At 37.7% G+C, this 101,606-nt stretch overlaps 1 protein-coding gene and 1 non-coding gene across 9 annotated transcripts; both read right to left on the bottom strand.

Moving 5' to 3' along the window:
- Positions 1–18,000: 18,000 nt before the first annotated feature.
- On the bottom strand, positions 18,001–18,108 carry LOC112578321. The gene has a single exon (XR_003102611.1). It is a non-coding gene; the product is annotated as a U6 spliceosomal RNA (small nuclear RNA).
- Positions 18,109–41,145: 23,037 nt separating this feature from the next.
- On the bottom strand, positions 41,146–101,333 carry SANBR (SANT and BTB domain regulator of CSR). 8 transcript variants are annotated; one of them, XM_025261085.3, is made up of 23 exons: positions 101,186–101,311; positions 96,394–96,521; positions 89,846–90,004; positions 86,828–87,014; positions 85,925–86,018; positions 83,631–83,869; positions 80,780–80,838; positions 79,231–79,391; positions 76,055–76,141; positions 74,940–75,050; positions 72,012–72,135; positions 69,122–69,274; positions 62,788–62,933; positions 61,843–61,939; positions 60,045–60,077; positions 58,492–58,591; positions 50,429–50,520; positions 49,547–49,564; positions 49,062–49,090; positions 48,910–48,983; positions 48,519–48,607; positions 44,627–44,718; positions 41,146–43,561 (listed from the first exon to the last, which is right to left on the bottom strand). In XM_025261085.3, exons 3-23 carry the CDS (start codon positions 89,993–89,995, stop codon positions 43,525–43,527), a joined length of 2,172 nt encoding a protein of 723 aa, XP_025116870.1. In that variant the 5' UTR covers positions 89,996–90,004; positions 96,394–96,521; positions 101,186–101,311; the 3' UTR covers positions 41,146–43,524. The 8 variants fall into 8 exon arrangements, 7 of the variants coding, with proteins under 7 accessions (XP_025116870.1, XP_025116869.1, XP_044781868.1 ...); XM_025261084.3 differs by lacking the exon at positions 96,394–96,521 and having other exon boundaries at positions 101,186–101,332; XM_044925933.2 differs by lacking the exons at positions 69,122–69,274; positions 96,394–96,521 and having other exon boundaries at positions 101,186–101,333.
- Between the last annotated feature and the right edge of the window lie 273 nt (positions 101,334–101,606).

Raw genomic sequence — 101,606 nt, 5'->3', positions numbered from 1 at the left:
TCTCTCTCTTGTTCTTCCCCACATCCTGTCCATCCCCAGGTAGCCTCAGATCTGCTGTCACTATAGATATTTATGTAAATGCAGTTTTACGGTATGTACCCTTTTGTCTTTTTTTCACTCAGTGTAATTATTTTGAGATTCATCTATGCTTTCATGCGTCGGTTATTCATTCCTTTTCATTGAAAAGTGTTTTTCCATTTTATGTATGTATTGTTGTTGCTATGTTGTTTAGTTGCTAAGTTGTGTTCAACTCTTTGCAACCCCATGAACTGCAGCACACCGAGCTTCCCTCTCCTTGACTATCTCCCAGAGTTTGCTCAGACTCATGTCCATCGAGTCGGTGATACCATCTCATCCTCTGTCTTCCCCTTATCCTCTTGCCCTCAATCTTTCCCAGCAACAGGGTCATTTCCAATGAGTCAGCTCATCTCATCAGATGGCCAAAGTATTGGAGCTTCAGCTTCAGCATCAGTCCTTCCAATGAAGATTCAGGGTTGATTTCCTTTAGGATTGACTGAGTCCAAGGAACTCTCAAGAGTCTTCTCCAGTACAATTCAAAACATCAATTCTTCAGTGCTCAGCATTCTTTATGGTCCAACTCTCACATCCTGCATGACTACTGGAAAAGCCAGTATGTATGTATAAAATGTGCTTATTCATTTATCTGTTGATGACTTATCTGGGGGATTTTGTTTGTTTACTATTACACACAAAACTGCTATGAACACCTGTGCACTAGTCTTCGTACATGCTCAGTTGCTTCAGTCGTGTCTCGCTTCATGCGACCCACTCCAGTATTCTTGGGCTTCCCTTATGGCCCAGCTAGTAAAGAATCTGCCTGCAATGTGGGAGACCTGGGTTGGATCCCTGTCAGGAAGATCCCCTGGAGAAGGGAATAGCTTCTGCTTTAAAGAGCAATAATAAGACAGAGTTTCGCTTAGTCATGTCTGACTCTTTGTAACCCCACACACTGTAGCCTGCCACGCTCCTCTATTCATGGGATTCTCCACCCAAGAATAGTGGAGTGGGTTGCCATTTCCTTCTCTGGGACAATACTAATTTATTAAATTAATAAAAGTTTATTAGGAAACTTTGCATTATTCATCTCATATAATTTAAAATTGCAGAGATTAATAATTGAAAGAAAATTGGCATATGAAATATTCCCAGGTTTTAGAAATTGATGTCATATTTACTCAAACAAATCATTCATCCCAGAGTGAAATGACATTTTAGTTAGCTTCTCTAGCCATTAATCAGTGGGTCCTGAGCTCCCTCTAGTGAGAAATGTGCTACTTACAGAAGGGTGGTGTCAATCTTTTAGAAATTGCCTCCTTTCTCATTACAGTGTTTTTCATTCTCTATTGTTCTAAGTAATAGATGTATTTTCAGTTTTAAGTCAAAACCATGTCAGATTTCTCAGAGAACAATTTTTTTGAGAAATTACATAAAAGTAAGATACCACTCTCTCCTTTGGGAATTAAAAACACTTATTAATGGTGCTAAAGAACCCACCTGCCAATGCAGGAGCCACAGGAGATCTGGGTTCTATCCCTGGGTCAGGAGTGGGTCGCATGAAGCGAGACACGACTGAAGCAACTGAGCACATACGAAGACTAGTGCACAGGTGTTCATAGCAGTTTTGTGTGTAATAGTAAACAAACAAAATCCCCCAGATAGTCATCAACAGATGACTGGAGGAGGGCATGGCAATCCACTCCAGTATTTTTGCCTAGAAAATCCCATGGACAGAGGAGCCTGACAGGCTACAATCCATATCGTCACAAAGAGTTGGACACAACTGAAGTGACTTTGCCTATTGTGGAAATGCATCCATAAAATTATGGACCTAATTTTGTTTTCATTTGTGCAGTATCTATCTTTGAGTACTTAGTATGATGGTCCCTTGTCCTGAGATTGAAGAATCACAATATCCTTGGGGATCATGCTCCTGATGGTAAACTACTGTTAGCCAAATTAGCTCTGCAGATTGACCTGTTAGAAAATACTTTTAAGAAACTGATGCTCAAAATATTTAACATAAGATCTACCCTTTTAACAATTTTTTAAGTGTACATTACAGTATTGTTAATTATAAACACAATGTTGTACAGCAGATCTCTAGAATTTTTACTTTTTAACTGAAACTTTTTACATGTTGTACTTTAATGCCCAATTTCTCCTCCTCCAAGACCCTGGCAGTCACCATTCTTTTTGCTTCTAAGAGTTTGGCTCTTCTACGTACCTCATATAAGTGGAATCATGCAGTATTTATCCTCCTGTGACTTAGCATAATGTCCTCAAAGTTCATTTTGTCACATATAGCAGAATTTCCTTCTTTATTAATGCTGAGTAATATTCCACTGTCCCTATATACCACTTTTTTTATCCATTCATTGGACAATAGACATTTAGGTGGTTTCCATACCTATTGGCTGTTGTGAAAAGTGCTGTAATAAGTGTGAGAATGAAAATAAGTCCTGGTGTGAATTCTTTTGGATAAATACCCAGAAATGGGATTGCTGGATCATATAGTAGTCTTGGGCTCCCCTGGTAGCTCAGTGATAAAGAATCTGCCTGCCAGTGCAGGAGACTTGGGTTTGATCCTTGGGTCAGGGAGATCCCCTGGGGAAGATAATGGCAACCCACTCCAATATTCTTTGCCTGGGAAATCCCATGGACAGAGGAGCCTGTTAGGCTACAGTCCATGGTGTTGCAAAAGGATTGGACACAACTTAGTGACTAAATCAAGAACAAAAATGGTAGTCTTATTTTTAACTTTTTAGGAACTTCCATACTGTTTTTCACAACAACTGCACATTTCACATTCCTACCCAACAGTGTGCAAATATTTCAGTTTCTCTACAACCTTTCCAACCCTTGTTGACTGATTGCTTGATACTGACCATCCAAACATGTGTGAACTGATGTTTCATTGTGGTTTTGATTGGCCTTTCCCTGATTAGTGATGTTGAGCAAATAGGTTTTGTTGTTAATAGTGGTTTTGTTTTGTCATTGAGTTGCAATAGTACCTTATGTATTTTGGATATTAATCTTTTATCAGAGATACGGTTTGTAAATATTTTTTCCCTTTCTGTATGTTGCCTTTCACTCTGATGATTGTTGCTCTTGCTGGGCAGAAGCTTTTTAGTTTGATGTAGTCCTACTTGTCTATTTTTTATTTCATTGCCTGTGCCTTTGGCATCATATTCAATAAACCATTGCCAAGACTAGTGTCATGAAGATTTTCCCTTAAGAATTTTAATTTTTAATTTTAACGGCTTAAGATTTTTAAGTGTTTAATATATTTTGAAATTCTTTTTGTGTATGGTGTAGGATACGTGTCCAGTTTCATTCTTTTGCATGTGAATATCCTGTTTCCCCAACACCATCTGTTTAAGAGATTATTCTCATAAACAGCCACAAGTGTGTTGTTTTAAGCTGATAAATATTGGGGTAAATTGTCACACAACAGAAAATAACTAATGCAGCTCCTAAGTGAAACTGATGCTCCTGGTCTGAGGGCCACGCTCTGAGTAGCCAGGAAGTAAAGGAAAAGAATAAGATCACTGAAGAAGGCTGAAGTAGTCAACAGAAGGCACTGGATCTGTGGTTTGAGAGTGTCTCAGCCACTGCACATGTTGCTGTTTGTCCCCCTGGTGCAATTACAACCAGCATAAAGAAACCAAATATTTGTGTGCACATATTGCTTCACCTGATCCAGAAGTTGCTAAGATTTACAAGTGCCTTGAAGAAAGAAAATCATTGCATTTGCAAGTTTTCTTGAAAATTTTCTTAGGACTGGAAAATTATAATTTTCTGTAAACTGATGATTTCAGTTATCTCCACATATTTGTAACCCTTCACTTTAGGTTTCTTTTTTTTAAAAACTGTTACTGAATTTAAGACCTTGAAAAAGTCAAGGTCATTGTTTCTCTCTTAGAATGTTTTACTATGTAAGCCATCCAAACAGATCTTCCAAGAGTGTGGTGGGGTAAAAAGAAATAAATGTACATCTTTAAAAAAAAAAAAAGATGTACAAAATTGTTCATAACATACCAGCTCTATTCATAATAGTAAAATATACCTGGGGGAAGAGCAACATCTAACAAGTGGAAAATGAATAAACAAACTGTGGAATATTCATATAATGGAATACTATGTAATAAAAAGAATGTACTACTGATATACCAAGCAACACAGATACATGTTTAAAACATTTTGTTGAGTGAAAGGAGCCAGACACAAAAAGATAGACACTGTATCAGTTCAGTTCAGTTCAGTTCAGTCACTCAGTTGTGTCCAGCTCTTTGCAACCCCATGAACTGCAGCAGGCCAGACCTCCCTGTCCATCACCAACTCCCGGAGTTTACCCAAACTCATGTCCATCGAGTCAGTTATGCCATCCAACCATCTAATCCTCTGTCGTCCCCTTCTCCTCCTGCCTTCAGTCTTTCCCAGCATCAGGGTCTTTTCCAATGAGTCAGCTCTTCGCATCAGGTGGCCAAAGTATCGGAGTTTCAGCTTCAACGTCAGTCCTTCCAGTGAACACCCAGGACTGATCTCCTTTAGGATGGACTGGTTGGATCTCCTGATTCCATTTATATGAAGTCCAAGAACAGGCAAAACTTTAGTCAGAACAGAGATCTTTGAGAAGGGGGTATTGAATGCAAAGGCCACAACGGAACCTTCTGGCATGATAGAAATGCCTCGTGTAGATCTAGGTGGTGGCTGCATGGATGTAAAATTCATTGAGCTGTATGCTTAAGATTTGTGCACTTCACTGTATGTAAGTTATACCTCAACTTTTTAATGGAAAAAGGAGGTAATGGGATAGAAGATATCTGGTGATGTAAATTTGAGATTTTTCCTGCCCAGAAAATATTTAACTTCATAGATCTGCATGAGATTAATTGGGAAGACAATTTAGATAGATAAGAGACCTCTAGATTAAGCACTAGGGAACCAGAGGTTGGGAAAAGGAAAATCAGTCAGCAAAACAGAGATTAAAAATGAGAGAGAAAAAGAGCAGACGAACAAGGTCTCAGAGAAAATGAAGAATAGAGTGGTCACCTGCATGAAACACTACTGAGAGCTAGAGATGACGACAGAGAAGTGTTAGTACAAAAGAGACACCCTGCTATCAAAATCAACTTGAAGGTACTCCAACCACCCTCTATTTCTAACTCAACTCTGCCACCCATGACCTCGACACACAGCACTTAAGTCCTGAGAGCTTCTGGTTTAAAGAGCAATAATAGCTTATAAAAAGTCTGTCTGAAAATCGGTTGTAAAATATTTCAAATTATTTTTTAAATTACCATATCAATAAAGCTCCAAGACCCAGTCTTACTCTCAAAACCCAAAGAAAAAAGAACATAAAACTAAAGACCACTTTTTCCCTTTAAAGAAGTCTTGAAGCACTTTTTTAAGTTATATTTTAAAAAAAAGTTCTGCAGAATAAGCAATTTGGACCAATTTTCTAAAGGACAACTGGAAATGACTATTTTAAAATATCTGTTTGAAAGCATACGAGAGCAAATAAGGCCATGAAGGCTTATGTGCCAAGATTCAGGAGAGAACAGAAAGATGGAAGTCTAGGTAGCTGAGTCCAGTATTTGGGGTTCTGCCAATCTTCCAGTTTCAGAAGATGCATATGAGAAGCTAAACAGAGCTTTGTACAGACTCATGGGGTTTGGGAACATGATCTAAAGCAAATCCTCAGGCTTTGGGTTGAGATGCAAAGGGTCACACTCTAGGAGTAGGTTGAACAGGGCCTTATAAGCACTAAAGCCCAATTCTGCATTATCTCAGTTTTGGAATGGATTAAGTAGCTCTTTCACTTTTCACTTTCATGCATTGGAGAAGGAAATGGCAACCCACTCCAGTATTCTTGCCTGGAGAATCCCAGGGACAGGGGAGCCTGGTGGGCTGCCGTCTATGGGGTTGCACAGAGTTGGACACGACTGAAGCGACTTAGCAGCAGCAGCAGCAGCAGCAAGTAGCTCTGAGATTGGTAGTGTCCATAGCCACCTGTCAGAAGGAAACATGAATTCTCTCTTGAGGAAAAGGGCACTACTTTGAGGTTTCAAATTATCTCTATAACCACATTTCAAAAAAAAAAAAAAAATAGGCAGGCATACAAGGAGACAAGTTGATGTACTCAAAAATCAAGAGGGAAAAAAGATCCAAAGGGGAACCAGAGAGTGGAGTTATCAGACATAGATTTTAAAGTAGCAATGCTTAATGCTTAATATGTTCAAAGAGAAAAGACAAATTTGGCAACTAACCCAGAAATTAAGAACTCAATAAATAGGTTTAAAGGCAGATTAAACAGTACCAAAGAAAAAGCACCACTCATTAAAAAAAAAAGAAAGATAGACCATATTAAAATTAACACTTTCTGTTCATTTTTAAAATTAGATAGCCAGTGGAAATTTGCTATATGACACAGGGAGCTCAGATCTGGTGCTCTGTGACAACATAGAGGGGTGGGATGGAGTGGGAGGTGAGAGAGAAGTTCAAGAGGGAGGAAACACACATATCTATGAATGATTCATGTTGCTATACAGCAGAAACCAACACAGTATTGTAAAGCAACTATCCTCCAATTAAAAATAAATAAATTTTTTATAAAGACCTATTGTTCATCAAAATATATTAAAGTGAAAAAAGAAGCCAAAAGTGTTTATGTACAAAGGAAATATGTTCAGAAAGTATAAAGAACTTCTGTAAATAAGAAAAAGACAACCCAACAGAAAATAGGCAAAAGACTTGAATGGACACTTCACACAAGAGGATATTCAAATGGCTAACAAATATAAATGGTGGATAAATTTAAAAATATAAAAGACCAAGAGCTTTCGATTTTAAAATACCCTTTCCTGGAACTACCCTAGTGGTCCAGAGGTTAGGAATCCATGTGCCAATGCAGGGGACACAGGTTTGATCCCTGGTCCAGGAAGATCCCACATGCCATGGAGCAACTAAGCTCCTGCACCACACCTACTGGAAGGCATGCTCTAGGGCGCATGCTCTGCAACAAGAGAAGCCATTACAGTGAGAAGCTCCAGCACCAAAATCAAGAGTAGGCCCCACTCTCCACAACTAGAGAAAGCCTGCACGCAGCAATGGAGACCCAACACAGCCAAAAATTTAAAAAACTCTTTCCTTAAATAAATAAAAATTTTAAAAACCCTTTCCTCCATATTTCTGAAGCATGTAAGTAACATGTATGATAATTCAGTTCAGTTCATTTCAGTATGATAATTAAAATTTTTTAAATATATTTAAGATTAAATCAAGTAAGATGTCGGAAGAAGATAGCTGTGGTGCAGGGGCTTAGTTGCTCTGTGGCATGTGGGATCTTCCTGGACCAGAGATCAAACCTGTATCCCCTGCATTGGCAGGTAGATTCCTAACCACTAGACCACCAGGGAAGTCCTGGAAAAGGGTTTTTTTTTTAAAACCAAAGCTCTTGGTCTTATTAATAGTAGTTATCTTTAGAAGGAAGGGGACAGTTTTCATCTTTTATAGTACATATTTCTGAATATTTTAAGTTATAATTTTTTACTCCTAATGGATAACATTCACCTGGTTCAAAAACCAATAAATTATAACACATGCATCGAGAAGTCCTTCACCCTGTCTTTCCCTCCACCCCACAAGAAATTATGATTGTTTTCTGTGTATCTTCCCAGAATTTATTTATATGGAAACAGGAAAGGATCATAAAATCTTATTCTCCTCTCCTACACAAAAGGCATATCTTACTTGCTAAGTTAAAAAGCCCAAGTACAAGAGTGTTTTAACTTAGGAAGACATCCTGGAGATCTTTCCATATCAGTACATAGGGAACTTCCTCATTCTTTCTCACAGCTGCATAATGCTCCACTGTCCATATCTATTACAGTTTTTAAAATCAGCCCTCTGATGGTTATTTGGGTAATTTTCAACCTAATTACAACCAACAGGCTCATACATCATTTCATATGTAAGCAAGTGTGTCTATAGTAAGAATTCCTCAAAGACGGATTTAGTTGAATCAAAGTGTAAATACACCTACAGTTTGGTAAACACTAAGGGTTGTGACATTCTCCTCTTCCATCTGCACTGAGGCAGTGCCTGTTTCCCCATATCCCCCTACAGAGTATATCTCCAGACAGTTTCTTGTTTGCCAAGCCAATAAGTACATAACAGTAACTCCGTGCAGCTTCCCTGGTGGCTACATTGGTAAAGAATCCACCTGCAATGCAGGAGACCTGGGTTCCATCCCTGGGTCTAAAAGATCCCCTGGAGAAAGGGAATGGCAACCCACTCCAGTATTCTTGCCTGGAGAATTCCATGGACAGAGACTGGCTAGCTACCGTCCATGGGGCCGCAAAGAGGACACTTTCACTTTTTTATTACAACTGATACTAAACATATTTTTGTATATTTGAGGCCTATTTGTAATCATTTTTCTGTGAAGTCTTTGTTCCCTGGTTCTTTGCCTATTTTTCTAGTGGGTTTTGAATGTAAATTGTTAGATATTTTACAATGAGTATTCAATATATATTTGTATTTGGTGGGGGGGGGGGAATTATTCAAGAAGGAAAAACAGATGTTAAAACTCCAGTCATAAAAACAAATATGCCAGCCTTTCTTCCAGGAGTCTGGAATCCGGTCAAGGCGGCGGGGGGCGGGGTGGGGGGGTGTGGGTGAGCTACACACCATTCTCCTGCCGCGGTTGACAGGAGCCAGGATCAGACAGCGCATGCCTGTGTGCACGTGCTCAGCGGTTTCCTAACGGAACATCTGTTGCGCATGCTCCTAAACCCGTCCTACTGGGACATTTCCCACAAAAAACTGAAGGCCGTTTGCACCTGTGCATTGCGGACGCTGTGAGCATCACCTGGCCACCTGCTGTTGGAAAACATCCCCAACTTGAAGAAGGAATTCCACTACAAAACCAGACTTCTTCCCATGGCTCTTAAACAAACAAAAAACCCCATTGCATCACATCAACGGGTATTCATCACAGCCTCTCTAAACAGTATCTAAAGCGAGTGTTTCAAATTGATGCTTTATATTGAGGACGAAATCAATGATAAAGGACTTTAAAACGTGTCAGGAGTTTAACAGTAAACTATATACGTACTAGACAGAGAAAGAGACGCATAGAAAGAAAAGGCTGGGGAGCGGGGGTGGCGGGAATCTATTATTCACAGAGAAAAAGATGCTTTTCCAGTTTGGTTGATGAGATGGAGAATTAAACCTTACCAAAAGGTACCATTGACTCCCAAAAGGATGCTGCACCAGTCATGTTTCTGCATTTTGTGAGACTTTTTGAAAGCTCTGGAGACAGTGCCCAAGGTTTTTAAAGCCTTAGAGAGGTGGTTCTGGATGCTCAAAGACCTTTTCCCCCAATAAGCTATAATGTTAGTTCCACTCTCCTCACCCTGAAAAGCATCTTGTGTTCAATAGCTGGTTATATATGGCCCGAAGAAGTTTCTTTAGGGACCAGAGAATTTTTTAAGTAAGTCCTTTTTTTAAGTAAGCATTACCTTCATATTTTAAATTTATCTTTCTAAATAAGTTTGGAATGTCAGATGGTACCTGCTACGAAGTGGGGGAGATGGTGATGGCTGAGCCAAGGTTTCTTTGAAGTGCTCAGCTTTTCCTAACATTTCAGCTGTCCATACCCAGCCAGATGCTTCATCAAAGCTCTAATAGGACAGCATATTTCAGAAAATGGACTGAAGCCTTGGCTGTGTAAATGCAGCTTTGCGCCACCACGACACTCCTGGTTGGAGCCAGTTGGACCAGGAGATCTGTCCTTAAACTAGTGTATCCTGTGTCCTGGTCTTTATTAATGTTTAGTTATAAAATGCACTTACTGTGTTTGACCACTGCTACATTAGAATTTCTTTTTATCTTTTTTCCTGAAGCTTTAACTATTTCTTAAGTAATGTTTATTGGAATTTAGCAGCGTGGATATTGTTGATGGCCATTGTTAAAGCATGTTCAGTGGCCTGTGGGGACAGAGATGCAATTAGGGTGGATTTTAAGAGAATAGGAGTCAGTAGAAAAAGCATGTGTATACCAGTGGCCTTCAAACTAGGGCATACAAAGACTTTCCAAGGGACCAATTTTCAGGTCCTCAGTTTCATATGAACTCTTTTCTAAAATTGTGTTTTCCTAAAAACACTCTTCCCAAGAGCAGGCCTGTGTTATGGGTACAGCTTCCCCTTTCCCATGTCAGCTTTCACAGTCACTCCTTTTCTCTTTCTTACAAAAGAAGGCATACATCTCTTTGTATAACAACAGCATGTTGCCCAGGATGTAAAATGTCCAGGGATGACAAGCAAAGGGGACAATTCACAACACTGAACAATGAATTGAGAAAGCAGAAACTGTTGACTGCAGCCAGGACCCAACAATGCCTGCTCGGAAGAGTCTCCCCAATCCAGACATTCAAAGTTATTTTGAACATTGGGTTTTCATAGTCTTTCCTTTCAACCAAATTGAAGATGACAGATAACAATGTGATGACAGTAAAGAGTCATTTGGGGCATTAATTTAAGAGTCCAAAGAAATGATTGTATTGCTGTATCAATTTCTTCTACCTCTACTTAGTAATGTGAACAAGTTTCTTATCACATAAAAATGAAAAATTGGAATGTAAACTGATGCTGAGCCCAGCATTCTGAGCAGTAAGCTATGCTCAAAAATATAAGCCAATCAGGAAAATTCCTGGTGATCCAGTGGTTAGGACTCCAAGCTTTCACTGCCAAGGGACCAGGTTTGTTCCCTGGTTATGGAACTAAGATCCCACAAGCCATGAGGCCAAAAAAAGACAAAAAATGAGATAAAATATGTAAGCCAATTAAAAAAAAAAAGTCTACTCGCTTCATTAAGATAGGATTTCCAGAATTTCTCTGGTGGTCTAGTGGCTAAGGCTCCCAGTGCAGGGGGTCTGGGTTTGATCCCTGGTCAGGGAACTACATCCAACATGCCCTAACTAAGAGTTTGCATGCCACAACTAAAGATCCCGCATGCCTCAACTAAGACCTGGTGTAGCCAAATAAATACTTTTTTAAAAAGATAGAATTTCTAATAAAATTTTACTTCAGTGTGATTTTGCTGTGTTACGGTTTTAATAATTACAATGAACCCATAAGACATTGTTTAACTTTTAGAGGCTTCTGGTCACAGGAAAACTGTAAACATGTTAATTTTATATACTGTTTTTCAAAGAAGTATGATAGGTAATCAATAAAAGACTTTGAAGCAAAAGATATATTAGGGTAAAATTCTGTGAGGGAAGTAAATTAGAACTAGGAGTTAAAAAGAATAATGAATAATTTTTAAAATTAATAATTTTATTGATTTTAAATAATAAAATTTGTGTGCTAAAGATGAGCTTTTTAAATTGTTTTGGTTTTTTAGTGAATGATGAGTATCATATTTAGATGTACTGAATATATTTTAAAGAATGATGTGGCAGTGTTAAAACACCAATACATACAATATTCTGGAAATTACAGCCTTTCCAACTACATAAAGAGCATGAAAAAATTTAAATGTTTAACTAAAAATGTTTGCCAAGGGGAAACTAAAAACTGAAAATCTATGTGCCAAGGGGATACATAGCTTTACCAAATCTCCCAGGGCAGGCAAAACAAACAAAAAAAAACTTTGAAGACCACTGCTGAAGAAAAATTCAAGGTTTGCTGTGAGGGAGAATGGCAAAATGGAATAGTGTCTGAAGGGTAAATGTTGAGTCAAGAGGAATGATTTGAAGTATAAACTGAGACATGTTTTGAAGCTGATGGGTGGGTGTGGAGAGGGGGGAAATTCTCCTCTACCTTCTGGATTCAAATTCAGAATTAAACTGACATTTAGATGAGCAGGAGAAAAGCATATAAGTTTTGTTAAATTTTTACATGCACATGGGCCCTTCACAAGAGACTGAAGATATGAACAAGTGACCAGATTAGAAGAAAGCTTTTATACCTTTTAGACAAAGACACAATAAACTTGTGAAGAAATGACAAAGAGGTTTGAGCTGGTATAGTAAATTATAAGAAAGTGGCTATGACATGTATGGGGGCAGGTTGAAATAGATGAGTTATTTTATTTAGTAAGTTTGTTTGTAGAGATCCGTTTCAGCATTGATTCCCAGTCTATGGTGATAAGGGTTTTCTTCTCTTCCTGATACATGGAGAACACCTTTCTCTTGGGAAATTTTATGGCCTGTTTTTAGGTAGAAAAAAAGGAGGTCAAAGAGCTCTTTCTGCATCTGCTGTTTCTTAAGTGCCTTTGGCTCAAAATAATATACCAAAAAGGCATATTTGGGGATGGCATATCCTGATAGAGCTGATGTAGGACAGGGGAGTGGCATTCTTGGCAAGGTGACAACCCAAAGGATCCAGGCAGAAACAAAGTCAATTTTGATGCAGGAGGCAAGGAAAAGGTGGCTGCAGGTGTAGGTAAATCATATATATATAATGAAAGGATTTTTTTTTTTCAGTAAAAAATGGAGTGGGATAGGGCATTAGTTGAGAGGGGTGGATGTTGTGAGAGTATAGGAGATGTTGAGAAGTAGGTGATAGATACATTACATGTAAGTATAAACTTATCTGAAATCTACATAGCCTAGATAGAGGTCCAAATGTGTCTGGTGGTCTATAGAAAAACTTATGTTTTTGCTTTATGGAAGGGAACTCCAAGGATGGAATTCTTGCTAAGAGAGAAAACATTAAAATTATTTTCCTATTATCCAATCCCATATGAATATTATTGCAGTTTTCAGTCATATTTCAACATTTTGAAACCTGACAAATCTCAAAATGTCCTTGACATTTGATATTTATTGTCACCTCTGACTCTGAAAAACTATGTTGGAATACCAGAGAATCATCACTGATATTTTTCAGATATTTTCACACACATTTTAAGTCAAATTTGAGAAAAAAAATATGATAGTCATATAAGTCAAATAGTGATAAAAGTCCTTGTTATACTAGAAGTGAATATGGAATTTTTATTTTAAAACCCTGCTAAAAGTGTTTTGTTACTAAAATCAAATTTGTTTTGTTTTCTTTATTGAAATCTTACAATGGGCGCTGAGTATTTTAAAAATTGTATTGGTTTTTGTAAAGATAATAGATTTTTGTCAAATTGGTCACTTGACAGAAAATATATTTCCTTAGTTCTTAACATGCCAATTATGTGAAACTAAAATACTAAAAAATAGAGCTACTCATATTTAAAAGTTTAAATTTGTCATACAAATACATTTAATATGCCATATGTCTTGGGAGCTCTCTCCTAAATACCAACTGATTAAAATATAAACTTTGTATCTCATTATATAGAATTTTTTAATCTAAAATATTGAACCTACATGGCAAGGAACAGGACAAAACAAAACTTCCTTTAAAAAGCAGAACCAGGGGATTCCCTGGTGGCACAGTGGATAGGAATCAACTTGCCAGTGCAGGGGACATGGGTTTGATCCCTGGTCTGGGAAGATTCCACCTACTGTGGAGCAGCTTAGCCCGTGTGCCGCAGCTACTGAGCCCAAGCTCTAGAGCCCAGGAGTTACAACTACTGAGCTCATGCGCTGCCACTTCTGAAGCCCGTGCACCCTAGAGTCTGTGCTCCACGGCAGGAGTGGCCACCAAAATGAGAAGCCCACGCACTGCAACAAAGGGTAATCCCTGATCACCAAAACTGGAGAAGGCTGGTGCACAACAACAAAGACCCAGCACAACCAAATTCAAATAAACAAAAAAACAGAACCCAGGAACACTTCCTTGGCTGGCTAGTAGTTGGGTCTCTGCACTTCCACTACAAGGGGCGTAGGTTTGATCCCTGGCTAGGGAACTAAGATCCCATATGCTGCATGGTACAACCAGGACAATATTAAAAATAAATAAATAAATATACTACAAATACACTACTATCTAAATCCTGAATTTCTGTTCCTAGATTTAGGTAGGAAATCCAAAGAAATCACATTATTCAAATCTATTTGTCCTTGAGTTTCAACTAATACCAGGAGTTTAGGTAGAAAGAGGATGAGATGGCTGGATGGCATCACCAACTCAATGGACATGGGTTTGAGCAAGCTCTGGGAGTTGGTGATGGACAGGGAAGCCTGGCATGCTGCCATCCATAGGGTCACAAAGAATTGGACATGACTGAGTGACTGAACTGAGACAAAAAGAAATTATCCAAAAATTTTCTTGAATATCAAGTTCCTGAGTTTGGATAGCAAGGGTTGCCTAGAGTGTTATTCTCCACATATATGCATAAAAATGTTATAATTATTCTGATGTATCATCTATCAGAAACTGTGCATCATCCAGTACTTCTCTCTCTTCCCTCATCCCTAAAACCCAATCAAGTCCTGAAAAGTTGTATCTCCTAAAGTGAAAGTCACTCAGTTGTGTCTGACTCTTTGCAACCCCTTGGACTATACAGTCCATAGAATTCTCCAGGCCAAAATACAGGAGTGGGTAGTCTTTCCCTTGTGCAGATGATCTTCCCAACCCAGGGATCGAACCCAGGTCCTCCTGCATTGTGGGTAGATTCTTCACCAGCTGAGCCACAAGGGAAGCCCAAGCCACAAGGCAAGCCCAAGGATACTAGAGTGGGTAGCCTATTCCTTCTTCAGCAGAGCTTCCTGACCCAGGAATTGAACCGGGGTCTCCTGTACTGCAGGTGGATTCTTTACCAACTGAGTTATCAGGGAAGTCCTGTATCTCCTAACTCAAATCTATTTCCCTCCATCATTCTCACTCAATCCAACAAGTGTCTTAATGGTCACCATGTATATCAAGTCTCTTTGGTCCATTCTTTCCAGAAAAAAAAAAAAAACACAGAAAAAATATTCTAGACATTGTATTCCTGCCACTGTCTCATTTAACACCCTTCAGTGGTTCATCATTGTCCTTAGGATCAAAGCCTATGTCTCCAGGGCTTCATCTCACATCTTTTCCTGCTGCTGCTAAATTGCTTCAGTCGTGTCTGACTCTGTGCAACCCCATAGATGGGAGCCCACCAGGCTCCGCCATCCCTGGGATTCTCCAGGCAAGAACGCTGGAGTGGGTTGCCATTTCCTTCTCCAATGCACGAAAGTGAAAAGTGAATGTGAAGTCCCTCAGTCGTGTCCGACTCTTCACGACCCCATGGACTGCAACCTACCAGGCTCCTCTGTCCATGGGATTTTCCAGCAAAAGTACTGGAATGGGGTGCCATTGCCTTCTCCATCTTTTCCTGCTATTCTGACTCTATTCCAGGTGCATCAAACTATTACACTTGCTTTTCCATGAGAGATTCAAATCCTATCTCCAGGCTTTCTTTATTCTGTCTCCACCTTCCTAGAATAATGCCATCCCTTTCCTATGAATAGCCTCTACTTCAGCTCTATACCTCAAATGTTACTATTTCCAGTTTTTTAAGGAATCTCCACACTGTTCTCCATAGTGGCTGTACTAGTTTGCATTCCCACCAACAGTGTAAGAGGCTTCCCTTTTCTCCACACCCTCTCCAGCATTTATTACTTGTAGACTTTTGGATCGCAGCCATTCTGACTGGTGTGAAATGGTACCTCATAGTGGTTTTGATTTGCATTTCTCTGATAATAAGTGATGTTGAGCATCTTTTCATGTGTTTGTTAGCCATCTGTATGTCTTCTTTGGAGAAATGTCTATTTAGTTCTTAGGTCCATTTTTTGATTGGGTCATTTATTTTTCTGGAGTTGAGCTGTAGGAGTTGCTTGTATATTTTTGAGATTAGTTGTTTGTCAGTTGCTTCATTTGGTATTATTCTCTCCCATTCTGAAGGCTGTCTTTTCACCTTGCTAATAGTTTCCTTTGATGTGCAGAAGCTTTTAAGTTTAATTAGGTCCCATTTGTTTATTTTTGCTTTTATTTCCAATATTCTGGGAGGTGGGTCATAGAGGATCCTGCTGTGATGTATGTCAGACAGTGTTTCAGCAGATGAATGGATAAGAAAGCTATGGTACATATACACAATGGAGTATTACTCAGCCATTAAAAAGAATACATTTGAATCAGTTTAATGAGGTGGATAAAACTGGAGCCTATTATACAGAGCGAAGTAAGCCAGAAAGAAAAACACCAATACAGTATACTAACGCATATATATATGGAATTTAGAAAGATGGTAACAATAACCCTGTGTACGAGACAGCAAAAGAGACACTGATGTATAGTACAGTCTTATGGACTCTGTGGGAGAGGGAGAGGGTGGGAAGATTTGGGAGAATGGCATTGAAACATGTAAAATATCATGTATGAAACGAGTTTCCAGTCCAGGTTCGATGCACGATACTGGATGCTTGGGGCTGGTGCACTGGGACGACCCAGAGGTTTGGTGTGGGGAGGGAGGAGGGAGGAGGGTTCAGGATGGGGAACATATGTATACCTGTGGCGGATTCATTTTGATATTTGGCAAAACTAATACAATTTTGTAAAGTTTAAAAATAAAATAAAATTTAAAAAAAAGTTACTTTCTTGGGAGAGGCATCTCCTGATTTTCCCTCCCCTCACCTGATGGGTAGATTAGGGGTCTATTCTCTCAATTCCTCTTGGAACTCATGCTCCCCACTGCACAGCAGTCTATTTTGTGAAGTATCTTATCTCCACCCCCTAAACTCTAGGAGTGTAGCCACTATCCCTAGTTCTTGGCACAGGGCTGACACACAGTAAGTATATGCTAGTAAATACTGCTGCATGGATGAATTAACATTTCCAGTAAAATTACTATAACCTGCTTCACAAACTCAAGTTCCTATGTATTTGCAATGCTTTTGTTTTCTTCGAACAACTGCTTAATCACCCAAAGCCCTTTTAGCAGGATGCCCATTATATCCCACCTGGAGAACACTCCCCCATAGATTGCCCAGATATCACAAGCAATGACTTATGCAGGTTATAGTGGGCTATGTTCTCTTAATTAGAGCCTGATCAATTGGCTAATGCCATAGTTTCTCATCTCACACTGTCACTTTTGGAAAGCCATCCCCCTTGATCCAAAAGGCAGTGCTTGTCCATTGCTTGTAGATGAGGCCCTTGTAGGTCTATATTCCTGCTATGAGGCTGAGCAAGGAAGACAACTTAGTTTGTTTACCAAGGATGTTCTACATTTGGCCTCCCAAGGGCCCACTCTTCACAATCAACCTGAGCAGGTCACACACAGTCACAGGAGAGCTGGGTCAGGATGATTCAATGTGCAGCAGTTCCAGAACCACCATTTCTCCCTTTCTCTACAGCAAGAACCACTTGCCAAAAAATGAGGCAGTTTAAAAAATTTTTTGCAATAAAACACAGAAAGTCCTGCTATGCCTTTCTCCCTTTCTGAATGTCCATTCAGAGCTCCTTACTGCTTGCCTATCCTAAGTAAAGCTTCCCTCTGTCACTCTCTACCCTAACCTGTACTGTGAAAGGAAAAACACAAATTTGATCTTTTGCAGAGTACTTTTCTGGTCAGGCATCCTGTCATGTCAAGGAAGAAGACACAGGCACGGAAAGATACTGAACTCGTTGAAATTTGAAAACTTAAGTCTATCCTTCAACTAGTTGGTCTAATGATTTAGCCTCTTTAGACCTCAATTTTTATCATCTGAAAAAGCAGGAGACACTTAGATCTTTTCTAGCTCTTTAGAATTCTATAATTTCAATATTTTAAAAATCAATTTAGTTGAAATATAATTTACATATAATAAAAAGCATTTCAAGTATGCATTTCAAGTGTTTGACAAATTTATACTATAATCAAGTTATAGACCATTTCTATCACCCCAAAATGGAATTTCCATTTCCATCATAGTTCCCCCTCATGCCCCTCTGCAGCAAATCCCCCTGAATGAGGCAACAACTGATATGCTCTCTTACTATAGATTCAATTCTTCCTATTTCCAGATTTCATCTAGATGAAATTGTACCCTTTCTAGTTTATTATTTTTTAGCATGGTAAGATACATATAACAAAATAGAGGCATTCTTCATAAATTTGTGTCATCTTTGCACAGAGGTCATGCTAATCTTTCCTGTACAGTTCTAGTTTTAGTATACATGGTGCCAAAGTGGGCACAGTATGTAAAACACAGTATGCAAAGACTTCTTTCATACCTGGGTTTGGTTTTTGTTTTTGCATGGTATAATATTTTTGTGATTTACTCCTGTTATTGCCTGTTCAAGATATTTTAAATGTATTTTTAAAAGCCAACAGTGTTTTTAGACTGGATACTTTTTTTTGAATACCACCATTCAAATATTAAAAAGTTAAATAAACTTGAGTAATTTCTTGATTTCACATAGGATCTGTTTATTAGCAAAGAAAATGTTCCCGTGCTATTTATTTTCAGAATCAATTGCTTTCACAAGTGAAAATGTAACGGTGGTCCGTATAAGGATGGGATCAGAGCAGGGCAACAGGGATAACACTATGGCAGCAGGTCATCACAACCCATTATGAGGAGAGCATTGGAGAGAGTGGTGGGGGCAGCATGGGGGTGGTTAGGAGATTGGCTCATATGGGTGATTCAATACATGAGAAAATATATTTCAGATAATGGTAGCCAGATTGATCACCAACTGAGAAGGAAGAAACAAACACAAAAAGGTAAAATGTTAGATGAATCCTGCAGTACTGAAATGGGTTTGGCATTACCAGTGTGAATTAACAGTTTGTAATATAGGTGAATAGTTACACAAATAAATACGGAAGTAAAGTATATATTTATATTTCCTAGCTCTGACCACAGAGTGGGCCCAGAAGCAGAAATATCCCAGTAGAAATGAACACATCTAGGACCCAGACGTTGGTTTCTAAACACCACTCGTCACTAAAGAGAACCAGTCTTCCTTGAAGACTCTGATTCCAGAGTGGAACAGGGAAAACACAAGTTGAGCTTGGAACCTCTTATTGTGCTGAGAAGATGGAAGTCCTAAAAATAAATGATGGGGAGATGTCAAGAGGAAACAGTATCCAGCTTGATGGGGCTCCTGCTGGTCAAGTCTGGGATAATTTGAGCATCAAACTGATATTTATATAACTCATTGAGTTAAAAAGGATGCATGTTATAAACAAATGAGTCAAATATGTGGATAAGAGACAGCTTTTTCTTATAGTAAGAGAGAAATAGAAAAATACCATTTGGCAACTATCATAGTAGTAGTTGACTGAAGGAAGAAAAATCAGTGGGTTCCAATACTAATTGATAAAAATGCGATGAGTAACTAGATATTAATATAGTTTCAAAGTATTTCCACATACAATACTTTTAATTACAAAGAAGAAAAATAACTTCATAATGGAGATTAGAAGATAAGATCTTACTCAAATGATCAAATTTAATAGCACCAATAAAGTATAAATTGCCACTGTGCCACTCAGAAGGATATGAGGGCTTACGGGACAAATACAAATCAAGGACAGTCTATAAAATTCCTTTGTTTTATAATCTTCAAAAATGTCAAGGGCATGAAACTCAAAGACTCAGGAACTGTCCCAGATTTAGAGAGTGTGATGAGACATGACAACTAAGTACAAGGCATGAATCTAGACTGGATCCTTTATAGGTAATATAAAAAATATACTTGGGACAATTTACAAAACTTGAATGTGGTCTCTGGGTGTATATGGGAATTCTCTGTGCTAATTTTTTTCTGTAAGTTCTGAATTATTTCAAAATAAACTTTTAAAAAGATTAAATCAATTGGTTTTAGAAATCATTTTTTATATTTACTATCTTGGCCAGAATTCCTTAGAACTATTTTTTCCCCTTTTTTTTTTTTTTTTTGTCAAGAATGCTTTTGGATCTATTAGGATGTATCACTGCAGATGGTGACTGCAGCCATGAAATTAAAAGACGCTTACTCCTTGGAAGGAAAGTTATGACCAATCTAGATAGCATATTAAAAAGCAGAGACATTACTTTGCCAACAAAGGTCCGTCTAGTCAAGGCTATGGTTTTTCCAGTAGTCATGTATGGATGTGAGAGTTGGACTGTGAAGAAAGCTGAGCGCCGAAGAATTGATGCTTTTGAACTGTGGTGTTGGAGAAGACTATTGAGAGTCCTTTGGCAAAACTAATACAATTATGTAAAGTTTAAAAATAAAATAAAATTAAAAAAAAAAAAAAAGAGAGAGTCCCTCGGACTGCAAGGAGATCCAACCAGTCCATTTTAAAGGGGATCAGTCCTGGGCGTTCTTTGGAAGGAATGATGCTAAAGCTGAAACTCCAGTACTTAGGCCACTTCATGCGAAGAGTTGACTCATTGGAAAAGACTCTGATGCTGGGAGGGATTGGGGGCAGGAGGAAAAGGGGACGACAGAGGATGAGATTGCTGGATGGCATCACCAACTCGATGGACTTGAGTTTGAGTGAACTCTGGGAGTTGGTGATGGACAGGGAGGCCTGGCATGCTGCGATTCATGGGGTTGCAAAGAGTTGGACATAACTGAGCTACTGAACTGAACTGAACTGAACTGAGGATGTATTTGCTTACAAGTAACAGGAAATCCAACTCAACTATCTGAAACAATTAAAAAAAAAAAAAAAAAGGCATGTTCTTACAAAATGTCCTGAAGTAGTTTAGCCAAAGACTTTCATTAAATTGAAGTCCATTTTTCAATGTAGCAACTTTGTCCTCTTTTGGCTTTCTTCATGATTGCAATATGGTTTCAGCAATTCCAAGCTTCATGTTATGACATTACAAAATCCTGAGGTCTGAAAGGGCAGAAGAGTGCATCCCTTACTCACACCTATTTTTAAATAGCAGAGAAAATTTCCCAGAAATGCTACAACAGACTTTGCCTCACCTCTCATTATCCACAATCACATGCTCATTCTTAAATGAATCACTGGCAAGGGAAGTTGAATCACCATTACTAGCCTGGACTAATCAAAATTCACCTTCTGGGGCTAGTGAAGGGTTGGCTTCCCTTATAAGCATCTTACCACTTAACACTTGAGAAAATCTGGAATTCTATTAGCAAAGAAGGAAGGGACTGGCTGCTGGGTGAGCAACCCAACATTATCTGCCACACAATGCTTCTTAATTTGATTGAATAATCTTTAAAGATTTCTTTAGTGATCTATCTTTTCCAGTTTTCTCACCTTCTGAGATGGCCCACAGTCTGTCTATGGGGCATATATCTCTCTAAATAAACTTTTCACTTTACAATGGCCTGCTCTTGAATTCTTTTTCACAAAGTCAAGAACCCTCACCTGGTGGCTGATCCCAGGGACTCACTCAAGACCCCAGGACATGACCACCCTCTCATGTCCCATTTTTTCCTTCAACATAATGATTTCAAAATAATTTTTTTTTAATCAAAACTATGTAAAGAGTTATGCTCAGAGAAGCCTAGCTTTTCCTAACCTCTCCACGTTATTCCTGCGCCCCATAGATAATCAGTTTTGTCATTTTTTTTTTTTTTTTGGTTGACGTCTTCTGTTTCTTCTTGCAAAAATAAAAGTATTACTCAGCCATTAAAAAGAATACATTTGAATCAGTTCTAATGAGGTGGATGAAACTGGAGCCTATTATACAGAGTGAAGTAAGCCAGAAAGAAAAACACCAATACAGTATACTAACGCATATATATGGAATTTAGAAAGATGGTAACAATAACCCTGTGTACGAGACAGCAAAAGAGACACTGATGTATAGAACAGTCTTATGGACTCTGAGAGAGAGGGAGAGGGTGGGAAGATTTGGGAGAATGGCATTGAAACATGTAAAATATCATGTATGAAACGAGTTTCCAGTCCAGGTTCGATGCACGATACTGGATGCTTGGGGCTGGTGCACTGGGACGACCCAGAGGTTTGGTGTGGGGAGGGAGGAGGGAGGAGGGTTCAGGATGGGGAACACATGTACACCTGTGGCAGATTCATTTTGATATTTGGCAAAACTAACACAATTATGTAAAGTTTAAAAAATAAAATTAAATTAAAATAAAAAAAATAAACGTATTTATTGTTGAACTAATGTGGATATGTTGTTATGTAAAACTGAGTATACTATTTAAAAATAGTCTATGAATTTCTTATTTCTATTTCCTAAACAAAAGACTCTTACTCTATACATTTCTTGCTTCTCTGCTCAATACACCCACATCAATTCACAGAAATAGGGCTTCCCTGGTAGCTCAGTGGTGAGTAGTCCACCTGCCAATGCAGGGGACATGGGTTTGATACCTCATCTGGGGGGATCCTAGATGCCTCAGAGCAACTAAGCCCATGAACCACAACTATCGAGCCTGTGCTCTAGAGCCCGGGAGCTCTCCTGGGGCCATGTGCCACAGCTACTGAAGCCCTGACAACTACTGGAGCCCATGCTCCACAAGAGAAGCCACTGCCATGAGATGCCTGTGCACTGCAACTGGAGAGTAGTCCCCGCTCACCACACTAGAGAAAAAATAAGAAAAAAGAAAAGCCTCTATCGCAATGAAAATCAAGCACAGCCAAAAATAAATAAATAAAAACCATATAAAAATTCATAGAAATAATCTTTGCCCTTGTTCTTGGTAATGGCTAGTCAGTACTCTAATGTGTTGAAAGTGAAAGTCGGTCCATGTCCGACTTTTTGTGACCCCAAGGACTATACAGTCTATGGAATTCTCCAGGCCAGAATATTGGAGAGAACAGTTCTAATTTGTTGGTGCTGTATTTATTCAACCAGTTTCCTGCTGATGGACATTTGAGTTGTTTTCACATTACTGCTATTGTGTATGAATAGTGCTATAATGACTAATTTTACTTTTGTATCATTTTACATTTGTCAGGATATAATTTCATAGTAATTTCCTAGAAGTGGCATGGTTGGTTTAGTTGCTAAGTCATGTCCAACTCTTGAGACCCCATGAACTGTAGCCTGCCAGGCTCCTCTGTCGATGGGATTCTCCAGGCAAGAATACTGGAGTGGGTTGCCATTTCCTTCTCCAGGGGATCTTTCCCATCCAGGAATTGAATCCAGGTCCCTTACATTGCAGGCAGATTCTTTACTGACTGAGCTATGAGGGAAACCCAGAAGTGGCATTGCTGGGTCAAAGGATAAATGCACATGTATATCTGTGGCTGCTGCTGCTAAGTCACTTCAGTCGTGTCCAACTCTGTGCGACCCCATAGACGGCAGCCCACCAGGCTCCCCTGTCCCTGGGATTCTCCAGGCAAGAACACTGGAGTGGGTTGCCAGTTCCTTCTCCATGAAAGTGAAAAGTGAAAGTGAAGTCGCTCAGTCGTGTCCGACTCTTCGCGACCCCGTGGACTTCAGCCTACCAGGCTCCTCCGTCCATGGGATTTTCCAGGCTGGAGTACTGGAGTGGGGTGCCATTGCCTAGACATTGCCAAATTCCCCTCCTTAAGGTAGTACCATTTTATTCTTTACAATTTTTTTTTTCTCATTTTGAAAGTTGAGAATTGGTACTTCAGTGTAGTTTTAAGCTGCGTTTCTCCTATTATACACTCAGCACCTTTTGTTTGTTTGAAGGCCATTCATATATCTTTTTCTGTGAACTGTCTATTTTGTTCTTTTTTCATCAGTTTTTGTCTTTTATATTTTTCATCTTGATTTTTAAATAAGTATTATATATTAGTGAGATTAGCCCTATGTAATAAAACCTTTAATATTTTCTCCAAGTTGCAATCTTTCCTGACTTATTTATTCATTTTCTTTATGCCATGAAGTTATTTTAAAAAATAGTCACCAGTCTTTTCTTTATTGCTTTCCCCACTCCAAGATTATAAAGGAATTCATACACATTTTTTCTACTTTTTTGATTTAATTATTTACAAATTGCTCTCTGATATTTTGAGATTCTATTCTAGTATATGATCAAGTACAGTGTAAATCTGTCATTTTCAAAATATTCAGTTGTCCCAAGGCTTAATTTGTTAAAAGTCCATCTCTCCCAGTAGGTTTGAGATGCTACCTTTGTTATATATTCAAATTCTTGATTTTCTTAAGCCTATTTCTAGATTCTAGTAGACATACCCAGTTTCAGTTGTAGAGACTTCATAGAGTGCTTTCACATCTGATAGGGCCAGTCTATTCTGCACACTACATTCCATTTCTTTTTCAAGATTTTCCTAGCTCTTCCTGCATATTTTTCTCCATGTAAACGTCATTATCAATTCATCTAGTTCCATGAAAAACATGGTATTTTTATTGTAATTATACCAACTTTATATCTTATTGGGGGAAAATGAACAACTTTCTAATATTGTAAATCTATCCATGAACAAAGGCTGCTTTTTGTATATGTTCAAGTAAAAAACAAACATTAATGAAATAGAAAACAAAAATACAATAGACAGAATTGTAGTTTAACAGGAAATGACCAGTCCATAATTATTCTTTAACAGAGCTTTTATAGTATTATCACAGGATATAATCAGGTTACATTTACCTCTGTCCAGGCCCTCTGTCTCTATAATGCAAAGTTTAATACAGAAAATATGGGTTTCACTAAGTCACATATTACACAAGTTTATGCAATGTTAGTGGTGCAGTGGTAATGAATCCGTCTGCCAATGCAGGCGGAGGGTTCCATCCCTGGGTTGGGAAGATCCTCTGGAGGAGAAAATGGCAACCCACTCCAGTATCCTTGCCAAGAAAAATTCCATGGACAGAGCAACCTGGCAGGTTATAGTCCACTGGGTTGCAAAGAGTCAGACATGACTGAACGACTAAGCACACACACACAAAGGATTTTGCAATATACATCATTTCTTTCTCCAAACTAAAAAAAAAAAGAGAAATAGTTTGTCAGCTTGCTAGCTAGCTGAGTTTTGACAAGAATCTTTTATAAACTGCTTTGCAAATTTGGGAAAATTTATGTATTTACAGAGTAACTGTATAGTCTTGCCAGCTGGGCTCTTAAAAAATGCTCTCTGTACTAAATTTTTAAAAATTTCATTATCTAGGAATGAGAAAACTTTTTTTCACATTGGCAAACATGGTCTGTAACTCACTTCATGCATTTCATAAGAGTCAGTCGGTCAGTTCAGTCACTCAGTCGTGTCCAACTCTTTGCGACCCCATGAACCACAGCACGCCAGGCCTCTCTGTCCATCACCAACTGCTGGAGTCTGCACAAACCCATGTCCATTGAGTCGGTGATGCCATCCAACCATCTCATCCATCCTTTGCCGTCCCCTTCTCCTCCTGCCCTCAATCTTTCCCAGCATCAGGGTCTTTTCAAATGAGTCAGCTCTTTGCATCAGGTGGCCAAAGTATTGGAGTTTCAGCTTCAACATCAGTCCTTCCAATGAACACCCAGGACTGATCTCCTTTAGGATGGACTGGTTGGATTTCCTTGCAGTCCAAGGAAAGCGTCTTCTCCAACACCACAGTTCAAAAGCATCAATTCAAATGTATTCTTTTTAATGGCTGAGTAACACTCCATTGTGTATATGTACCACAGCTTGAATCAGTTCTAATGAGGTGGATAAAACTGGAGCCTATTATACAGAGTGAAGTAAGCCAGAAAGAAAAACACCAATACAATATACTAACGCATATATATGGAATTAAAAAGATGGTAACGACAACCCTGTATGCGAGACAGCAAAAGAGACACAGATGTATAGAACAGTCTTTTGGACTCTGTGGGGGGGGGGGGCATGATTTGGGAGAATGGTATTAAAACATGTATAATATCATATAAGAAATGAATCGCCAGTCCAGGTTCGATGCAGGTTACAGGAAGCTTGGGGTTGGTGCACTGGGATGACCCAGAGGGATGATGGTACGGGGAGGGAGGTGGAAGGGGGGGGTCAGGATGGGGAACACATGTACACCTGTGGCGGATACATGTTGATGTATGGCAAAACCAATACAATATTGTAAAGTAAAAAAAAAAAAAAACTGGAAAAAAAAAAAGCATTAATTCTTTGGCGCTCAGCCTTCTTCACAGTCCAACTCTCACATCCATACATGACTACTGGAAAAACCATAGCCTTGACTAGACGGACCTTTGTTGACAAAGTAATGTCTTTGCTTTTTAATATGCTGTCTAGGTTGGTCATGACTTTCCTTCCAAGGAGTAAGCGTCTTTTAATTTCATGGCTGCAATCACCATCTGCAGTGATTTTGGAGCCCTCAAAAATAAAGTCAGCCACTGTATTGATCTTCAAACATTTTGGTTTGTGGGGGTGGGATTGAGGGTGAGGGAGAATGGGTCATAATCTTAAATTTCTTCATCCAATGGCTTTTTTTCCCCTAAAAGCTGGTTCTTTGAAAACCTGATAAAATATATTAGCCTCTGACAAGATTAAGGGAGAGAATGACTTCCCTGGCTGTCCAGTGGTTAAGACTTCATCTTCCAATTCACGTGGTGAATTGGAAGATTCCTGGTTGGGGAGCCACAATCTCACATGCCTTGGGGCCAAAAAACCAAAACATAAAACAGAATATTGTAACAAATTCAATAAAGACTTTTAAAAATGGTCTACATCAAAAAAATCTTAAAAAAGAGGGCAACAGGAAATGCTAATTAGAAATGAAATTCATGGGACTTCCCTGGTGGTTCCGAGATTAAGAATCTGCCTTGGAATGCAGAGGACATGGGTTCAATCCCTGGTTCAGGAAGATCCCATATGCTATGGGGTAGCTAAGCCGAAGCACCACTGAGCCCACAGTCCTTATAGCCTGTGTTCTGCAACAAGAGAAGCCACCGCAATGAGGAGCCCACACTTCTCAACTACAGAATAGCCCCCACTCACTGCGACTAGAGAAAGCTTGTGAGCACCAGTGAAGATCCAGTGTAGCCAAAAACAAATAAATATTTTTAAAAATTAAAAAAAAGAAATTTATGGAAAAACAGGTGAGGCCATGTGATTGTGTTCAAAGCAACAGAATTTGAGGCAAAGTCATGTAAGCCATTATCAGGCCTGCCCACACATAATCGTCTCCTCTATCCCTGTCCTCTGATAAGCATGGCTTCTTGGAAGCCTGTTTTAAAAAGTGTGGAGTCAGAAGATAGTAAGAGCCTGGGTCCTCAAATTACCAATTCAGGAAGCTTTCTGCTAATGAAGAATACGTATTTGAAATTTACTCAAATGACATGTAAACTTCTATTGTACTTGAGCCCTTTGGGGGGTTTGCAGTTAGAATTACCTTAAACCAGGATTCAGTGTGTAAAAAATTCAGCATCTCAAACTAGTGGGGGAAAGAATTCTAATATGTATATTTATCGTCAGCATGGAAACTGGGAAACCATCTGAAAGAAACACAAAGTTGCATCCATACTTCACATATTATACCATGAAAACTTTCAAATGAATCAAATACTTAAATGGGAAAAATAAAATCATATACTTTCTACAAGGAAACACGGAGAATTTCTTTATAGCTTCTAAATGTGAAAGACCTTTCTATACATGACTCAGAATCTAAAGTCATGAAAGATTAGATTGTTAAACTTGAGAAGCTTAATGTAAAGACTCTCTGCTGCTGCTACTGCTAAGTCGCTTCAGTCGTGTCCGACTCTGTGCGACCCCATAGACGGCAGCCCACCAGGCTCCCCCGTCCCTGGGATTCTCCAGGCAAGAACACTGGAGTGGGTTGCCAGTTCCTTCTCCAATGCATGAAAGTGAAAAGTGAAAGTGAAGTCGCTCAGCTGTGTCCAACTCGTAGCGACCTCATGGACTGCAGCCTACCAGGCTCCTCCATCCATGGGATTTTCCAGGCAAGAGTACTGGAGTCGGGTGCCATTGCCTTCAAAGACCAAAATACACCATTCACCAAGTAAAAGGAAAAATGATAAATAGAAAACTTCTTCACTTTGTTCTCTCAGTCCTAAGGGTGGTGGTTGTACCTGCAAATACTCTTGTACCTCAATAACCTCTTTTCACTTTTTAAATTCTCCACTGCCTGCTTTCTAGTATTGACACCCATTTATTAAAACACCTGGGCTTCCCTGGAAGCTCTTCTGGTAAAGAATCTGCCTGCAAAGTGGGAGACCCTGGTTCAATTCCTAGGCCAGGAAGATCCCTTGGAGAAGGGATAGGTTACTCACTCTGGTATTCTTGGGCTTCCCTGGTGGTTCAGCTGGTAAAGAATCTGCCTGAAATGCGGGAGACCTGGGTTCAATCCCTAGCTTGGGAAGATTCTGCTGAAGGAAGGCATGGCAACCCACTCCTGTATTCTTGCCTGGAGAATCCTCATGGACAGAGGAGCCTGGCGGGCTACAGTCTATGAACTTGCAAAGAGTCGAACACGACTGAGTAACACAGTACAGTACAGCACAACATTAAAACACCTAATATGGTTTCTATTCGCTGACATACAATTGTTTTATAGCCTTTAATTTTTGAACCATGTAAACTATTTTTAAAAATAAGAAAGAAATAGAACAAGGTGATTGGACTTAATCAGATACAAAGGTCTTTATAAAGCCATAGTAAATTAAGACAGTGTAGTTCTAGCACAGGATTAGACAAAGACCAATGGAAAAAAGTAGGATCCTGGAAAAGCTTATACATATTCAGAAACATGACACTATATGACAGGCACCATTATAAATTAAAAATGAGGCTGAAATCATTTTATATTTAAATGGAAAAAAATAAGAATCAGATCCTCACTTTATAGCACAGCCAAAGTCAATATCAGGTAGATTAAAGAGCTAGGTGTGAAAACACAAAACTTTAAAACTTCTGTTAGTAACTATTCCTATAAATTTTGAACAAGAAAGGATTCCTTTTAAAAAAGCAATATTCATTTATTTGGCTACTCTGGATCTTAGTTGCAGCACTCGGGATCTACAGCCGCAGCATTCAAACCCTTAGCTGTGGCATGTGGGATCTAGATCCCTGACCAGGGATGCAACCCAGACCCCTGCACTGGGAGCTTAGAGTCTTAAGCCACTGGACCACCAGGGAAGTCCTAAAGAAAGGATTTCTTAAATAAGATGCAGAAGCTACTAACCACAAAGAAAAAAAAATTTGGCAAAAATGACTACTCTGAGCCACCAGGGAAGCCCCACATTAAAATTAAATTCCATTAACAAAGGATCCTTAAACAAAGTGGAAAGCAATGCCACAGTCTGGAAGATAGAATCAATAAAGGATTAGTAGCCAAACTATAAAGATATGCTACAAAATCAGATTTGAAAAACTCAATAGAAAAGTGGTCAAGGGATAAAAACAGGCAGTTTTCAAAAGAGTAAACACATATGGACAAAAAACATCTGAATATATGCCCAACCTCAGTAGCAATTAAGGACATACAAATAAAAATAACAAGTCACTGTTTCATACTCACTGAACTGATAAAAATTAAAGTCTATCAGTATGTGGTAACCATTCACAAACATTCAGACTCTCAAGGGAGAAACTAGAACTCTGAGGTGATCACATGATTTGTTTTGGCCAATTAAATGTGAGCAGAAATGATGTGTGTCACTTCTGTGCATAAACTTTCACAGCCAGAGTAGAAGCCCTTTAGTTCTCTGTCCCTCCCTCTCAGAACATGTGTCAGAATGGATCCTCTCAGCGCAGGTCCCTGAGTGACTGCATGAATAGCCTTTCACTGCTGACCTGCACCGCAGTGGCAGCATGAAATAAACTTTGGAATTAAGCCACTGGTGGTTCTCGGTTGTGTGCCCGTGTGCTGAGTCGCTTCAGTTGTGTCCAAATCTAATGGAGTGGATTGCCACGCCCTCCTCGAGGGGCTCTTCCCCACCCAGGGATCGAACCCACACCTCTTGTCTCCTGCATTGGCAGATGGGTTCTTTACCACTAGTACCACCTGGGAAGCCCAGTTCTTGGTTGTTGTGGCTTAATTTAGTCATCCTAATTGATATAACCTTCATTGATGGTGACAAAGCAGAAATGATGGGGACCTTCACATGTATGCTAGCAGGCCAGGCGGTGGGGCAACTCTGGAGAACAGTTGACTCGTGCAACTCACAGATGCACAAAGACAATGATCAAATGTTTCTACTGCAGTATTATTTTACAAAAAAAATTTTTTTAATAAACTCAATGCCCATTTACAGGAAATAAACACATATTTTTGTAGATTCACAGAATAGATGACTATGGAGTAGCTAAAATAAACAAAAGTTATCTGTCTCAAAAATGTATAAATCTCAAAAATGCAGAGTATAAAAAATCAAAGCTACATAGAATGAGTTCATTACACTAAATTTAAATAGTATTTTATGTTGTGGATACATAGTATATGTAGTAGAAGTTTAACAACATGCATGGGCATAACAGACCTATAGAATAAATATATAAAAGCACTATTATGGAAATAGGCAATTCTGGTATTGAAGAAATTTAAACTTGATATTTTAAGTGGTGCTCCTTGTTTGCTTTTTTTTTTAATCCTTTTCTTCATTTTTCTCATTTGCCTTCTAGGATTCCTTATGTATTTTAGCTAAAATTCCTTTTAACAGTTCTTTCCTCAATATTCTGTTTCCCTCTACAACCAATATGCATATGTGTACTTGGCAAGGAAGACTAAGCAAGCATCAAGCTTAACGTGACTTAAACTATGGTTTTCTTGTACTATGGCGCCACCTTACGGCAGCACTCTGGTGCACGCACTGTACTGTAGCACATACACAGTGCAATATATATGCATTCATATATTCTGAAAACATCACTATATATGCTTTCTTGATTTTTTTATGCTCCTGAACACAACTTTGGCTGAGGTTTACAGTGTTAGTCACTTAAAGATGGCATGTCACATAATAAAGTTCTCAACCTCACCTGGTGACTTTTAAAAAAATACTAACTTAGCACCTCAATACATAAGGCAAATGCTAACAAGTATAAAGGGGGAAATTAACAGTAACACAATAATAGTGGGGGACTTTAAATCCTCAGTCACACCTATGGATAGATCAACCAAACAGAAAATTAGCAAGGAAACACAAGCTTTAAATGATACAATGGACCCAGGTAGACCTAATTGATATCTATAGGGCATTTCACCCAAAAACAATGGATTTCACCTTTTTCTCAAAGGCACAAGGAACATTCTCCAGGATAGATCACATCCTGGGCCATAAATCTAGCCTTGGTTACATTAAAAAAAATTGAAATCATTTCAAACATCTTTTCTGGCCACAATGTATCTGTATATCAATGTATCTGATCACAAGTTGATGTAAGATTAGACATCAACTACAGGGGGAAAAAAAGTATTAAAAATACAAACCTATGGAGGCTAAACAACACACTTCTGAATAACCAACAGATAATGGAAGAAATCAAAAAGGAAATCAAAGTATACATAGAAACAAATGAAAATGAAAACACAACTCAAAACCTGTGGGATTCAGTAAAAGCAGTGCTAAGAGGGAGTTTCATAGCAATACAAGCCCACCTCAAGAAACAAGAGAAACATCAGATAAACAACCTAACTTTACACCTTAAGGCAACTAGAAAAAGAAGAAAAGAATAACCCCAAAGTTAGTAGAAGGAAATAAATCATGAAAATCAGAACAGAAACAAATGAGAAAGAAATGAAGGAGCCTATAGCAAAAATCAACAAACTAAAAGCTGGTTCTTTGAGAAGATAAAATAGACAAACTGTTAGCCAGACTCATCAAGAAAAAAAGAGAGAAGAATCAAATCAATAAAATTAGAAATGAAAATGGAGAAATCACAATAGACAACACAGAAATACAAAAGATCATAGACTACTATGAGCAGTTATATGTCAATAAAATGGACCACTTGGAAGAAATGGACAAATTCTTAGAAAAGGATAACCTTCCAAAACCAAACCAGGAAGAAATAGAAAATCTTAACAGACCCATCCCATACGGAAATTGAAACTCTAATCAAAAATCTTCCAATAAGCAAAAGCCCTGGACCAGATGGTTTCACAGGTGAATTCTACCAAAAATTAAGAGAAGTTATATATATATAAGTTATATATAAGTTAACACCTATACTACTCAAACTCTTCCAGAAAACTGAAGAGGAAGGTAAACTCCCAAATTCATTCTATGAGGCCACCATTACCCTGATACCAAAACCAGACAAAGATACCACAAAGAAAGAAAACTACAGGCCAATATCACTGATGAACCCAGATGCAAAAATTCTCAACAAAATTATAGGAAACAGAATCCAACAACATATTAAAAAGATTATACATCATGACCAAGTGGGCTTTATTCCAGGGATGCAAGGATTCTTAGATATTTGCAAATCAATCAATGTGACACACCATATTAACAAACTGAAAGATAAAAACCAGATTACTATCTCAAGAGATGCAGAGAAAGCCTTTGAAAAAATTCAATACCCATTTATGATCAAAACTCTCCAGAAGGCAGGCACAGAAGGAACATACCTCAACATAATAAAAGCCATATACAACAAACCCACAGAAAACATTATCTTCAATGGCGAAAAATTGAAAGCATTTCCTCTAAAATCAGGAACAAGACAAGGGTACCCACTCTCACCACTACTATTCAACATAGTTTTGGAAGTCCTAGCCACATCAATCAGAGAAGAAAAAGAAATAAAAGGAATCCAAACTAGAAAAGAAGAAGTAAAACTCTGTTTGCGGATGACATGATCCTCTACATAGAAAACCCTAAAGACACTACAAGAAAATTACTAGAGCTAATCAATGAATATAGTAAAGTTGCAGGATATAAAATTAATATGCAGAAATCCCTTGCATTCCTATATACTAACTGAGAAAACAGAAAGAGAAATTAAGGAAACAATCTCATTCACTATTGCAACAAAAAGAATAAAATACTTAGGAATAAATTTACCTAAAGAAACAAAAGACTTGTATATAGAAAATTATTATAAAACACTGATGAAAGAAATCAAAGATGACACAAAGAGATGGAGAAATATGCCATGTTCATGGACTAGAAGAATCAATATAGTGAAAATAAGTATACTACCCAAAGCAATATATGGATTCCACGCAATCCCTATCAAGCTACCAACAGTATTTTTCACAGAACTAGAACAAATAACTTCACAATTTGTATGAAAACACAAAAAACCTCAAATAGCCAAAGCAATCTTGAGAAAGAAGAATGGAACTGGAGCAATCAACCTCCCTGACTTCAGACTATACTACAAAGCTATAGTCATCAAGACAGGCACATCTTGATAAGATGTGCCTGATAAGATGTGCCTTGATAAGAACAAGCCACCTGCCAATGCAGGGGATGTGGCTTCGATTTCTTGTCTGGGAAGATTCCACATGCCTCAAAGCAACTAAGCCCCTGTGTCACAGCTACTGAGCCCACATGCCCTTAGAGCCTATGCTCTGCAACATGAGAAGCAACCACAATGAGAAGACTTCACACCACATCTAGAGAGTAGTCCCTGCTCACCAAAACTAGAGAAAGCCTGTACACAGCAACAAAGACCCAGCACAGCCAATAAATTAAAAAAAAAAACAACAACAACTGATAAACTCATTAAAAAAAAAATACTAACCTAGACCTACCTACTCCAAAACCACCATCAGAGAGACTTACCCTGATTTGTTGGACAAAGATAGATGTCACTTAACAAAAATTCAGCTACGCTATTTACTGGGTAAAAGTCATGTTTCTTCCCTGAGTATATGACTCCATACACTTAAACACTATCATATGATCATATCACTACTTATTGTTAGAAATGAATACACGTTAGAGACCCCTTTTTTCGACAGTTGCCTGCATGTCTTGCTGAAGCTTCACTATTTCTTAATTTTTTTGAAATTCTCATAATTTCAGTGAGCAGGAGTTTCTGGTTGCCTCATTTTAATTTGGGAAATATATTATCTATAGATAAGCATAGTCTAAAACAACAACCCACCATTCAAAAAGAACAAACGTGAACCCTGTATTGCTTGTTTCATATATAATTTTACTAACAGCATTAGAGGTGTAGGGAGTCAAGATCAATAATATCAACAAGAGCCGTGAGAATGTCTGACTGCTAAACTGTGACCATGTTGTGAGTGTAACACAATTCAGAGAAGAGAGAGGTCAGCAGATTCATGCAAGAGGTTAGAGTTGAGTAGGGACTTGGAGCTAGAGGAAAACTTCAACAGGTAGCAAAAAGCACATGAGCAATCAAGATGGGGGGAACAGCATGAGGTAAGGCCAAAAAATGGGAATGAGCATAATATAGTTATTTCAAAATAATAATGACCTAATAATGTTTCACATCTTTTTGAAGACTTACATATGCCAGGCACGTTTTAAGTGCTTCACACACGTTACCCGGTTTAACACAGTATTATTGTCACCCAGAGCATACTACTTGGGTCATTCTTTTCTGTTCCTCTTAGACAAACTGCCATGTCTGGGACTCAGTTTCTCCACCTGTTTAAAAAAAGAGGCAGATAATACTGCGCTGTATGTATATGATGTCTAGGTAAACACAAGAAGAGACTACATAGAAAATGATATACTCGTTAGGGTAAATTGGTAGATAAACGGCAGTAACTCTTGTTTACCTTTTTTTAAGGAACTTCCAGACTGTTTCGCAAAGTGCAAAACAGCTGCACCATTTTACATTCTGACCAGGAGTGCATAAGGATTTCAATTTTGCACATTCTTGGAAACATTATTAGGTGGCTTTTTGCTCATAACCATTCTACAGGGTAAACAGTGGTGATTCATTGTGGCTTTCATTTGCCTTTCCTCGATGGCTAATGAGGTGGAGTATCTTTTCAAGCAGTTTTGGCCAGTCATTTTCTTTGGAGAAATGTCTATTCACATCCTTTACTATTTAAAAAAGTGGGTTGTCTTTTTAATGCTGAGTTTTAAGAGTTCTTTACATATTTTGGATATAAGTCCCTTATCAGATATATGATTTGTAAATATATTCTGCCATCCTATGGGCGGTCTTTTCACTTTCTTGATTGCATCCAAATGTTTTCAACCTGGTAAAGTCCAATTCATCTACTTTTGTTGCTGTTGCCTGTGCTTTTAGTGCCATGTCTAAGTATCCATGGCCAAATCAAAGTTGTTAAGATTTACCCCCGAGTCTTCCTCTAAGAGTTTTACATTTCTTTTGTTAAGTTCATTCTTCAGTATTTTATTATTTTTGATGTTATTATAAAGGGATTTTTTAAAATGTTATTTTCATATTTTTCTAGAGTATAAAAATGGATTTTTGTATATTGATCTTGTGTCCTGACATCCTGAATTTAATTATACATTCTAATAGTTTTTTTGGTGGATTTCTTGGGATTTTCTATATACAAGATAATGTCATCTGTAATTAGATATGGGCTTCCCTCATATTCAGTTGGTAAAGAATCTGCCTGCAATGCGGGAGACCCTGGTTTAATTTCTGGGTTGGGAAGATCTGCTGGAGAAGGGATAGGCTACCCACTCCAGTATTCTTGATTAGGTATATTTACTTCTTTTTCTATTTGAATGCATTTCATTTTCTGACATTGGAGACAATTGAAAACCAACAAATATAGAAAAATAATGAAACAACAATGTCAGATTTGCGATTTGTACAGGAATAAACTATGATGATGTAATGAGTGACTTGGTAGCTATTTCAGATTGGGTACATAGAAATGCCTCCTGGGAGAATATCTAAAATCTGAAGTATAATAAAGAAATTTCTCTTAGCAGTGGGACAGCTAATGTAAAGGAACTAAAAGGTGGGAATGAGTTTACTTACTGGAGGAACAGGTAGAGCGTGTGACTGGAATATAGTAACAAGGGAAAGGAAACCTAACAGGCAGCCCAGGGCTGGGCCGAATGTGACTGTACAAACCCGGGCAATGGAAACTGGGTTTTATTCGCAGTTTGAAGAACTGCTACTGGAGTGTTAAGCAGGGAAGTGATGTGATCTGAATCACACTTCAAAATTACTGTAATTGTTTTGTGGATAACAGAGGTTGAAGTGGGAGCTGGAAGCATGTAGGAGCCTTGGAGATGTTACTAACCTGGAGTGGTAGGCTACGGTGACGGAGAGAAGCGAATGGATACAGCGTATGTATGGGACTTGCTGATGAAATTGGATGTGGGGAGCGAAGGGAAAAGAGGAATGATGAATAATTTCTAGATACTCAGCTTGTGCACTTGAGTGGGCAGTGGTGCCATTTACTGAGCAAGCAGGGAGTTGGTGGTGGGTGGAGGAGCTACATCACAAGTCATGCTTCTATCATTTCCAGTTGGTGACACTTACTGATATTCCAAATACAAACATCAAGCAGGCAGTTGGATTAAACAAGACTAGAACCACAGAGAGGGAGCTGGGGTCACTTGTTTTCAGTATGAAGGAGCTGCCAGTAAGGCAGAAGGCACTCCAGGAGAAAATGTTTTAGGCAATCCACAGTGTGAAACTGTTTCAAGACTACAGGCCTAGTATATGAGTTACTTTAGCTCCCTGCAAGTTTTTCTCTACCTGGAAAATGGGGGTAATACCCGGTCTGGGGGTTGCCTGTAAGACTAAAGGCAAGAGGCACTCAGAGAGCCAGAGAAATCTCAGCACATACATTTAGCAACTACACTTTTACCACCACCTCTAGTTCATAAGAACTGGTCTTGGCATAGGCAAGCAGAAAAAGCAAAACCAGCTACATTTTCTGAACGAAAGATAACCTTGGAAGAACAGCTGCTCTAAAACAATGGCTGCAGCCTCTCTCCTTCAGTACACCTCACTGAAAACAGCACAGGTCACTACCACCAATCAGGAAATAGATTTCCTACCTAACTCTTCCTATAAATCCTGTTTACACTGGTTAAGTAAAGCAAGACTTTCAGTATAACAAAATAACAAATGATGCCACAGCAACTACTTAAGCATTAGGCACCTCTCACCTTTCTTGCATTGAACACACATCAGTCTTAACAACTCAAGTTAGAGGAAGAGGGGTATCCATCTCTCATTTTAAAAACTTTAAGGCCAATTCCCAAATATTAAAATAACAATGTAGCAATAATACTAGTTAACATTTCTATGAGCCAGAAAACATTGTATTTTAGATCTCTAAAACATTTAATCCTCCAACTATCCTTTTGGAAATAATATCATTCCCATATCATCCTTCTCAATAGATCAGCCTTATCATTATTATTATTATTGGCTGTGAGTGAGGCATGCAGGATCTTATTCCCTGACCTTAGTTTTCAGGCCATGGACTGAACCTGTCCCCCCTGCCTCGGAAATTGGAGTCTTAACCACTGGACCACCAGGGAAGTTTATCTGTGCTCAGTCAAGTCCAACTCTTTGCCATCCCTTGGCTCCTCTGTCCATGGAATTTTCCAGCCAAGAATATTGGAGTGGACTGTCATTTCCTTCTCCAGGGGATCTTCCTGACCCAAGGATTGAACCTGTATCTCCTGCACTGCAGGCAGATTCTTTACCACTGTGCCACAGGGGAAGCCCTCAGGGAAGTCTCTAGATCAGTTTTAAATGAGAGGATTAAGCCTATTAGTTCGCTGATTCCTAAAATGTCAACACTCCTCTTGCCATCTCCTATTTGACCACTTCCAATTTGCCTTGATTCATGGACCTAACATTCCAGGTCCCTATGCAATATTGCTCTTTACAGCATCAGACCTTGGTTCCATCACCAGTGACATCCACATCTGGGTGGTGTTTTCGCTTTGGCTCCGTCTCTTCATTCTTTCTGGAGTTATTTCTCCACTGATCTCCAGTAGCATATTGGGCACCTACTGACCTGGGGAGTTCATCTTTCAGTATCCTACCTTTTTGCCTTATCATTCTGTTCGTGAGGTTCTCAAGGCAAGAATACTGAAGTGGTTTGCCATTCCCTTCTCCAGTGGACCACATTTTGTCAGAACTCTCCACCAAGACCTGTCCATCTTGGATGGCCCTACACGGCACGGCTCATAGTTTCACTGAGTTAGACAAGGCTGTGGCCCATGTGATTAGATTGGTTAGTTTTCTGTGATTGTGGTTTTCAGAATGTAGAGTACAGAATGAAGCAAGGCAAAGGCTGATAGAGTTTTGCCAAGAGAATGAACTGGTTATAGCAAACAACCTCTTCCAACAACACGAGAAGACTCTACACATGGACATCACCAGATGGTCAACACTGAAATCAGATTGATTATATTTTTTGCAGCCAAAGATGGAGAAGCTCTATACGGTCAGCAAAAGCAAGACCGGGAGCTGACTGTGGCTCAGATCATGAAATCCTTATTGCCAAATTCAGACTTAAATTGAAGAAAGTAGGGAAAACCACTAGACCATTCAGGTACGACCTAAATCAAATCCATAATGATTATACAGTAGAAGTGAGAAATAGATTTAAGGGACTAGATCTGGTAGACAGAGTGCCTGAAGAACTATGGATGGAGGTTCGTGACATGGTACAGGAGACAGGGAGCAAGACCATCCCCATGGAAAAGAAGTGCAAAAAAGCAAAATGGCTGTATGAGGAGGCCTTACAAAAAGCTGTGAAAAGAAGAGAAGTAAAAAGCAAAGGAGAAAAGGAAAGATATAAGCATCTGAATGCAGAGTTCCAAAGAAGAGCAAGGAGAGATAAGAAAGCCTTCCTCAGTGATCAATGCAAAGAACTAGAGGAAAACAAGAGAATGGGAAAGACTAGAGGTCTCTTCAAGAAAATTAGAGATACCAAGGGAACATTTCATGCAAAGAAGGGCACAATAAAGGACAGAAATAGTATGGACCTAACAGAAGCAAAAGATATTAAGAAGAGGTGGCAAGAATACACAGAAGAACTGTACAAAAAAGATCTTCACGACCAAGATAATCATGATGGTGTGATCACTCACCTCGAGCCAGACATCCTGGAATGCGAAGTCAAGTGGGCCTTAGGAAGCATTACTACGAACAGAGCTAGTGGAGGTGATGGAATTCCAGTTGCTTGCACTCAATATGCCAGCAAATTTGGAAAACTCAGCAGTAGCCACAGGAATGGAAAAGGTCGGTTTTCATTCCAATCCCAAAGAAAGGCAATGCTGAAGAATGTTCAAACTACCGCATAATTGCACTCATCTCACACACTAGTAAAGTAATCCTCAAAATTCTCCAAGCCAGGATTCAACAATACATGAAACCATGAACTTCCAGATGTTCAAGCTGGTTTTAGAAAAGGTAGAGGAACCAGAGATCAAATTGCCAACATCCACTGGATCATTGGAAAAGCAAGAGAGTTTCAGAAAAACATCTATTTCTGCTTTATTGACTATGCCAAAGCCTTTGACTGTGTGGATCACAATAAACTGTGGAAAATTCTTCAAGAGATGGGAATACCAGACCACCTGACCTGCCTCCTGAGAAAACTGTATGGAGGTCAGGAAGCAACAGTTAGAACTGGACATGGAACAACACACTGATTCCAAATAGGAAAAGGAGAATGTCAAGGCTGTACATTGTCACCATGTTTATTTAACTTATATATAGAGTACATCACGACAAACACTGGGCTGATGAAGCACAAGTTGGAATCAAGATTGCCGGGAGAAATACCAATAACCTCACATATGCAGAAGACACCACCCTTATGACAGAAAGTGAAGAACTAAAGAGCCTCTTGATGAAAGTGAAAGAGGAGAGTGAAAAAGTTGGCTTAAAGCTCAACATTCAAAAAACGAAGATCATGGCATCAGGTCCCATCACTTCATGGCAAATAGATGGGTAAACAGTAGAAATAGTGGCTGACTTTTATTTTTGGGGGGCTCCAAAATCACTGCAGAAGGTGACTGCAGTCATGAAATTAAGACGCTTACTCCTTAGAAGAAAAGTTATGACCTACCTAGACAGCATATTAAAAAGTAGAGACATTACTGTGCCAACAAAGGTCGATCTAGTCAAGGCTATGGTTTTTCCAGTAGTCATGTATGGATGTGAGAGACTATAAAGAAAGCTGAGCACCGAAGAATTGATGCTTTTGAACTGTGGTGTTGGAGAAGACTCTTGAGAGTCCCTTGGACTGCAAGGAGATCCAACCAGTCCACCCTAAAGGAAATCAGTCCTGAATATTCATTGGAAGGACTGATGTTGAAGCTGAAACTCCAATACTTTGGCCTCCTGATGCGAAGAGCTGACTCATTGGAAAAGACCCTGATGCTGGGCAAGATTGAAGGCGGGAGGAGAAGAAGACAACAGAGGATGAGATGGTTGGATGGCACCACCAATTCAATGGGCATGAGTCTGAGAGTTGGTGATGGACAGGTGCCGGGGTCCAGCCCTGGTGGATCCAGGGGTTTCGAAGGGGAGACGGCATACTCAATATGCAATATGCCGGGAGATGGCTCCTGGCAGACAGGGAGGCCTGGTGTGCTGCAGTGCACGGGGTTGCAAAGAGTTGGACATGACTGAGCTAGTGAACTGAACTGAAGCCTCTTAGAATTGGACTGGCTAGGTAGCCCCCATGCCTTTTAACTGGGAGATGTGAAAATAGAATAGTTAAGGATTGAAGAATTACTTCGAGATGTTGAAGATAAAAGGTTTTTTGTTTGTTTTTATACATTTGCCTTTGGCAGATTAGTGTGGTGGGCTTCCCAGGTGGCTCAGTGGTAAAGAATCTGCCTGCCAAGCAGGAGATGTGGGTTTGATCCCTGGGTCAGTAAGATCTCCTGGAGAAGGAAATAGCAACACACTCCAGTATTCTTGCCTGGGAAATCCCCTGGATGAAGGCACCCAGTGGGCTACAACACAACTGAGTGGGCACACACACACACACACACTTAGCGTGACAGGGCTTCAGCTTCAGCTTCCAAAGCACTCAGCACAGCTCACAATACCTGGCTAAGAGTTCTGAAGAAGGACAATAACAAAATAACGCAACAGTTATCAATCATCTCTTCTGCAATATTTTATCCCTTAAATGTTTGCTGAAGTCTTTACCATGTTAGTTTTTTGTTTTTTTTTTTTTAGTCAAGTCGCTCAGTCGTGTCTGACTCTTTGTGACCCCATGGACTGGAGCCAGATTCTCCATGCAAGAATACTGGAGTGGGTTGCCATTTCCTTTTCCAGGGGATCTTCCCGACCCAGGGATCAAACCCAGGTCTTCCGCATTGCAGGCAGATGCTTTAACCTCTGAGCCACCTGGGAAATGTACAAAATTCATTTCTTCCATGAAAACCTACGATCTGGAGCCCATCTGAACTTTTTAAGAAGATGGAATGATTCAGATCAAGGGACTCTACAAACAACTTTTGTCATTAATGTTTATTTCAATTAAATAAATGTGAATTCAGAATTAATGTAAGATAAAACCTCAAAGTATTTAGCAAAACAAATGCTATTATAAGCTTGATTAAAATGTTTGTGTTACCTGTGTTATGAACTACAGACATTCACAAAATTTAAAGCACATTCTGAAGAAAATAAAATTCTGATAAATTCTGTTTGTAAAAATCAATTCAGTGGTACAGTCCCCCTGGGGAAGAAGCAATCTGCCTTGTTACCATCAATTAAAAATCAAATGAGATATTTTCCTCTTTCAGTTGTGACCGTCACAGCAAACCTAAATCCTTTTTTGATCAGAGAATACAGTAAACAAGACTGGTATTTAACAGGTCTTACAGATCATGTAGTATAAAACATTTTCTTTTGCAAATAAAATTTATAAACTATTTCAAAAATATCAAACCATTGAAAAATATGTTGACTGCAACAAAGTTTCCAAACAGAAGTTCAAAAATCTTGGCAAAGCTATCCATGTAACATCAAATAAAACCTAGCTTTATTTACCAAATAAAATATTCATTAAAAATACATAACACTTCAACATTTCAATAGAAATTGCTGTTCTGTCATACACTATCAAGTCTGTTTTCTAAATAATTTTAAGAAAATTTCTAAGATAAATGAAGACTAAAAATAAAAACAATGCAAATTAAAGTGTTTTAGAGACCTACATATAAGTAATTTCCAAACACATAATTGTTATATGATTATGGTTTGGAACAAATTTTCCCTGAGCACTCTTTCTGCTTGGTTAGAAAAACTGATTTCTCCTGAATAATTCGATTTTTCATCCATCAAGTGTATCTGGGAATCTTTCCTTCCAGACATCTCTAAAGTAATAACTGATTATAACCATCTTAAGGGGCTATTTGAATGGCTATAGAATTATGGTTGAATTTTAGTGCCCTGAGAACTGTACAGTGGGTGTCTTATACAACTGAAATGATTTACTAGCCTAAAACTACCAACAGTTGTTTTAACAACTTCAGAATCCAAATTTGTTTTAACAAATTCAGCTGTTTTAACTAGCTTCACAGAAGAAAGAAGTAATAATCAGTAATTCCAGACCAATAAATACATATTAAAAACTGAAAAAAGAGTTGGATTAACATTGTGATTTCTCTGGAATAACACTGAAAAAAATTAAGCCTTCTGCCCAAAACAGGAAATACTTCACCTTAAAACTTTATGTAACTCAGTTTTGAGATCTGTCACTTCTTAAAAGTCATGCAAGCATAAAATTAGCATCACTGGAAATTTCGTCACATAAATGGCAGTTCTCAATGCTATCACAAGATTTACAGCCCAAAGACATATATAATCAGTGCACATGTACAGTACCACTACTAGGTGTGTTCCCCCAATTTTTTAAGATCTTAAAAAACTCTTAGCTATTTGAGAGTTTAGGCCTCTTCTCTTTCAAATAAATAAAGTATAACAAATGCCTGGGAGTCTTAACTATATAAATTTCTAAATACTAAATTTTTACATAGCCTAGCATCACACTGATAGCTAATGGTGAATGATGCTGGATTTGTGATCTCTGAAGAAGATTTCAGCTTCAGGACTAGGGACCAAGCTTGATCACTCAAGAGCTTTTGTGTAGGAGAATTCTATTAAAGTATAAAAAGGGACAGAGAAACCTTCTGAAATAGACATCAGAAAGGGGATGGAGAGGCCCCCCCTCCATAGTCTTATCAAGGCCTTATATACTTTGATCAGACCCACTCCCACAACATTCATCTTAAATTAACAAGACTGGAACTAACAATAGAAAGGTCTTACCAGATCCACTCCCACAACAAACATCTTATTATAACAAGACTAGTCAGAAGGTTCTTGTTAAGAAGGATAAACATGTCCTAGAACAAGACACATTGCTGTTACATAATCATTAGTACAGAGCTTAAGGAAAAACATACCCTTGAGTCATTAGCTCTGGGCTTAAAGAAAAAATGTTTTATGTGACTAATGTAGAAAAAAAATGTTTGTCCTTTTCTCCTTGAGAGCCCCAGACTCCTTTCTCCTTCTCGAGGGCCCCAGATCCCTTCCTCCTCTGTGAGGGCCCTGGACCCCTTCCTGTTTGAGGGCCCCAAACTCCTTATCAACCTACCTAAGAATGAATTCTCTCAACACCAAAGGAAAATCAGATTTAAGAAGTTTCATATTTATAATTTCATAAGACTTAACTATATATTTCCCTTACCACTAGATTTATGTGGCTTTCAAGAATATTTAATAAATAACTTAAAACATTTAGAAGTAATCATTCCAAAGATCTTCAAGTAAGCAATTTCAAGTGTCCAGAGGTATGTCTTCTGTCTTCTTATATTTTAAGGTGCTTTACACAGGCCGACCTTGACCAAAACGACTTTTAGACCTAGATTTTTTTAAACAGAAAAGAACGTAAGAGGTGCTTCTAAAACAATAAGAAGTTGCCACTGCTTTATGTTAAGTCTGATTGACGCTGTCAAAATTTAAAGAAAATTCATGTACCTCCATAATCCACTTTAAAAATTCTTGGAGTGAAATGTATTTTGGAATTCAGGCATTTTTTAATTTGGTGGAGATAATATGTACATACATTGTATATTATGAATCTGGAGTAGTGCCCCATAACCAAACACATGAGTACTTCTTTACTGACATAAATGAGCATTTATATTAAGTAGGATAATCTTTACTGACATAAATGAGCATTTATTTTAAGTAGGATAAATAAAAGCTACAAATAGCACCACAGTAGCTCAGATCAGGTTTGAGTTGCCACAAATCTATGAAAAAAACTTTGGGCTTTCTGAGTTTTCTGGATTTCAGAATTGCAGATAAGGCATTTGGATCTGTAGTATTAATGATCAAATTTCAGTAACTGCTAATCTTTCAAAGAATATTTGTGCTGTAAAATGACAAAGAACATACAAGTTAGATATTCTTTTTCTTTGGCCCCATTGCACAGTATGAGGGATCTTAGTTCCTGGACCAGGAATTGAATCATGGCCCCCTGTAGTGGAAGCATGGAGTCTTAACCACTGAACCTCCAGGGAAGTCCCACAAGTTAGATTTTATAAAGAGAGAAGAAGAAGTAAGAAAATTTCAATGATTTATATAAAGTAGTAATACATTATCAATAAACAGCATAAAAGTCCTGCTAGTTTCCAGTGGCACTGCAGCTTACATTTGTCAGTTGTTGGCTCAGAACCGAGCTGACTCAATACACAAAAAACTGATTTTAAAAAACTATACTTTCATTAACTTTTGTCATCATGACCTTTTAAAGTCTTAACTCTTAAGTTAAAATCTGGTTCTGACTAATGTCTTGATGATCTAATCTCCAAACAAAATAAAACCAAATTATGTGCTTCTAGTGTTCATATGATTTTTCCCTTAAGAAAAAAAAAATCATCACTTCAAAACTGGCATTCTGAATTCACTTCTGCTGATTTACCTTGTGTTTTTTTCCGAGCTGCTCTGCCGAGCACTGACTGGCACTGAGGCCTTGATTTGTGCTTCAAGCCTGGAATAAATACCTCCTGCAAACTGTAAAGGAGCAAAATTAAGTTACTATCTATATGGAACCAATAGAAGAAGTCTGGCTTTATTGAAACAGCATTACTTTTTAATTTAGAAGCAATTTTTTTTTTAATTAAAAAGTTTAGCTCTTTGAGTTATAATTTATACATACTACTTTAAAATTCACCCTATTTAGTGTACTGTTCTGAGTTGAATTTTGACAAATGCATACAGCTGTGTGAACACTTATAAGGGAGACATAACCCAGTTCCATCACCCCAAGAAAATCCCCTAGTGCCCCCTTTTAAGGCCAATGATTTGATGACTTTCTGGCAACCATCAACTTCTGGGTTTTTTTCTTGGCTGGTCTGTGTAGTTTGCAGGATCTTAATTCCCTGACCAAGGATAAAACTTGTGCCCTTGGCAGGGAAAGAACAGAGTCCTAACCACTGGATCGCCAGGAAATTCCCCTACTTACCTGTTTTATGTCCTTACACCTTTGCATTTTTTAGAACCTTATATATATACAGAATCATGTAGCTTACAGCCTTGTGAATAGGGCTTCTTTCACTTACCATAATGTGTAGGAGATTCATCTATGTTGCAGCATGTATCAGTAGCTCATTCTTTTTTATATATACTGCAGTCTCATTCACTTATCAAATAAAGGACATTTGGGTTGTTTCTAGTTTTTAACAATTCTAAATAAAGCCCTTGTAAAGATGTGTGAAATGATCTGTATGGTGAGTAAACATTAAACAATATAAGAAACAGCCAAACTGTTTTCCAAAGTAGCCATTCCCTTTTGCACCCTTACTAGTTATATATGACAGTTCCAGTTGCTCTATATTGTTGTTAGCATATTAAAAAAAATTTTTTTAGACATTTTAGTGTGTGTATAGTGGTATCTTGTTGAGGGATTAATTTACGTTTCCCTAATGACTAAGAAGGCCGAAGAGGCTATCTGAGGAGGCTTCACTAATAGCTGAGGAAAGAAGTAAAGTGAAAGGCAAAGGAAAAAAGGAAAGATATACCCAACTGAATGCAGAGTTCCAGAGAAAAGCAAGGAGAGATAAGAAGGCCTTCTACAAATGAACAATGCAAAGAAACAGAGGAAAACAACAGAATGGGAAAGACTAGAGATTTCTTTAAGAAAACTGGAGATGTCAAGGGAACATTTTATGCAAGGATGGGCACGATAAAGGAAAGAAACGGTATGGACCTAACAGAAACAGAAGGGATGAAGAAGGGGTGGCAAGAATATACAGAAGAACTATACAAGAAAGATCTTAATGACCCAGATAACCACCATGGTGTTGTCACTCACCTAGAGCCAGACATCCTGGGGTATGAAGTCAAGTGGGCCTTAAGAAGCATCACTACAAACAAAGCTAGTGGAGGTGATGGAATTCCAGTTGAGCTATTTCAAATTCTAAAAGATGATGTTGTTAAAGTGCTATACTCAGTATGTCAGCAAATTTGCAAAACTCAGCAGTGGCCATACGAATGGAGAAGGTCAGTTTTCATTCCATTCCAAAGAAGGGCAATGTCAAAGAATGTTCAAACTACCGCACAACTGTACTCATTTCACATGCTAGCATGGTAATGCTCAAAATCCTTCAAGCTAGGCTTCAACTGTATGTGAACTGAGAACTTCCAGATGTACAGATGGGTTTATAAGAGGCAGAGGAAACAGAGGTCAAATTGTGAACATTTGTTGGATCATGGAAAAAGCAAGGGAATTCCAGAAAAAATGTCTACTTCTGCTTCATTGACTACGCTAAAGCCTTTGATTGTGTGGATCATAACAGCTGGAAAATTCTTAAAGAACTGGGAATACCGGACCACCTTACTTGTCTCCTGAGAAACTATGTGGGTCAAGAAGCAACAGCTAGAACCAGACAGGGAACAACGGACTGGTTCAAAACTGGGAAAGGAATATGTCAAGGCTAAATACTGTCAACCTGCTTACTTAACTTTTACACAGAGTATATCATGTGAAATGCTGGGCTGGATGAATCACAAGCTGGAATGAAGACTGCTAGGAGAAATATCAACAACCTCAGATATGCAGATGATACCACTCTAATGGCAAGAAGTGAAGAGGAACTGAAGAGCCTCTTGATAGGAGGTAGTGAAAAGCTGGCTTGAAACTCAACATCAAAAAACTAAGATCATGGCATCTGGTCCCATCATTTCATGGCAAATAGAAGCAGAAAAAGTAGAAGCAGTGACAGATTTTACCTTCTTGGACTCCAAAATCACTGTGGACACTGCAAAATTTCATGGTGAAAATTTTGACTGCGGCCATGAAATTAAAAGACGCTTGCTCCTTGGAAGGAAAACTAAGTCAAACCTAGCCAGCATATTCAAAAGCAGAGCTACCACTTTGCCGACAAAGGTTTGTATAGTCAAGGCTATGGTTTTCCCAGTAGTCATGTATGGATACGAGAATTGGATCATAAAGAAGACTGAGCACCGAAGAACAGATGCTTTCAAATTGTGGTGCTGGAGAAAACTCTTGAGAGTCCCCTGGACTGCAAGGAGATCAAACCAGTCAATCCTAAAGGAAATCAACCCTGAATATTCATTGAAAGGACTGATGCTGAAGTTCCAATACTGTAGCCACCTGATGTGAACAGCTGACTCACTGGCAAAGACTCTGATACTGAAAAAGACTGATGGCAAGAGGAGAAGTGGGCAGCAGAGGGTAAGATAGTTAGCCTCACTGATCCAGTGGACAAGAGTCTGAGCAAACTTCAGGAGATAGTAGAGGACAGAGGAGCCTTGGTATGCTACATCCCATGGGGTCACAAAGAGTAGGACAAGACTTAGTGACTGAACAACAATAATAACAACTAATGGTGTTTCAGGTGGTGGCTCAGCAGTAAAGAATCTGCCTGCACTGCAGGAGACAGGAATTCGATCCCTGGGTCAGGAAGATCCTTTGGAGAAGGAAATGGCAACCTGCTCCAGTATTCTTGCCTGGGAAATCCCATACACAGACGTGCTGGTGGACTACAGTCCAGGGGGTCACAAAAGAGTTGGACAAGACTTAGCAAAAACAAACAAAAAAGATGACTCATGATGTTGCCATCTTTTCCTGTGCTTCTTTGCTACCTTCTCTCATGAAGTCTATGGTTAATTTTTTGCCTGCTTCTTTTTATTGGGCTGTTTATTTTCTCACAGTTTATGGCTTGTTTTTTTTCATTCTCTTAATAATGCCTTTCAAAAAGAAGTTTTAAACTTTGATGAAATCCAATTTTTTTCTTTTATGGATCATGATTTTGGTGTTGGAGCTAAGAAATATTTGTCTAACCCATGGTGATGATGATTTTTTTTCCTGTTCTTGTAGGGAAGTAAATTTTTCAATAAAAGCATGAGGGGCAAAAGTTACTATAAATATATGATACTGATACTAATAATGATATATAATGTTATAACTAATATGCAATTCAGTAAGAGTACAGGTATTTCTTGTTATCATTTTTATAGCAATATAACATCCTATTTTAAAGATAACATCTAAGCACAATACAGAGCTGATAAAATTAGCAACTCCAGGAGGTCACCTTCCACGATGAAGCTAATCTGTTCTTGGACACTATACTTTCAGGGACAGTGTACTTTACTATGTGTGTTACACAGTATGGACCATACGAGGCGGTGAAAAACTTAAATGTGAATGAACTGGCTAACTGGTACAGAATATAAAAATATATTAAAAATTTACTCTTTTAAAATCATAAAGCATCTTTACACTTGTAATGAAAATAAAGTAGGAAAGAGTACTAAGCAAGCACCATACATGAGTATGTAATTCTTACTTCTTTTGCTTCCTTTGACCTGACTCGATCCAGATCACCCAATCTCATCTTTATTAGGTGCCCAGTAATTTCAGACATCCGCCGCTGATCTGAAATGTAAAAATTAATAAATCTTACTTTTTATGAAGATGTTTAATTATTCAGCCTTCTTGAAAGTGGAAGCAGTGGATGAAAGTCAGTCTGAGAGACCTCAGAATGACGGATGCATGAAACCACACATTATCTACTGGGGTTGTCTAGTAATGAAACTCTGGTTGATGCCTAAGGAAATGTGCTAATTTTGGGCCTTATTTCAGTTGGAACCTTTAAAGCTATTCAGCATACTTTATAAAAGACTCCTATCATTGCTATTTATATCCAATTTGTACATTACCCAAATACTACTACTTACCATCTTCTCTTTGAGCATCTTGGTTGAATCTCAAGGATCTTGTGGCATCCCACTTATTCTTCTGCATACTCACACTATTAAAAAAATTAAACAAAAATCAGCATTGATGTTTTTAGAGTGAACATCTGACTGGATTAAGGAGTAATACTCACATGAAAGGAGACACATCTCTAGAAGTTGACTAAAAAAAAGTAGACAACATTGAGGCCCAATTAGAACATATTTACTGATTAGCATTATAGGTAATAACAAAAAAGAGTTTACATTTATTGGGTACAAGATACTGTACCAAGAGCATTACAAGCATTGTTTCATTGAAGCCCTGCAACAAACATGTGAGATAGATGCGATTATTCTCTCTATATTAAAACAGTTTCAGAGGAGTTAAGAAACTTATCCAAAGGGAAAGAGGCCTAGAATTTGAACCTGTTTTATCTGACCTGGAAGCCCCACACCTCTAATGCAGTCTTTCAGAATTCACTCATTCTGTGCCTGTGGTCCTTAACATGGAGATGAATGTGCAATTCATCCAACATATACTGTGTGGAATGTGTCTCCGCCCCAGTTTTTCACACATTTTTAGAATCCACAGTTCCTCTTTTAGCCAACAGTAGTTATACTGTTTTCTTATTCCTACCTGGCTTTTTACTCCTTCCTTTGAAGGCATGAGGAAATAAGAATAATTTTAAAAGGTCATAAAATATAATCAATTCTAAAAATTGTTTTATTTTTTGAATAAGTAATACTGGTTCAAAATTCAAGAAGTATAAATAGGACAAAGTAAAAAAGTTTCTGTCCTTCCCCCTAGATATCCAATTCCCTTCCTTAGAGGCAACCAATTTTATCAATTTCTGATATAGCTTTCTATAGCTATTTTATGGATATATAAGAAAATTCATATATATTCCTTTATCTAGTCTACATAAATGGTAGCATAATATACCACTATACATACTGCTCTGCACTTTTCCTGTTTTCTTCTTCTCTTAAAGTATAGTTAATTTGCAATGGTGTGTTAGCTTCTGGTATAAAGTGATTCAGCATATACTCTGGAGTGAATAGCCATTCCCTTCTCTAGGGAATCTTCCCAACATAGAGATCAAACCTGGGTTTCCCACACTGCAGGTAGATTCTTTACTGTCTGAGCTACCAGGGAAGCCTATTATATATATACTTATATATATTCTTTTTCACATTCTTTTCCATTGTAGTTTATTATAAGACTTTGAATATAGTCCCCTGTGCTGTAGGATCTTGTTGTCTATTTTATACATAGTAGTTTGTATATGCTAATCCAAAACTGCTAATTTATCTTTCTTATACTTCACTTTCCTTTCTTCATGTGTCAATATACCTTAGAGATCTTTAATCTCAGTCTTCACAGAGATTCTTCACTCATTTCTACACTGCTAGCATTCCACTGTGGTACTCGTAGCTCTTCTTTTTTGGATTTTTCCTGGATGTATCTGCTTATTTCTTAACACAAACTTTAGAATAGTAATAGATAATTTATAGTTACCTTCTCCAGTACCTTTTCTTTCTTCTGACCACAGGGTGAAGACATCTGCTTTTTTGGTTGTTTAGTGAACTTCTTTGGCTTCTCCTTTTTCCCTGATGATAGAACATTAGTGTTATCAGTCCATGCACTTGTCACATCCAAAAAATAAAATCACTGAAAAAATAAAACACTGTTTTTAAAAACTAAGAAATTACCTTTGGATAAAAAGTAAATATATGGAGAAATAAAACTAAAAGTGCTTTATAGAGGTTCATTTACTTTTCTTCTTTCTACTTGGTGAAAATCTTAGGGGAAAAAATGAGGGCAATGAATTCCAAGTCCCAATGAAATTAAATGTAGAAAAATGTTGGGGAAATTACACATATTTCCCTGAATCTAATGTGACAGTGGAGTCATCTCCTAATTCCAAATTTTTCAATATAAAAAATAGCTGTAACCCAAAAAATCACAAATTGAGAAGGGGAGGAAAGAAGAGGTCACACACACAATCTTTAAAATGCCTTTGTTCACACAGGAGTTTGGGCTATAAGGGTAAAAATGGAGGTAGACCATAAATGATCCTAGGAAGAAGCAGATCTGGGATAAACTATATTCAAAACGAGGGCATTCCTGCTATGAACATTCAGACCTTACTCTTGGCTGACAGTTTAGTGGAGAAAGGAGACAGGCCAAAAAAGAGGGAGGGGAAAGAAGTATTTCTCTAAAAACAAGGTTGGATATTTGATAATGATACATTAGATTGCTGTTTCCCAATTATCAATTATTTGCACACCATCTTTACAGTTTTTGCTCTATCTTAAAAAAGAAACTTCATCACTACCATAAAGGAAAAACCTGTAAAATGTGCTACATAGAAGACAATCTTGAAGATAACAGAATAAAGACAAAACAACATCTAGAATCCAGATAGATTTATATTTTTGCTGGCCCTGGGCCCCTGACATGTGTGTCTCTGTTAATGTGGGAGATTAACAAGTGTTATATTGCTAAAAGCCTTGACAGGGTGGGCTACATGATAACAGCAGTGTGAAAGGGTGGAAAATTCCTCCCCCGCAAATAATGATAAAAATAGAACAAAAATAGTATGAACAATCATCTGCAGGTACTGGAGAATAATCAAAGGAAGAGAGAAAGTTCACTGTTTACATGTGAAAAAAGCTTTCTTATCTGAGGGCACTTTCCCCGTCCCCAGCTCAGGGAGGAAAATTATAACCTTGAGTTGCAGGGAGAAAATGATAGAGTTCAAAGCAACAGAGAAGCTAGGTATTCAAAGGGGAAATTTTGGAAATAAGAAAGAGATCTGAGGCCTAAAATGTGAACATGAACTAATTCTGAGCTGAATGTTGAACTATGCAAGTACACGGGAGACCCTAGGAAGCTCAGCTAAAAAGGCAAGCAGAAACTAGGGTGGGGTGTTGATCACTGGAAGACAGAACTGCTCTCTGTGAGAGGAGGCACATTTCCTGTGCCTTTGAATACTTCCCCAAACTGTCTTTAGCTTGAGCTTCTGAGAGTCTTGCTGGCTTGAATTATCACAGGTCAGACCTGGGACTGGAAAAACAAGTAGGAATCTAGGGGAACCCCAAAGCAAGAAACCACCAAGCAGCTGAGCCCCCAATAAATTCTTTCCTTGGCTGACCACTAAACTCCCCAAACTGTCATCCTGCAGATGCTGCCACCCTCCATGGTGACTGCTGAGGAGCTGGGGGAATGCAAGAAGCAAGGTGAACAAGGAACAGGACTGGCCCCAGATAGCTGAGGTGCACATGAAAGGAATAAATTTAGTGAGCCCAGAGGCTTGCATCTTCCCATACACAGAATGCTAAATTCCTTCACTTGATACCTGATCTTGATGTTCAGACTGCCTGCTCTATTTGTTGCAAACTTGTATATAACCTAATGTCCCCCTGCCTCCATGGAGCAGTTTTCTCAGAGCTACTGAGATGCTGTGTCCTGGGCTCAGTGTCTTAAACATTCCCACCATATAAAATAGCTCTCTACTTTCAGAATGTGAATATATTTTTTCAGTCAACAGTTTTGGCGACCATGAAGGAACCCAAAGCAGATTTCTTTCCTCCACCTGAACTTCATGAGAAACCAAGACATAGTACCAGAAGAAGCTCACTAAACTACACAGGCTGGTATGGCCTTTGAGGTGGGGGATAGGCAAAAGCAGCAGCACTTAGCAGGCAAAAAAACCTGTGCAGAGACACCAGCAGGGAGACACATTTTGCAGTGTGGCTTAGGCAGGTTAACTGCTTATGAGAACAAAAATCCCAACAATTCTTAGGAGAATAAAAGGTTTCAGAGTTGCACAAAGATGACCAACCTAGATAGCATATTCAAAAGCAGAGACATGACTTTGCCAACAAAGGTCCGTCTAGTCAAGGCTATGGTTTTTCCAGTGGTCATGTATGGATGTGAGAGTTGGACTGTGAAGAAAGCTGAGCACCAAAGAATTGATGCCTTTGAACTGTGGTGTTGGAGAAGACTCTTGAGAGTCCCTTGGACTGCAAGGAGAGCCAACCAGTCCATTATGAAGGAGATCAGCTCTGGGATTTCTTTGGAAGGAATGATGCTAAAGCTGAAACTCCAGTACTTTGGCCACCTCATGTGAAGAGTTGACTCATTGGAAGATTCTGATGCTGGGAGGGATTGGGGGCAGGAGGAGAAGGGGACGACAGAGGATGAGATGGCTGGATGGCATCACTGACTTGATGGACGTGAGTCTGAGTGAACTCCGTGAGTTGGTGATGGACAGGGAGGCCTGGCGTGCCTTAATTCATGGGGTCGCAGAGTCGGACACGACTGAGCGACTGAACTGAACTGAACTGAACCTACAGAATTTAATTTTCACCCAGAAGTCATGAGATAAAGAAAATGATAAGTATGATCCACTCAGAAGAAACAGTTGATAGAAACGGATTGAGAAGGCCAGCATGTTGGACTTGGGAGACAATAATTTCAAAGCAACTGTTACAAATATGTTCAAAGGAAAAATGGTAGAGAGACTCTCAACACATAAACAGAAAATATAAAAGAAGAACCAGGGGGGAAATTCTAGAGCTGAAAGGTGTAACTGAAATGAAAAAGTTAAAAAATGTACCAGATAGGCTCAAAAGAAAATCTGAAATGGCAGAAAAATGAATCAGTGAATGTGAAGTCAAGGATTAGAAATTATCCAATCGGGGGGAGAGATGACTGAAGAAAGGACCCAGAGCCTCAGAGACAATATCAAAAGGCCATAGGTATATTGGAGACCCAGAAAACAAATGTGAGAAAAGGGCACAAAAAATACTTAAAGAAATAATGATTGTAAGATAACAATTTATAGATTCAAAAAGTTCAACAAGTCCCAAATAAAATAAACACATAGAAAATCACATCTAGGCATACCGTAGTCAAACTTCTAAAAGTCAAAAATAAAAAGATAAATCTTGAAAGCAGCGAGATTAAAAGTATACATTACATACATAACAGGGGAAAATTTTTATCACAAGGACTAACTTCTCAGAAACAATGGAGGCCAGAAGACATTGAAATGACATATTTAAAGTGCTGAAAGAAGGCAATATATAGATATATAGTTATACAGTTATGGCTGATTAGTGCTGTTGTATGACAGAAACCAATACAACATTACAAAGCAATTATCCTCCAAATTTAAAAAGAAGTGCTAAAAGAAAAAAGTTGTTAATCAAGAATTATAAATTGAGAAAACTGTACTTCAAAAACAAAAGCAACATAAAGACATTTTCAGGTGAATAAAAACAAGAGAATTCACTAGTACACTTGCAGTATACTTGCACTACAGGAAATAAGAAGTCCTTCATGCTCAGTTGGTTAATCCATGGGGTCGCAAAGAGTCGGACACACTGAGAGACTTTCACTCATGAATGAATGAATGAATGAAAGAAAATAACATCAGATGGTAACAAAGATATAGACACAAATGATAAACATGTTGGTAAATATAAAGGACTAAAGGTATATATTTTTCTTTGTTCCCTTCTCTAAAGGTTCTTATGTTAATATTTTACCTGGAGTAATTCATATTACCTTTAAGTAGACTGTGATAGATTAAAAAGGCATGTTGAAATCTTTAGAACAATCAAATGCAAAGAAATATAACTAAAAAGCTAATAATTTAAATAATATACTAAAATTTTCTTAGCACAAAAAAAAGCAGTAAAGGAGAAACAGAGAAACAAAACATTTGAGCCAATTAGAAAATGAACAGCAAAATGGCAAACCTAACACAACCATATCAATAAACACATTAAATATAAATAAAATAAATGGTCCAATCAAAATGCAGAGATTGTCAAACTGGACAAGAAAGCAATTTCCAACAATATGCTATATACAAGATACATACTTCAAATTAAAAACTCCGAATGTTGAAAATAAAAGGATAGGAGAAAGATATATCATTCAAATGGTAAACAAAACAAATCTAGAGTGATTATGTTAAAATTAAACAAAACAAATCTAGAGTGATTATGTTAAAATTAAACAAAACAGACTTTAAGATAAGCAGTTCTACTATAAATAAAGAAGGCTCCATCATGATAAAATAGTCAGTACACTATAAATGTATATATGCCTAGTTACAAAGCTCAAACACACATTATGCCATGCCATGCCTGCTGCTCAAGCATGTCTTGACTCTTTGAGACCCCATGGACAGTAGTCCATCAGGCTCCTCTCTCTATGGAATTTTCCAGTCAAGAATACTGGAGTCAGTTGCCATTTCCTACTCCAGGGGATCGTCCCAAATCAGGGATTGAACCCATGTCTCTGGAGTCTCCTGCATTGGCAGGCAGATTCTTTACCACTGTGCCACCTGGGAAACTATATCATGATAAAAGAGTCAATACACTATAATTGTGTATGTGCCCAGTTACAAAGCTCTAACCCATACATAAAGCAAAAGCTGACAGCCTTGAAAGGAAAAATACATAAATTAACATGATAGCTTGAGATTTCAATGCTAATCTCTTACTAATTGATAGAACAAGTAGTCAGAAAATGAGCACTAGAAAATCAAACCGACTTCACTCTACATTTACAGACTACTCCACCAAAAACAGCAGAATTCACACTGTTTTCATGCACTTCTGGAACATGTGTCAATAAAACTTAGAAGATGAAAACACAGAGAGTACATTTTTAAATCATAATGCAATTATATGAGAAATCTACAACTGAAAAGTATTCAGAAAATCTGAAAATATTTGGAAATTAAACACATTACTGAGCAATACATGGGTCAAAGACAAAATCATGAGGGAAATTAGAAAATATTTTGTACTAAATATAAATGAAAACAAGATATACCAAAATCTATGAGAAATAGTTAAAAAGCAGTGTTTAGAGTGAGTCTTATAGTTTTAAATGCTTATTCTAGAAAATAAAGTAAAAAAATCAGTAATTTAAGTTTCCACGTTAAGAAGCTAGAAAAAAGAGGAAATTAAGTCCAAAGTAAGTTCAAAGAAGGAAACAGTAAATATAAGGCTGAAAATCAATGAAATATAAAATGGACAAACTACAGAGAAAGTCTATGAAATCAAAAGCTGGTTCCTGGAAATGATCAATAAAACTAATAAACCTATAGCTAAACTTATTAAGAAAAAAGGAATATAAAACACAAATTAACAATACCAGGAATGAAAAAGGGACATCACCAGAGATCCTTCAGATAGAAAAGGATAAGAAAATACTATGAGCAACCTCATGCTAATAAATCTGACAATGACAATTTGGATAAAATGGACATATTCCTTGAAAGAAGTCAAAACAGATTTAAGAAGAAATAGAAAACTTGAATAGCACTATATTAATAAAAGAAACTGAATTCATAGTTAAAAACCTTCATATAAAGAAAACTCCAGGCCCAAATGACTTCACTGCTAAATTTTATCATACATTTTAGGGCCAAAGAATACAAATACTACACAGATTCTTTCAGAAAAAGGTAGTGAACATTTTCCAACTGATTTTATGAGGTCAGTATTAACCTGATAACAGAATTTAAAGATGACATCATAAAAAAACTACAGGCAAATATCCCTCACAAGTACTAATAAAAAATCTTTAATAAAGTACATATAAGCAAGTGAAATATAGTAATATATAAAGAGAAAAATGTCTATTGATTAAAGCCTAGATGCTGTGAAGTTTCATGTTACCATGCAAATTTTTATGTCTAACTATAAAACTCCTAGAGGAGAACATAGGCAAAACACTCTCCGACATACATCAAAGCAGGATCCTCTATGACCCACCTCCCAGAATATTGGAAATAAAAGCAAAAATAAACAAATGGGACCTAATTAAACTTAAAAGCTTCTGCACAACAAAAGACAGCCTTCAGAATGGGAGAAAATAATAGCAAATGAAGCAAGTGACAAACAACTAATCTCAAAAATATACAAGCAACTCCTGCAGCTCAATTCCAGAAAAATAAACGACCCAATCAAAAAGTGGGCCAAAGAATTAAACAGACATTTCTCCAAAGAAGACATACAGATGGCTAACAAACACATGAAAAGATGCTCAACATCACTCATTATCAGAGAAATGCAAATCAAAACCACAATGAGGTACCATTTCATGCCAGTCAGAATGGCTGCAATCCAAAAGTCTACAAGCAATAAATGCTGGAGAGGGTGTGGAGAAAAGGGAACCCTCTTACACTGTTGGTGGGAATGCAAACTAGTACAGCCACTATGGAGAACAGTATGGAGATTCCTTAAAAAACTGGAAATAGAACTGCTATATGACCCAGCAATCCCGCTGCTGGGCATACACACCGAGGAAATCAGAATTGAAAGAGACACGTATACCCCAATGTTCATCGCAGCACTGTTTATAATAGCCAGGACATGGAAGCAACCTAGATGTCCATCAGCAGATGAATGGATAAGAAAGCTGTGGCACATATACACAATGGAGTATTACTCAGCCATTAAGAAGAATACATTTGAATCATTTCTAATGAGGTGGATGAAACTGGAGCCTATTATACAGAGTGAAGTAAGCCAGAAAGAAAAACACCAATACAGTATACTAACACATACATATGGAATTTAGAAAGATGGTAATGATAACCCTGTATGCGAGACAGCAAAAGAAACACAGATGTATAGAACAGTCTTTTGGACTCTGTGGGAGAGGGAGAGGGTGGGATGATTTGGGAGAATGGCGTTGAAACAAGTATAATATCATATATGAAACGAATTGCCAGTCCAAGTTCGATGTATGATACTGATTGGGGCTGGTGCACTGGGACGACCCAGAGGGATGGTACGGGGAGGGAGGTGGGAGGGGGGTTCGGGATGGGGAACACGTGTACAGCCATGGTGGATTCATGGTGATGTATGGCAAAACCAATACAATATTGTAAAGTAATTAACCTTCAATTAAAATAAATTTATTTTTAAAAAAAGAAATGCAAATTATTTCTAATAGGAAAGATAACCCCAAAGATTATGGATTTGCTACCCTGTAGAACATTAATCAGTTTTGTATCTAATTTGCAATCTTTTTTTTAACATTCTTTTTTCAAATGTCTATAAATACCTGAGTTGTCAAATGCCTAACCCTAACCCTAACTTTTCTCTGCTGGTTCTCTCATTTTAACTCTAATGAGTGAAAAAATTTTGATACAAGTTCATTTTACAGTTGTATAAAATAAGGTTTTTTAATTGTTAAAAAAAAATCATACTTTGATGACTATTATCTAATGCTTCATTTGAGTGGCATTTCAATCATCTCAGGTATACTGATGTAGTCACACATTTTGAGAAACCCATTAAGTTATACCTGAAACGAAAACTCGGAGGATTATTTCTTAGTATACCACACTTTTTAAAAATAACTTTATGAGTGTTCTGTGTTAGTGTCAGGGTTAGAGAATCTTGATGAAGCCTCTATTATTTTTTCCACATTGTAACCTAGCAGGTAGACTTATAAAGCCCCTTCCTCATCCCTTGCGTTAAATCCTTCAGGATATAGCCTCCTTATAAAAGTGAGATGAGTTTCAACTTAGAAATCCATACTTTGTTTCTTGGATACTTCTTCTTCATCTCCAACTTCATCTTCAGTGACCTCGGACCCAGTGGTATATTCTTCTTCTTCGGAAAATAATGACTGTTGTTTCTAAAATAAAAAACAAAACATACCATATTAAAATTTTATCTTATCGCATCACCAATGAATTCTTCCAAACACATTTATCTACTTATTCTGGATGAATGAGCCAAACAAAAACTGATAAAATGACCACTGCCTAGCACAACATTTGGGAAATGGATCTAAGAATTTCTACATTTAAGACAGGATAACATTCTAAGAAATATTTAGAAAATTTACTGTTTTCATAGATTCTAGCAGAGTGATGGGCATATTATAGGTACTTAGTATCTGCTGAACTGCAACCCTATTTCTCAACTGAAAATATTTTCCTTGATTATTAAAATTAAGTTAAAATACAATAATTGTCAATATTAATGTAGTCTCATAAACAAGCAATGGGGAGAGAAATGGCAACCCACTCCAGGATTCTTGCCTGGGAAATCCCATGGACAGAGGAGCCTGGTGGGCTACAGTCCATGAGGCTGAAAAAGAGTCAGACATGACTTAGCAACTAAACAACAAATAAGTACACGTGCACATTCTCTGGGTGAATGTGGTCTTGGATTAAACATATCCACATCAGTTTCGTGCATCCAGCCACCCTCCTGTCTGTTATCACTGATACCAATGTCTATTCCATTCTTATGAATACTGGTGGCAGATGGCATAGCAATGGCAAACAGGCAAGAAAAAACAGTAAGTCAATCAACCATCCAAATAAATGGAACTTAATTGATTTGTGGTTTTGTTCAATATTCTAAATGTGACTTCCAAGTGACTTTTCAAAAAAGTCCTTTAAGAAAACTTATGGGTTATGCAGCCAGATAATGGAGTATATGTCTGTTTTACAAGTCCATGGAATTATCCAGGCCAGAATACTGGAGTGGGTAGCCTTTCCCTTCTCCAGGGGATCTTCCCAACCCAGAGATCGAACCCAGATCTCCCGCCCTGCAGGCGGATTCTTTACCAGCTAAGCCACAAGGGAAGCCCAAAAATACTGGAGTGGGTAACCTATCCCTTCTCCAGCATATCTTCCCAACCCAGGAATCAAACTGGGGTCTCCTGCATTGCAGGTGTATTCTTTACCAACTGAGCAATGAGGGAAGCCAACAATATTTTTAGTAAATGTAAAATTATAGATGCTGAAAAGGATGCCATACATTTAACTAACACCTATAATAAGGGTTTTCTACAATAGCTCAGTTGGTAAAGAATCTGCCTGCAATGCAGGAGACCTGGATTTGATCCCTGGGTGGGGAAGATCCCCTGGAGAAAGGAAAGACTATCCTCTCCAGTATTCTGGCCTAGAGAATTCCATGGACTGTATAGTCCATGGGGTCACAAAGAGTCAGACATGACTGAGCGACTTTTACTTTACTCGCTTCACTATAAAATAAGATACTTATAAGATTCTATTAAACTAAACTTTGATGTAGGGAAAAAGATTTATGAAAGTGAAATATAGTTGCTCACTTACCAGCTGCAGAGTCCAGTTTTTCAGTGATAAGAACTATAAAAAAAGCCAAATAAGAGATTAATACTTAAGATTGCAGCTCCTTATTTTCATGTGGATATCATAGAAGAGTTAGAGAAAGTTACAAGTATGGCTCCCTTCTAGTGTGAAATAGCTCATCTAAAAATGATATAGTACAATTTTTTATATTCCCTGCACAGAGAAAGATGTGTATGTCTACAAAAAAAATTAAAAAAAAAATCAACATTTCCTAGTGTAATTTCTACAGGACAAATAAATCACATACAGAGATAACATAATGTTGTTTTGTGAATTATTTCACTTTTTAATGTTTATATTTTATATTAAATTAAGGAGCCATATATATATGGATATTCAAGAAATTTAATTTGCTATTTTATATACAATTTATAAATAAATGTCAATAATTAAACACTAATAGTGATCTGAAGCTTACAGAACATTTTACATGGAATATTTCACTTTCTTAGGTAAATGCTACTTCAACTAACACAAAGACAGGACGTTCTCAGGCAAAGAGGGACTCCCTGGCTGTTAGTCACAGGAATCAAATGCATCAAAGCTTTCCAATCACCTTAAAAACATCTCAGTTTTGAAACCTTGGAAAAACTAAATGCATTACTGAATACAATTTAAAAAAAGAGAATTTTACACCAAAAAAGTTTATAGGACTAAGAGGGGATGAAATACCCCATTCATATGATCTTTATTCTGCAAATCACTATTTGTCCATAATAAACCCTGAAGACTATATTTTTCCCCAAATTTTGATTATTAATTCTTTGAGGGCAAGGAAAATATCAGCCTTATAGTCCTGTTAATTCAGCATAACACTTTGTTATGATAGTCAGTAAATGTCTATTAATGAAAATTGCAGTATTAATTTAAACTGATCATATTTCTGTCAAAGATTAAATATCATCTGTTGTTTTTATAAAGAAAGAATAAATGGTAATAAATGCTGGAGAGGGTGTGGAGAAAAGGGAACCCTCTTACACTGTTGGTGGGAATGCAAACTAGTACAGCCACTATGGAGAACAGTGTGGAGATTCCTTAAAAAACTGGAAATAGAACTGCCTTATGATCCAGCAATCCCACTGCTGGGCATACACACTGAGAAAACCAGAAGGGAAAGAGACATGAGTACCCCAATGTTCATCGCAGCACTGTTTATAATAGCCAGGACATGGAAGCAACCTAGATGTCCATCAGCAGATGAATGGATAAGAAAGCTGTGGTACATATACACAATGAAGTATTATTCAGCCATTAAAAAGAATACATTTGAATCAGTTCTAATGAGGTGGATGAAACTGGAGCCTATTACACAGAGTGAAGTAAGCCAGAAAGAAAAACACCAATACAGTATACTAACACATATATATGGAATTTAGAAAGATGGTAACAATAACCCTGTGTACGAGACAGCAAAAGAGACACTGATGTATAGAACAGTCTTATGGACTCTGTGGGAGAGGGAGAGGGTGGGAAGATTTGGGAGAATGGCATTGAAACATGTAAAATATCATGTATGAAATGAGTTGCCAGTCCAGGTTCGATGCACGATACTGGATGCTTGGGGCTGGTGCACTGGGACGACCCAGAGGGATGGAATTGGGGAGGGAGGAGGGAGGAGGGTTCAGGATGGGGAACACATGTATACCTGTGGCGGATTCATTTTGATATTTTGGCAAATCTAATACAGTTATGTAAAGTTTAAAAATAAAATAAAATTAAAAAAAAAAAAAGAAAGAAAGAATAAATGAAACAAGCTACTTACAGCATTAAGCTCCCCACTCTTGGGGCCCCATGGTGTATTTGGCTCCAGTAAAACATCACAGTCTAGACCCTTTTCATCACAGAGACCACTAGAATCACTTTAAAGAAAAAGACATTTTAGAAAGAAGTGTCTAATTTTTAAGCTCTTTCTTTTTTTTGCCTGCATCGTACCCAGTAATGAAAACACAGAGTCCTAACCATTGGACAACCAGGGAATGCCCCAATTTCTTAAGAATTTAAATGCAAACAATACTGCTTTAACTGCAAATGTTCTATAAACTGTTCTTCAGAAATATAGTTTTTAAGTACAAGGTGTGCCATTCAACATTTACATTTCTTAATGCATCTCGTGATTCCCCCAGCAGAAGTCACCCCATATGGCGGGACCACCACTTACACTCAAGCATCATACCTGCCAGGTGGTAAAATAGGCTACAATAGTGGATACTACTTTGAGAACAACTTTTGTTAAGAGGGTCCTCCTACCCCCAACCTGATAGTCCACTGCAACTGCAGAATGATGGAAGTGACTGCATTAATTACTAAATCTAAGAAGTTCAAATCTATGCAAAGATAACTTGTTGCAACCATCAATTTTTTTCTAGTTCAATCAGTCAAGCTAAGATGGTCTCAAGTAACTTAGGAACATTTTTTAAAACCCTCAAAAACTGGATTGTGGGCTTCATCTTTTCAGTCACCAGGAACTCCTATTATTAGTTTCTCTTCCCCTTGGACTTCCAATATTTTGAGTTTTTTTTCCCCCTATCAAATAAACACATGCTTGCTCTTATTGTAAGCTAACACAATTTCAATTAGGCTTTCTGAAATAACACAAACTACTTAAGGACTACCCATTACTGATTTGGGAAAGCACTAGGGGTAGAAGATTCTAGGATTGGAACCACTGAATGAATAAAGCTACAGTACAGGGTTTCCCTCACCTCACCTGATTGTATCTCTAGCAAAAGGCACAAGGATGACATCTTTGTGTTTGTGCAGATCATCCAGTATTTTGGCAGTTGGACAGGACACCAAATCTTCACCTTCACCTTGATCACGAAGAGTAACCATATGGTCCTTTACTTTACAACCCTGTTGTGTAAAAGACTAAATCTGAGAGGCTGGTTCATTATAGAAACATTCCTTTAAAGATGATGGTTTCTGTTCCTTTTTGCTCTGTCACACCATCCCATGAATGAGTTAAAACTTTTTCTTAAGAAAAAATATTACTTATACAGAAAAAAGCATGAAACATAAATGCATACCTTAACTAATATCCATTTAACACAATCCACACTAAACAACAGAATACTGCCAATACTCCAGGATTCCCACAGGGCCATTCCCAACCAAAATCACCTCCTACTTCTCAAAGGATAACCTCTATCTCAAGTTTTTTGGTACTTCCTTCCTTACTTTTATCCTTTTACCACTTAAGGATACATCTCTAAACACTACAGTTTAGTTTTGTCTCATTTGTTTTAATGCTATGTTTTTGTGATTCAACCATGTTACTGCATGTAACTATTAATATATGCACAGTATTTCTCTATATGAATAATTATCATTTGCTTATCTATTCCATAGTTGGTGGGTAGCTTGTTTCCAGCTTGGAACTATCCTTAGTAGTAGTATTATGAACATTCTTCAACATGTTTCCTGATACACAAGTGCTCATGTGCACCAAATTAAATAACTAACAGCAGTGTATGAAAGTGCTCATTACTCTACGTTCTTGGTAACACTTGGTAATTGTAGTTACTCTGGTGAGCATGTAGTGGTATTTGACTGTGGTTTTAATCTGCATTTCCCCAATTAAAAATGAGGTTGAGATCCTTTCAATGTTTAGTGGACAATGAGGAACTTCCTTGTGTGAAGTTCTTATTGTCTTTTTCTATTAATTTGTACAAGTTTTAAAAAATCTTAATATGAGCCTTTTACAGCTACATGATGCTAATATCTGGTCCCACCTGTGAGCTTGTCTCCTCAGTTTGTTATTTAATGTAGCCAATGTACTTGAATTTAAAATTTCTTCCTTTGTGGCATTATTAAAAGATAGCTTTATCAGCTTTGCCTCATATATAGGCTTTTAAAAAATATTTATTTACTTAAGGCTGCACTGGGTCTTCATGGCTGTGAGTGGGCTTCCTCTAGCCACAGCAAGCAGGAACTACTCTCTAGCTGCGGTGCGTGGGCTTCTGATTAAGGTGGCTTCTCTAGTTGCAGAACATGGACTCTAGGGCACAGGTTCAGTAGTTGTGGCACATGGGCTTAGCTGCCCGGTGGCATGTGGCATATTCCCAGACCAGGGATCAACCAGGGATTGAACCTGTGTCACTGGCTTTGGCAGGTGGATTCTCAACCACTGGACTACCAGGTAAGTTCCACATACAGACTTTTAGGGGATTGGTTTGGACCATTTTTTCCCCATTTTGATGTCCCAATGTCCCAGTGCCTCTTCCTGGGAAGTCTATCCTGTGCCCACTGCTCTGTAATGTCACCTCTCTCACAGTCAAGTATCCAGGTAGCTTCGAGTACAGAATTCCCCAGTATCTCTGGGGAAACGGCTCTAGGAGTCCCATATGTACAAAAATCCATGGATTTAACCAATTGCATATTATATATATAGTACAGTACGTATTTATTTTTAAAAATCCAGGTTTAAGTGGACCCACGTAGTTCAAGTCAGTGTTGTCCAAAGTTCAAGTGTATTTCATTCTCTTGTATTGGTCCATCTGTTTAATCTTCATCAATGTCACCCTGTCATAATCACCAAGACTTACAATAAATTTTGATATTGGGTCGGCCAAAAAGTTCTTTCAGATCCCTAAGCTGTTATGGAAAAACCTCCTAAGTCATTTTGGCCAACCCAGTACTTCTACCTTTGTGTTCTTTGAGAGTCTCTTACCCGTTCTTGGCCTTTTGTATTTCCATAAATATTTTAGAATCAGCTTAGCTACATTCCTGATTAAAAAAAACCTGTTAGGATGTTTATTGAGATCACATGGATCATAGGTCAGATTGGGGAAAATTTATTTATTTATTTTGGCTGTGCTGGGTTTTCATAGCAGTGTGTGGAAACACCCCATATGGGGGTTTCTCCAGTTGTGGAGCACAGGTTTTAGAGTGTGAGAGTTCTCTAGCTGAGACACACAGGCTCAGATGACCTGTGGCATAATGGATCTTAGTTCCTTGACCAGGGATCAAACCTCTGTCACTTGCATTGAAAGGCGGATTCTTAACCACCAGATGTCCAGCAAAGTTCCACATCAGTGGATTTTGAGATAGCAGAATAGGAAAAGTTCCTTGATTTTGATTCCCATTGCAACTAGCCTTTAAGAAAGACTACCCACAAATTCAATGTGGAAACAGATCTGAGAATCTAGCTGTTTTCTCTTAATTCAGACATTGAAGAGAGTTATAAAAAATGTCAGTGTTATTTTCACTTATTTTTTTGCTTTGGAAAATATAGTTATTTTTCATAAAAATATGCTAACATGTAATGAGCTTATTATTCTTTTTCAATTAATTAAAATTAACTTTTTCTGTTTTAATTTCCAATGGTAAATAGTGATAGATATAACCCACAGAAACAAAGCTCTCTAGGAATCTCAGCTTTTAAGATTTTTTTAGAGATCTTGAGAGCAAAAGTTTGAGAACCAATGTTCTAAATGATGGGAAGAATAATTACTAAGTAATCTTTTGGGGGCACTGACGTGTATAGGAAATCACACCGGTGGTTTAATAAAGTCTTTCTGTACATTAGAAGTGCAATAAATAGTAAATAAATCTTTAATGATAGTATAAAAGTCTTCTGAGGAAATTCATAATTTAATACATTTTTGTGATCAAATAAATAGAAAAAGTTTCTGATGGTTCTTAAAATTACAGAATTGCTAAGTCAAAATTTTCAACCAGTCAGAGCCCAATATGCCAGACTATAGAGATATATGTGTGAAATAAAAATCAAAATATGTAGAAAGGAACGGAGAAGGCGATGGCACCCTACTCCAGTACTCTTGCCTGGAAAATCCCATGGATGGAGGAGCCTGGAAGGCTGCAGTCCATGGGGTCTCAGAGTCGGACACGACTGAGCGACTTCACTTTCACTTTTCACTTTCATGCATTGGAGAAGGAAATGGCAACCCACTCCAGTGTTCTTGCCTGGAGAATCCCAGGGATGGGGGAGCCTGGTGGGCTGCCGTCTATGGGATTGCACAGAGTCAGACACGACTGAAGTGACTTAGCAGCAACAGCAGCAGAAAGGAAAAAAACACTGTTTGATCCAGCATGTTTATGAATACAGTAAAGGTAAAAAAAAAAAAAAAAAAAAAAGGCAAAACTAGTCAATCTGTAGTCTTGGACCTTAAATCAGTGGCTATAAATATAACCTTCATAAAAGCAATCTTTATTCTAACCAAGAAAACTACCAAAATGTTTAATTAAATTGCTAATAATCCAGGCCTTGGGTCTTCACTGGAGTGAGTCATATTATAGCTTCCTGAGGAAATTATTCACCAGCTCCTTCCTCCCTTTGCCATTTCTCTTTGAGAACCTTTAATCTTAAGAAAAGATTGTGAGTACTTATTTTAATAATTGTGTACATAGTCCTTTATTTAGGGGGATTGTCTTAGAAAATGATAAAAGCCACAGTTTTCTTTTCCTTAAATATAACTCATAAGAGATGACTGTTCAGTTCAGTTCAGTCACTCAGTCGCGTCCGACTCTTTGTGACTCCATGGACTGTAGCGTGCCAGGCATCCCTGTCCATCACCAACTCCCGGAGCTTGCTCAACTCATGTACATCGAGTTGGTGATGCCATCCAACCATCTCATCCTCTGTCATCCCCTTCTTCTCCTGCCTTCAATCTTTCCCAGCATCAGGGTCTTTTCCAATGAGTCAGTTCTTCACATCAAGTGGCCAAAGTACTGGAGGTTGAGCTTCAGCATCAGTCCTTTCAGTGAACATTCAGTCAGGACTGATTTCCTTCAGAATTGACTGGCTGGATCTCCTTGTAGTCCAAGGGAATCTTCTTCAACACAATTCAAAAGCATCAATTCTTTGGCACTCAGCTTTCCTTATAGTCCAAATCTCACATCCATACATGTACTGGAAAAACTATAGCCTTGACTAGACAGACCTTTGTTGGCCAAGTAATGTCTTTGCTTTTTAATATGCTGTGTAGGTTGGTCATAGCTTTCCTTCCAAGGAGCACGTGTCTTTTAATTTAAATTCATCAGCAGTGATTTTGGAGCCCCCCAAAATAAATTCTGTCACTGTTTCCACTGTTTATCCATTTGGCATGAAGTGATGGGACTGGATGCCATGATCGTAGTTTTCTGAATGTTGAGTTTTAAGCCAGCTTTTTCACTCTCCTCTTTCACTTTCATCAAGAGGCTCTTTAGTTCTTCACTTTCTGCCATAAGGGTGGTGTCATCTGCATATGTGAGGTATTGATATTTCTCCCAGAAATATTGATTCCAGCCTGTGCTTCATCCAGTCTGGCATTTCGCATGATGTACTCTGAATATAAATTAAATAAGCAGGGTGACCATATATAGCCTTGATGTACTCCTTTCCCAATTTGGCACTAGTCTGTTGTTCCAAGTCCGCTTCTAACTGTTGCTTCTTGACCTGCATACAGATTTCTCAGGAGGCAGGTCAGATGGTCTGGTATTCCCATCTCTTTAAGAATTTTCCAGAGTTTGTTGTGATCCACACAGTCAAAGGCTTTAGCATAATCAATAAAGTAGAAGTAGATGTTTTTCTGGAACTCTCTTGCTTTTTTGATGATCCAACAGATGTTGGCAATTTGATCTCTGGTTCCTCTGCCTTTTCTAAATCCAGCTTGAACATCTGGGAGTTCACGGTTCATGTACTGTTGAAGCCTGGCTTGGAAAATTTTTAGCAGTACTTTGCTAGTGTGTGAGATGAGTGCAATTGTGTGGTAGTTTGAACATTCTTTGGCATTGCCTTTCTTTGGGTTTGGCATGAAAACGGACCTTTTCCAGTCCTGTGGCCACTGCTGAGTTTTCCAAATTTGTTGGCATATTGAGTGCAGCCCTTTCATAGCACCATCCTTTAGGATTTGAAATAGCTCAGCTGGAATTCCATTACCTCCACTAGCTTTGTTCATAGTGAAGCTTCCTAAGGCCCACTTGACTTCGCATTCTAGGACGTCTGGCTCTAGATGAGTGATCACACCACCACTGTGGTTATCTGGGTCATGAAGATCTGTTTTTAATAGTTCTTCTGTGTATTCTTGTCACCTCTTCTTAATATCTTCTGCTTTTCTTAGTTTCCCACAGTCAGTCTCTCCCATCAGAAAGCTTCCACAAGCCTCTTATCTTTATCTGTCAGATAGCAGACAGAATGAAAACCACAATCACAGAAAACTAATCAAACTGCATGGATCACAGCCTTGTTTAACTCAATAAAACTATGAGCTGTGCCATGTAGGGCCACCCAAGACGGACGGGTCATGGTGGAGAGTTCTGACAAAACATGGTCCACTGGAAAAGGGAATGGCAAATCACTTCAGTATTCTTGCCTTGAGAACCCCATGAACAGTATGAAAAGGCAAAAAGCCATGACACTGAAAGATGTACTCCCCAGGTTGGCCGGTGCCCAATATGCTACTGGAAAAAAGTGGAAAAATAACTCCAGAAAGAATGAAGAGAAGGAGCCAAAGCGAAAACACCACCCAGGTGTGTATGTGACTGGTGATGGAAGTAAAGCCCAAAGAACAATATTACATGGGGAGATGACTGAGGTTTATGAAAATGATAGCGTAAGCCAGTATCACCCTCCCCCAGGCCCATTTTATGTTCACCTATACCTGTTGGTTTCAATGATCACTCATTTACAAGAAGACTTACAAATCATTATCTCTAGCCTAACCCCTACACAGTCTACACGGCAGTTAATATTATACAGAATGATCACCTAGGTACACTGTTAAGTGAAAAAGGCAAATTACAGAATAAGATGAACAGTCTGATTCTATTTCCAATGTGAAAAACAACATTTAGTTTGTGTCTAAAATGTATAAAACAAGGTCTTAAGGGAAGTTGTGAACAGTGGTTATCTTTAAGAAGAGAAGTAGAATGAGGGAGTGGTATGAAATGAGATTTCTACTTCTTACTACATTTCCCTGTGTAGTTAAATCTTTTCTACATGAATGTATATTTACATTTTAAAAACAATAAAAGAGGAAAATATTTAAATACAAAGTGTTAATAAGTACTGCAATTACAAAACGGCAACCTTCAAAATCTACCTTTGTAAGCTGAGTGGGGTCAAATCGAAGAACCTTTTGGTTACAGCAGGGATAAATTCCAGTGCCAACAGTACTCAGCGAACTTCCTGCAGTAGGATAAATCACTGTCTCTGAGTGATACTGACAGTGTGAAAACTCTATGCACAGAAAAGTCTGAATAAAAGAAATACACAAAATCAAGTATTATTCCCACAGTGAAATTATACATCTCAAAAATACTCAAGACCACATACTCTATGTTCCATCACATAAAATATACAGAAAAGGCACATCTCTAGAGCTAGAACGCAGATTTGTGGATGCCTTGGGTTAAAAGTAAGACTAGGTTGGGGAGTGGATGCAAATGGATGCAAAGGATCTTTTGGGGGTGATGGAAATGTACTAAAGTTGGATGGTGGTGATGGTTGCACAATTCCAAATTTATTTAAGATCAGTAAATTGTACACTTAAAATGAATGAATTTTATGGCATGTAATAATACCTCAACAAAGCTATTAAAAAGCAAAATCAAAAATGCTATTTGAATTTCAGAGGAGTTAAATTGATCTTGATGTATATCTAATTTTATAATTAGCCAATCACAAAAGAGGTTCTCCAATGGAAAAAATTAAATAAAATTTTGCCTCCCTTATTCTTGGACATATTTTTTAAGGTAAATGCTTAACATCACTCTATCTATGACAAACATGGAGTAACTAAATCTCTCGTGAAAAACTTACTGACGTTTAATTATAAGACTAATAGTTATGTCCAGATACATTTGTAAGTTGGTAAAATAAAGAAAATAAAATGAACAATTTTAAGCACTGATCTTGAACACAAAAGATAGCCTGTAATTCAGAATTCTTAGCAGTTAGTTCCAATTATGATTTTCAAATAATAGCTTTCAATTAAAATTTTTTGAGACTGGTAAAAGCTATAAGGTGCATACTCATACAAAGTATTTTGCATACAAACTATTTTATGAGTTTATAAACTCTCTGTAATAAATATTAAATATTATGAATCAATATTCAATTTGCTTTGAAGAAGGGGAAAAAAATCCTTCAAATTTTCTGCATTCTGACATGCTAAACATCAGGTTTTAGGAGCCTGATATCTTTGATTATAAGTGACACTCCATTGTGGGGAGGACAACTATATACCTATTAAGTAGGAAAAAAAAAAACACCCAAACCAACCTGACAATATCAAGTGTTAGAAAAGATATGGGGCAACTGGAACTCCTATACATAGCTGCTGCTGCTGCTGCTGCTAAGTTGCTTCAGTCATGTCTGACTCTGAGTGACCCCATAGACGGCAGCCCACCAGGCTCCCCCATCCCTGGGATTCTCCAGGCAAGAACACTGGAGTGGGTTGCCATTTCCTTCTCCAACGCATGACAGTGAAAAGTGAAAGTGAAGTCACTCAGTCCTGTCCGACTCTTAGCGACCCCATGGACTGCAGCCCATCAGGCCCCTCCGTCCATGGGATTTTCCAGGCAAGAGTACTGGAGTGGGGTGCTATTGCTTTCTCTGCCTATACATAGCTGGAAAGGATAAAAAGTGGTTCAGGGACTTTGGGAAACTGTTAGGCATGGTATAAATGTTAAGTTTACATTTACCATACAACCCAACAATCCTATTTTCTAGGTAAATACTCAAGAGAAACATATTCACATGAAAGCCTGTATGGGAATGTTTATAGATGCTTTCTTCATAATGGCCCCAAACCAGAACCACCTGCAGTCCTCCATTGGTAAGTGGATAAACATACTGTAGTATATTCCTCTGATGAGCTACTACCTAAGGCTAAAAAGGAACAAATGGGCAGATACAACAATGTGAATAAATTTCAAATCCATTTTGCTACATAAAATAAACTAGACTCAAAAAGCTAAATACTGTATGATTCTATTTATATGACATTCTGGAAAAGTCAAAATTACAGAGACAGTAAACAGATCAGTGGCCATTAGAGGCTGAGATGGGACAAGAACTGACTAAAACCAGCCACAAGGGAATTTTTAAGGATGACAGAAGTAGTCTATGCTTTGATTGTGGTGTTAGCTATACAACTGTATGAGTTTGTCAAACCTCACAAAAAGGATATATTTTACTGTATGTAAATTATACTTCAATAAATCAAGCTTTTAAAAACTGGGAGGACATAGGGAGTCACTGGGAAGAAACTTACAGTTTGAAAAAAATGTCACTCTGATGGTTGTAATAAGCTGCTCTCTGTGCTGCCTTATTTCTATTGAAAATGAGTACCCAAGTGAGGGGGCGGGGAGACCTACGGGATTCATAAAATATTTTATGCAGAACACTCTGAATTTATACATAAGACTAATTAGGAATGACTGTGACCAATAAAGATCTAATTATTTTATAAAAGGATTTATTATAAATACCTTCAAATTGCAAGTTTTCTTGTGCTTTTAAGCCTTCATTTAGAAGAAGTGGACAAAACATTTTTGGTAACACGATTATTAATAACAAGAAGGGCACATCTCAGTAGTACCCTATCTGCAAAGGTGTTTCTGAATTTCTAAAGAAATTTATGGGCTAACAGAGAAACAGTTTGGCTGGAAATAAATGAAAGGCAACAAGAATCCTGTATCTTTTTTCTATTGAAAAAAATGAATTAGATCATATAAAAACCTGTTGGCTTTATAAAAATTCATCTAGTCATTGATTGTTTCAGCAATGGAAATAAAAAAGAGGAAGATCACAGTAAGAGAAATGAGGTCAGATGCAAGCAATGTTTAATAGCACCATTGCTTCTGCCACTAGTTTCTTAAAAAGATGTCAGATATTGTACAAACACATCTAACTAATTAAATAGCATATGTCAAAAGAGCCTGCTCTCAGTGGTTACACAACAGGATATTAAAAAAAAAAAAACTCACCTGATAACATCTTGAACAAGTTAGCCAGTTGACTGTTCCCCACAAGCGCCAATATACATCTCTCCAAGATTTTAATTCTTCAAAAAGACTATTCAAATACTCATGAACATCCCAAGTCTTATCTCTAGGGAAAAGAGCCTCAGTTGTTATATTATTTCACAAGTAAGCAATATAAACAATTTGTTTTAAACAAATATTTTTAAATTTGTGGCTTATTTTCAAGAATACTCCCCAAATGATGGCATTGGAAGGGACTACACTGAATGCTAGATAAAATTTCATTTGGGAATTTTATTCTGTTTTTTTCCTGTGGACAACAGAAAAAAGTGTCACAGACTGAATGCCAAATTATTTTACTACTCAAGATAAAGGATTATAAATTAAACATAATTTAAGGACTTCCCCAGTGGTCCAGTGGTTAAGAATCTATCTGCCAATGCAGGCAACACGGTTTGATCCATCATCCAGGAAGATCCCACATGCCACAGAGCAACTAAGCCCATGCACCATGATTACTGAGCCCATGGTCTAGGCCTGCAAGCTGCAGCTACTAAGCCTGTGTGCCATAATAATTGAAGCCTGCCTGTCCAAGAACCCACACACTGCTACTACTGAGCCCACGTGCTACAATTACTGAAGCCCGTGTGCCTCGAGCCTGTGCTCTGCAACAAGAGAAGCCACTGCAGTGAGAAGCCGACACACCACAGCCAAGAGTACCCCTGCCCTCCACAACTAGAAAAAGCCTGTGCAAAGCAACAAAGACCCAGCACAGCCCAAAGAAAAAAGGGGTATGGAGTTTCTTTTAATAATAAATACAGTTTAAGCAGGCTAACAGTTTGGACTTAAGCATATGACACTAAATGGAACATATTTAATTGTACATATCATAATTTATTGGTAATTTTAAACACTCCATTAATGTATTAGTTCTGTACATTATTTTCAAAATTATTTTCTAGTAATGGAGTAATAAAGTAATATACACTCAGGTCTCAGTAATATACATTTTTAAGTTCAATGATATAAATTTAAATAAACAGACAAGACTTAAAACTCCATTTGCTATGGTTACATGTAACAAGTTCCTATGCTTCTCTAAGTCCCTAATCTTTTTGAATTTTTGTTATTTTTGTCTTTAGTTCAAGATACAACAAAACACCATTATGTTATTGCAAACTACATCTGTTTTAAGTTATTTAAAGACATTAAAAAAATGTCATTAACAGCTAACTTGCAGGAAAAATACTTTTAATAAAACAACAAAACAGATGTCAAATTTAGTATGTTTTTTTATACAGCAATATTAAGTTATTGCTGTCAAAATGGAAGTAATTTTCAAAAGGTGATTCAAGTCTCAAGATAAAAAGGTATAAAATCCCAAGTGCTTATATCCCCTTTATTATATGAAGAGAAAAATGAAACATTTTAATGTTGACTGTGCTATTAATACTAGAGTCAAATGTCATATTTTTCTCTAGATTTGTTTTAATGTTTACAATATGAAATTAACATTTATACAGTTTTTTCTTTAATAAAAGTACTGCACATTTTTAATATAGGAAGAAAAGCAAAAAGCAAATGAAAATCATCCATAATACTATCATTCAAAGGTAACACCACAGTTAATATTTAATGAACATGTTTCTGTTTTTTTTTTTTTTTTAATAGTTTATTTATTTATTTGGCTGTGCTGGGTCTTCCTTGCTGCATAGACTTTTTCTCTAGTTGTGGCGAGCAGGGGGGTTACTCTCCAGTTGTGGTGCATGGGCTTCTCACTGTGGTGGGCCCTCTTCTTGCAGAGCACAGACTTTGGGCTTCAGTAGTTGTGGCCCATAGGTTTAGTTGTTCCACGGCCAGTGGGACCTTCCCAGACCAGGTATCGAATCTGTGTCTCCTGCATGGCAGGCAGATTCTTTACCACTGAGCCACCAGGGAAGACCCTTGAGTTTTGTTTTATAACCTGTTTTTTTTTCTTATTTAATTTACTATCAATTCTCTATGCAACTATACATTCTTCTGGGCTTCCCTGGTGACTCAGATGATAAAGAATCTGCCTGTCATACAGGAGACCTGGGTTCGATCTCAGGGTCGGGAAGATCCCCTGGAGAAGGAAATGGCTACCCACTCCAGTATTCTTGCCTGGAGAATTCCATGGACAGAGAAGCCTGGTGGGCTATAGTCCATGGGGTTGCAAAGAGTTGGACACGACTGAGCAACTGACACACACTACATATTCTTTTACATTCTCAAAGACCAAACATTCAGAAGCAATTAAATGTGTTTTATACAAATACAAAATATGTTTTGTGTTTTATACAAATACACATATTTTAGTTCATTTAATCATTTGAGTGTTGTTTTTTATTGATATACAGCAACCAATGTCCTTACTAAGTGCTTTCATAAATCAACATTACTTCTCTGAATAAATTACTAGCAGTAGGATACTGTCAGAGAACACACATATATATTTTAAAGTTTTTGTTTTCCTGAGACATTATTCCTATTTATAACCCTTTCCACCTACTCTCCAACTCAGGATGAGAACTAGTTTTGAACTTAAGGAGAATGAAAAAGAACTATGCATTAATATAATACTGAAGAAGTATGAAGACTAAATACAAAAAATCCAATTTTAAAGACAATTTGCCTCACTCTAAAATTTATCTGAAAATAAATCTGGTTCTCTTGTCAAATTCAATATAACGCTTGAAATCTATCAGTGAAAAATCATTTTAATGGCACTGATCAGAACATCTTTCAAGATAAAATATACTTTTACAACTTTGTTTTGAAAGTACCATCTTTCTAAATCAAAGTTGGATCACATGAAGAAAAAATGTTGTCCCATTCCTTTTAGAAGTAGTTTTGCTTTATAAATACACCATTAATTCACATTTAAGAAGCTGTATTTTATTTTCACTATACCTTATATGAATGTATATAATATTTCCATGCTGATCCACATTGATTTTTCCAGGAATGCAAGGAATTCTTCTTTCTGTTTCTTTTGTTAAAAGTTTCTTACACAAACAGCATCTACAATAACACAAAGATACAATTAAAAAAAAACCTTGATTAAAAAATGGCTAGAGGAAATGAACAGACATTTTTCCACAGAGGAAATATAGATGGCCGACACAGACATGAAAAGATGTTCAACATCTAATCCTCAAGGAAATGCAAATGAAGACCACAATGAGATATCACCTCACACCTGTCAGAATGGACATCATTGAAAAGAACACAAATAACAAATGCTGGTGAGGATACGGAGAAAGGGAACACCTGTACACTGTTAGTGAGAATGTAAATGGGTGCAGCCACTGCGGAAAACAGCATGAGGGCTCGCAAAAAACCAAAAACAGAACCACCATATGATCCAGCAATTTCACTCCTGGGTAGACATTAAAAAAAAACCTGATTTGAAAAGATACATACACCCCAATGTTAATAGATGCATTATTTACAACAGCCAAGATATGTAACAACCCAAGTGTCCATTATCAGAGGAATGGATAAAGAAGATGTGGTGAGTATACACACACACACACACACACACACACACACACACACACAATGGAACACTACTTGACCATAAAACTGAAATTTTGTCATCGGCAGCAACATACATGGAGGGCATTACGCTAAATGAAATAAGTCAGACAAAGAAAGACAAGTGCTGTATGTCATTACTTACATGTGGAATCTAAAAAATACAACAAACTAGTGAATATAACAAAAAAGAAGCAGACTAATAGAGAACAAACTAGTGGTCATAGGTGGGGAAAGCGTAGGGAAGGGCAAATAGGAGGAGGGGAGTGGAAATACCAACTACTGGGTTTAAGATAAGCTCAAGGATGTATTATGCAATGTAAGAAATATAGCCAATATTTTGTAATAACTGTAAATGGAAAGTAACCTTTAAGATTGTATAAAAAAAAAAGGAAAGACAATACAAAAAACATTCAAGAAGAAAATTTCAAATGTACTAAAATCAAAGAATTTAGCTGCAATACATAGCATACTAAAGAAAAATATACCTGTATAATGTTGCTGCATTATTCCGAGAATCTGGATTCAAGTACTCAGGATCAAACAGTCTCTCAATCTTCTTACAAAAAAGTTTACTAGTAACAACAAATGACCAACAAATTAATTTTCTCTATCCACGATACCAAAATTACTTGATAGTGATGAAAATAAACACTGACCTATTTGCACACATAGAAAATAAGACTAATAAGTCCTTAGAGAGTCCTTCCGTGGGAATTTATAATACATTTTTTGCTGCTCTAAGTAAACCTACTAATGAGAATTGCTTGATCAAGAATCAATTTTCACAAGAAAAATGAGGCATGTGGATGTCTACCTCTCTTTCAGTTCTTTGTTAAGGAAAATTTCAGATTGAGGATTTGGGAAGTTTAACAATCCTGGGTCTACCAATAATTTCATACATGACCTTTGGCAACTTAAAATCTCTGAAACTTATTTTCTCCATCTAGAAAATGGGGCTACTAATTTCAAATGCATAAGATTTTAAGAGGGTTAAATGAGATAGTGTTTTTAAAGAGTGTCAGACATAGTATTAAACATTCAATAAATGTTAATACTTTACTATTATGCATAATATAATAATCTGGACCTCCCAAGAGATGCTACTGGTAAAGAATTTGCCTGCCAATGCAAGAGATGTAAGAGATGCAGGCTTGATCCCTGGGTTGGGAAGATCCTCTGGAGGAGGGTATGGCAACCCACTCCAGTATTCTTGCCTAGAGAATCCTATGGACAGAGGAGCCTGGTGGGCTACAATCAATGGTGTTGCAAAACGTCAGACATGACTAAAGTGACTTAGCACGCACATAACACAATAATGTTAGACATGAACTTAATTTTTCTGTAATCATTCAGAGCAAACATCTGGAAAAAAGTTGTTTAAATCCAATCAACCACATTTCTGTCCTCATCTTACTCTACATGGTAGCAGCATTACACATATTTGAACACTTAATTGCTTCCTCCTTTTTGAAACCCTCTTTCCTTTTGCCTTCCCTTTGACCCTCTGGCTCTTCCTTCTCAGGCTCCTTAACTCTTCTTTGTTGAATCTTCCAAATGTTGGGAAGTCTTTACACTATGCTCTTGTTAATAATTAGGAAATAAACAAAACTAGCATTTATAATAGCACCAAAAAATTCAAATGCCTAGGAATAAATTTCACTTAAAAAAAAAGGAAAAATGACTCTATACTAAAAACTATAAAACACTGATAAAATAAATAGAGAGTTATACCATGTTCATGAATGGAAAGACTCAGTATTATTAAGATGTCTCTTCCCAAATCTACAGGTTCAATACTAACCCTCAAATTTGCAGGTGTGTGTGTGTGTGTGTGTGTGTGTGTATATATATGAGAGAAAAAGAAAGAGAAAATGGGCAGGTTGATTATAAAATTCATATGGAAATGCAAAGGATATAAAATGACCAAGATAGCAATCTTGGAGAATGGCAAAGCTGGAGAATTTTAGATTGGTGGTGGTGGTTGTGGTTTAGTCGCTAAGTCGTGTCTGACTCTTGCAACCCCATGGACTGTAGCCTGCCAGGCTCCTCTATCCATGGGATTCTCCAGTCAAGAATACTGGAGCAGGTTTCCATTTCTTTCTCCAGAATTTTAGATTACTAGATACCAAAAAAATATTAGAAAGCTACTGTAATTAAGACAGTGTCCTACTGATAAAAGTATAGACAAAGAAATCAACAGAACAAAATGGAGAATCCAGAAAGAGACCTCACATATACAGTCTCCTGATTAAAGGTGCCATTGCAGTTCAGTGGAGAACATGTGGTCTGGCTAGGAAATCTCATTCAGTTCTATGGCTTTAAACCTCATCTACTCATATTTTTATTTTAAGCCTTGAACTCTGACCTAAACTTCAGACTTACATCTACCTGCCATCCTACCTGAATGTCCAAGAAGTATATTAAATATATTAAATAAACCTAACAAGATCCAACGGGGAAGGCAATGGCACCCCACTCCAGTACTTTTGCCTGGAAAATCCCATGGACAGAGGAGCCTGGTGGGGGGCAGTCCATGCGGTCGCTGAGAGTCGGACACGACTGAGCGACTTCACTTTTACTCTTCACTTTCATGCATTGGAGAAGGAAATGGCAACCTACTCCAGTGTTCTTGCCTTGAGAATCCCAGGGATGGGGGAGCCTGGTGGGCTGCTGTCTCTGGGGTCGCACAGAGTCGGACACGACTGAAGCGACTTAGCAGCAGCAACAGGATCCAAACACATCTTCTGATTCCCCTCACCCCAGTCACTGCTCTATTAATGACACTATCATTCACTTAGTTACTCAACCTTAAAACCTAGTAATTATCCTAAAATATTCTCTTTTCCCATATCATCACATTTGAAAATCTATCAAATCTTTGTAATAACATACTCTGAATCCACCTACTTCCTTCCAGAGCCCCTGTCTCTAACTCTAGTCCTAAGCTTTCCATCTCTCACTAGACCACTGCACTAGACTTCAAATAGGTCTTGCTTCTTATATCCTTATAGTCTTTTCTCCATACAGAATAGACTGATTTCTTAAAAACAAACCAGATCATGCCACTCCTCTGCTTCCATTCCACCTAGAAGAAAGTAGACACTCCCTGTATGACCTAAACAGCTCCTAACGCTGTTGACCTCATCTCACACAACTCTTCCCCTTTATACTAAGGCCCTGTCTTGATAATTTTTAACATAAGTCACCATCATAATCTGTTTATATACGCCTTATACAAAGTAACTAATTTAGTTACTATTTTTCACCTCAAGCCATCAGCTCAGAATATATTTTACTTCAGGCAGATACGCTCAGTTTCTCGGCCGTGTCGGACTCTTTATGACTCTGTGGACTGTCCCACCAGGTTTCTTTGCCTATGGAATTCTTCAGGCAAGAAGACTGGAGTGGGTTGTCAGTTCCTTCTCCAGGGGATCTTCCCAACCCAGGGATTGAACCCACAACTCCTGCATCTCCTGCATTGGCAGGTGCATTCTTTACCACTGAACCACCTGAGAAGCCCCATATTTTAATTCATTTAAAATAAAATGGAAATAGATTTCCAAATATATTCTAAATATAGAATTTTTACTAAAATGAAATAAAAATAACACATTGTTTTCTAATAGGAACATTACCTTTAAAATTAAATTTTAAAAATTACCTCCTAAATTTATCTTTCTTGTCCTTTAAATCATCAACTTCATTGTGTGTAAACAGATCAGCTATACGTGTAAGAAGATTTGCATTAATACAGTTCATGTTGCATGGGGTAGCTATAATGGCATTCATATTTTTGTGGCAATACTGTATACACTGTTCAACCTAAACAAAAAACACAGAAAATAAGTGTTGAAGATAGAAACAGAAAGGATAATGTCATATCAATACTTTTCAAAGATAAAGATTCATTAAAGGCTTAACCCATGTATTGCTAGGCAATAACTTAGCTCTGCCTGTTTGTGTTAAACTATACTGTTCCAAAGTGGTCTAGTAGGTCAAATTTATACAAACATAGCTAGAAAAAATTTCAAACTTCTTAGAATATTTTGAACAACAATGTAATGAACATCTTTCATGATTGTGGCAGATATAAATCTTAAGTAGACAAACTCAAGGGTACAGATATGTGACTTTCTATTACTAAACTTAGTGACAATTTTATGTCTCCATTTCTCTAACAGAAACAATTTCAGTCACTTTAGGGTTTTCTCAGTTCTGCTGTGCTTGCTTTCTGCCTTTCTTCAATGTCAGGTATATTTACTTTTCAAGGTAGATAGTGTTTTGGGGAAAAACAGCACTGATTAATTATGTATTCTTCTAAATATTTTGCTATGACATAAAAATCATGCTTTAGGTCTTAGATTACAAAAATCAAAACTCAGAGACTCTTTTAGTCCCTCTTTTTTTTCCTATAACCCTCCCTTGAAGCAATTAATACCAGCAACAGAAGAGGGAGGGACTAAGGAGTACAAAAATACAATAAAACCTCAAACAAATAAATGAACTTCACATCTGTTAACACAGTAAAGGAATATTTTGCTCTGTGTAGTTTTACCAGAGGTGAAAAGCTAATATTCATTTAAAACTACAAAAAATATAAAAAAACATTTGAATGATAAAGAAATTTATTAAATAAAAGGAAAAAGAAGAAAAATATATTCAGTGTTAAGAGTCTGATATGGATATATTGTGCTTTTATGTTTCATCAACTATTTTTAACAACAGACATAAGCATGTGGTTTACACATACAAAATTATATCTTCTAGCAGTTGGGCATTCATTTCTTAGTTTGCTTAACTATAAATGAAAGACACAAATAAGCAGTACAAGCTTAAACCAATTATTTAAATAGTAAAACAAATATATTCCAATTAATTTTCTTTTAATTTGGTTTTATGGCCAAATCCCTTTTGGGGCAAAATTAATGCTGTTTAGTTTCATCTGATGCAACAGCTAACTCCTTCCCCGAGGATAAGTTGCTAGCTTTATAGGCATCCTGCGCAAATGACACACAGTAGCTTTAGGCCTTTCCGAATACAACAAAGTACCTCCAAACACCAGCAGCTGATTCTAATGAATCACAGTCTTGAATCAACAACTACTTTAGGAAGATGTCTCCGAATTTTCTAGACACTTGAAAAAAACATCAAGTTATATGTTAAATCAAGCATAGGTGAATAGAAGAGTTGGATCTTTTGTTAATACTTACCAGTGAATCCATTTTCAAAAACTCTGAAGAAATAAGAATTGAAATGACGTTTCCTGGCTCTAAAAAAGAGAGAGAAAAAATTAAATTCTCCTTTTGATTTTCATCTCAATCTCCTTAGAACAGGCTCCTTCTCACCTTAAAAGACGAGGTTACTTTAATAAGAACAATTTAATAAAATCTTACTATGGCTTATATGCAAGAAAGAAAATGCAAAGTTAAAATTTAGGGTATAGAGAAAACATAGCAAATTTGCCCTGGAATCAGATTTACATCGAGTAAAAAGACTCCAGCTAAAGATATGATATATACTAATTCCTCCTTAACTAAACCAGGGAAAAGGATAATTAAAATTGAGAATATAACTCATCACACAAAAATCACAGTGAAGTTATTTCAAAAGTGGTTCAAATGCTTGTTATGAACAAATGCTTAATTTAAAAGATTCTTAAAGATAATAGAAAATTTACTATTGCAAAAATGAAAAAGGCAGACTTCAAAGGCACAACCAGGGAAAGGGGATGCTGGCTGATGCCATCTTTTCAGTAAACCTCAGTCATTTTCCATGAGTTATATTTAAGGAAAAAGAAACATTTTGATATTTACTGTTACAGTACTAAGACAGTCCTCCTAAATAAAGGACTATGTACACAATAATTATAATAAGTAATTCCAATCTTTTCTTAAATAACAATTCTAGATGGAAGGTTCTCAAAAAGAAATGGTAAAGAGAGGAAGGAGTTGGTGAAAAATTTCAACTATAATATGATCCACTACAGTTAAGACCCAAGGTCTGGATTATTAGTGATGTAATTAAGCATTTTGCTAGTTTTCCTAGTTAAAGATTGCTTTTATAGAAGCTTAACATTTGTAGCCACTGATTTAAGGTGCAAGATTACAGAATGACCAAGTTTGCGCCACTTTTTTTTTAACCTTTTGACTGGTTGAAAATCTTGATTTAGCAATTTTGTAATTTTAAGAACCATTAGAAACCTTTTCCCTTAATTTGGTCACAAAAAGGTATTAAATTATGAACTTCCTCAGAAGACTTTTATACTGTCAGTATAGATTTATTTACTAGTAAGAAATTAGAAATATTTTGATATTACTGTAAATTGTAATTCTAGTGCACAGAAATACTTATATTAAACCCCACCAGTGTGATTTCCTATACAAGTCAATGCCCAAAAAAGATTACTTAGTAATTACTCTTATCATCTAAAACATTGATTCTCAAACTTTTGCTCTCAAGACCTCTTTTAAAAAAGAATCTTAAAAGCTGAGATTCCTAGAAAGCTTTTGTTTAAGTGGGTTATATCTATCCGTATTTACTATACTGGAAAATAAAACAGAAAAAAATTAAAATATTTATTATTCTTTTTCAATGAGTTAATAAACTCATTACATATTAACATAATTTTATGAAACTAACTGTATTTTTCAAAAAAAATGAAAATAACACTGTTTGACATTTTCTATAAATCTCCTCAGTGTCTGACTTAAGGGCAGATAGTTTGATTCTCACATCTGTTTGCACACTGAATTTGTGGGTAGTCTTTCTTAAAGGTTAGTTGCAATGGGAATCAAAATCATACTAAGAGCATTTCCTATTCTGCTATCTCAAAATTGTCTGATTTACCTTGCAATGAGAATGGATCTTTAATCTATGCATTATTTTTTGTTAACATCATGCATTGATCATTTGAAAAACACTGGCTTACTGAGTTATGCAGATCTTCCAAATGTTGAAACATCTCATTATACATTATATTAAAAAGTCTTATTTGTTAATATTTAAAGAAAAGTCTTTAAATATAGAGCAACTATCAAGCACATGCAAGCAGATACAAGTTTCCCAAAACTCTTAATTCTTACTTGAAAGCATGAATTTTATCACTGGCAACAAATATTGTTAGTTATTTCCCTTTCAATGACTGGCTCACTTAATTCATTTTCAAAAAACTATGCCTGGGACATTCCCTGGCCCTAGTGGTTAGGATGCTGAGTTTCACTGCCGTGACCGGGGTTCAACTCCTGATTGGCGAACTGAGATCCTGCAAGTTGTGCAGTGCAGCAAAAGAAAAATTAAAAAATAAAAAAGGAGGAAAGTATCTGCCAGATGCTTAAGTGAGGGTCTGTCAGCCATTCTTTCAAGTAAAAATGGTTTTGTAAGAAAGCAGCTAATTTAGCTTGCAACTCAGGCAACTGTACAAGTGCTTTTCCTTCAGACAACCATCATACTCCGGTGTGCAGCAAGAGTGCACTTCCTGTGTCATCCCATAGAATGTCAAAAGAATGTATAGTCAAGAGTCAAGAGTTAATATAATTAGTCATTTTTACTGCCTCATCAAGGATACTCCTAAGAGAAACTATTTTTGCCTTTTCTTTTTTTCCCGTTTTTACTATGAGCACATGGGCTGAAGAACACAGTGACCCCTCATACAATGTGATGCTCCTTCCTTGATGTGTGCTAAAGCTCCAACAGTTCTATCCTCTATTACTTCTGCACTTTCAGGACAAATGTCAACACAGAGGGAAAAATGATAAATAACATCCCGGCATTATTAAGCAGATTCCCTTGACCTTGTGGATCCCCTAAAAGGATCTTCAGGACACCAGTGGTCGGTCATCGTAACATACAGTGAAAATGGCTAATCTAGAGACCTGTCCATTTGCCATAAATTCACTAAAATTTGCTAAAAAAGAATGAGGTATCAGTTTCCTAAACGGTGATTACTAATCTGAACATAAATACTAAGGTTTGAACAATTTTCCACATTTCCTATTTTGCCTGAAGCAACTACCAACTGACACAAGAATTTCACTACAAAGTAAGTAATAGATTGTCTTTTACCTAAAGTGGGCATCTCACAATCTTTATTCTCCTTAGTGTTCCTTTTAACATATTTTATCAACCAGTTGAAAATGTGAACGTCACAATGAACTGAAATGTCCACCTCTTCCCAGCGCTGGGCATCCATAGATAAATATTCAGCAAAGTACTTCATTTCTGATATCAAAAGATCTCGTGGGCAAATAAAATCTTCTTTCAAGTTTTTTGCTTCATCACATACATGGATCACCATGTTTGGCCTTCATGAAAAATGTTACACAGAAATGAAATTATTAGAGTTTTAGAAGAGGAGCCAATAACATTGACATTTATTGGAAGTATCAGAACCAGATGTTTTTCAAGGTTTTAACCACATATCAGTTTTACAAGGCTTGACATTCAGAAGTTTACATTAGCACCTTTCTAGAACGCTGATCTGTATCTGAAAACTATGACTAATTTTAGTTAAGCTACTGACTTAGTAAAACAAAATTTTTTTACTATAGAACTTATAAAAGGTTTGAAACTTATTATTTTCAAATTATAATTATAGTGTTTTTAAAAAATACCAATTCACAAAGAAAAATTAAATTACAATTTCTAGTTCTTGTGGGGAACATAAAACGGCACTTTTACATGGTAATGGATACAGAAAGGAGATAAAGATGAAACACTAGAATCTTCTTACTATTAGTGAATGGGAAAAAGTTAAAATTATTCATTGAATAGTGAATAATTAGCATATCAATTTTGTTATTTTTAACAGCTAGAAAGCTTGTTTCTGGGCATTCAATAAATATAAATCAGTAAATGTGGTTTAAAAACTCAACACTACAATGTGCTTATTTACTTATTTAAAAAACAATTTAAGAATAGGTTTATATATCAGAAAGACTACTTCAAAAATTATATACTCTTTGAATTTATATGCCCTTGAAAATTATATTACCTCAACAAGAAATACTAATGTGATCCACAGCTGCCTTCATGTCATTACATTACAAAAGGAAACGATTAAATAGGAAGAGATACACTAATCTACAATATGAATTTAATGTGCATTTAAATGAACTTCAAAAATTTTTAACACAAAGAAATTACATCTGAAGTAACACTGGCAACAGAAAAAAGATTAATAATCAGTGCTTTGTCAAAATAAAGGAATTTAAGTAACTTTGCAAATTGTTCTTCCAAAGACATTACGGTCAAAATATAAACAGGTAATGGCTGGTATAATGAAATATGAAAATTCGGTGAAATTTTGGGCCAAAACATGAAATGCTAAATAATAATAGTAAAAAATCAACCTGATAAATTTTTATGCTACACAAACAAACCTATCAGTTAACAATCTACATGAGGGGACTTCCCTGGTGGTCTAGTCATTAAGAATCTGCCTTGCAATGCAGGGGACACGGGTTTGATCTCTGATTGGGGCACTAAGATCCCACATGCCATGCAACCAAGAAAAAGTATTTGTTGAACATTAAGAATATATTGTTTGAATATCTGTCACGGTAAAAATAAAATTTTAAAAAAATCTATGTGAGTAAAATTCACTAAGCTACAAAAGGGTGAATTTTTATTTATTGTAGTAAAATATACGTAAAGTAAATGCACTCATATTATTATGCAATTATCACCACCATCCATCTCTAGAATCCATCCCAGAACTTTTCAAAAGGGTAAATTTTATGATATGTGTTATTAAAAAACTATCAAAACTGAAAATGCCCAAAGAAACCTTTAGAGATAATGAAAATGTTATCTTCATTAGTTATATGGCTAACATTCATCAAAAATGAATACTTAAAATATGTGCAGTTTTTTGTATGTAAAATACACAAAACAATCCAAAATTATTAAAACTTGCATTACATTGAAATACATATTTTAATTTTTAAATGTTTCTATAATGAGTAATTATATCCAAATAGTTCTAAAATACACATCCAGTTTCTTTAATAAAGTTGTAGAACTAATGGCAGAGATTTTTCTTTGGGTTTTAAATTTTACTTTCCAAAATTTTATGTTAATGGATGTTATTTCTAATATTTATAAGATGAAAATGGATTTTTAAAGTGGAAAACTGTTGTCTAATTTATAAGTAGTATGAATAAGCCATATGTTCACCTATTAAGCAGTTGTTCATAGGTCAACACATCAACTACCCTGAGATCAACTGTTTCAGCAACTGTGTAATGTGAAATTCCTAAATTATGGTAACTGATATATATAATCATCACTCATATATTTTATAATTTGAAGTTGATATTCATATTAAAAGCTTATCTAGCAAAGAACCAGCCTCCTACCCTTCAGATTCTTCAGTCTTTTCTCCACCATTATGAGTAGTACAATTTTCACTTTCTGAAGAACAATTCCTTGTGGAAGCTATACTATGTCTTCCTTAAATACAGAAACAAACACATACAAAAACAAAGGGGGGAGGTTAGCATTTCTAGCTGAAAATGGGTTCTTACTTATTGAATGGTTATACTATAAATGCATGGTTTCCAAGAGTAGTTAAAGATGGTACTTTGTTAGGTGCCTTAATATTTTTAAAGGTATATGAAAGAAACAGTATGAAAAACAGTCACAAATTGCTAACATTACACTAAAGATTAAAAAAAAATACTAACCTGGTATGTAGGGACAGGGGTCAAATGTTCAAAAGCCTACAATATAGTTTCTCTTCCTGAAGCAAATTTTTGTATCAATATTCTGCTACTGCTGAGATTAAAACAATTCACTACATTGAAGATTTCTAAAACCAGCTATGATTTTCAATGTAATGTGGAGAACATCTCCCATACCTTTTGTGTCATCTGAAGCTACTACTGACTTTCATAGAGGGGAGCTATAAAAAAGGTATCGGGAGAGACAAGCAAGATTCTCTCAGTTAAAAAAAAAATTAAGTAAAAGGTACAGGTCAAATTCCTCTAAATTTTATGACACAAATAGGCTAACACAATGGAGTAGTGGATTTTAATATAGTGAAAACCTTTTTTTTGGTAATAGTGTTTGCCTGTATGTTAACATCTAAATTTTTTAAAAATATAGCGAAGACAAATTTCTAAAGCTCAGGAAGATACAAATACTAACAGATTTTTCCTATTAAGGTTTCTATTACCCTTTAAATAAAGTTGACTGGAATGCATAATATTTTTCAGAATTATCATAAGGACAAGTACTGCATTTTGCTCTTAAAATCTTACTTGTTTTAGAAACTGCATCCTGACCAACTGGAGTCTCCTGAAATTCTCCTTGTGTGTCAAGAAGGGAGGATTTGATGTATGTGGCTAAAGTTTCAACAGGACTCTCTCCAGCAGCCATGAGGGGACTATACTGGTTGTCCACAGGTGAACTTCCACTGCTCTTCAGCTCATCAAACCTCTTTGCACACTGTAAAGGCATAAAGGAAGGAAATGCAGGTATGGGGGATTTTAATCATCTTTTATAAGTGAAAAATTAATCTCTTGGGTAACAGCTAGAAAACCAGTGTGTATTTCAATACATGAAAGCCTCTCACTTACTTTTTTCTTTTTTAAAATTCAGGGTAGATTTTTTAAAACATGCTTTAACTCAAAGCCATAATATATTTATACACTTGTAGGAAAATGAAGAATGCCTTCACTAACCATATTTCCCCATGATCTATGTCTATTATCAGTTGACAATTTAAAAACTTTAGTTAAAAACTTGGCTGTTATTTTCACACTGAGTTTCCACCAGGAACAAGACCAAATTCTAACCTTCAATAGAAAACAAATCAAAAGGTATCTGATTTGTGATCCTAGATTTTCTTCATTAAAATAATGAGTCTTTGTTCTTACCAACAGTGAGGTTCACCTGCACAAAATACTGTAGTAACACTTAAAAACACTTTTAAATATATGGCCACGTATTTGGGCAGTTTGTTCTAGCACGATGTTCTCCCTTAACTCATTGTTAGTCATAGAATGAATTTAGAAAGACCAGATTAGCAGTGAAAAAAAATACAATAGACTGGAAAATATCAAGAGTGCATTAGGCATAGTAAGGCTAAGTTGTCCATGAAAATGTCATTTCTCAGGTCACAACACAAAATGCCTTCCTTAATGTAGGTTTTCATCAGATAGCACTCTAATAGTATTCATGTTTAAATCTCCATCAATAGCAATGTGGATGGCAAGTTACACAGCAGACCAAGTAATATGGGAGGTACAAAAGGAGAAAAATCTATACTATGTACACACATATATGGTAAGTGAATAACGCATTGGGTATGGCATCATTCATTTACTACACAAATATTTACCAAGTGCCCACTAGATATTGAGCACCTTTTTAATGAAGACTGTTTACTAATAGTATTATAGTACTGTTACTACTAACAAACGCCTACTCAAGGTTTAGTCCTTTGAAAACACATTTAAAAGATATATAAGTAAAGGACTTCCCTGGCGGTCCAGTGGTTAAAACTCTGTGCTTCCACTGCAGGGGGTACAAATTTGATCCCTGCTCCTGCAACTAAGATCCTACAAGCCATGCAGCGTGGCCAAAAAAAAAGAAATTTTTTTCAATTGGGTGAATCTGAATACGCAGTGGATATTAGATGATGCGATAGAGTTACTGTTGGTACTGTAGCTAGGTAGTTATATAATAATATTCTTATTTTAAGAAGTATGCTGCAGTCTATGGAATGACGTCTGAAACTAGCTTTTATTTATTTTTTTAGACTATTTATTTATTTGGCTGCATCAGGGCTTATTTGCAACATGCAAGATCTAGTTCCTGACCAGGGACTGAACCCAGGCCCCCTGCATTGAGAGCTCAGAGTCTCAGCCACTGGACCACCAGGGAAGTCCCTGAAACTTACTTTTAAATGTCAAAAGAAAAAAAAAGTTACATAAAGAAATCAAGAAAACATCTAGAATTACTGACCCCAAATAAAGGATATAGGGATACTATGCTCTTCTTTTAACCTTTCTATATGTTTGAAAATATTCACAATAAAATTTGGGAAAATAGTCAAATTCACAGATTGGCCTCATTTTAAAACCTAACATGTAAAAATCCAAAAGATGAAAAAGTATAGATTAAGGAATGATAATATACACAAAGTTCCTTCATCATTTCACAAAGATTTACAATCAAGGGCAAGTAATCTCTGTGGGTATGTTTTCTCAGCTGTAAAAGAAGAGGGTAGAACTTGGTTCATTCACTGATTCTATAAGTATTGAGAGTATATCATGGGAAAGGCAGTAGTGAAAATGCTTAAAATCTACTGAATAAAATCACTAATGTTCTTTCTACTTCTAGAAACCTGAGATGATTCACTCACTTTAGGGTTCCTTTTAACAGCAAAAATTCTGAGGGCTGTGTTCTCAAACTGGAGTTCAGAGATGAATTACCAGAAAGAGTACCCTATAAGAGTTTTTAGGTTGCAAGTTTTGATTCTGAGGATTACAATAATAAAAATCATTTGAATCATTAGGATGACAGAATATTTTAAGACAAAGGTAGAAAACAGACTTAATAGAGAAGAGATGTGCTAATGCCAAGGGAAGGCAAGTAATGTCTTGGGGCAACACAAGGCTTCACCACAAGTTAGAGAGAGAAAAGTGGAGAAAGAATACAGGCTTTGAAGGGCTTTTGGCAATACAGGCTAAACACAAAAAATTTTGTGCCACAAAAGACTATACAATATTTGCATTATAATTGCAATTTAATTTCAGCAAAACACTATTACTGATCACATTAAGCTTATTAGTTTAAATTATGTTGGTTTGAGTTTTCCCTTGTGTCTATAAAATGTAAAATTTGGTTTATGATTGTATAGGTGGGTTTATACCTGGTATTGTTAGTGCACATTTAATTTCCACTGTGATAGTAATTTGGGTCATCACTGGAAGTTTTCAAGTTTTTTCCTTTAAAAAGGTCTATACATTACTCAATTCTGAGAAGCACAGCATTAGCAATTTAATAATAAAATTGGATTTACAAATGTTTTATCTACCCATTCAGTTGTAAATATGTAAAATAGGCTGAATTTAATCATAGCAGGTGGGTTAATAAATCATATATCTATATAGATTATATATATAGTCAGGTCATATTTTATGCATATTTAGTTTTTACATGCATATGAATATATGAAACTCAAATACTATTTCTTTCTTAGTAGTTACACCTTTAAATTGATTACTTTTTCTGATTTCTTTTCAGTAGCTATCTGGAAGACTGTTATTTACCTCTTTGGGTGTTAATCCAGGCACAAGCCTTGCCACAGTTTCCCAATTGATGGTCTGGTGGATTCCAATTAATGGGTAAAGGATCATGTCCAATACCATCTGGTTGTTATTGTTTAGGAAATTGTTGTTTTCTGAATATCCACGACTCATCTTTTGGAACTAGAAATAGAGAAGACAAATTTATTTGCATCTGAAATCCAAATGTTTTCAGAACATTATAAATCAGTTATAATTCATTCCTAAGAATTAACTGCTACTATAAAAAAGGAAAATGAAACTGAAGTAAAAATCAACACAGAGTATATAGCTCAAGTCTCTTCAAATATAATAGCACTTGAATATTATGGATTGGTAGATACATGGATACAAGGATGTGCATGCTTAGTTGCTCAGTCGTGTCCAATTCTTTGCAACTCCATGGACTGCAGCCCATGAGGCTCCTCTGTCCATGGGATTTCTCTGGGCAAGAACACTGGAGTGGACTGCCCTACCCTCCTCGAGGGGATCTTCCCGACCCAGGGATCGAACCCACATCTCCTATGACCCTTGCACTGCAAGTTGATTCTTTACTCACTGAGCCATCGGGGAAGCCTAGAAGGATATACAGCTGGGTAAATATGTGATTTTAAAAATATGATAAAATGTTAAGGACAGAATATAAGTGATGGGTATACAAGTGTTCACTATAAAATTCTTTTGATTTTGCTGTATGTTAAAAGCTTTTCATAACAAAACAGAGAAAAAGTTGAATACAATATATCTTCATTAAAAAAAACCTCTTATGTGTGGCTGATTTACATTTTGATTAGCAGTTCATGGATGGTGGAGCTAAACAGTGAAAAAAAAAGATAGTTACATGATAATTTCATTGCAGTCCCAAGCCATACTTTCTCTGTGATTGAACGTCCATGCTACAATCAAGGCTGAGTATACTTAATTTGATAGGTGTAATCAAATGAAACTTGCTGCTGCTCCTGCTGCTGCTAAGTCGCTTCAGTCATGTCCAACTCTGTGCGACCCCAGAGACAGCACCCCACCAGGCTCCCCAGTCCCTGGGATTTTCCAGGCAAGAACACTGGAGTGGGTTGCCATTTCCTTCTCCAGTGCATGAAAGTGAAAAGTGAAAGTGAAGTCACTCAGTCGTGTCCGACTCCTAGCGACTCCATGGACTGCAGCCCACCAGGTCCATGGGATTTTACAGGCAAGAGTACTGGAGTAGGTTGCCACTGCCTTCTCCAAATGAAACTTAGAACCAAGTTAATCTGACATTTTAGGATAAGCATAATAGTTATTGTGCATGTGATTACTAATTATATATGGTGAGGAGATTGTATTAACAAATGTAATTAGCATTGTTTTTACATGTTTGAAACATTTTTTGTAAAGTTCTCTTATTCCTTATCTTCAGAAACAATGTGGCGACTGGCCTGACAAGGTTTAACCCTTACACATACCCAAACACACCCTCTGACTCTCATATATAAAAAGCCACAGCACCTCTACACACATACACACTCACACGCACTCCTGCAGAGTGGTGGCCTCCCCTGCTTTTTCACTTGGTTCCCCGCCCTGGTCCTACTATCACATACCCTCTGGTTCAATCCAGGAGACCTTGAATCAAGTGACTAAGGGTGTGTCCAAAATCTTCAGGAAACATGATGACAAGAAAAAAAAGTCTCTAGAAGGCTTTCCAAAGGGATGTACCTCAATAAACATTTAGCAAGTACCAACTATAACCCAGGCCAAGCACTGGGAATACCACAATAAATACGGCATGGTCCCTGTCCTCAAGGAGTTTACTAGCAGAGAGCTGAGGATACAGGTAGACAAACAGATGATTTTAATATCATCTGCTGAGAGCCAAAGCACAGGGGAGCCATGCAAGGACAGAGGGACAAATAATAACTGTTGATATTGTGGAGGAGGGGACGACCGGTATTAAAGAGAAAAAGAATCTGTCTCCTTCAACCTTAAGAGAATTTTAAGAACTTCTTTATCAGGTGTTTACTAGGAGCCTGGAGCTGTGCTAAGGCTTTTATATAACTTATTTCAATTCTTACCACAACCCTATAAGATAGAGTCTTTCCCCAATTTTACAAGATGAAGAAACACATTCAGAAAAGTTAAATAATTTAGACAAGGCCACAGAGCTAATAAGAGGCAGAACAAAGTCCCAGGTAAAATTGACTCTTAGATCCATGCTCTTTCCATTACATTTGAGAAGTAGAGTATAGGGGAGATAGCAAATGGGAATGATGGCTTAGGACAGAGACAGACAGAGTCTAAACATTATGAAGTTAGTAATGATTCAATGAAGCAATTTCCAAAGTTTCTGCTTGTGAGCCAAGGGAGGGAAAAGGCTGTGGTACTGAAGGAAAAAAGCTACTCCCTTCAAATTTAAAAAATTTTGAGAATTTATGTCAATTATACTTCAATAAAGCTGAAATCGTTTAAAAAAAAATTAACATTTACTGAGCCTCCACCATGGGCCAGGCATTGTATCTGAAGTTAGAGTGTAAATTTACAGATGAAAAGATTTACAATTAGTCATATCTATGACTTAGGGCAGACACACTGAAACCATACTCACAGAAAACTAGTCAAGATAATCACACTAGGACCACAGCCTTGTCTAACTCAATGAAACTAAGCCGTGCCCGTGGGGCAACCCAAGACGGGCGGGTCATGGTGTAGAGATTTGACAGAACGTGGTCCACTGGAGAAGGGAATGGCAAACCACTTCAGTATTCTTGCCTTGAGAACCCCATGAACAGTATGAAAAGGCAAAATGATAGGATACTGAAAGAGAAACTCCCCAGGTCAGTAGGTGCCCAATATGCTACTGGAGAACAGCAGAGAAATAACTCCAGAAAGAATGAAGGGATGGAGCCAAAGCAAAAACAATACCCAGCTGTGGATGTGACTGGTGGTAGAAGCAAGGTCCAATGAGGAACCTGGAATGTCAGGTCCATGAATCAAGGCAAATTGGAAGTGGTCAAACAAGAGATGGCAAGAGTGAACGTCGACATTCTAGGAATCAGTGAACTGAAATGGACTGGAATGGGTGAATTTAACTCAGATAACCATTATATCTACTACTGCGGGCAGGAATCCCTCAGAAGAAATGGAGTAGCCATCATGGTCAACAAAAGAGTCCGTAATGCAGTACTTGGATGCAATCTCAAAAATGAAAGAATGATCTCTGTTCGTTTCCAAGGCAAACCATTCAATATCACAGTAATCCAAGTCTATGCCCCAACCAGTAACACTGAAGAAGCTGAAGTTGAACAGTTCTATGAAGACCTACAAGACCTTTTAGAACTAACACCCAAAAAAGATGTCCTTTTCATTACAGGGGACTGGAATGCAAAAGCAGGAAGTCAAGAAATACCTGGAGTAACAGGCAAATTTGGCTTTGGAATACGGAATGAAGCAGGGCAAAGACTAATAGAGTTTTGCCAAGAAAATGCACTGGTCATAGCAAACACCCTCTTCCAACAACACAAGAGAAGACTCTACACATGGACATCACCAGATGGTCAACATCGAAATCAGATTGATTATATTCTTTGCAGCCAAAGATGGAGAAGCTCTATACAGTCAACAAAAACAAGACCGGGAGCTGACTGTGGCTCAGATCATGAACTCCTTATTGCCAAATTCAGACTGAAATTGAAGAAAGTAGGGAAAACCACTAGACCATTCAGGTACGACCTAAATCAAATCCCTTATGATTATACAGTGGAAGTGAGAAATAGATTTAAGGGCCTAGATCTGATAGATAGAGTGCCTGATGAACTATGGACTGAGGTTCGTGACATTGTACAGGAGACAGGGATCAAGACCATCCCCATGGAAAAGAAATGCAAAAAAGCAAAATGGCTGTCTGGGGAGGCCTTACAAATAGCTGTGAAAAGAAGAGAAGGGAAAGCAAAGGATTAAAGGAAAGATATAAGCATTTGAATGCAGAGTTCCAAAGAATAGCAAGAAGAGATAAGAAAGCCTTCCTCAGCAATCAATGCAAAGAAATAGAGGAAAACAACAGAATGGGAAAGACTAGGGATCTCTTCAAGAAAATTAGAGATACCAAGGGAATATTTCATGCAAAGATGAGCTCGATAAAGGACAGAAATGGTATGGACCTAACAGAAGGAGAAGATATTAAGAAGAGGTGGCAAGAATACACAGAAGAACTCTACAAAAAACATCTTCATGACCCAGATAATCATGATGATGTGATCACTGACCTAGAGCCAGACATCCTGGAACGTGAAGTCAAGTGGCCTTAGAAAGCATCACTACGAACAAAGCTAGTGGAGATGATGGAATTCCAGTTGAGCTATTTCAAATCCTAAAAGATGATGCTGTGAAAGTGCTGCACTCAATATGCCAGCACATTTGGAAAACTCAGCAGTGGCCAAAGGACTGGAAAAGGTCAGTTTTCATTCCAATCCAAAGAAAGACAATGTCAAAGAATGCTCAAACTACTGCACAATTGCACTCATCTCACACACTAGAAGGCAATGGCACCCCACTCCAGCACTCTTGCCTGGAAAATCCCATGGATGGAGGAGCCTCGTAGGCTGCAGTCCATGGGGTCGCAGAGTCGGACAGGACTGCATGACTTCACTTTCACTTTTTACTTTCATGCTTTGGAGAATGAAATGGCAACCCACTCCAGTGTTCTTGCCTGGAGAATCCCAGGGAAGGGGGAGCCTGGTGGGCTGCCGTCTATGGGGTCGCACAGAGTCGGACACGACTGAAGCAACTTAGCAGCAGCAGCAGCAGCACATACTAGCAAAGTAATGCTCAAAATTCTCCAAGCTACACTTTAACAATACATGAATCGTGAACTTCCAGATGTTCAAGCTGGATTTAGAAAAGGCAGAGGAAGCAGAGATCAAACTGCCAACATCCACTGGATCATTGAAAAAGCAAGAAAGTTCCATAAAAACATCTATTTCTGTTTTATTGACTATGCCAAAGCCTTTGACTGTGTGGACCACAACAAACTCTGGAAAATTCTTAAAGAGATGGGAATACCAGACCATCTGACCTGCCTCCTGAGAAATCTGTATGCAGATCAGGAATATTGGAGTGGGTAGCCTATCCCCTATTCTACAGTTAGAACTGGACATGGAACAACAGACTGGTTCCAAACAGGAAAAGGAGTACATCAAGACTGCATATTGTCACCCTGCTTATTTAATTTATATGCAGAATGCATCATGAGAAACACTGGGCTGGATGAAACACAAGCTGGAATCAAGGTTGCTGGGAGAAATATCAATAACCTCATATATGCAGATGATACCACCCTTGTGGCAGAAAGTGAAGAAGACCTGAAGAACCTCTTGATGAAAGTGAAAGAGGAGAGTGAAAAAGTTGGCTTAAAGCTCAACATTCAGAAAACTAAGATCATGGCATCCGGTCCTATCACTTCATGGCAAATAGATGGGGAAACAGTGGCAGACTTTATTTTTGGGGGCTCCAAAATCACTGCAGATGGTGACTGCAGCCATGAAATTAGAAGACACTTACTCCTTGGAAGAAAAGTTATGACCAATCTAGTCAGCATATTAAAAAGTAGAGATATTACTTTGCCAGCAAAGATTCATCTAGTCAAAGCTATGGTTTTTCCAGTAGTTATATATGGATGTGAGAGCTGGACTATAAAGAAATCTGAGCACCAAAGAATTGATGCTTTTGAACTGTAGTGTTGGAAAAGACTCTTGAGAGTCCCTTGGATTGCAAGGAGATACAACCAGTCCATCTTAAAGGAAATCAGTCCTGAATATTCATTGGAAGGACTAATGCTAAAGCTGAAACTCCAATACTTTGGCCACCTGATGGGAAGAGCTGACTCATTTGAAAAGACCTGCTGCTGGGAAAGACTGAAGGTGGGGAGGAGAAGGGGACGACAGAGGATGAGATGGCTGGATGGCAGCACCGACTCAATGGACATGAGTTTGAGTAAACTCTGGGAGTTGGTGATAGGGAGGCCTGGCGTGCTGTAGTCCATGGGGTTGCAAAGAGTCGGACATGACTGAGTGACTGAACTGAACTGATCACCTAGGATCAAGTTAAGGATAATGTGAGATGTTTAAATGTTGGAATGGGGAACTGGAATGCAAAAATTCTCAGGACGCGTTAACAATGATTAGTACTACATCACTGTATATGTAAAACACTGATGCAGGACATCGGGTGGTAGACATAATAGATTTATCCTACATGTTTCTGCATGAACATTAGAAAGAAACAAGAAAATTATAGCTTCCGGTACTCTTGCCTGGAAAATCTCATGGACGGAGGAGCCTGGAAGGCTGCAGTCCATGGGGTCGCTGAGGGTTGGACACGACTGAGTGACTTCACTTTCACTCTTCACTTTCATGCATTGGAGAAGGAAATGACAACCCACTCCAGTGTTTTTGCCCGGAGAATCCCAGGGACGGGGGAGCCTGGTGGGCTGCCGTCTATGGGGTCGCACAGAGTCGGACACGACTGAAGTGACTTAGTAGTAGTAGTAGCAACCACACAGGTACCTTGCTGAAGGCCCAGAATTGTGTTGCGTATGGACCCTGGAGCTAGCCTGCCCAAATTTTTGTCCTGGTTCCACCACTTGAGGTATTATCTGGTTCAGATTACGTACTCTATGCCTCAGTTTTCTCATCTGTAAAACAAAGAATAATAGTAGCTAGCCCATATACTTTTGAAGATACATGGACAGTGTTACCTGGCATTTAGTACTACATAATGTTTATAACAGTAACATTATCATTCCAAAGAGCCTAGGATTAAACAGATTCATAAAGATAAATATAACAGATGAAAAGGAGAGACACTGACTTTCCAATGAAGTAAGCTCTCAACAAAATGAGTGCAAAATCAGATCTAGATTCTTATCTAGTTACCATTTCCAGCAGTACAACCTATGATTTCAATGGTCTTGACTATAACACAAGGAAAATAATACCTACCTCTGATGTTATTGTAAGGATTAGATAATATATACAACACACTACCTGGCATACAGAAGGTGATCAATAATTACTTCTTATTTTGGCCACGTTACTGGCATAAAAATTTTCAAAAACTACTTTAAGAACTGTAAAACACTGCCTTGAGCCCAGCTGAAAGTAGATTTTACAGAACTTCATTGTTTTCTACTTGTGTACCTAGCACATCATCACTTCATACCACACAATTTGAGAACTATGTTGGGGCATGGAATATTTTATTACAATTCTGTTTGAGCCTCAATAGAAAACAGTTTGAAACAGAATACAGGGCAAGGATTTGGGTGCTGTTTTTACTTTATTTTCAAAAAGATTACTTAAAATTTTCTAAAATATTTATTGTGGCCTACAATGTGCAGGTACCTATTAGCTAATCAAAAATACAATTCATATAAAATATTTTCAAACTTGTATGTGTACTCCATACCTGTATAAATACTCATTTATAATACATGTTTAATTTACATCATCTAACATCAACATTTTAGGAATCAGTGAACTAAAATGGACTGGAATGGGTGAATTTAACTCAGATGACCATTATATCTACTACTGTGGGCAAGAATCCCTTAGAAGCAATGGAGTAACCATCAAACTCAACAAGAGAGTCTGAAATGCAGTACTTGGTGCAATCTCAAAAATGAAAGAATGATCTCTGTTTCCACAGTAAACCATTCAGTATCACAGTAATCTAAGTCTATGCCCTGACCAGTAATGCTGAAGAAACTGAACTTAAATGGTTCTATGAAGACCTACAAGACCTTATAGAACTAACACCCAAAAATGATGTCCTTTTCATTATAGGGGACGGGAATGCACAAGTAGAAGTCAAGAAATACCTGGAGTAACAGGCAAATTTGGCCTTGGAGTACAGGATGAAACAGGGCAAAGGCTAATAGAGTTTTGCCAACAGAACACACTGGTCATAGCAAACACCCTCTTCCAACAACACAAGAGACGACTCTACACATGGACATCACCAGATGGTCAATACGGAAATCAGATTGATTATATTCTTTGCAGCCAAAGATGGAGAAGCTCTGTACAGTCAGCAAAAACAAGACCAGGAGCTGACTGTGGCACAGATCATGAACTCCTTATTGCAAATTCAGACTGAAATTGAAGAAAGTAGGGAAAACCACTAGACCACTCAGGTATGACCTAAATCAAATCCCTTATGATTATACAGTGGAAGTGACAAACAGAGTGCCTGAAGAACTATGGATGGAGGTTTGTGACATTGTAGAGGAGGCAGTGATCAAGACCATCCCAAGGAAAATAAATGCAAAAAGGCAAAATAGTTATCTGAGGAAGTCTTACAAATAGCTGTGAATAGAAAAGAAGTGAAAGGCAAAGGAGAAAAGGAAAGATATACGCATTTGAATGCAGAGTTCCAAAGAATAGCAAGGAGAGATAAGAAAGCCTTCCTCAGTGATCAATGCAAAGAACTAGAGGAAAACAAGAGAATGGGAAAGACTGGAGATATCCTCAAGAAAATTAGAGATACTAAGGGAACATTTCATGCAAAGATGGGCTCGATAAAGGACAGAAATGGTATGGACCTAACGGAAGCAGAAAATATTAAGAAGAGGTGGCAAGAATACACAGAAGAACTGTACAAAAAGATCTTTACAACCCAGATAATCACGATGGTGTGATCACCAACTTAGAGCCAGACATTCTGGAATGAGAAGTCAAGTGGGCCTCAGGAAGCATCACTACGAACAACGCTAGTGGAGGTGATGGAATTCCAGTTTAGCTATTTCAAATCCTGAAAGATGATGCTGTGAAAGTGCTGCACTCAATATGCCAGCAAATTTGGAAAACTCGGCATGGCCACAAGACTGGAAAAGGTCCGTTTTCATTCCAATCCCAAAGAAAGGCAATGTCAAAGAATGCTCAAACTACCGCACAATTGCACTCATCTCACATGCTAGTAAAGTAATGCTCAAAATTCTCCAAGCCAGGCTTCAACAGTACGTGAACCATGAACTTCCAGATGTTCAAGGTGGATTTAGAAAAGGCTGAGGAAGCAGAGATTATATTGTCAACATCTGCTGAAACATCAAAAAAGCAAGAGAGTTCCAGAAAAACATCTACTTCTACTTTATTGACTATGCCAAAGCCTTTGACTGTGTGGACCACAACAAACTGTGGAAAATTCTTCAAGAGATGGGAATACCAGATCACCTGACCTGCCACTTGAGAAATCTGTATGCAGGTCAGGAAGCTACAGTTAGAACTGGACATGGAACAACAGACTGGTTCCAAATAGGAAAAGGAGTACGTCAAGGCTGTATATTGTCACCCTGCTTATTTAACTTATATGCAGAGTACATCATGAGAAACGCTGGGCTGGAAGAAGCACAAGCTGGAATCAAGACTGCCTGGAGAAATATCAATAACCTCAGATATGCAGATGACACCACCCTTGTGGCAGAAAGTGAAGAACTAAAGAGCCTCTTGATAAAAGTGAAAGAGGAGAGTGAAAAAGTTGGTTTGAGGTTCAGCACTGAGAAAACTAAGATCATGGCATCCAGTCCCATCATTTCATGGCAAATAGATGGGGAGACAATGGAAACAGTGATAGACTTTATATTCTTGGGGTCCAAAATCACTGCAGATGGTGATTGCAGCCATGAAACTAAAAGACACTTGCTCCTTGGAAGAAAAGTTACAACCAACCTAGTCAGCACACTAAAAAGCAGAGACATTCTGCCAGTAAAGGTCTGTCTAGTCAAGGCTATGGTTTTTCCAGTAGTTATATATGGATGTGAGAGCTGGACTATAAAGAAAGCTGAGCACCAAAGAATTGATGCTTTTGAATTGTGGTGTTGGAGAAGACTCTTGAGGGTCTCTTGGACTGTAAGGAGATCAAACAAGTCCATCTTAAAGGAAATCAGTCCTGAATATTCATTGGACAGACTAATGCTAAAGCTGAAACTCCAATACTTTGGCCCCCTGATTCGAAGAACTGACTCATTTGAAAAGACCCTGATGCTGGCAAAGATTGAAGGCAGGAGGAGAAGGGGATGACAGAGGATGAGATGGTTGGATGGCATCACTGCCTCAATGGACATGAGTTTGAATAAACCCCAGGAGTTGGCGATGAACAGGGAGGCCTGGCCTGCTGCAATCCATGGGGTCACAAAGAGTCGGACATGACTGAGTAACTGAACTAACTGAACTGAACATTATCTAAATGTGAAAAAGAATTTTTTTCTGTTGATATTTTCCTTACACAACTGAATCACACCAAGCAAGTGAAAACTACCCAGAATTAATTCCAGTTAAACAGATGTTCAAGAAAGCATCCCTAGAGTCAGAATTCTCTCAGAGTAGCTGCAACTGTGCATCCCCTTCTGGAAAAGAAGTACAGACTTACCAAAAACTGCCAATAAGAAAACGTTTGAAACTCAAATTATACTATTACTAGATTTACTCCCATTCATGATAAAATATTAAAAACATGCTAATGTTTAGTATGAAACATGTTATTTACCAAAAATAAAAATTGTTTTCTACTCTAAATACACTTTTTAATACATCTCATGCCCTCTCCATTTCCACGATGGGAGTTTAAATGTACTAACAAAACCAAACAGAGGTCCAACACTGGCATCTGTTTTTCCTATTTTCAAATAGAAAAAGATCTGGTAGACAGAGACTTTGCCCCTAGGCTGAGAAGGATAGGTGCTAGAGAGGCCAGCAGGGCAGGTCACAGGCCTCTGGCATAACAGAGGATGGGCGACAACACTGAGTCATCACCAGGGTAGAAGCCTTGTGCCCAGGCTTTCTGACCACGAGAACGGGCATCTGGCTTTCATAGTGAAGGAGAAAATAAAACCACAATTGAAACCTAGAAAGAACACATCAAAGCCCCGCAACCTTCGACCCAGAGGCTCGCTGCACTGCAACGTCCTTTAAGGCAGCCCAGACCTTGGTGGTCTCCCGCCTCCCCTCGGGTGCAGAAACTCTGGGCGCTGAGCGGGTGAGGGGTGGACAAAGGCGCGGGGAAAGCAGTGGGCCGAGGCGGGGGAAGATGCAGGGCAGGGACTAGGGGTGGGGCCAGGACGGCAGACGCCGTGCTCTCTCAGCTGGTTCACTAGAGGGACCGGCTTTGGAGATCTGGAGAAGGCAGAGCCGGCGGGCCCCTCGATGCACGTGGGGGCGGTTCGGGGGCACTTTCCACTAGCGAGACTCCCGCCAGGCCCTAAAGCGGAGGAGGCCGCAGAGGGGGCCGCTAGCCTCCAACGGTAACGCCACTAGCCGCACTTTCCGCCAACCAGCCCCCGAGCTCCCTCGGCTCGTCACTCACCTCTAGGCCGCAATGGCCCTCGCTTCGCCCCCGTCACCTGCAGAGCCCGGCACCGCCCGCGCCATGAAGCGGCCGCGACCAGACCCGCAAACCCAACCGCTGGGGTACCAGCGCTGCGGGGCGGGGAACGCGGAGATCGACGCCGCCTGGCCAATCGCAGGCCAGCGCCGCAGCGGCGCAGCCAATGAACGACGAGCTCCTTTCGGGCTGCAGGGAGCGGGTGCTGCGAAGAGCGGCTACTCGGCTTAGCCTTTGCCGGTTTCTTCCCCGCCCCCCTCGAATTCTTTCTCAGGCCTGTCGCAGTGCAGCGTCCCCACCCTCCCAGCGTCCTGTCTCTTAGCAACCAGATGCCCTCTAGAGCCAGAACTTCACTCAGAATGATCGCCTCTGGATCCAGAAGAAAGGGGGAAATGGGGGAGAA

This window comes from Bubalus bubalis, chromosome 12, assembly GCF_019923935.1.
Source record: "Bubalus bubalis isolate 160015118507 breed Murrah chromosome 12, NDDB_SH_1, whole genome shotgun sequence".
In the NCBI taxonomy this organism is placed as follows: domain Eukaryota; kingdom Metazoa; phylum Chordata; class Mammalia; order Artiodactyla; family Bovidae; genus Bubalus; species Bubalus bubalis.
Note: the sequence above shows the minus strand (reverse complement) of the source record. Positions and strands in the feature narration are given on the sequence as shown.

Bases quoted from the DNA above. Each gene is read 5' to 3' on its own strand.
- SANBR (XM_025261084.3), bottom strand. From the start codon at position 89,995: ATGAGTCGTGGATATTCAGAAAACAACAATTTCCTAAACAATAACAAC. The intron at 83,870-85,924 runs GTAGGAGGCTGG...TTTTTCATGAAG, and splicing joins AAGACTGAAGAATCTGAAGG to GCCAAACATGGTGATCCATG. The intron at 75,051-76,054 runs GTATATTTTTCT...GTGTTATTGTAG, and splicing joins AATGCAGCAACATTATACAG to ATGCTGTTTGTGTAAGAAAC.